Source organism: Thamnophis sirtalis, unplaced genomic scaffold, assembly GCF_051295495.1.
Source record: "Thamnophis sirtalis isolate CommonGarterSnake01/CBP01778 unplaced genomic scaffold, rThaSir2_p1.2 scaffold_1, whole genome shotgun sequence".
NCBI classification, from domain to species: domain Eukaryota; kingdom Metazoa; phylum Chordata; class Lepidosauria; order Squamata; family Natricidae; genus Thamnophis; species Thamnophis sirtalis.
The window spans coordinates 145,401,712-145,545,890 of NW_028261381.1; the positions used below are offsets into that span (position 1 = coordinate 145,401,712).

Below are 144,179 nucleotides of genomic sequence, written 5' to 3' on the forward strand. Positions count from 1 at the left end.
TAACTATAGATGTATACCCAAACTGTATTTAATCCTGTTTTTAATCTTCACAATAGCATTGCTTGGGGAAGCAAGCCCAAGGAGATGTCAGGCCTGCAGCCCTCTTTTCATTTGGGTCTTTGGCCTGCCATACTTTCTATTATTCTGCTATGCATTTTCTATTGTGGGAAAATGGAAGGGGGGATTGTAAGGAATCACATAGTATGTAGTCACAACAAAATTCTTTCTAGAGAGCCAAGGTCATCCTTTGTCTCTGCACCTCTGCACCTGACCAGAACTGGTGGAACTGCCAGCATGGCAGTGGGAGATTGGACCATGTAATGGAATTGTGGGTGGATGGCAAGATCTCAAACTTTCAACTGGGTAGGGAAAACCAGGAAGCTTTCAGATTCGTGTTTTCTCAGATGTGCCAATATGGGTCTCTTAATAAATTGGAACTTTGAGCAATTCTTTGCCTTGGACTCTGATTTACTTTTGGATACTATTTGGAACCCTGACAGGAGATACCTTTCCCTGTTATCCTTTCCTTGTTTACCCTGACTCTGAAATAAAGTATGGGGTAAAGTCACTCAGTGGAAGTAGAGTATGTGATGTTTTAAAGCTAGCTTTTTAATGTGCATATCACCATGGAAGAAACCACAGATTCCTTGAATTTCTCATCAAATAAAATGCATGATCAAGATGTCCTAATTTAATGCATCTATGTTTTGCAAATGATGAGAAAGTTGGACTGAAGACAAGCAGTATTTTTGTAGAGAGTTGAAAGTAGCCCTGCTTTTATATGATTTGTTCCCTTGTCACTTCATGCCAAAATAGTTGAATAGGCTTTTAATGAAATTGGAAAGCCTGACAAACTTATTAAACTAAGGGAAAACTGAGATAAGTGTATCCACTATGAGAAGCAATATTTCATTTATACCATCTTTGATTTTCTGAAAGGTATATTGAGCTCTGTTTCTCATTCTCAGACCATCCTGGGCAAATTGCTGCCCAATTCTTTTTTTGAAACCTCCAAGGAGGAACACCTATGACTGCAGGAGACAAGTTGTTCCATTATGTAATAGCTCCCACAGTCAGGAAATTGCTTCTTCTTTCAGGTTTGAAATCATTTTTTATAAAAAGATTTCAAATCATTGGTTCTGATTTTACTGGTGGTGCTATGAAGACATCCTCACCTCCCTTGACATCAGTGATAGGATTTGAATAATTTAACAACCGGTTCTCTGCTTTAATGATTTCTTCCAACAACCAGTTCACCAAACTGCTCAGAAACTTAACAGCCGGTTGAAGAGGTGGGAACTGGCTGAATCCCACCACTGCTTGACATCCCTTCAAATAATAGAAAACTGCTGTTATGTCATCCCTTACTTTTCTCTTCTTTAGAATACTCATTTTAAAAAGCATTTTTCATACATTGAACTCTGAGTCCAGTCCCTCCCAGTTCTTTTGCTCTTCTCTGTAACTTTTTTTTAGTTACCCAGCATCCTTTTTGTTTAATGGCAAACTGGAGCCAGTGTTCCAGGTTTGATTCGACTAGTACAGCATAAAGGCAGTATAGCAACTTCTTGTCACTGAATCTCTGTTGATGGAGTCCAAATCTATATTGTCTCCTTTGGTAGCTGCGATGGTGAGATGGGTGCCACATACATTTAATAAATAAAAATAATAATAATAAAAAATAAAATAAAATAAAATAAGAATAAATGTTGCTTTCTCATGCTTAATTTATGAACTATCAGGACATATCCTTCCTGGAGGTTCTACCATTGATCTGATACCTGACATGGCATAAGGACTCTTGCCTTGGGTAGCGGGTTGGATTGGAAGACTTCCAAGGTATCTTCCAACTCTATGATTCTTCTGCTTGGTTGGATGGTCAATAGTACAATTTTTCTAATTATGATTAGAGACACAAATAACAATAGAGAGGCTAACAGGATAAGTTATTTATTTTTTAACGTTTAAGCATTCCAGTATACATGGTTGCTTCATTATAAGATTTTGACATGTAGTTGTAGTTTCAATAAAAATATCTGCAAATTGTACGTTTGTTTCAGAGCTGGATAAACTTAAGTATATTAAACTTTGTTAGCAATAATTGAAAATGTGTTTAGATTACTGTTTAATGCATTCCAGGATATAGCTTTTGTTGCTCCTCTTAATATTTGGAGGATTATCTTACAAAAAACAGGCATTATCTTTAAAAAAAATCAGGTAAAATCTATATAATTGACACATTATTAAGAAGAAAGTATAACATTTAAATTAAAGGACATTACTTCCCCAAATATTTACATTACAAATATATAAAAGTGCACATTCTCTGGCAGAGTCTTTGTTTTTTTAAACATAGCTTGATACAGAAAAAGAATGGAAAACTGGTGTAAAAATGAGTTGTGAAGTGATATTGAACAGGCTGGATTTGTCCATCCCTAGTTATCATTGTTTTTTAAATGGAAAGCTAATTAGAAGGCAAATACATGAGCAGTTATCAAGTGCACCGCAAGCTCTATTGTTAGTGCCTGATAATCATTTTCACGCTGGGCATTATGGAGTGATGGGGCTTATTATGGCTTATTAATCAACTATGAAGGGTCTGCCAAGGACTCAGATGATGTTTAAGTGTGTGATAGCCTAATACATTCATATGTAATCACATCTAAGGAGGAGATTGTATAGAACGGTATTTCTCTCATATCTAACAGCTAAGTTACAGTTCACACTTGAATCCTAAAATATTTCTTTTTAAGTGTTTTTTTTAAAATTACTGTGCAGAGAAATTTCAGGCTGCCAAGATCTACTTTTTAAAAAATTGGAACTCTGAAGTTCTAATAAACCAATGAACAAGAGCAAGGTTATGTTAAATTCCTTGATCTGGGAATGGAATGTTCCTGAGAACTCAGTAACTTTTTGTTTCCCTCTAGATCAGGGGTGTCAAACTTTATTTCATTGAGGGCTGCATCAGCATTATGTTTGACCTTGGGAGGCAGGGTGGGGGTGGCCAGCTATACGTCACTCATGTCAGGGATGCCTGTGGCGGCCCGAGGGCTCTGCCAGCGAAAATGGGCTGTTTCCTGCGTGGCCCTGCGGGTCAGATCTAAGCACCCCATGGGCTGGATCCGGCCCCTGGGCCTTGAGTTTGACACCCCTGCTCTAGATCATATTGAATCCCAAAATGAAAGTGATTTAAGGTGTTCTGGGGTGGTCTAGTCCTGAAACAGGCTGGAGCACTATATCTGCAAGATCTTAAATTGCTTTTAGTTTGAAGGATTCAATTCTGAAAACCATCCAACCTTGTAAGTCCTTGTTTCAGGGGTGCATTTGGCAAACTCCAGGGGGAAATAGAATTAGAATGGGAAGTCCTCTGAAACATTCTATTCCTCCAGCAATAAATTTTGTGAATCTCTGAACTGAAGACTTGTGCAAAAATCATACCCTTGAGAATTTTAGAGTTATGAGCTCAGAATTGAACAGAGCATATCCACCCAAAATGCATCCCCTTTGGGGCCATTTTTTCCCCTCAAGAGAATGTTAGATACATATTTGAGGTTTGTAAGCTTTGAATGAATGAAAAATAAACTAAACTCACTTCTGGGCATATACAATTAGAATGTTTACCCATAGTAAGAATGACTTCCACTGGAGACCATAAAGTCTACTGCATGTTGAAATAGAAATATTGTAACCTAATAGATGGCCCGATCATTTATCTATGCTTTTGGAGAAAAATTGTGGCTTAGTGCCAGAATGAAGACTTTGCAATAGATATCCCATTTAGATCCAAGATTACATTAAAGAGATTTGAGAGAGGTTTGCCTCAGGCCTGGAAGAAGCTGCTGTGATTCTGGGTGAGGCAGTTCTGGGCTAGTGGAGTAAATACTGTAGTTAATATTAACCTGGTTAATATAATATAGTTTTTACCCCAATATTTGATTTTTTAAAACTTTCTTTGTATTCTTTGGTCCTGACTCATTGTGTTTCTGCTCTTGTTTTTGTTTTCCAGGACCCACAATTATCAGCTTTAATTTTTGACAAGCTTCAAGTGCCTGAATGTTTACAGAAACCTAGGAGTGAAGGAGAAAGCAGGTGTGATGTTTGTGCTGCCCACCTGAATCAGCTGAAGCAAGAAGCAATCCAGGTCATCCACAATCTTGACCAAGCCAGCTGTCAAGAGGCAACAGAAACCTCTACAAATGCTGCGGCAATGGCTGCTGTGATACCAAGATTGACCTCCCAAAACATGGTCAGTGTCTCTTCTCAAAGGGACTTGTCTCTCATGGCTGGACAGGGGGGTAGACAGCCTGGCAAAACTACACACTTTTTCTCTGGGACGGAGAGGAAGAAGGGACTAGGGTGGCCACAAGGTGCAGGTGGCTTCCCAAACTCCAGCGTTCAAGTGACAGTGGCTCCCAGTGGCCTTAGTGGGGCACTGAGCTCAGTAACGATCCAGGCTCAGCAGTACCTTGAAGGGATGTGGAGTATCTCCCGAGTAAACAGTTTTCTTCCTCAAGCTTGTCTAGTAAGTAACTGCCTACTGTTTCTGATATTCCACATAGTTACAGGTTTTGTTGCCTCTGTCTTGAAAGCTTTTACCTATCACTGGGTTTTTTAGAAGTCTGAAGGGATCCAGGAGTTGGGATGTTCACTGAATCCTATTTTTCTTTTTTCTGCATTCTGTCAATATGTTTTTTTTCATTATTCTTTATCCAATGAAATCAGTGGCCCAATTACATGGGTATGTAATGCTGAACAATCTCTTGGAATGTACTCATTTAATAGATTTTTATCCTTCAATACTTTAAAAGTGATTCAGGGTTGCAAACTTAATATTTTGATCCTCATATTTCCCCCAAACAACAATCCTATGAGATGGGTAAGACCAGGGGTGGGTTCCGACAGGCACTACTGCTGGTTTGCTCATGTGCACGCCATGCACAGATGCATGTGATGCACACTGTGTGCATGTCCACACTGCAATCAAAACTGTTTTGCGCATGCGCAGAACCAAAAAATAAGATGGTGGTGCTGACAGCACTGCCCGAGGAACCGGTTTGGGGGTTCATGGCAGTCCTTGGTCACTGCTGGTTCTAGCGACCCAGGCCGCCAAACCACTATCAGTTCAATCGAACTGGTCCGAACCAGTAGGAACCTACCACTGGGTTAGACAGATGATTGGTCCAAGGGCATCCAGCTGGATTTCGTGCCTAAGATGAAACTAGAACTCATAGTCTCCTGATTTCTTGGCCATTCCTGTAAGAAGAATTTGTTTTATCGTTCTGAATGAAAACTAATGATCCATCTCATCATTTCAAATACTATCCATGTCTGAAACCTAGGAGTTTCCGGTGCTTTTCACCTTCTACCCCTTTTCTAAAAGATTGAATACAGATAGTCCTCAACCTATAACCATAATTGGGACCAAAATTTCTGTTCCTAGCAAGGCAGTTTTTAAGTGAGTCACACCCAATCTTATGAACTTTTTTGCTGGGGTTGTTAAGCAAATCACTGCAGTTGTTAGGGGAATAATATTAAGTGAATCTGGCTTCATCCATTGACTTTGCTTTTTGGAAATGGATTGCAAATGGTGAACACATGACCATGGGACATTGTAACTGTCATAAATACATGCCAGTTGTCAAACTCTCAAATTTTGATCATGTGACCAAGGGGGGAACATGAGGATTCTGCTGCAATGGTCATAAATTGAGGTACGGTTGTAAGTTACTTTTTCAGTGCTGTTGTAGTGTTGAGACTACCTGTAATCCAAGAGCTAATATCAGAGCTGCCATTGCCATGCTTTACTTACCAAATGCAAATCTCTTGGAATGATGCTAGTGGGGTTTCCCCTTCTGGTCCTCATTTTAAAAGAGAGAGAAGTATTTTCATTCCTCTGTAAGTGGCAGCTGTGTTTCAGGGAAAGTGGAAGTAAGACTGATAAAAGTGCCTTTTCTACACAAGCATCTCTCCTTTTCTATATAAGCATTGTAGTGCTGCATGGATGCCCCAAAGGAGGAAGAGCTTGTGGTGCAACATTGTGATTCATGCAATATTGGATGGAATTCAACATTATGCAAGCACAAGTAGTATCACAAAGTCAAACTAGAGTCTTGGACTTTAAGAGAGCTAATTTCAATAAACTTAGAGAGAGGTTTGGAAGGATTCCATGGATGAGAATCCTCAAGGGGAAAACAACTCAAGAAGCTTGGGAAATTTTGAAAACTGAGATTATAAAAGCCCAGTCTAGCATAATACCAATGAAGAAGAAAAATAATAGCTCTCAAAAGAAACCAACATGGCTGCATAAAGAACTCTCTGATAAATTGAAAGACAAAAAGGGTAAGTATAAAAAGTGGAAAGAGAGGCACACAACTAAGGCAGAATATCAGAAAATAGCCCAAGCCTGTAAAAATGAAGTGAGGAAATATAAGGCTCACAATGAAGAAAGGCTTGTGACAAAAGTAAAAAAATAGCAAAAAAAAAGCTTCTTCCAACATATTAAAAACAAGAAAAAAGTCAAGGAAACAATTGGTCCATTGCTGGAAGAAAGTGGCAAGAAGGTGACCAGCAACAGGGAGAAAGCAAAACTATTTAACTCATTTTTTGCATCTGTCTTTACACAAAAGGAAAAACCAGTCCAATCTATCAAAAAGAGCACCACAAAAAAACAGATTAGGAACACAAGTTAAAATAGGGAAGAAAATGGTAAGTACCTGTCTACCCTAGACGAGTTCAAATTACCAGGACCAGATGGATTACACCCCAGGGTTCTGAAGGAACTGCCAGATGAGATCTCAGAACCACTGAACTATATCTTTCAGAGATCCTGGAGCACCGGGGAACTACCAGAGGCCTGGAAAAGAGCTTATGTGGTTCCCATTTCAAAAAATGAAAAAAAAAATTGAAAAAGAAAACCCTACAGACCTATCAGCCTGACCTCAATACCAGGGAAGATTCTGGAAAAGATAATCAAGCAATGAATCAGCGAACACCTAGAAATAAACAAAGTAATAACTAAAAGCCACCATGGGTTTGTCAAAAACAGATCATGCCAGACTAAACAAGGCATTTGATAAAGTAAACCATAGCCTACTACTAGATAAAGCAGAAAAATGTGGGTTAGAACGCATCACCACCAGATTGATTCATAACTGGCTGATCAACCACACTCAACGTGTAGTCCTCAATGGAACTGCATCTACATGGAGGGAAGTATGCAGTGGAGTACTCCAAGGCTCTGTTTTAGGCCCAGTACTCTTCAACATCTTCATCAATGATTTGGCTGAGGGGATAAATGGAGAACTCATCAAACTTGCAGATGACACCAAGCTGGCAGGAATAGTCAACACTCCAGAAGATAGGCTTGCTCCATAGTAGTAACTATGAGAGAAATCTTGGAATTCTAGTGGACAACCATTTAAATATGAGCCAGCCATGTGCAACAGCTGCCAAAAAAGCCAACACAGTTCTTGGCTGCATAAACAGAGGGATAGAATCAAGATCACGTGAAGTGTTAATGCTACTTTACAATGCCTTGGTAAGGCCACACTTGGAATACTGCATTCAGTTTTAGTCGCCTGAAGTAAAAAATATGTGGAGATTCTAGAAAGAGTGCAGAGAAGAGCAACAAAGATGATTAGGGGACTGGAGGCTAAAACATACGAAGAACGGTTTCAGAAACTTGGTGTGTCTAGTTTAATGAAAAGAATGACTATGGGAGATATGATATCAGTGTCCCAATATCTCAGGGGTTGCCACAAAGAAGAGGGAGTCAAACTATTCTCCAAAGCACCTGAGGGTAGAACAAGAAGTAGTGGGTGAAAACTAATCAAGGAGAGAAGCAACTTAGAACTGAAGATAAATATCCTGACAGTTAGAAAAATTAATCAGTAGAACAACTTGCCTCCAGAAGTTGTGAATACTCCAACGCTGGAAGTTTTAAAGAAGATGTTGGATAGCCATTTGTCTGTAGTGGTGTAGGGTTTCCTGCCTAGGCGGGTGGGTGGGTGGGTGGGTTGAACTAAAAGACCTCCAAGGTCCCTTCCAACTCTGTTATGCAATGCAATGCAATGCAATGCAGTGCTGTGCTATGCTATGCTATGCTATGCTCTTTTATTCTTAAAGGGAGAATACATTTATTTAGTGTTCAATTGATATAGTAATGTAATCTCATGTATGTGAGACTGGATGCCTCCCAGAGTTTAAATTAGAACAAACAAACCTCAAATAAAGGAATAGTAAAAAAAAATGACAACAGAAAGCTCTAAAACAATGTTCAAACAGTGAATACAATTAAAATCTGGGATGATGCCAATCAGAACTTTACAAGCAATATGGTCATTGTATATCGATATATATCAAAAAAGCAATTAAAACAATAAATAATTGATTTATATGGTTACCAAGTAAAATTATTGCATGTATGTTAATACAGTCAAGAAACTGAGCCCTAGTTATTTAGGATTTAGCAGAAATTCTGAAGATAGGCAACAAATTATAGGTTTTCTTTGTTATCTTACATTTAAATTAGTGGCCATGGTTGGTATTTGAGTGTATCATCTGTGATGGACAAGGCTTGCGAGCCTAAGCTGTCTTGTTCAATTTTATAGCAAAAGTCACAGAGCAAAATACCTCATTGTAACAGTTTCACTTTATGTGTTCCAGTGTTAAACTTGTCATAAAGATAGCCTTATTATTTTTTGTGATGCCTTGGTAAATAATTTCTGTGTAGAATAGCTGCATTTTCTTTGTCCGTTGAAGAATGTAATTAGGGATGCTACATTTTCATAATAGCTTTTTATTCACCTCAGAGTTAAGAAACTGGAATACAAATTGTGTGTGGTTTAGAGATAATCCCTGGATGAAGTATGACAGCTGTTCAGATCTAAATGGTTTCAGTAAACTCTCAAGAAATAAGTTGAGGAATGTAAAAAATATATTTGAGTTGGGTTTCAGTTAAGATTCTAATAAATATTGATTAAAATCTGGGAATTTATGGGAAAGAGGCCAACGTATGAACTGTGAACAAAAGTTATTTGCTGACAATGTGGCTTTCTTAAAGTTGCATATGAATCTCTTGAGCTCCCCAAATTTCTCTGGTTTTGAATGTTTTCTAGGTGAGTACCCACAATTTTTCTCCATCCGTTTTGGATTTTTTATTAGAGCCGAGGTGGCGCAGTGGTTAGAGTGCAGCACTGCAGGCTACTTCAGCTGACTGCAGTTCTGCAGTTCGGCTGTTCAAATCTCACCGGCTCAGGATTGACTCAGCCTTCCATCCTTCCGAGGTGGGTAAAATGAGGACCCAGATTGTTGGGGGCAATATGCTGACTCTGTAAACCGCTTAGAGAGGGCTGAAAGCCCTATGAAGCGGTATATAAGTCTAACTGCTATTGCTATTGCTATTATGAATAAGGATGTGCATTGATGGCCCACAAAGATCTCTTCAGTTCTTTGTTTCTTTTAACAGTATTTGGTATAAAAGGATGCATTTTTTTGAAGCACAGACACTCAATAACAGTTCAATGGATGGTTACTAATGCAGAGTTTTTGAGCAGGTCAATCATATGATCATTTGAGAAGAATGGAACAGAATTATATATACTTTATTTACGGTCACAGACCAAAACACGAGTACTACAAAAGAGACATAAGAGAATTGATCATAGCATCATAGCAATCAGTCACCGAAAGCTTAACTAAGGGAAGTTACAGCATTCTCCTCTAATGGTTACAGCTCTTAAGAAAAATTTGGAAACCTGAGAGGTGAAGTATGAGGAGCCATCTCCAAGGCAATATACAAACAAATTGCAGCCATTAGGTCTAGAAGGGACGATTTCAAGAAGAGACAGTAACTTAGATCTGTTATACATGGGGCAAAATAGAAGGACGTGCTCCACAGTTTCAACCTCGGCTCTGTCACAAGGGCATAGCCACTCGTTAATCGGGAGCCTCTTAAAACAACCATCCAAAAGTGCTGAGGGCAAGACATTAAAGCAAACTAGGGAAAAAGCTCTTCTATACTTGAGAATGGTTAAAGTATAAAAATAGGAAGCCATCCTCAATCCATAATTATTAAGTTGGTTGAGAGTCAGGGGGGAGCAAGTTTTGTTGGCTCTGGCTCGTAGATATTGTAAATCAATGTCCACAAGCTGTTGGACGACCCTAAATTGGGCATCCTTAAGGCAGTAGTTTCCCAAGGCATCTTCCGTAAAACCTAGCAGATGTAGTTTCTTCAGCAGCTCTTTCTCCCAGCAAAAAATATGGGAGTCTGCAAATGCCAGGGAGAGGTAGCTCCCAGGAACTGCCAGAAAAAGCATCCAAACCACCATTTAAAGGTGTTAACCCAGGCCATACATTCCACCGATCGAATGCCAAGTAATGGAACAGAATTAATCATGATGGGGTGGAGCCAGTTAATCATATTTTGTTTATTTATTTATGTTCTGGCCTAGTCTCAAAGGATTTGATAGTGTGTCATATCAACAAAAATACCTCCCTAGAATAAATAAATCAGAATAATGACTATAAAAATCACACAAATGAAAGATAAACTCTAAATCAGACCAAGGTTAGTGTCCTCAATCAATCAGCTAAAACCAAAAGCATGTTGAAATAAAAAGGTTTCAAGTTTTCTTTAAAATAAAGTTGTAGAACGTTGAGACCAAAATTGGATTCTGTTATAATAAAACAGAAACAATTTATCAATCTCCCAACTCCCAAGAAACCCCCAAACCACTAAATGGGCAACAATTCTTTATTTTAATAATGTTTATGTTGTCTGCAAGCTAATAAATTGTGGCGATAGTTAAGATACTGTAAAGTACTTGGAGAGATGAAAAATAAAACTTCATTACTATACAGGAATTATTATTGTTTAATTATAATGGTTAATATTGTCATTCAGTCGCCTGAATTGTGAGATGGGTGGCAAATAAATTTGATAAATGAAATAAAAGAAATATTCTAAGAAACAGATGTGGCAAACAAGCCATATCACTTTCAGTTTCAGTGAATGTTATAACACACACATTTTGTGATGCAAGACAACTATTTTTGCATTTGTTCTATTTCTGGTTGTGCCAAATCAGTGCAAGACTTTCATGTTTCACAAGGTAAACCACTTCTTTGATGTTGCCAAGGAAACTACATGTGTACAGTTATGAAAGTCCCCAGGAGTTGAGTTCAGCTCAAAAAAAGCAAGATTTTTTTTTTGTACATCTCAAGAACAATTTTGGTGTACTAATTGAAAGATATTTATTATACTCCTGTTAATAACATGGAATTGTTTCATGACAGAATCTGTATATAATAGCACAGTGAAGTTTTAATTCTCTTTTTTCCCTCTTTATGTGTGCTATTGATTTTATTTCACTTTTCAGGCAGTAATGGATTTATAATTAGAATATAGTCACAGTAATCAATGATGGGATTATTAGGCATACAAATAGAACTTTTGAAACTAAGATGAGGTAATTTTCTGCTGCAACTGAGGAGCAATTATTGAGGTTTTGTTAAGGATTTTAAAATAGCACTTGTATGCAATTAAAGATATTTTAAACGAGTAAATCCAGGCATGGTACCTACTTTAAAGCAATTTAAAAAATTAACTAGAAGGGTAACTTCATATATATTGACTGTTATGTTGAATTCCATGCCTACCTACCATAAGCAGACAAATCTAAAAGTTCCTGAATTGTATTCTGAAAAATCTCTTGACAAAACCACAAGCTTCCTTTAATTAAAAAAATAAAGTAAAATTTGGAGGAAGGGATTGGACTCAACAATTTGTGAAAAGAGTTAACTTAATCCAATTAGGTCCAGTGAACCCTAACTATAGATACCAAGGCTTGGCTGAATTTATATTACATGTTGTTGGTTTCTCATTTTTCATCGATGGAGTTCAACACAGCATGCATATGTCTCCCATCCTGCCTCATAACAACTCTGTGCATTAACTTAGGATGAACATAGACGTGAAGTACAGTTTTTCTGTTCCTCATCAGAAACCTAACCACTATACTGCATGACCGGATTCCAGGGGAAATTAAATGGGAGATGGAGCTAATAGAGTTGGTTCATGAACAGAAACAGAAATCAAATAGCAACATGTTTCGAAATGCACAAATTTGTAGCTTTTATTTTTACATTTTGCTTCAGAAGCAGATTAAGAATGGAAAAGATCCCCCCCCCCTCCAATAGCCTTCGGCAAGAGGGAAGGATTGAATTACCATGACATGCTTCTGGCAATATTAAAAATGTGCCAGACCTTGGACAGCTCCAAAGATCAGCAAACAAATTGTTTTATAGGTTTCTACAACTTATTGTAATTTTCAACTGAGATAAAGCTTTGACAACTTTTCTAAATCCCACTTCTCCATTGAGATAAGAATAAGGGAATCTTGATCTGCCACCCTGAATTTTCTACACCATGGTCTAGTTTCTAGGCAGATCTGTTTGCATGGGCCAAGAATGTATGGAAAAATGTTGAATTCAGTGTGCTTGGCCTATTTGTGTGTTTAAAATTTGGGGTAATTGCCTTTGTGAATTCATAATTGCATTTTGTGATGGGATTTAATATGCTTTCACAAGAATCTTGGGACTCTGCCATTATTCCATGTGAATTTATTCTGATAACAAATCATGAAGAATGTATTGAACCTTGCCTCTATCTCCTCCTCAGCCATCTTTACCAAATACTGTAATTGCTTCTAGGATACAGGATTGTTGGGTGAGGAGTCTGGGTGCAGGCAAATATAGTTGTTGAGGTTTTCTGGATAGCAGTCAAGATTTACACTGTAGTGATTACTTTAGTATGATCGAACCTTTGGCTTTCAGACTAAAGGGATGATTTATACTGCAAATCCTTTATTGCATAAAGGAAGAATGAACAACAGATTACATGATCAATAATTAGGTGAGAAAAAAATCATCTCTTTTATGTAAGCCTTTGTCCTGTTTCACCATGAATTCTTCTGTCCCATAGGGATGTGAACTGCTTTAAAATACAAGAGGCAGACAAGGAATTAAACCACAAATTCATCTAAAGGAATGCAAGTATTTTCATTAAGTCAAAGAAGAGCCAGAAAATCAGGATAAAGCAAAGTTTTCATAAAATGTCAAAATCCACAAAAGCAGTTTAGAATTCAGGATAAAACTGGTTACAAAAATGTACTAAGTGTGGGTGTTGTTTTCATCGCTAGATTCTTTCCAAGTGGTAAACTTTTTGATGTAGGTGTGCTGATCTTGTTGTATTCGTGTCTTTTCCCGTGTAAGATTGAGATTGTCTTGGCAACATTTCAGCAAGGTCCCACTCGCCCTCTTCAGGCTGGTGTTTTCGGCTTCATGCTTGTGCGAGTAAGGCGTGGTCGGAGCTGTCGTCTTTGTATAAATCTTGGTGGGGGTGTGTGGAGTGCTGGCTTTGATGCTGTAAGTGGAGTGATACACACACACATAAACACATATCACCAACAGTTCAAATAATAGGCACAAAATTCTTACCTAGATGTTTTATGGGATAGATTACCTGTACTGAATATGTAAAACTCTGAAGTACATATTTAGACATAGACAGCAGTGGTAGTTTTCTTGCTACTGTGCAGCAGCTGCAGGTATTAAAAATCTCTATAGAAATGAAGTTTAATCATAAAATTCCTCTTATGCTGTTTTTTAATGAGCCCCACTGGAATCATTGGCAAGGAGCAGTAAAAAGTTGATGCTGAGAAATATTTTTCTAGAAAAAAGCATTTTACTGTACTTTTAGTGGCAATTGTAGTGTATAATTTTACTGACATCTTGGCCAAATGTGTATGCAGCCTATATGCTACCAGGAAGGTTTTATGTTCTTTGAAATTCCACAGGGAAAGTAAAAATTTGTATAATATTTATTCTATTTAACAATCATGGATCATAGAATTTTAAGCTAAAGCATTTTAAAGTGAGACTATTATTATTTCATGAGCAAGCACATTTCTGTTTTTTGGAGACTTGCTACATTTCCATTCTAATAGCTGTGTCCACTGTGAGATGTTTTAAACTAAGTAATAAAACTACTTAACCTCTTTTAGATTTGTATGTCAGCACACCAGTCAAAACAGGATCAAAACCTATGAACAATTTCATATTGCATTTTTTAAAGAAAAGGCTTACTGGTGTAAATAACTGTTTTTAGATCTCTTCTCCGTATTTCTAGGTTTTGGAATGATGAAATGACTCATGATAGCTGAAACTTTGTGCATGATAGCCAACTACTATTAATATTTTCCTGCAATACCCAACTCTGAGAGAGTTTTTTGTATATTCTTAGTCATGTAGGGCAGCAGTGAGATTAGTGCTGGCCAGTGCCCTAGATTATCTAAGAGCCATTTTATTCCCTAGTTTTCCTCACCATGTGGGTTCCAGGTAGATTTGAAATATAGTTCCCAAATTTTACATTTCTCACCAGCAAAAAGTTCTAGTTTGACCCCAGCTGAAAAACAGTACATTGGAGAAAGGCTGAGTAGTTTGAGGTTATAAAATTCTAGCTAGTACCAGCTCATGGTACAGTGCTTTCCCCACCTGTGAAGCTTCCTCAGTGTTGTAAACTAGGGACAGAAAAGAAGGCCATTCCTCCTGACTGACATTCACAAGAGGAGTTTCAGCTCCACACCTTAATCTGAAATCCATATAAAAGAAGTCCAGATTAATAATCAATACATTCCTCCAGGGTCTTTATATTTGGTATTTCTACCACCTACTCCAATACCTTCCTCAAATAGGTATTCAATATGGCTAGATCACGAGTTGATTTCTTTAGGAGATGCAGCAGCACCTCCTCCAAGGCACTTCCTCCAAGGCACATTTCAAGACTCTTGAAATGTGCATATCTCATTAGTTCCCTCTAGGAGCCATATAAATGAATAGATCCAACCCATAGATACCAGAGTTTATATTGCCAAGGACTTGTCCATATGATTAGAAAAAAATCTGAGATAACCTTGAAAGATATTACCCAGTCATCTCAAATCTCATTTCATATCTTCCTTCGCTAATCACTCATATTTTTTCTTCCAGACTCATAGCATTTCCTGCAGTATTCCTCCATCTCTTTTCCCATATCTAAACACTAATGCAATAGATATTTGTCACTGACATAGGATTGTACCTCTCCTAACTCTTATCACCTACTGGTAAGCCTTATAAATTACAGGCCTAGACAAGCAATCTGTGCTCCACTTGAGAACTCAGTGTTCTCAAGGTACTTTGACTTACACTTTTGGTACTTCCTCTGTGTCTCATCCAGAGAGTAGAGTTCTTAAACCTGGCCATAACCGTTGGTAGTTAAAGTTAATGCTCCATAGTTGGAGCCTATGAGATAATAAAAAGCAAGTTGGTCTTAATTCCCCAATCTAGATTCAGAAGAAATGCATCACATACTATAATCACAGATATTTCATTTCATTCATTCATTTATTAATGAATTAAATTTATATAGCTGCTCATCTCAAGAGAAGGTGATAGAGGCTTGGAAGGTTTGGAAATATATTTTTTTCTCTTTGATCATTTGACTTTGCAGTTCAAGGTTCCTCAACTTGTTTACAGAGAGTAATAGTGAGAAGAGCATGGTTGTTTATACAGGTGCTCTTCGGGAGCTTTATTGGCAGCTGGATTGGAGTGAAAACAAAGCCTTGTCTTGAAAGATTATAAATGAACTTGTTTTAAATTTAATAAAAAGTTTTGAATGCCAGAGTGGCAGTGTTTTCAAGTTGGAAGAATGGCGCAACAGGAAAAAGAAACCTTAACATTGCAAAAGATTATGTAGTAGTAGAAGTAACAGAGAAAATTGAGAAGAGATTGGAGAACATAGATCGTAGAACAATAAAGTTTGATGGAAAATTGAGGATGTTCATCAAATGAAGAGGTCAGAGTTCTAAAAACTGAAGGAAAAAATAAACAAAGAGACATGAAAATTGTTGATACTGACAGTGAACTGAGCGTGGTTGGAAATGGAAAGAGTGGAATATGGAAAGAGAAGACCCCAGATTTCAAAGTATAGCAGAAGAAAAGAGAAAAGAATTGATGGAACTAAGGAGATATATTTTGTCAGAAGCATTAGTGATAACCAAAGATAAGCTGATCGAAGAAGCAGATGGAAAGTTTCAAGCTTATACAAGATATGCAATAAGCAATAAGTTGCGAAGAGAAGTCCATATAAAACTTACTAAGGAAATAACCAGAATACTAATGCCACAAATGGCAAGAGACATAAGACTGCACTATTACTGGAAAGACACAGGTTGATGTAATGAAAGCTTATAATAAAAAAATAAGTCAAATTTAGTTAAATTTAGAGCATTATGTATAAAATGAAGTGATAATAGATAAAGTTAAATAATTGTTTGATAATTATAATATGCATATATATGTATTGGTTTGATAAGAGGAAATTTGATATAAATTGCAAATGGTGACTACAAAACTATTAAATATAACCAATTTTTATTTAGAACATGTTATAAAGATGTAATGTAACTGGATGATATTGGGAAGAGCTAATGGAATGTCATTATGTGGTTTTGCTTTAAATCTGGAATATTTTATATAGAAGGATGTAAAAACAATTATAATCAAATGAAGGTTGAGGTATGATGAGAATATATATATATATATATATATATATATATATATATATATATATATATATATATATATATATATATATATATATATATATATATATATATATATATATATATATATATATATATATATATATATATATATATATATATATATATATATATATATATATTTAAAGTCACAACCCCTGGTATGCCCAAATATGGGAGGAAGGTCACACTTCCACTCTCTGTCTTCAGCTCGTCACAAGAGACCAACTGTTGCCTTTTTGTTATATTTGTTATATTTATGCTGGTAAATAAATAAAGGGAGACTAGTATAGATCTATTTCAAGCTATTTAGCTCTCATCAGCTAGCCACACCCTTACTGGGAATAGAGCACAGGTTCGATTCCCAGTAAGGGTGTGGCTAGCTGATGAGAGCTAAATAGCTTGAAATAGATCTATACTAGTCTCCCTTTATTTATTTACCAGCATAAATATAACATATATATTTATATATGTTATATATGTTATATATATAACATATATAACATATATATATATAAATATATATATATATATATTTTCTGAGGTTTTCGTGGGTGTTAATATGTAGGTCTTTGGTTATTTGGGTTTTCTCCCATGTAAAATTGGAGGTGTTTTGGCGACGTTTCGACGAAGTCTCATTTGTCATCTTCAGGCTTCGTGCTTCCAGGAGCAATGTGAGATCTCGGCTGTTTCTTCCTTTTAACTGCCAGTGGGGGTTTGAGCTGATTGGGTGGGAGCTTGGCTGTGTTCTGATTGGGTGGAGGTGTGTTCTGATTGGGTGGAGGTGTGTTCTGATTGGTTGGGGGTTTGTGTTTCATGTAAGAATAGGAGGAGTTTAAAGAGGCTAATGGTGCATTTGCAGTCTGGCTTCTTAAAATATATGATTTGATATTAATTATAGGTGGTGATTGTGGAAGGGATGCCCAGAAGTTTTTGTAACCAATCGGCACACTTTCTACAATTTGTAATTGAAGATGGTTTTGTGTTTTATTTGTGTGTTTTGTCTGTTGGTGTTTATTCAAAAATAAAAACAAATATTAAAAAAAGGCCTTGTACGGTGCACTGCACACTGGCTATCCAACTCAGAATGAAGAAGCAACCAGGAAAGTGTTTTCATGAACTCTGGGGAGAAGTTTCTTCCATAGTGTGGAGACCACCACAGAGAAGGACACTTCTTGGTCCTCATCACATTTAACTCATGAAAAGTGGGGACATTCAGCATCTCTTCGTGGAATGCATAAATGAACCACCAGTAGTTGAAACAGACTGTCCTGGTATGCCTGAAAGCCAAGCTATATGAGTGGAGTATTTTTTGTCTTAAAACTGGAAGCTTAGATTGTATCTTGAAGCCTGATGGCAATTATTCCAATGATGGAAGCAATAATACTGTAGTGCTAAATATGCTCATCCTTGTTAGCAGCTGTTCTAGGGTATTTTGGTATAATTGTAATGCCTAAATCATCTCCAAAGGCAACTCCATATAGAATGTACTGCACAGTGATAAGATCAGTAATGGTTATAAAGTAATTTATTCTTCCTCAAGCCTTCCTTAACAATCTCTAAAAATTTTGGGATTGGAATTACCATGCTTCCCAACCTACATAGGGTTTTGCTGACTGGAAATTTTTGTAATCTAATATATCTGAATCATCAAGACAGGAAGAGCTACTTTGATCCATAGATTCTATTCTCATTTTAGTGTTGATGTTTTTATTGCTGATCCTGAATATGTGTTGCTCTTTTCTCTGCAGCCAATATACTTAACCATCACATTCAAGAAAAAGTACAAATACTAAGTTTAAAACTATGGCATTATATTATCACAAAAGTCCTAGAAAATGTTTCAATGAGGAACATGGTTTTCTTAAAATTTTATCTTCTGTCAGCATAGCAAAACTTGTTTAACTGCTGATTTTAAGTGTGTTAATTGAGTAATTAAAGTTTTAGTAGAGTGATATGGATCATCTATAGAAATGGCTGTTTTCCTAATTAATTTATCTTGGCAAGCCAACTCCATTCTCCATTTGACAGTTTGTGTATGGGCTTGTGATATTTCTATTCCTTTGACATAAATCATGAAAGGAGAGATTCTGCTTTCAGTGCTTACTCTGGCATTGTTATGTTACTGGCATTTTATTTTTTTAAAAACAGCAACAACATAGGTTTCTCAGATGTGGGCAATTAGTTTTGTTAGAAAAAGATAAAAAGTCTCCCCTTGCTGAAAAGGAAAATAAAATAGGAAAGTTCTCTATATAGTGAATTAATTGTAGTTAGATATTGCCTGCTTTGATTTTTAGTAATTTCCAAGTTTTTAGATACATGACAATAAGGTTGTAATGAAGGCATTCTTCCTGAGAATTTTAGAATGTCAGTTCCTATTGATTGGAAACTATCTCCTCTTTCAAAGAACATTGCAAATATCCAACGCTAAGGATGCAGTGGGCGTGTCAAAATTTTCAACTTTCATTTTCCAAACGTTAGGGGTGCTCAAAAGTTGTGACACTTCTTGGGGATTTTAAAGATATTTTGCTTTAATATAATTTAGATGTGCTCGGTAAGTAACTACATAAGTATCATAACTTTTAAACATTTTGCTTGTTTTATAATATGGGAAGTGAAAGTCAAGGATGTAATAAAACACCCTCTGTTGAATTCAGTTGGATTCAGAACAATTGAGATAGTGTTAGAGACCCAAGAACTGACATAAAATAGTGAAGAGGCAGCCCATGGTCTGATGTTTGTGTGAACAAATTAGAGCAAAGTCTTGGAAGCAAAAGAAAGGATGCAATAGCCTTTATTTCTAGCTCTGGACTTTAAAAAAATTGAAGTTCACAAGCTTGCACTCTCTCTCTCAATTGGTCTGTTTAGACTTCCCGACTATGCAGAAGTAGAAGTAGTCCTTGAGTTGCAACCATTCATTTAGCAATTGTTTGAAGTTACAATGGCACTGAAAAAAAATGAGTAATGACTGGTTCTTGCTTTTGGGCCATTGCAGCAACCCCACAATTTGGGTACTTGGCAACCAGCATGTATTTATGAGAGTTTCAGCATCCTGGAGTCACGTGATTTCCAGTTTCTACTTTCCCAGCCCGCTTACGACAAACAAAGTCAATGGAGGAAGCTGGATTCGCTTTTACAACTGCAGAATTCATTTAACATCTGGAGAGATTGCTTAACAACTGTAGCAAAAAAGGTTATAAATTTGGGCACAACTCACTTGACAATTGCCTTGCTTAACAACAGAAATTCTGGTCCCAGTTGTGGTCATAAGATGAAGTCTACATAACAGCAGGATGAAAGTTTACACTTTCTAGTCTGATAAATTAAATTCTGTTTTCCTGGTGCTCCTCTTGGCTCAGAGGTACCGTTGAATTTGGGCTGGTATCTGCAGAAGCAGGTGCTGGGGTAGTGAGATTTCTATAATTCTATACTGGAGATTCTTTGTGGATGCAAAAGCTTTCAGAGCTACATTTGGCTTACCCTCTTCCTCTGAGAATAAACTAGCTATGAAATCCAAACGGATTATATATGAGAGCCATTACTGTCCTAGAGCATCACTGTTAAAAAAAGAAGCTTTCTTGGTTTGTGTAAACAGGTTTGATCAGAAATTTTATGGTACAACCCCATCCCTTCAGTGCAGTGTTTCTGAATTGTGAATTATTGGAATTCTTATTGAAATTATCATCTACTTTTGCCCGTATAAATGTTGCATAAACTAGTCCTTTCCTTAAGGAAATTGAGAGTATACAACACACATACAATCAGTGGCGAAATTCAAATTTTTCTACTACCGGTTCTGTGGGTGTGGCTTGGTGGACATGGTGTGGCTTGGTGGGCGTGGCAGGGGAAGGATACTGCAAAATCATTCTCACCCCACTCTGGGGCCAGCCAGAGGTGGTATTTCCCGGTTCTACAAAGTACTCAAAATTTATCCTACCAGTTCTCCAGAACCTGTCAGAACCTGTTGGATTTCACCCCTGGTACACATGCATTCATACAAAGAAGAGCAACTAAGATGATTAAAGGCCTGGAAACTAAAACATATGAAATACACTTGCAAGATTTGGGTTTGGCTAATTTAGAGAAAAGAAGGGCAAGGAAGAACATAATAGCAGTCTTCCAATATTTGAAGGGCTGCCACAAAGAGGAGGGGGGTAAATCTATTTTCCAAAGCACCAGAGGGCAGGACAAGAAACAAAGGATGGAAACTAATCAAGGAGAGAAGCAACCTGGAATTGAGGATAAACTTCCTAATAATGAGGACAATTAACCAGTGGAAGAGCTTGCCTTTAGATGTAGGTGCTTCATCACTGGAGGTTTTTAAGAAGAGAGCAGACAGTTATTTGTCTGAAATGGTATAGGATCTCCTGCTTGAGCAGGGGGCTGGATTAGAAGACCTTCAAGGTCCCCTCCAGCTCTGTTCTGATTGTGAGTTCAGTGGAGAATGACCTTATTTTACTGATTCAGACTATCATGGGGACAACTGCATTGAAGAACCCTACTAAGGCTGATCAGCTCCTTGTTTATAGACTTCCTTATACAGGTAATCCTGGGGTTATGACATTCATTCAGCAACCATTCAGACTTTGGCAGCACTGAATGAATGATAATTAGAACTGGTTCTCAGAGCTCTGGCTGTTGCAGCATCCTGATGGTCATGTGATCATAATTTCCAACATTCTCTGGTGACATCCCACAAGCAAAATCAATGGGGAAATTAAACGTGAGATATTTGTTTAATGACCTGTACCATCCTCAGGCTACGATGGCAACTGGGACTGCTGGAATTGCCACTAAGTGATGCAGTCATGGGACATTGCATTTTACAATGGCATCAGCAATGGAGATTATGGTCCCAATTGCTCTCATAATCCATGGACTACCTGTACTCAAGATGTTTGATTTCATTAGTGTTTTACTTGTGTGGCAATCTGTGCCTGCAGAATTGTTTGCACATAGGCTTTTCCACTACAGATGGACAGTCTAATGTATGGACATCTGGTGGCAGTATTATGGTAACACTGAATGATTGTCATAGTTCTGCCACTAGATATTCAAATTTGAAATGATGCCTTCCTAAATGCAAATAAAACATGAAGGTTTCTGCTTACTTCTCTGTAATAAATGCAGAGCAATGCTTGTGGCATACCATGAAAAGACTCTAACATGTTACCATAGGAGATGGCTGTAAAACATGATCTATGGCAGTAAAGAATTTAAAGTTTTGTGGCATCCTGGAGAGTGTTTAATTGCATTTGTGTTTCATTACAACCCTGTCTCTTTTTGGCTAAATTTATTTTAACTAATTAGTTTGAAATGTCAGAGTAGTATTTCAGATGACAGAAATGCACATTATCTCATGTAGTGGATAACCCTAGTGAAAAATATGTATTGTGGTGTCTGATCTAATTAAGCATTTTTAAAAGATTTCCTGGACATTTCTAAGAAAATGCTTGAATGGGATTGTATTTCTCTCATTGTTACACATACCTCAGTGGCTTTTTAGATGGACCAAAAGAAGGTATTATAATTATAAATCAGTCTAGCTGGGGATACTATCTGAAGGATAGTATAGATTATGGCTGTCAAACTCATGGTGCCACATTGTTGTCATGTGATATTTTGCGACATTTTCCCCATTCATGGACCTGTGATGTGTGTGGCCTGTACGTGATGCATCCAGCCACCAGTTTGACACCCCTAGTATAGATGATCCTTAAAAACCTATAATAGGTATACATATCAGAAGAGAATAAGGATTTCTATCCCACTTTTCCTCCAAGGACCTTAAAGTAAGATGCTTCAATCTCTTAACCCGAATCTCCATTTTAGCTTCTCAATCTAAACCACCCAGTTGTGACCATTCCTGGATTGGGAGGCGCTGCTAATTGTCATACACACCTTAGTTACCTCAGAGTTGGACTAGTGCAACATTTTGTATACGGGGCTGCCCTTGAAAAGTATTTGGAAGCTTCATTTTTTTACTTGGCTTTTTTGGCTGTTCCTGTGATTGTTACTTGCTACCAATGTGACTATTTGACAAGCTCTTCATAACACAGAAGATGCTTGAAGAGATGTGAGATTGAGAAATGCCAGACTAATCATATTGCATTCTTTGACAAAGTGACAAAATTAGTGGATCAGAGGAATGCCGTCGATATAGTTTACTTGGACTTCAGTAAGGCATTTGATAAGGTAGACCATAACCTACTACTAGATAAAGTAGAAGAATGTGGGTTGGACAGCATTACCACCAGATGGATTCGTAACTGGCTGACTAACTGCACTCAACGTATAGTCCTCAATGGACCTGCATCTACATGGAGGGAAGTATACAGTGGAGTACCCCAAGGCTCTGTTTTAGGCCCAGTACTCTTCAACATCTTCATCAATGATTTGGATGAGGAAATAAATGGGGAACTCATCAAATTTGCAGATGACACCAAGATGGCAGGAATAGCCAACACTCCAGAAGATAGGCTTAAGATACAGAAGGATCTTGACAAACTTGAACATTGGGCACTATCTAATAAAATGAAATTCAATGGTGAAAAGAGTAAGGTTCTACATTTAGGCAAGAAAAATGAAATGCAAAGGTACAGTATAGGTGGTACCTTGCTCAATAGTAGCAACTGTGAGAGGGATCTTGGAGTCCTAGTGGACAACCATTTAAATATGAGCCAGAAGTGTGCAACAGCTGCCAAAAAAGCCAACACAGTTCTAGACTACATAAACAGAGGGATAGAATCAAGATCACGTGAAGTGTTAATACCACTTGATAATGCCTTGGTAAGGCCACACTTGGAATACTGCATTCAGTTTTGGTCGCCACGATGTAGAAAAGATGTGGAGACTCTAGAAAGAGTGCAGAGAAGAGCAACAAAGATGATTAGGGGACTGGAGACTAAAACATATGAAGAACGGTTGCAGGAACTGGGTATGTCTAGTTTAATGAAAAGAAGGACTAGGGGAGAAATGACAGCAGTGTTGCAATATCTCAGGGGTTGCCACAAAGAAGAGGGAGTCAAACTATTCTCCAAGGCACCTGAGGGTATAACAAGAAGCAATGGGTGGAAACTAATCAAGGAAAGAAGCAACTTATAACAGGATAAATTTCCTGACAGTTAAAACAATTAATCAGTGGAACAGCTTGTCTCCAGACAACACTGGAAATCTTTAAGAAGATGTTGGATAGCCATTTTTCTGAAATGGTATAGGGTTTCCTGCCTAGGCATGGAGTTGGACTAGAAGACCTCCAAGGTCCCTTCCAACTCTGCTATTGTATTGTATTGTATTGTATTGTATTGTATTGTATTGTATTGTATTGTATTGTATTGTATTGTAAATAATTCTTGACGGTTATAACGCAGGCAGATAAACAATTCTACCAGGCACCAATAATTCTGTAAAACAAAACCATTCTGTTTGTAGTGTTCTATCTTTTCATGCTTGTCAGATGGTTTAACAGTACATTACCTGTAACAAAGATTTTCTGCACTATTCATGTCATGTTTCTCTGAATTTGAATCTTGCTTAGTGTTGCATATGACTTCTTTTTATGACTTATTATGGGCTGTACAGAATACAGTAAAGATGAGTAAAATAGCTTGTCAGATAAACATGAGGGGTTTGCAAACATATGACAGCACAATAGGCTTAGATCAGCCTTCTGCAATTAGGCACTCTCCCAGAAATGTTGGACTGCAGCTCCCATCAGACCTGGATCAGGATGGCTACAGATGATGAGAATTATAGCTCAACATATCTGGAGAGTATCAGGTTCAGAAAGGCTGGATTGAACAATCTGTTCAATTGATATAATCCAAAGCATGGCAGATTCCAAATTTTGCAGATGACAGTTTGTAAATTGTCTTGTAAATGTCCTTCTGTTCCATTTGTAATTTTTGATTCTCCAGTAATAACTCTTCCAGGATCTTTTGCTATCTTTTGTGAGTGGCCAGAGCTATACAAGCTTTTAAGTTTCTTCCCAAGTAATTCCCCTTCTCTTGTCTCTTATTAATAACTGGAAATACAATTATCTCACAGTCTTTGAGAAACAGGACACTTCCACACTGTCTGATTCCCATTTCTGACTCCCTCACTAACCAAGCTCAAAAGCAACTTGTTTTCTTTGCATTACACATTTCAAGTCACTCTTCTCTAGCTGACTAATAAGATGTAAAATATATACCTTATTACTTTTTAAAATAGCAGCTTGCTGTGATGAGGAAAGGATAGGTTGCTATCCATTTTGCAACCTGGTCCTTTTCTCAGTAGCTGTAAGCATGGTTGCATGTTGTCAGAGAGTCTGGAGTGATGGAGAGGGAGAGAAACATTCTAAATAATAACTGCATAAAGGCTCAAGAACAGATAGTTGAAGATTGCCTGTATTAGGAAGATGGTCCTGGAAGAATAAAATTCTCCTCACCTAAGTAGAAAATGAATTTCTAGTAACTCCAGTGTCATCCCTGTGATGTGATGTATAGGCATAGGTTGAAGGACCCTCTTCGTATTTGTTTGTAGATGGACTGTGGCCACTGCCACATCACTAGTGTCAGCCCCAACCATGAAAGGCCTAGATAGTTCTGGGTGTTGCAGAACCGGCTCTTTTGCGAATAATGCTTTTAGGTGCTGAAATGTGTTCTGACACTTAAGTGTCCATTGCAGAGAACATCCAGGTCATGGCTTCTTGGTCATGTGCTGTGTTTTCAAAAGGTCTGTAAGCAGTAGAGCTACCTGGGCAAAAGACGGAATGAACTGGCGATAAAAATTGGTGAATCCCAAGAAACTCTGCAACTGTTTTCGAGTCCTGGGTGCTTGCCAGTCCATCACCACCTTGACCTTGGTAGGATCGATCTCTACTCCTTTTGGGGATATACAAAATCCTAGTTAGTCCAATTGTATCTGATGAAATTCACATTTGGACAATTTGACATACAAACGGGATGTTAATAATTTTTTGAGAACCTGGCATACTAGGGGGCGTGCTCTTGCATAGTTTTTGTATAGATAAGGATATCATCTAGATAAACCAAAACCCCGTTATACAGATCTTCATGCAGCACCTTGTTGATGAGCTGCATGGACACTGCAGGCGCCATTTGTAGGCCAAAGGGCATCATTTAGTATTATTTTTTTTTAGTATTTTATTGGAATTTATAGGCCGCCCTTTTCCCTGAGGGGACTCAGGGCGGCTTACAATCAAAAAGGGGGGGGGGTGCAAATACAAAAACAAAAACAGTAGGTGAATAAAATAAGACAATAAAAACACAACTTGCATTCAGCATTCAACACTCGGGTGGGGCGAATTAGGAACTTATCCCCAGGGAAAGCCAGATCTTGAGGGCTGTGCGGAAGGTCTGTACGGTGGTGAGGGTGCGAATCTCAATGGGGAGGTCGTTCCACAGGGTCGGAGCTGCTACAGAAAAGGCTCTCCTCCGTGTAGTCGCCAGTCGGCATTGACTGGCGGATGGAATTCGGAGGAGGCCCAATCTGTGCGATCTAATTGGTCTGAGGGAGGTAATCGGCAGGAGGCGGTCTCTCAAGTACTCAGATCCACTACCATGGAGAGCTTTATAGGTGGTCATTAGTACCCTGAAGCGCACCCGGAGATCAACAGGTAGCCAGTGCAGTTCGCGGAGGATGGGTGTTATGTGGGCGAACCGCGGTGCGCCCACTATCACTCGCGCAGCTGCATTCTGAACTAACTGCAGTCGCCAGATGCACTTCAATGGCAGCCCCATGTAGAGCACATTGCAGTATTCCAGCCTAGAGATCACAAGGGCTCGAGTGACTGTTGCGAGGGCCTCCCAGTTCAGGTAGGGTCGTAACTGGCGGACCAGGTGAACCTGGGCAAATGCCCCCCTGGTCACAGCTGACAAATGATGGTCGAAAGTCAGCTGTGGGTCCAGGAGGACTCCTAAGTTACGAACCCTATCTGAGGGGTGTAAAATCATCCTGAATTGGTAGCTGCCTAGGGGACAATTAAAATGTGTTTTCCACTTGTCCCCTGCCCTGACTCTCACTCTGTAATATGCTTCCCAGAGATCCAGTTTTCCAATATGTCCTTCATCAACAGAAGGAGATACAGATGTTCTATACACATGGTGCTGATCCTCCAAAATTCGACACACAGGCCCTGTCCTTCTTTTCTCTAAATAAGACAACCCCAGTCTTGTAGAGATTCATGGAAAGAAGCACCTCTAACAGCATAGTGACCTGTCTATAGAAGAGAAAACAGTATTTTTGTCAATTCTCATCCTACTTCCTTTGGCTAGGTTGCAAGGCATAGAAGAATACTTGGAATGATTTGCAGAGGCAAAAAAATCAGGATAAGTGAAGATTTTTTTAAAGTAAAATCAGCAGTGCAGGATGAATTTTTCTGACCTTATGCAAATGAATTAATCAGTCAATCTATTAATCTGAGGGTAGCTGTGAAAGGTGACTCATGAAACTGTCAAATCACTTTCCTTTTGAGGTCCTGTTGTATCTGCTACAGCTAAGAGCAGGATGTAATGAAGATTTTCACCAATAGGAAAAGAGGTCCATAAATTTGATAGAACATTCAACATAACAGATGGAATGATTGCTTTCTTTATGTCTTGCATTTGCTCTCTCTCTCTCTCACCCACACAGTCATAAATAAATAATTTTAGGCTCACCATGGTTGAGCAAGATATAAATCAGCTCAACTGCTGGACATAGATGATGGTAGGAGAACACAGGTATGGAACTTATTTGAAGCAATGCAACAACATGATATGGAACTTTCAAAGCCTCACAGGCATCTTTTGATTTCCATCAAGACATCATAATTCTTTTTCTTTTCATTCAAATAATTTTGCCTCTTCATTTAGATATTTTTAAAAGATCTATCTTTGCTATGTTTCTCAAACAGTTGCAGTTGCTATTTGATGCTGCTGTCCCTCTTTCATTAAGTTCTATTTCCTACATTCTACCTTCACCCCCATGTTGTTGGCCTAACAAAGCTTATAAGTACACTGGTAGGAATTTACCTCATATATGTCCCAGGATCAGTAATGGTATCCTCTTTTCTTCACTACCGGTTCGGTAGCATGTGCAGAAGGTCCATGATGACATCTGGGTGGGTGGGTGGAGCCTTGCTCCGCCGCCACTACTGGTTCGCCTGAACCTGTGCGAACTAGCAGAATACCAACTCTGCCCAGGTTATATCCCCAAACAGCATGATTTAGGATAAACGTCATTTACTATTATTATCATTTATTAGTTTATTCATTTAAATAGTACTTTAGCATGCAAAAGGTCAGTCCTCAATCTACATCTTTCAGAAGTGTTGCAATTGGAGGTCACAGAATTCTGTGGTAACAGTAGTAAGTAAGATATAAGTAGGCAAATAATTAATTCTGTCTTTATCAGTGATTAATTCAGAAAGCCTTTTATTTTTCTTAAATCATGCTGTTAATTTAAATGTATTTATTTAATAGAATTAATGCTATTTTTTGTGTAACTGCTCTTGTGTGATACTTAAATATTCAATATCATCTTAAACAAGATGATACGGCTTCTCCGTCTGGTTCTAGTTTCTCATAGTGATGTTTAGTTTTAATTATGCCTCTGTAGCATTTGGACTTCTTTCTAATTTTCATATTATTTGAAAACCAGGCTAATAAATGCTTCGTCTTAATAAATATTTTAAATTATTCTGTTTTAAAATTAAATTAATTTAATTTTTCATAGGAGGCAACAACAGGAGAGTGTGGAAAAGAAGGTTCTAATTTTCAAGTTACCTCAGGACAAAACAACTGTGACCAGATGGGGACTGGCGGTTCCCAGAGTTTGGTTGCTCCTGCTGGCGTCTCCACAGGTACTTCAGCAGCAGCTTCTTTCTTCATAAGGTAATACTGCTGCATTGGATATTAAATAGCGGCAAACCAAATGTTCTTAAACTTCCTTCCTTTCAGGGACTGCTCAGGTAATTGACTGTAGTGAGGCTGTTTGGATAACATAATTATTATACATGGCAGCACAAGTCTGAAACCCCTAGTGAGGGGGAAAAGTAGCTATTGGAAATTGTGGGAAGAAACTGATGACAAGATTAAGTTCCTCTTGCTACTCACTGTGCATCTGCTGGAAATCCTGCCTTTTCGGCCCTGCTTTGCCAAAAAAAGAAAAAAAACTCACCCTGCCTATGTTATAAAAGTATAATTCTACTTGCTAACAACATTAGTTCCCCCACCCTCTTATTTGTAGAGTTTACAGTGAATTCCTTTTCTTCCAGTGACCTTGCAGAAATTTTGTGATTTTTCTTATCATGTTTCCCCGAAATTACGACATGTCCCGATAATAAGACCATGCCATATTTTTCCTGTGGGCAAAGCCCCCTGGACAACCCCCCCTCCAGCCAGGCAGAGCGCCACTCACCAACCTAGCAATATCCCAAAGGCACAAAGCCACAGGAGCCGGGGGGAGGGGGGCAAAGGCGCTCACATTGCTTGACGCCTTTGGGATACCGCTAGATTGGTGGGTGGCGCTGTTCCCAGCTGGAGTGGGGGGCTGCCAGGCAGCTGCTCCCATGAACAGCTGCCCAGCAATGCCCCTTTCCAGCCGGACAGAACGCCACTCACCGACCCAGTAATATCGCAAAAGAAGGAAATAATTTCTGAAAATCTTGACAAGAAAACTTAGCTATTAGTCTAGAATAACTTGAAGTCCCTCCCTCCCCCCTCAGTGAGTTATAGGGAATTCCTAAGGGAATCTTTCAGTATTTTTAAACAATTTCTTCACAGCTGTTTAGACTGCGATCCCCCCCTCCCCCGGTCCATGGAGCGGTACTGGTCCATGGCCTCTAAGGAACCAGTCTGCAAATTGTGGGGATTAAGCAAAACTTCATTTGCACATATGTGGGACCTGGGTTGTGTGTGAAACTTCCCCCCGCCCCAATCCATGGAAAAGTCCTCGAAACCAGTTTTCAATGCCAGAAATGTTGGGGATTGCTGACAACCTTCACACAGATGATACATAAGCAATTATTTTGCTTTTTGCATGCCATTAAATAAAATAATCAATTTGGGTCCCCATTTTTGGGTGTGTTGCATGATGCTCTCTGTATATGTTGTATGTCAGGTACTAGGAAGAGCAATTTCTCTAGCCAGCATATGCAAAGGTTAGGATGGGCTCCTTTGGCATGTTTCCTCTTCCTGCTGAACTGCAAAAGAAAAAGAATGCCTGAATAATATTCTGTACTGTACATTTGAAAGCCATTATTTTAATCTCACACTGATTCCAACTGTCTTTTTATAGATAGTATCTACTTAACTTGGAAAGAAGTTGCTTTGTTACTTTCCATAAATGTAGAATATGCATCCATTCATTTTTAAAATGGTTGTTAAATTCATCAGGCTGAATTATGTACTGGTCATATTTGATATTTTTATTCTTTTGCCTCAAAACGAATAGACATTATGTCTCTTTGTCTTGTTGCTTCCCCCTCCCCACTCTTTTTTTTTTTTTTTTTTTTTTTTGCACAGGAACACTTTTGAATAACTGGTACCAAGGTAATATTTTAAATAGAAAGTAAATTCCTGAATTCAAGGGTGTCAAACTGGATCCCATTGTGGGCCGCATCAGGAGTTTGTTTGCCCTTGGAGGGCTGGTGTGGGCTTAACCCTGGTCATCTTGGCTGACTGGGTGTGGCGGGGCCAGGCCTGGGGCGGCAGGGAGCGGTCCTTCGACATCTCTGGGATGGCCTCGTGGGCCAACTCTACAACCTATCGCAGGCTGCATGTTTGAAATGTCTATTCTATATCTTCTGGTTGGACATATCAGTTGAGAGTTGGGGGCGTGGTGGGAGGCACTGAGATTTACTACGTTTTCACCAGATCGGGGAAAGCTACTGATGGAATTTGGGTGAACAAAATGAAAAGTTTACAACATTGCAGCCTTATTCACACAACCTTGTCTTGATTGTGTTCTGCTTATAGATGGACATTCTTTTGTAGTGTTGAAAATAAGTCTGTTCAGTAATTTGTATTTCTATTCCTTCAGTTTCCTAATTGAATATTAGGAAAACATCAATAAGGGAGACCAATTATCTAGAGAGGTCATGGCTTCCCTTTCACAGGATATGTGGAAATGAAGGCTAGGCAACCATCTGTCAGGGATGTTTTAATTTGGATTCCTGCATTGAATTACATTGGATGGAAAAAAAAAACCAACTCCTTCCGAGTTCAATTCTATAACTCAAATGCCCAGAGCAGCACTTAGTTGTTTATCTTTAAAGAAAACCTTTTAGCACACTTATTTCTAGAATCAGATGTTCAGTCATATTTGTATGCTTCTGAGTTTTCAGATTAAAGAATCTAATTATTTTCTAATGAACATTAATGATACATATAAACTGAGGGTCACTCTCCTATTACAGGCACCTGATGGTTTGCTGATAACCATTTGGCCATTAGATTGACCATAAAATACAGTCAATAATTGAGGTGACAGAGAGCAGAGATCTTAGCAGTTTTAAACCTGACAAGACAGCTTGTCAGGACTCGGGGTACTGATTGAACAGTGACTGAGCATATGATTAGGCCATTGGAGCAGTAATGAAATGGCAACAAAAGCATTGCAACATTAGTACAACTGCTAAATGACTAATGTGCTTTACTTCCAAGGCTCAGGCACTTCAATTAGTTCTAATAAATTGTTCACTTGGCTATTCATTGCGAACTGTGGGTAGCACTGTGTAGGAAGCTTTGGATTGTTTTGTATGCCATTTCGGGATAACGATGGGATAGTGACAGTGGGAAGGATAGTTTCCCTTCCTTGTGTTCTTCCAGATGAGTAACTTCCAGTAGTAGTACTAATCAAAAGGCATTATGCAGTTGCTTCATTTTCCTTTCCTTAATAGGTTTTCAGGAATAGGAAGAAAAAGATAAGAATTACAAATATGGAACATAAAAGTTTTGTGCTTGAGGCATGGCAATTGCACAATAAATATGTCTCCTTGAACTATCTGTTGATATTTGGATCATAAATGATTACTCTTGGACAACCCAAATTTGTGCCTATATTCTTAGTTTTGCACATAATGACTGTTATTGAAAGTTGTTATATAGACTTACAGTGTGCATTAGATGCAGGGGTGGTATTTACTTACCTTCCCTACCGGTTTGCAAATGTGAGCGGGCACCAGCTCCGTGCATGCGCTCAGCTTTCCATGCATGCGCTTTTGGAGGAAAAAGGGCCTAAATAGGATGCCATAGAGCCAGGGTGGGTGGACGGGGCCACCCACGATTTCTGCTACTGGTTTGGGTGAACCATCCGAACCTTCTGCCTTTTTTCACCATTGGATGCATGAGATAATTTGCTGGTAATTGTAATTTCCGCACTCTTTATATATAAAGTAAATAAATATGAGTATATTACCCTAGCCAATTTAGTGTGGTAGTTAAAGCACTAGACTAAAAACCTGGAGGCTCTGAATTCTAATCCTGCTTCAGGTACAAAGGCAGCAGGTTGACTTTGGACCAGTCACTTTCTTTCATCCTTAGGAAGCAAGCAGTGATCAGCCACTTTTGAAAACACTGCCCAGAAAACTGCAGGGACTTGTCCAGGCAGTCACCAGGAGTTAATACTGACTCAAATCTCAATCAATCAATCCATCATTAAGTGGTTTTCTCAAAATTATTGCTCTTTCTTGGGAAAATATATATAGGCAACTTATGTCATATTAATGGGCACCATTTGTAAGGTGCATGAACTTTGTATACCAGCCAAGGTAGCCTAATATTAAATCTATTATTCGTCTTTCAAGACTTCAGATAGATGAATCTAAAGTACAGCATAGTCCTACGATATGATATTTTTGCAATCAGCAATAAAGATATTGATTTAGAGTTTTGTAAAAAAAAGAAATGTGCATGTTGTGCTATTTATATTTGTGTATACACACATAGGCATGTACATATTAACTTAAACATTCATGGCATACAAAGATTAATCAAAACCCTTGTAACTATTAGCATGCTTTCTCTACTGTCCTTCATAGCTGAGATCTCCTTTTAGGAGTGAACACTTTTCATTTTCACCCCTTCCCCATCTTCACATTCATACATTATTTAATACAGTGAACAATGTGAACTGCCTTTTGTCTTTCTGAACTGCTGGCTGTCCAGGCTTTTGTGATGTGACCTTGGTTAGTAACCATAGAAACGTGTTAAAAGCATCAGCCTAAAAAAAACAACAGTCAAAAAAGAAACAGTAGTTAGGAATGACAATTCCATGAAAGGAGGTCATGATATATTAACAACAATAAAAGCATATATTATGTCTAACCTGTTAAACTTGATTTTTCTGTGATGATCAGCACTTTCAGAATGTTCATCAAGGTAGAGGAAGACAGAAACATTTTTGTGCATTTTAATAATAGCCTTTATTGAAATATTTGATACCAAATCTTGGGTAAGTGTCACTTCAAGTCTTGCTTTAGCTCTTAAAACGAGCATTATTTCCTTGTTGAGTTGCTGATATATTCCTCCAATTTTCTGTATGTGATAGTTAGAAATGTTTACTCATCCTGATCATTCTAGGAATAATGGCACTTCAGCTCAGTGTAAAGCTGGCACGATGCAAAGTTATCTAGACAGATGGAGAATGCATAACTGAGTCTGTAGTTATGTAGGTCAGTACAAGCTAATGGATTCTGTGACTCATCAGATACCAACTTATTTCTTTAACAACTTGCATATAAAATTGCTGGAGGCTATAGAGAGAAGTCAAGGTTTTTAAGGGAAATTTATATGGGCACTTTTTAGATACCGCAGTCATAATGGAGAAGTCTCTTTGAATGAAGTGCGAGACCAAATAAAGATCAGATTTATCATGTATTGAAGCTGCCCCTGTAATTAGCATTTATTTTCAACGATGTGTCCAGGAAATAGGGCTTTAAATTTATCATGAGATGCACTATAGCAGTGATGCCTAACCTATTTTTCTTCGGGTGCCGAAAGTGTGCACACGTGCATGTGCCCACACCCATAATGCAATGTGTGTGTGACATCCCCCAATGCCATGACTCCATGCATATGCACCCCCCCCCCCGTGCTATCCCCTCTGCATGCATTTGTGAACAGGTCATCCTGAAGCCTCCTGAAATCAAAAGGGTGGGGGGAGACACATCATCCCTTGCCCCCTGTGCATGCATGCACAATGCCCCTCCCTCCATGCATGCGCACGTGTCTCCCGCATGTGCAGCAGCAGAGACCCAAGATAACAATGTATAACAAAAATATTCTTTTTTTTCATTAATTTAAAATTGCACAATGCATGACTGCTCATGCATAGATTTACTGGCCTTTACTGATCAGCATTTTTTGATTCTGGAAGAGAAAATTGTCCTTGGGTATTTGAGAAACAATTAGCCATTTGGGATATTGCTCTAGCATCCTGTGTGGATTACTGGGGGAATAATTCATGTTTGTTAGACTCTTTCCTGCTGTTGACCTTTGTCACCTTCAGATCAAAGGGTTCTACCAACCTGCTTTTGACAAACAAATTGTGATGCTTCTAATGTATGCTGGAATGGGTTACTAACTACAAGCTCCACGGAACATTACATGCCAGTTTTGAGGGAAATGATGACTATATGCCTCCTTGATTGGCTAGTTTTATTACTTGATGATTCTTCAGAAGAAGAGTGAATAACTTTCATGTTCCATGCTTGTACGCTCCAGAGTACAAGCTTGGATCAGTTGTGTGATATGAAAGCTCCTTAATAACTCAGAATTTATCAAGAATCTGATTTGCGCATAAGGTTTGTGCACCATTATCTTTCACAAGCCTGTTTCTTGAGGGTACCCTGGTTGTCATACAGTATTAGGTGAAATGTATTGCTTGAATGTTGTTTTATTGGTTTCTCTAGTCAGCTCTTTGGGTTGCACGCATAGCCAGTGGGAGGATTTCAGTAGCAGACTGCAATGTCAATTTAGGCATGGTAGCATTATTGCGTATTATATTGCTTTGTTTCCTTCACCACTCTTAAGTGGCCTTCTATTTCTCTCATGAATAGCAAGCAAAGTAACTTTTGCTTAGGCTCATGTTGTATTCTGTATTAACATTTGAAGGGAGGGGTGAATTATGGGTAGCTGCAAGATCATGCTTATTACAAATAACCAAAAATGAGTCTTAGGAAGCCATAGCTCCAATATAGCTTTGCAGGCTGTATGAACACAGAGGAGAGAAAGCTTGCTGTCATGAGGAGTTCACATTTTGAGGGGAGGCAAAGCAAATGCACCTGGCAAAGTCAGGGTACTAATGTATGAGGAAAGGGAGATTAGATAAGAACCTGCCATGTGTGGGAGGTGGGATACGTGTGTATGAGTTGAATATCTTTGCAGGTGGCAGATGGGAAGGATAGTAAAAGCTGACAATAATGGAGAAGTCAGGGAGGTTAATAGACAGAATATTGGAGGAGGATTGAGTGATCAGATTGGAGAGAGGGAGATGAGAAACAGGCAATTTTAGACAGGAGTAAATTGTGATCAACACAGGAAACAACAACAATGATGCTGAGTGGGAGACTCAATTCAAAACTGAAGATGTGGGTTAACAAAGGAGGGTATGAGAGACCAATGTGACCTGAAGGAAGAATAAGACATGAAATCAGTCCGAAGGCAGGAAGATTAGTGTCTATGCAGGTTGGGTACATAGACATTATGTCTAGAATTGAAAGAGCAAAAAAAATGTATGAAATATTAGGGTATGTAGTGACAGAGAGGTAAAATTGTGCACTTCATCAAGTACACATCGGAAAACCTGCATGAAGAAGAGAAATAAAGAAAATGAAAAATCTTGGTATATGGGATAGAGCCAACAACAAATGGCAGGAAGAAATGATGAAACACTATTATGGTGTGAGTTTTAAAATGTAATTTTTGTTTTTTTCTTGTATGACTGAAAGTCTGCGAAAATACTATTTATTGTAATAATAATTTGTTAGGTTCTGCCTAGCTTGTAGATCAAGTTTTTTTTTTAAAAAAACGTAAGTGATTTCAAGAGTGAGATGAGTGAGAATTGAATTATGTTTCCTTGTGCTATTACTTTAAACTAGTCTTATTCACCCCATTATTGTGTTGCTAATAACTATCGCTTTATTGAACTGCAGATAATGTTGGAAGAAACAGCTCAAAGGAATACAATCTAGGTGTCCAACTCTGTTTCTCCTTAGCAAATAATGTAACTTTGGGAATGCAAAATATATGGGGGAAGAGTAGGAGGATTTAGTATCTCCTATTATTCCACTGCATTCTTTTTAAATTCCAAAAAACTGCAGTTAATATGCCTTATAGGGGAACAAGCTGAGGAAATTCAGTGAAGTTTTAGAATTGTTTTTTTATTTAGACTACTTTTTATGTTATCCATTCCAAAGACTTTGGATGTTCAATAAGACACTAGCATATGGATATCCCCCATAATAAGCCATACACATGTACAAAACGTAATTAAATAATAATAAAAAATGATTGCCCAATAGACAACAGCTAGGTGTTGAATACTTTTTAAAGTAGAAACATTTTCAAAACCTTCCTAAATACACTAAACACACCACTAGTGACAACATATTCTGTACTGTGGGACCAACAACAGAAGAGACCTCCTTTCTGGTTCATGCTACTCTGTCTTTAATGAAAGAAAGCCCTTTAGATGATCCACCCTAGAAATTTTAACAGGATAACCAATGAATTATGTACTTTCCTGATTTCTAGAGATGATTTATATATAGGACTAGCTGATAACCAGGCATTGCCCAGGTATTCATTTATAGGGGGAAAATGTCCGAACCAAACGTAATGTCTAATGTTGGATTTTCCCCTTACCAGAGGGAACCCACTTGTGGAGTACTGTGAAGCTGTTACCATGGCAACTCCTCTGCGCTGTTCAGTAGAAGCCATTTTATGGCAGGACAGTAGAAGCCATTTTAAGGTACAACAGGCTGTATCTTAACAGAACACACACACCAAGGAGTTTTAGAGGTGTCTTACCCTCACAGTATTTGTTTCTAGAGAGTAAGTCATCTGTGTACCAAGTTTAGTTGAAATTACTTGAGGCATTCCAGAGTTATGCTGGAACACACATACACACACATGCACACACATTATATATATAGAAAGAAGAAGAAGAAGATAAAGTGATCTCTAGAGTAACCTGTGGCCATGCAATTGTTATATAGGGCTTCGTGGATAATGACCAGAACTTTGAATTGGCTTGGAAGCCTTCTGGCAAACAATAAAAGAGAATGAGTTTCCTCTGCTAATAGCAAGTTCATTGCATCTTATTTGGATTGTAACTTTCAAATAATCTTCAATGGCAATCTTGTATAGAGCACAATGCAATAAACCAAATGTGATAACTGTGAATTATTTTTGCCAAGTTTTTTATGTCATCTTGAACTCTTGCTAAACAAAAGCAGTTGAGAATTTCAGGTGAATCTCCTGTTGCATTAACAGAAAATATAGAAACTTTATAAAGCCATGTTGAGTATCTCATCCATTGTTGATGTGCATGCTAGACACACGCTCTACCAGCAGTATGTGGTAAGCAGATACACACAATTTCCACCAAAGCGACAATCTAGCAAGGCTAGTTCATAAGGCCCTGCAAAGCTATATTTCTGTTGATGAAATTAACAAAAGTAACTTGTGGAATTAGATATTTGAAGGACAATATTATTTTGCAGCCTTATGTGGCCTGATCCAGTCTTAGTTAATCACTTTTATGGTACTGTACTGTATTGCAAACAACCAATCACTTTTTCTTCTGCTTTTTATGGATTCACAAAGAAAATGTAATTGTACTACTACACTTTGGACCTTGCATCTAGTAGGCAGTCTTCCCCATCCAGGCACTACAGAGTATAGGATGGAGAGATCAGCTTTTGCAATTTAGAACTTCATAAATCTGTCATAGTACTAATCTTCTCTTAAGGGCAAAGCTGTTCTTTTTTTTTTTCTTAAACAAAAGGTGACAGTCCCAATTTGCATGAACCCTTAGGCACTGAAGCTTGTTGCAAGTGAAATACAGTACTACCGAGTTTCTATTAAATGCCAGTGGGGTAGAAACCAACTAAAAGGGAGAGAGTACAAACTTAAGTTTCTAAGTATGTAGCCCTTGAAATATATTGGGCGATACTGTACTGTACTCCCATCATCCTAATTAACAGGATTATTTCCTGTTGGGTAAGTAGGTACATTGCTTATAGCAACCTCACCAGACTTGCATAGAGGACCACTAGGAAATTCTAGAGCTGTAGGCAATATATCATCATCATCATCGTTCAGGATGGCAAATAATTTCTTATTGCTACCAAGAGCCACATTCAGCTGAAGGTAGTCTACTTTTAACTGGTTGCACCATAGTGGGTTAGTGAATATGTCTAATTTGCAGCATGCATTCATTATATTTATGGCATTTATTTTATTCAGGAAGTGGATGTAGGTATAACGTAGTCCTTCCACTAGTTATTTAGATTTATTTCATAAAATGGAAGTAAAAATTACACAGAGGAGCTGCCTGTTGTTGCCTTTCTGTTCTTTTTTTACTTCCTTAACAAATCAGCCCACTGTAACAACATTGCCAAAAAGGCATTAAGAGTTGTTAACCTAATCTTGAGTAGCTTCTTCTCTGGTAATATTGTACTGCTAACCAGAGCATACAAAACATTTGCTAGACCAATTCTCGAATACAGCTCATCTGTCTGGAACCCGCACTACATATCGGATATTAATACAATTGAGTGAGTCTAGAGATATTTCATGAGAAGAGTCTTCTCTGCTCGCAACAGAATACCTTATGCCACCAGACTTGAAATTTTGGGCTTAGACAACTTAAAACTACACCGCCTTTGGTCTGACCTAAGTGTAGTACACAAAAGCAACAGAGTGGTCAATGCCTGGAATGTACTACCGGACTCTGTGGTTTCTTCCCCAAACCCCCACAACTTTAACCTTAGACTGTCTACTTAGAGCTCACCCCATTCCTAAGAGGTCTGTAAGGGGTGTGCATAAGCACACCAATGTGCCTACCGTCCCTGTCCTGTATTCCCTTTTATTCGTATTCATTTCATGTATTCAAATCATGTTGATTTTTATATATGTTATTTAATACATGCTTGAGAAAATAAATAAATAAATAAATAAATAAATAATAAAATAACCACTATCCATTTGTTGTACATATTTCTTATCCCAATCCCCTTTCCTCTCCACATTTCTCCTAATCTCATTAAGCAATCTTCAGACTGCAAGATTTTGTTTGCTTTTCCTCCACTATTTTTTGGGGTGTCTAACCTCCAAATAGTTTGTTCCTTTAGCCTGATTGCTTTCTTTTCTCTTAATAACTTCTGACTTTTATTTCAGTTAGTTGTCTTTATCTGGATATCACTTATTTAACAGCCCCACCCTCCAATCCCTGCAGGTTGAGAGCAGCAGCTGTCATGCTCAGTAGCTTTGCTTTCCTGGGGTTTGTAGCATTCCATAGTTACAGTGATAATCATGACTTGCCAAGCATGCGGTAATTTGACAGTGTGCACCTGTTTTTGTCTCTTTTTTTATTGGTGACATTCCAACTCTTTGGTACCATTATATATTTAACTAGTGTAACACTTCTCCAGGGTTGACAGCCTTGACAGACTGAGGGATAAAGATCTGTCTGCTCCTCGACATGTATAATTTTGTCTTCTTATTGTTGGTATGGTAGAAAGAATTTTGGGGGTATTTATAATATGCACTTCCGAAGCCTGCAGGTCAAGTTGCCTTTTCTGTAATTCAGACTTGGCTTGTTTGCTGCTAAATTGTGTTTTATGGATAAATCTTAATTTTTATTCCAAGTGTAATGCAGCAGTAATATGCTTTATGTACATCCTACACACAGCCTCTTTTAGTATTATTCTTTATCATTTGCACCATGTAAATATACTTTAGATTTTATGGCCTGGATTTATATAGTTTTAAAGGAATGGCCATAATCTCTTCCTGCATACTAGTTCATTTTTAGCTTTTTAAGCATGCAAATAGGAACCCCAGTGGGGGGAACTCCTTCACGAATGATAGGCTGTCTGCTAAAACGAAGCAGGGCACTTGAAAGAAAACTGGGATGCTTGTAATTGTGGCGTCTGTCTGGTAAGAACAAAGAATGTTTATTCATAGAGAATATGCATGTGTAACATTTGTATCAATTCTAGGTTGACAATTGATTAAAAAAACCTGATAACAGTAGCAAAGAGTTAGACATCCTGCATTCTTTTGCTAGAATAAAGAGTAAGGAATAAAGATGGCTTGGAGCAAATAGAATGTGTATTAGATAACTCCTGGAGCATTCATCAGCCAAGGTTTAGAAATAGGGACCGCTAGAGATCAATAGGGACAACTATTAGATCATTACTAAAATGTTTTATTAGATGATTTGTTTTATATATCTGCATTATCCCACCTTCCACTTTAGTGAAAATGTATAAAGCTTTCTTAATTCTATTGTTCAAGGTTCCTTGGCATTTTCTAGCCAGGACCCCTTTTCTTGGAGTGCTCCAATAAAAGGAAACAAAACCTGCATCTTGTATCTGGAGTTCTTCATCGGCTTTGGCACCAGGTTCAGAACAGAATTGGGGACAGCACTACCATAAACCTTGCTACTTGGTAACTGTACGTATGGGCCCAGATATTGGGCAAATCAAAAAGTAGGATGGCTGGAACCTAGCAGAACATAGGGTAGTTCAGTAAGAGGTTCCACAAGAGCAAAGATTACATGGCCCTATATGTTGCTGAACTTAAATTTGCAGGCGTTATCAGAATTACTAGTGAGAGATCTTGGGAGTTCGTAATTCAGCAGTCTCTGAACGCCCCAGGTTCCCATTTCTCATTATAGATATGTTTTATACATCCTAGAGCTACCATTAATCTGCAAAAACTTTGACCATATTAATTTCACTGGGAGGTAAACTAAATACCCTCCTAGTAAATATTTGCTTCATGCCTATGCCTGACAATTGTTTCTTTGCAAAGGCTACTGTTCTCTTGCCATTTTGATCTCTTTTCTTCCACCTGGTTTCACTTTTGCTTTTGAAATGGTGAGAAAAATGAGTAATCAAAACTGAGTTCCTCCTCTCTATTTTCCTAGCCTCCAGGAAAAGAAACTTCTGTATTATTATAGAAGTTCTGAATGGATCACTTACGTAAGGTTTTGAAGGGAGGCTAAGGACTGTATGTAATTAATCTGAGAGGTGGCCCTATGGCTGCAGATAATTGGCAGTGATGAAAGAAGTAAGCAACCTTCATCTGCCTGTTGATTGGTTTTATAAATAATCTCAGCTGCTTCATTAGCATTGCAGAAGGCAAAACTAAGTTCTTTCTACTGCAAGACTTAGGATCCTCCAGGTTATGGTTCAAGTTTATCCTATAAGGTTTTTGCTGAGTCTCCCTCTGAGAACAAAAAGAGATTGGTTTCATTGGGACATGGCTTGAGGTGGTAGTTCCTCAGGGTTTTCCATGGTTTTCACTAGAAACCTGTTACTTCAAAGTGCTGAGAATGTCTTCAGGTAGCAGTTCTCTGAGTAGAGCAGCGATGTCTCCTCCCGCATTGTTATTGTGTGTCTCTACAATGGGGATGTGTGCTGCAAAGGAGTGGGGAGTGTGAATTGGCTATGTATTCTGGACCCTGAGAGCAGACGAATTCCATTTCCCATTTTAATGTATCATTTGCCTCTTAGAATAGCCCTATGTCCTCTGGAGTCTCCATGGAGTCTACTTCGCCATGAAAAACATTTAAACCACCAAAGAATATTTATGTGAATTTCATGGTACAGTAGTTTTGTTAAGATTAAAGGTAAAGGTTCCCCTCACACATATGTGCTAGTCGTTCCCAACACTAGGGGCCGGTGCTCATCTCCATTTCAAAACCGAAGAGCCAGCATTGTCCAAAGAAGTCTCTGTGGTCATGTGGCTGGCATAATTAAATGCCGAAGGTGCATTTACCTTCCCACCAAAGGAGATTGCTACCTTCCCACCAAAGGAGATTGCTATTTTTCTACTTGCATTTTTACATGATTTTGAACTGCTAGGGTGGCAGAAGCTGGGACAAGTAATGGGAGCTCACTCCATTATGCAGCGCTAGGGATTTGAACTGCTGACCTTTCTGATCAGTTGGCGTCTTACCAACCGAGCCACCGTGTCCCTGTGTTAAGATTATGATTTCATATTCAATGTTTTTTTTAAAAAACCCAACCCCTTTAAGCTATTATTTTAATAGTATCGGTGTTTCTTTTTCTTTTTTCTTTTTCACAAATAAATCCCACAGCAATCAGTGGCAATTGTGAAAGCCCAGTTGATTTTAGTGAGATATAATCCCTGGCAACCTACTCATCAAGTATTTGAAGAAGAAAACTCACCAAAAATGTCCAAAATGCACTCCGAAAGAGAACAGCTATATTATGTACAGCTATGATTTCTAATGCATGATTTTTTTTGTTAGTATCTAATAAAGACTGTAAACCTGAAAATAAGTTCTCTCTAATATGCTGTGCACATGGTCTACAGATAGTCCTCGACTAAAAATAGTTCATTTAGTGATTGTTTGAAGTTACAACAGCAGTGAAAAAAGGGAGTTATGACCATTTTTCAGTGACTTATGACCATTGTATAGTCCCCGTCATCATGTGATTTACATGCAGATGCTTGACAACCAAGTCACATTTATGACAGTTGCAGTGTCCCAGAAACTTATGATCCCCTTTTGTGACCTTCTGACAAGCAGAGTCAATGGGGAAGCCAGATTCACTTAATCTAATTTAAAATTGCAGTGACCCACTTAAGAAATCTGGTGAGAAAAATCGTAAAATGGGGTAAAACTCATTTAACCAATTTCTCACTTAGTAACATAAATTTTGGGCTCATTTGTGGTTATAAGATGAAGACCACCTGTATATGGTGATTGGGATATGCATTGGATGATTCAAACCATTTTTTAAAATATGTGGATAGCTTTCGTTTACTTTATTAATATATCGACTATATTTCAATTTATTTTTCTTCACTGTCTATTATGGGAATGTTAATATTTTTCTTTATAGATTTGCCTAGCATGGACTCTTATATTCATTTGAAGACCAAAAGTTCTTGGGACTGAGAATAATACTGTTCAGATTTTAAAAAGTTGTTGAAGAAATATTTAACTTGTCAGTGAGTCCTGCTCAGCATTTGAAAACGGGAGACATCATCAAAAGCAACATTTTAAGTAGTCTTAAATTTTTGGATAAGTTTTTCCAAACAAAGATATTTGCTTATTTATTATATTTTAAACACTGTTAGTATCAGATCTTTCCTTAAGACAGCTATTTCCAAAAGATACAGATTTTGGGTTTTTTTTAAGCACTTAAAATTATAATGCTTTGTCTATTAAAATTAGCATTACACGTATCTCATTATGCAAAAATCATTGTAATTGTTATTCAGCTTCCTTGATTAAATACAGTTGAAGCATCTTTTTCCTCCTTGGTTATGTGATCTCATGATTTTAAGGAATCATCTATTATTTTCAATAGTCACATTTAGTCACATTTCTCACTATTTTGCTTTATATGATGATTAATTTGGATGTTCAAGAAAGTGCACATCCAATTTGATTTTCCACCTTGCTATGGATTAATTCGTGCATCTGGGCCCTACTTTTGAAAACGTGATAGATCTTGGTTTGATTTAGCAATGCAGGACTTTTTTTTCCAAATTGATGACTAGCAGTTCCATTTGTTCCTGTTGATAAGACCAATAATGTGCATTTTAAAAATTATTTTAAAGAAACATTATAGAGCATATTTTAAAATGAATAAAGTATGGTGTTCACTCATAGTTCGTAAGGTCTAGATAACGGGTTAAGAATTAAATTTATTGCTATTAAATATCTCATTCAGATGATTTTTTTTATAGCAAATGGAAGAATTGGAAGATAATTCTTGAAAAAAATAAATACACAGGATAAAAATTCCTGATTTCAAGAGACATGGAAATGACTTTTTAGGATGGGGCTAATCTACATTTCTGGCTTAGAGCCAGATCCATTAAGTGTCAAATTTTTGCTACTATTTTGAAGTTCATTGGTTTGGCTTGGAGCCAATTGAATGAATTACTCAAAATAGTTTGCATATTTTATTTTTTTTCACCAAAAAGGGGGTGAGGCCCGTGTCTTTGAAATTCAGTGTGAGAAGTGGCCTTCAGACAACAGAAGGTATCAATCAAAATGTCATTTTGTTAGGCTGGTTAAATGAATTTTTTGAGTCATTTAACATAAGTGAATGACTTTCTAGGAAAAACAGTTGAACTTCCTATAAATTTTATTGTGGGTTTAATTATATTAAAGAAGGACTGCTAGTGCAACTGTTGCCATTTTCTTGTTTCGCCTATATGCATATAGCAATAGCAATAGCAATAGCAGTTAGACTTATATACCGCTTCATAGGGCTTTCAGCCCTCTCTAAGCAGTTTACAGAGTCAGCATATTGCCCCAACAACAATCCGGGTCCTCATTTTACCCACCTCGGAAGGATGGAAAGCTGAGTCAACCCTCAGCCGGTGAGATTTGAACAGCCGAACTGAAGAACTGCAGTCAGCTGAAGTAGCCTGCAGTGCTGCATTTAACCACTGCGCCACCTCAGCTCTTCGGAATATATATATATATTGTCTGTCTGTGTGTGTGTGTGTGTGTGTGTGTGTGTGTGTGTGTATGTATATGTATATATATGCAGGTTTTGGTGTATTTGGGTCTTTTCCCATGTAAGATTGAGAGTATCTTGGCGACGTTTCAACGAGGTCCCACTTGTCATCCACAGGCTGGTAAGGGCACGAGGATGACAAGTGGGACCTCATCGAAATGTCACCAAGATACTCTCAATCTTATATGGGAAAATACCCAAACACACCAAAACCTGCATACCTGTACCCATGAAAATCTACGAAAACAAACTCTATATAGAAACAAACTCTACATACATACATACATACATACATACATACATACATACATACATACATACATTCATTCATACATTCATTCATTCATTCATTCATTCATTCATTCATTCATTCATTCATTCATTCATTTAGAGTCACAACCCCCGGTATGCCCAAATATGGGAGGAAGTTTACTGCTTCCATTCTCTGTCTATCGGCTCGTCACAAGAGACCATCCAGACAGAAACCCAATATTTTTACTGTTGCCTTTGTTACATTTGTGTTGTATTTGTGCCGATAAATAAATAAAGGGAGACTAGTATAGATCTATTTCAAGCTATTTAGCTCTCATCAGCTAGCCATACCCTTACTGGGATTAGAACCTGTGCTGTATTGCATCTTAGGCAGATGTGTTAACCATTAAGCCACAAGGTCTTCTCCTTATCAGCTGAGCCAGGGAATAGGTATGTATTTAGAGTCACAACCCCTGGTATGCCCAAATATGGGAGGAAGTTTACTGCTTCCATTCTCTGTCTATCGGCTCGTCACAAGAGACCATCCAGACAGAAACCCAATATTTTTACTGTTGCCTTTGTTACATTTGTGTTGTATTTGTGCTGATAAATAAATAAAGTTTATTTATTTATGGTTTTCTGTCTGGATGGTCTCTTGAGCTAAATAGATCTATACTAGTCTCCCTTTATTTATCTATCAGCACAAATACAACATATATATGTTGTATTTGTGTATGTTGTATACACAAATATGTATGTATGTATATATACATACACCCCCCCCCCCAGAGAAATCTTTAAAAATATATCAAAAATGGTGAACAGATTTTAGTTCATCCAACAGCATCTCTCTAGCTTGTCAATCATTGAAGCACCAGCTGTAACTTATTAGTCAGTTTCCTGGATTAACTCTTGGCTGACATGTACTATTCTTAGTGTGACATTGTACAGTTTCCTTGCCAAATTCTGTAAGATCCATTTTTTTAATAATAGTTAAAAGAAACCTCTGGCAGTTAAGATGAAAATAATATAAATAATTAATGTTAAAATTTGTTGTGTTTACTAAACACACAAATTTATTAAACACTAAAAATTGTAACTTTAAAAGAATACAAAAGCATAAAAAAGAGAAAAATGCACATAAAAGAGCAGCTGAGGTAAAACAGACCTACCATTCACAAGTTAACACAGTGTTTCTCAACCTTGGCAACTTGAAGATGTCCGGACTTCAACTCCCAGAATTCCCCAGCCAGCATTCGCTGACCCGTATGTCCTTGACATGTTAGCAGTGGTGGGTTGCCAAATTTTTTTGCTACTGGTTTGGGTATGCTTGTGTGTGCACGCAACACTTCTGTGCATGCGCAGAAGTATCTGGGCGGGTGGGTGGAGTCTCCCGCCGCTGCTACTACTGGTGATCTGGGTCGATTGGGAGCAACTTACCTCTGCATGTTAGGGCATTTATACACAATCAGACATACACACACACTCATATTCTCAAATTTAAAGTGTTTTAAAATCAATTGTAGAACTATTCTAGTTTTTGCTTTGGCTGAATGTCTCAATGATTCATAAATAACTAAATCATGCTATCTATAATTGTGCTTTCCTTTTGATTTGCAAAACTGCAAGTATTTTTCAGGCTATTTTCCTGGAGGAAAATATGCATGTCTTAAATAATAACATCAGATTTCAGATTTTGACTTTAAAATTTAGATTTGCCTTCAGCATTAGAAGAAAGATTGACATTATAGAGCTTGTTTATATATTCTTTTACTTAAATTCCCTATTCCAGTAATCGTTAACATTGCCATAACAAATAAACGACTTCATCTTTATACCACAGAACTCTTTGCTACTCCTATTGCATCAGACTATAGTGAAAGATCTGTCAGATTCCACTAATTTGGAATGTCCTGTTTTAGACTCTAGAATTGAGAATTTAAGGCCTTTTTTAATTATCCAAGCATACTATAATGATTTATTTTCAATTTTGGCTCCCTGGATGAATACCATTAATGAATTGGTTTTCCTGGGTTTCTCTTTCTTGACTTTTCTTTATTCAGCTATGCAACAGCCAATTTAACAATCTGTAAATTGCACACACACAAAAAACCCAGCAAGTTAGAGGCCTATCCCTTGCCATTTGATATTTGAGTGCTCCTCAATGCGCTGTATATTAGTTTTTATTTTCTGCTCTGACACCTTACTATGAGGGAAGAACTCTCCGGAGCATCCTAAAATATTTCTATTAAAGACAAAAAGAGTTAAGCAAAATGCAGACAGTAGATCTCATAGTCACAGGAGAAAATAATATATAGTGACATTTCAAAAGCATTAATTAGGGAAGGAGTCAGAAGGTGGTAGTCTGGGTGGTTCAGCTCCTTTTCATTATGTCTTTTGCAGATGATTAGTCAAACTCAAGGAAAAAGATGGCGCCTGCATCTCCAGCTTTCTTAGATTATCATAGTTTTGCTTAATGTCTACTACCCTTCATGGATTCAGGTGAAGCCTTCCTAAGTGTATGTGAAGAGAGTATTGAAGGCATTGGAAAACCTAACTTAGAACAATTTACGGAGGAAGAAATTAGTATTGGGCCCTCTATGCTTTGCACTATATCTGTACTGTAATGCTTTATGTAGAAATAATGTCACTGTCACTTGTGTCAGGGTTTCAAGTAATGGATCCATCGCAAGCAAAAACTCTGAGGCAGGTGGATTCCTCAAGGAATAGCTTTATTGGAAATATCATATTGGCACATATCTGGTGAAAACCAACTCTGAGGGGCCCCTTGGTTTTCACTTAATTAAAAGTGAAACTTTCCCCCTCAACCACAAACAATCAAGGCAGTGTCTGCTGGTCTGGTGACATCACTCCTCCTTCCTCCAGCCAGGTGTGACCTTGGTTCCAAGATAAAATATTTTGTTTTGACTATCCCTCACTCCAGTGTGGCAGCACTGAAGCTTCAAGATGGCTTCGGCCAGATCAGCTTCAGGGTTGACAACTTGTAGTTGAGGTTGTCAGTCCAGCATTGTAGCAGGTCTCGGCAATTGTAGATACATTTTCCATATGTGTATTGAAAATAGTGGGGAAAATACCTAAGAGTCTTTTCCTATAAAGCATGTGCTTTACTACTGATGTATTTCCTTTTTCTTTTCACAGAAACTGTTGTGGTAATTTTGTTTTAACCCCATGTTGAAAGACTGTGACTTAGATTGTTGAAACATCTAGAACAATTTCATGGCCAATTCTGAAAGATTTTTTTTCACAGGAACTAGCCACCATAAGTATAAGAAGTTTTGACATCTATAGAATGATAGTAATAGGAAGAAAGATGTCTCCCTCTCCCATTTTTGGTTGGAAGTTTTATGAGGCAGGGTTGCTAGAACTGATGGTTGTAGTGAATGACTGAACCCTGATTCTCATGGTTTTTCCCTTGATATCTCATCAAGCTACCATGATCTGATATGCTATTCTGCATATTTTAATCACCATATATTTTAGTTACATAACAGCATCAAATCCATATAGACCATATGAATAAGCTGCATTCGCTGGTTCAGATGCATTTTAGGCTTTTAATAAATACTTTCTTCATTGGCTGCCATCTTTTAATAAAATTTATATGGCTCAACCTTCTGATAACTTTGTCTGTGAAGATTTGTCAAGAAATATTTGTGTGTATGACCAAAGAAAACCAGCCTTTTAAAAAATAGCCTGAAATAAATTTTCAGTAATTCCCCTTCGTTGGTATAGAACTGTAAATTAGCCCACACAACATGCAAGACATTACAATAATATTTTTTCTTTAAAAAACAACAACTATATTGTTATTTCCCTCAGAGACTGCATTTATTGGCCTATATTTGCCTAGTACACAGAGCATGTTTTGAAATTGGCAAGGTCTCTGGGAACTAAAATTGCTTCTCCTTTGCTGCTGGTCCAGGCATTGTGCCATGCTGGTTTTCATTACCATATAGTTTTAATAAATTCCTTTAAGGAAAATCTCTAAAATGATAGTTGCTTCTTCTGGTGTTAAAAGCAGACTATGCAATATAAATCATAGTTCACAAAACTCCATAAGGGGTGGATGGGAGTGGCAGGTAGCTTTGTTGTGCAAGCAAGTATGAATGTTATTCAGAATCTAGTGTGTATTTGACAGTCTTTGTATTTTGATCCTTGTATTGTAATTTCATGTAAGACCCTGATTTTTTTTTACTTTTCTGAATCTCCTCTGAACCTGCTGAATTATTGGTGGTGCTTCTGAAATTGCCCCTACAGAAGGAACTTTAGTGCCCTCTATAACAACCTTGCCAAGCTGTTGCCCTCCAGATGTGCTGGACTATAATTCCACTCAACCCAGCCAGCATGGCAGTTGGTGATGCTTGACTGAATGTTTTCATATATAAATAAATGTTTTGGGAAGCTCCGGAGACATTTATTATGCAGCTGAAGTAAAATTAAGGTTGCATATTGTGCTCACTGTTAATTGCTCTCCATAACAGCTGCTTTCAATTTTTTCTCTGAGAAGAGGCAACAATATTTGTGTGTATGTGCGCACATCTGAACTCCTAGCAAAACTTGATCAAAGGCAATATAGCAATTTATCATAATCTGTAGAAAATGAAGATAAGAGATTTGGTCTTTTCCTCAATAAAGTTAAATTCTGGAGTCAGGACAGACAAAATGAAATATTTCTTCATATCACATATACAGGTAGTCCTCGACTTACAGCAGTTCACTAATGACCGTTCAAAGTTACAACGGCACTGAAAAAAAGTGACTTATGCCATTTACATACGTTGCAGCATCCCCATGGTAAATGTGATCAAAATTTGGATACTTGACAACAGATTTATATTTATGACTGTTGCAGTGTCCCTGCTCATATGATCCCCTTTTGCAACTTTCTGATAATCAAAGCCAATGAGGGAGCCAGATTCATTTAACAACTGTGTTACTAACTTAACAATTGCAATGATTCACTTAACAAATGTGGCAAGAAAGATTGTGAAATGGGACAAAATTCACTTTACAAATGTTTCACTTAGCAACTGAAATGTTGGGCTCAATTGTGGTTGTAAGTCAAGGACCCCATGTAATAAATTTTAAGATTGATGTTGCAAGATTACCTCCTGACTATGGTAATTTTTGAAAGGGTTTGAACAAAGTAATGTTGATGTATCTATCTACCCATAGCTCTACCAATAGATCTATCCATACTAAGGGACAGCATGTCATTTTGACAATAGCAACAGAGGGGGGGAAAGGTATCCAGTAGAGGTTTTTTTAGTGGCAGCTTTTATTCCTTGTGTGGCATTTTCCATAGAATCTTTCTGGGAGAGAGAAGTCATGAATTACACTGAACTTTCTGTCCTAAGTATTAAGTAGTTCAAATGTATTAATCATAGGATTGTCATAGTAAAATGAACTGATATAAAAAATAAGAACATTCTTATGGCCTTATTCTGTATCACACAGAAACATGTATAAAGAAAAGGAGAAAAAATGTAGGAGCCCAACTTTTATTTTTGTGGGCTGTTATTATATGTGGGATAGCTGTTAATATATTCAGCTAAACTTCCCCCACAATTGGGAGCTCTGCCTTATCAAGAATCCTAGGCTGTGGAGAAGTTCAGTTAGCAATAGCAATAGCAATAGTAGTAACAATAGCGCTTAGATTTATATATCACTTCATAGTGCTTTCACAGCCCTCTCTAAGTGTTTTACAAAGTCAGCATATTGCCCCCAACAATTTGGGTCCTCATTTTACCCACCTTGGAAGGATGGAAGGCTGAGTCAACCTTGAGCCTGTTGGGATTTGAACTGCCAAATTGCAGGTAGCTGGCCGGTTATGACTCTTTTATATCCCTTTATATATAATGTCAAAAAATTATTGTGAAGTTAGGATTGCAATATTATTGAGACATGCAGTCTTATCCCTACCTCACCTGAACTATATTTATGAAGATGGTTTCTGTTTAACCATGTTCCAATGATTTAATATTAACTTTAGATATCTGTGCCTCACCCCTTTCACTGATTCCAATTTAAAATTTGTCAAGTTATGCTGAAAAAGATTCTTATGAATTCTAAATATTTTGCAACAAACAAGTACAATATGTGTCTGAATTGTCCTCCTAATAGCATTTCCATATTTTTCCATTCAAAATTAAGTCTAGTGATAACTGGATAAAAATGAATTTCTATTCTGTGATTAGAACCTTTCTTTCTCTGTGAAGGAAATAATCCATCAATGAGAATTTTAAAGGAATTTTTTTCAGTCCAATTGCCAAATCAGCTCAGAGGATTTTTCTTATAGCACATTAATCTGTCAATCCAGTTCCCCAGATGTTGATACATAAAAGGACATAAAACACATTTTAAATAAAGCAAAAAATATTCATTGATGTAGAGAATACATATGATAAAATGAATAGGCTTGAATTATGCAATGATTTATGTAAATTTATGTCCTTTTGGAGAATAAATTAAATGTTCAGTGAATGATTCTTGTTGAGCAGAAAGTAAGGATAGGAGTTTTGATGATATCTTGGTTTTAAAATGTATTTATTATATATAAGGAATGCTTGTGGTATCATTAGAGTTGTATTAGTTGAAGACATAAACATACATGTACTTTGGTCTTGCAATGAATATTAGATAGATTACATGTTGCAATGAGAAGTATGTATCTGAAAATTAATGAATCAGACCAGGGTAATTTAGGATAAAATAGAATGAATAGTTTCAAACACATGATTTTGCCCCTCTAGGTAGAAAGTTTAGCGAAAATGTAAAAATTGAGAAATTTAAAACTATACAAACACTAGTAGAAAGGTAGTAAATTTTATGAAGTGTGTTGTGAAAGAAGAATGCCTTCTGAAAGAAGTAAAACATTTGTAAGAATGCTTCTGAGCATTTTGTTCTATGGAAGTAGAGATTAGATACTGCAAATCAGGAAAACTCAAACAAGAATAAGTTGAAATCAGTAGGAATGGATTGGTTCGGAATTGTGATAAAACAAGAAGATGTAAAGTTAAGAATAAATAGAAGATGATTGAATGTGGATTGATTACAAAAGTGAATGATCAATGTGAAATAAGCATATTGAGGTGATTTGGTTGTATGGAAAAAAAATTCTTCTGCGACGACTGCGGGAGGTGGGGGTGGGAGGCACTGTTTTGCAGTGGTTCTCCTCCTACCTCTCGGACAGGTCACAGTCGGTGTTGATTGGGGGGCAGAGATCGACCCCTAGGCCCCTAACATATGGGGTGCCGCAGGGTTCGGTCTTATCCCCCCTACTATTTAACATCTACATGAAACCGCTGGGCGAGATCATTCGGAGGCACGGGATAAGATACCACCAATACGCGGACGATACTCAGCTGTATCTGTCCGCCCCGTGCCAACTCAATGAAGCGGTGTACGTGATGAGCCGGGGTCTCGAAGCCGTTAGGGACTGGATGAGAGCTAACAAACTGGTACTCAACCCGGACAAGACCGAGTGGCTGTTGTGTTTCCCTCCCAATAATTTGGCTAGTGTTCCATCACTCAGGCTGGGGGGCCAAACTTTATACCCCTCAGACAGGGTTCGCAACTTGGGAGTCCTCCTGGACCCACAGCTGACCTTTGACCACCACCTGTCGGCTGTGACCAGGGGGGCATTTGCCCAGGTTCACCTGGTGCGCCAGTTGCGACCCTACCTGAACTGGGAGGCCCTCACAACGGTCACTCGGGCCCTTGTGACCTCTAGGCTGGAATACTGCAACGTGCTCTACATGGGGCTGCCCTTGAAGAGCATCCGGCGACTTCAGCTAGTCCAGAATGCGGCCGCGCGAGTGATCATGGGCGCACCGCGGTTCGCCCACATAACACCTATCCTCCGCGAGCTGCGCTGGCTACCTGTTGATCTCCGGGTGCGCTTCAAGGTGCTACTTACCACCCATAAAGCCCTCCATGGTAGTGGATCTGAGTACTTGAGAGACCGCCTCCTGCCAATTACCTCCCTACGACCTATTAGACACACAGATTAGGCCTCCTCCGAGTTCCATCCGCCAGTCAGTGTCGACTGGCAACTACGCGGAGGAGAGCCTTTTCAGTAGTAGCTCCGACCCTTTGGAACGACCTCCCCGTGGAGATTCGCACCCTCACCACCGTCCAGACCTTCTGCACAGCCCTCAAGACCTGGCTATCCCGTCAGGCCTGGGGATAAAGATTCTAATCCGTCCCCACCCGAATGATGAATGAATGTTGTGTTCTATTTTTACTTATGTATTGTCTCATGTCTTGTCTTGTATTCTGCTCTCCACAAATTGTAAGCCGCCCTGAGTCCCCTCAGGGAAAAGGGCGGCCTATAAATAATAAACAAACAAACAAACAAACAAACAAACAAAATGAATGAAAGCCATATTGCAAAACATTGAACAGTGAATGAGCTGAAAGGAAAGGGAAGAGAGAAATTATTTTTTTTCTTACAGTTCCTAGTGCTACTTGCTTTTTATTGATATGACCTGCATAATGTTGTTTATGTTGGAATGTAATCTATGTTCATTCAAAAAATGTAACCGTAGCAACCTTGTCAACATGTGCACACTATTTACTAAACATACAGGTAGTCCTCGATTTAGGACCACAGTTGGGTCCAGAATTTCCATTGCTAAGCAAGGTAATTGTTGAGTCAGTCATGCCCAAATTTACAATCTCTTTTTGCCATGGTTGTTAAGCAGGAGACTGCAGTTGTTAAGTAATTCATGTGATTGTTAAGCAAATCTGGCTGCCCCAATTGGCTTTGCTTGTCAGAAGCCAGCTGGGAAGCTTGCAGATGTCAATCACATGACCCCAGGATGCTGCAAGCCATTGTAAATACACATTGGTTGCCAATCATCTGAATTTTGTTCATGTGTCCCTGGGGATGTTGCAATAGTCATAAGTTATGAGACTAGTTATAAGCCACATTTTTCATTGCTGTTATAATTTTGAACAGTTGCTAAGCAATTGGTTGTAAGTTAAGGACCTCTTGTTTTTTATTTTCACATGTAGAGCAATATAATACAATACTGAAGGAAACTCAAGTTCCAGTTCAAAGGTTTTTTTAAAAAAAACATTTTTTGTTTCAGTTTCTTTTGGAATAATGTTCCTGATTTAAGTAAACATGCTGATTATTATTATCATACTTTACAATTTTGATGATTCCATATTTGGGTCCACATTTAAAGCTGTATGAAATAGTTTTTGGTCACCAAGGATGATGTATTAATGCCAAAATATTGAACTTGGGACAAAAGCTTCTTGTTTAAGTATGGCCCATAAGTATACTTGCGAAGGGGTTCAAAATAGTCTCTATGATATTATTTCAAAATTCAAATGAAATCCAGCTTAATATAAATTTCAATTTTTAAGAAAGTCAATTCAAACCAAATGCCAACTAATTTTGGCTCTCCATTTGACAATTATTTTATTTTGAATTTAATCTGGTATTAGATTGTAGCCTTGGATTTTGTTGCAAATCTAACACCTTTATTGTATACCTGACCTACATATTTCATTTGTGGATTCCCTTGTGAGCACTAAATGTATCTGGCTATTAACACTCAGCCTGGGTGTCTGAATAAACATTGGATGCATAATTCAATCTTGACATATTTTTCTCTTTTATATATTTTTCTCAAGGGGACTCTAGCTGCAGAATGTACTGAAGCAATCATTAATCTATCAGGATTTCATGTATCCCATCATGGAGCATTGAAAAGATTCTCTAGAGCTATTTTTTTCCTATTTGTTATTTCCGTGTTACAACATATCATGATAGCTAAAATATGCATAATATTCCCTATTCATCAAAAATATGAAGATGCCTTTTAATAAAGCAGTGAATATTTCAAGGCTGTTTGGTTATAGAGAACCATCTTAAACCTAAGTATCAGAAATACATCAATAGTATCTCAGAATTGGAAGACACTCTTGTACTAGCTGTCAATCATTTTATATAAACATCATGCAAATTAAATTGTGCTATCAAACCAGAGCAATTTGCTGTGGCATTTAGTTTATGCTGCATTTCAGTTTTATTTTGTTGCTGTTATAAACCCATATTTTGTGCTCAAGAGAGATCCTTGCTATATTCTAAAATAGAATACATCTTGCCAATCCTCTAGTGGGCAGATGTTAAATTATGTTTGCAGAATGAACGGAGAGTCAGACTTGATTCTGCTAGTAATGCATATTATATCATTTATTTATTTAGTTAAATAGATTTTCATCTTTTTGCTAAATGTATCCAAGGTGGTTTTACAATTTAAAATAATGGTATATAACGTCATGGTTATAAGTTAAAAGATCAAGGGAAAGGAAAATGAGTGTATTGTTCTGTTCAAACATAATTGCATGCTGAGGAATGATCATTGTTGCTTATACATCAAAACAAGCATCATCTGAATACTAGAAAAAATATTTGTAGTCCTATGGGTGGTGGTGGGGAATAATCAAGGGTTGCAGAACATAATTCTTGATGAAGATTAAGCCTAAAGAAAGGCAGTTTTTCCCAGGGACCACATTTTGTGTTTTCTCTCCCTCAACACCTCTTTAGCCTTTGAGGGGTTGAAGAAGATATGATTATTGATGTATGGGGTGTGAGGTGGTTATCCTTCAGATTTTTTTATTCTCACATTTTACCATTCAGTTTTCATCTTTACAAAGTATTCCAGGATAATAAATCAACAATGCTTTAATATAACCGACTTTCAGAATGCTAACTTTGAAAGAAGGCAAGGCTATGGCATACTTAAATTTAAATGTATGTTTTGTATGGATTAATGTGTTTTTTGTGAGTTGGAATGGAATGAACACATGGTAAATGGACTTGATCTGAAACTGGATGGATTTCTCTGTTGCTTGTAATCTTAACTGTTTCTGTACATGGAAATCATTTTTTTTCCAAGAGTAATGCTGTTACTGTTTGGAACATTACAAAAAGTGCCCTTCAATTCATTTTTTTAATGAGATAATGAAATTAGGGAAAAAAATTATAACCCTACCCCAAACATTGCTGCTAAAATTCCAACTGGTTCCTGTGAAAGCCTTGGACTTGATTGTAGACCTCAATGGTCTTCCTCTTTTATCCCTTCCCTCTGCCCTCCCAAACTTTGCATTCTTCTTTTGATTTTTACACGTAGTTAGAGGGGGCTTTCTTGCGAGCTTCAGTCCAACTAATTTGGTTTTGCCAAAAGTTTTTGCTTTGTCTCTTGTTAGGGTACAAATCAATGTAACTTTTGTATAAATGTTAGCAGCAGCAAAAGCCCATCTGGCCCTGCAAATGATAATTTGAAATTCTTTCAGCATTTTATGACTTGAGGTTCTGGCAGACTTTAATTTGATTCTTCTAGGCTTCTGCCAAAGTTATTTTTTAAAGTTAGAATAGAACTGAAACTCTTTTAGAGAGAAAAATTACACAAATATCTTGCCATTTCATTTTAAATCTATTTCTATTATTGCTGACATTTAAATTTAATTATAGAGTAAAATTGCTTGATTTGTTAAGCAGGTGGTGATGGTGCTGAATATCTGTTTTATAACAATATCAATTCTCTTTCTATATATTAATGCTAACTTTTTTCTTGGTCTTGTTTTGTTCAGAGCTGCCCAGAAACTTAACCTGTCCTCAAAGAAAAAGAAGCATCATGCACCTTTGCTGCACTCCCATGGTGTCTCTATCTATGCCACAAATTTTAGTGGCATCCTACAGATGTATCCTCCTCCAGCACCACCATGCCTTTTAAGAGCTGTATCAAAAGTCAAAGACAACCCAGGAATTGGAAAGGTATTTAAATCTCTGTTTCCTAGTTGCTTCCTTAATAATAATGAAGAATTGGATAGCCAAATGTATTCTGACTGGAATGAATCTAATCCAATCTAATGTAATCTAGAAAAACTGTTTGTTCCTGTTGACAAGAATGTAATCCATGGTTACAGAGTCCTGGTACTTCAGAAGCAGATCATGATAGTGGATAGACATACATTTTAATTTGAATTGGCACCTTTGTGCTAAGCTGCATCTGAAAGCTGCTACAAAGAAAGCTATCCGAAAGAAGAGCTTTTGGAAAGGTGCTGGTACATTGATAATAGTAGGTCTGCTAGGACTACACTGATACTATGGGAAACCTTTCTCAAATGGGTGTTGCTTTTTTCTTATTCATGTCTAAAATTATGTGGAAGTTATTTGGCTATCATCATCTGTGCAAAATTCTTCTGCACAGCCCTGAAACTTAACCTCTCCCCACATTTACCCTTATGTGGTGTCACTGGATACAATATGTACAGTGATATATTGAAGTTTGGCTGCAGTTACCAAGGTAGGCCTTAATAACGGCTTTAACTTATGTTCATTCATATTCATTCCTCTTCTTCCTCTACACATCTCTAGATCCTTTTCAGCTCCCTTAGCTCTATAAACAATGAGAAACATTGGGAACAACGGATCAAGAGAGATCCCAGGCATGATGTTACTGAAGGCCTTGGACACCTCCCAAATGGCCAGGGGCTTAGCAGGACCATGCAGCAGAGCTTCAGATATAACTTTCAGTTCCCTTTGGAATCCCACCAAATCCATCAATTTCTGGGGCAGACCAATTCAATAGGTTCTAGCTCCCTTCAGAGAGACAACCTCAAATTCACCAGGTGTGATCTAACCATGACAAAGGCGTAGAGGTAGCTCCTGCCTCAGACCACATTGCCATTGCTCTGACAAGAAAATCATGTCTGGTTTGGGCTACTGTTGCATGAATGACTGCCCATGCAGTGGTGGGATTCAAATAATTTAACAACCGGTCTGTGCCCTAATGATTTCTTCCAACAACCAGTTCAGCAAATTGCTCAGAAAGTTAACAACCGGTTCTCCCGAAGTGGGGCAAACTGGCTTAATCCCACCACTGAGCCAATGGTTGCCATGGTGGTCCTGAATTCCTGAGCTGCCTCCAAGGCCCATCCAGGGAAAACAAATTGATGATAAATTAAGGAGTTTTCATTGTGTCTTCTGTTTGCTAATTGGTGTTCATGGATGTGCCCTGCTAGTGTTATGCCTGTCTGCCCTACATAGTGACTGTTAAAGTCCTTACACTGTATGATGTAAATGACTCCTGTTTTTCCTTCTTGAGCTACACTGTGTCTTTGGTTTACTGAAGGTGGTTTGCAGGGCTTTAGTTGGTTGTTTCTGAGATGCTGTTGATGTATGGCAGTGTTATCTTTTTCATAATTTACATTGGTTGTATTGTAGTGTATTGTGTGATCAGGCAATTTTTGATAAAGTTGTTTGGGTATTCATTTTGATGGAAGATGTTGTATAGGTGATCTGTTTCCTTTTTTTGGGGGTTCTTACATTGATCCTCTTGTGGGAGGTTGGTAATAGAGCTTGTTATGGAGCATTTGGTTTGCATGGGTAGTCATAGACTTCTTTCTAACTTGCCACCATTTCCTCTGCTGATGAAAATATTCTGAATGCTGTTGTTTTGTTATTCCCTTGTGAATTTTACCCTTTTGAAGAAGTGGATAGTTTTGTGTCTTCTCTAGTTGTTCTTTTTCTTTTAATCAGAAGGTGTTTTCTACATACTGGATCCATACTTTCAGTTCCATGTTTTGGGATGACAAATGTTTAATGTGCTTTAATGCAGTGTCCAGAAATGATAACAGTTCCTTGGATATACTTAGAATCAAACAAAATATGGATATTACCTTGTTGTGTAACAAAATGTCTGTAGGAAAACAACCAAACTATGGAGCGCCAAGGATTCCATAGTTCAATCCTTAGCAACATATATTCTTTTCTATTAGTTCTAGATATATCTGCACAACATAGAGTTTGATGTGGGAATAGCATCATAAGATTATTAAGGTTTTGTAGTTGAAATTCTGGAACATTTAATGCAGTTTGTTAAACTTTGGAAATGGGAGGGAGGGAAGAAGATGTATCTATCTATTATCTACTGGATGTCTATCTGCCCTCCTCTCCCTCTCCCCTCCCATCCATCCATCCATCCATCTATCATTTCTATCTTACAGTTCAAGACACTCTGAATGGCTAAGGTAATGCAGGAAGGAAAGGAGGAACAAGGGGAGGGGGGAAGGAAGAAAGGGAGGGAAGAAAGGTAAAAAAGAACAGAAAAAGGAAGGGAGGAAAGGGAGAGAGGGAGGGAGGGAAGGAAGGAGATGGAGGATTGAAGGAAGGAAGGAGGGATGGAAAAGGAAATAGGATAATGACAGAGTGACAGGGAGGCAGGGAGGAAAGGGAAAAAGGAGGGAGGGAGGAAAGAAAAAGGAAAGAAGGAAGGAAGATTGATTCTGATGCTCCCTCTCAACTTCCCACAAGGAAACTTAACGGGAATGACAGGATGTTGGAAGTTGATTCTACTTCTTCTCCTCCCCCCATTTGCTTTGATAAGGAGATATTTCTGAAGCAATAACCCAACATGGCATAAGTTATCTAGTTTAATATAATTATAACCCACCTATTATCTAGAGGATCTTACAATGAATTACAGTCCACAAAACAATGTAAAATAATACATTTATTAAAAATACAATATAAGACATACTGTAACAAATAATATTAATGAGGAGGCTCTTAAGGGATGAAGGGCCTGGTCAACTTGTGGTTACTAAATTCCAAATGTGAGAGTAAAAAGTCAGATCTTCATCAGATGATAGCAATCAGGGGACTCTGTTGGATTGTACACTTTGTGGGCAAAAATTGTTTGGAATAGAGATAGCCAAAGTTTGCTATATCTACTTAGAGGTTGGGCACAGGACTTTGGAAGATCCAGTAGCAAAATGTTGATTTGTTGTAGATGCTTTTCCACAATTCCCATTGAGTTTTCCTCTGTGCATTTCTTAACTCTTACACTAAAGAAGCTAGCTGGGACTACTAAGTATGTATATATGACTCCTACCGCAACCACAACTATACCCCTTCTTTGCTGTCATAACAATTCTGACAATGGATTATTTTTGACTACTTAAGCACTTGTATGGAAAAGATGATCTGGGGAGATGCATTGACTTGGATGTGGCGTGGAAACATATGTTTTCATGTAGCAAATTAACACCCCCATTAGATTTGTCATTCTTTGCAGTTTTTCTCTTGCGAAATAAGCAGCTTTGAAAAAAACCTAATAAAAAAAGCACAAGAACTAAAGAAACATATTATAACTTGCATGGATTTTCCCCAGTGTAGATATTTCTAAATTACCTTGTCAGATAAAAGTTTGCTCTGTGATTGAGCAAGAGGAAAGGTTAGTGCTTTAAACTTCAAAAAATGTGAGTGTTGTGGGAGACCTCAAAAATAAGTTGCATTAACATTCAAATTCAGTTATGATAGAATTTATTCTCAAAATTACAGAACTAGAAAGGGTGTCATTAACAACAGCTAGATTTGTCACCAGCTTTTATACTCTCCAGTTCCCTCTCAGTAGTTTGAGGTCATTTTAGGCCTCTTTAGAGAGCTGACAAATATTAAAAATATGCAAGGCAAGAATTATTTCTGCTCAATGTAGTTGGAATATTTTCAATAAATTTTACATGACACCACAGGGATTGATGTGTATGTGTTTCAAAAAATCAGGATGGCAGTAACAACCAAACAATTTAAGCCCTGTTCCTTTTTAAAACATGACACACTTGATGCATGCAAAAAAGCAGCTTTAAATATATGGTTGCACCTAGAATAGAATAGAATAGAATAGAATAGAATAGAATAACAGAGTTGGAAGAGACCATGGAGGAATTCCTTCTTGACTTTTTGTTTACTCTCATAGTGGATGTCCCTGCATGACACAATGTGCTATGAAGATGTCATTATGAAGCATCCCTACGATTTCCCTGGTAGATTTTATTAAAATGTATGGAGAATGGGAACCTATAGTCTGTCTAAAACAGTGTTTCTCAATCTCAGCAACTTAAAGATGGATGGACTTCAACTCCCAGAATTTCCCAGCCAAATGGATTCATAATTGGCTGGCCAACCACATTCTATGTGTAGTCTTTAGTGGAACTGCATTTACATAGAGGAAACTATGCAGTGGGGTATCACACGTTTCCATTTTAGGTCTGGTATTCTCAATATCTTCATAAAAGATTTTGATGAATGGATAGAAGGGAAACTTGTCAAACTTGCAGATACCAAGCTGGCAGAAACACTCCAGAAGATGGGTTCAAGATCCAGAAGGGTCTTGTAATATTTGAACATCGGGCAGTAGCAGTAACTGATTGATTGATTGATTGATTGATTGATTATATTTGTATGCCCCCCGAAGGGGACTCAGGGCGGCTCACAATTCAAATCAGGGAAGGGGGTACAGACAAAAAATAAACAAAACATAACTGTGAGAAGGATCTAGAATTCTTAGTGACAACCACTTAAATATGAGCCAGCTGCCAAAAAAGTCAACACAGTCCTAGGCTGGTCTAACCAAGGGATAGACCCAAGATCATGTGAAGTGTTAGTACTGCTTTATAATGCATTGGTAAAACCAAACTTGGAATATTGCATCCAGATGTTGAGATTCTAGAAAGAGTGCAGAGAAGAGCAACAAAGATCATTAGGGGACTGGAGGTTAAAACATACCAAGAATGGTTGCTGGAATTGGATATGTTTAATTTTATGAAAATAAGGATTAGGGGTGACATTCCAATACTTGAGGAGCTGCCATAAAAAAGAGGGAGCAGCTATTTTCCATAGCATCTGAAGGTAGGACAAGAAGCAATGAATGGAAACTAATCAAGGAGAGAAGCAACTTAGAACTAAGGAGAAATTTCCTGGCTGTTAGAACAATCCATCAGTGGAATGGCTTCCTTCAGAAGTTGTGAGTGTGCCAAGGAAGATATTCGAAAGCCTTTGCAACCAAAATAAGTTAGATTATGTTCAGTTTCTGACATTAATATGCTATTTAAGATAATGTATCAAATTCTGGTATTTAAAAAGAAGACATTCTTTTTACAATAAGTGGTGCTCTGCATTCTAATTTGACTTTCTTTCCCCTTTTTCTGGAATTGTAGAAAACTTTTTTTCAATGCAAAATGTTTTTCTTTGAACTCTATTCAGGACATGCTTTATAATTTAGTGTCATTTGCCAAACTAACAGGAGGTGCTAGTTTTAGAAGGTTGTAAAGCACTGTAAAGCGATATATAAGTCTAAGTGCTATTGCTATTTCTATTCCGAAAGTTCTTTCAATTTTTAAAACAACCGAATAATAGAATAACAGTGTTGGAAGGGACCTCGGAGGTCTTCTAATCCAATCCCCTGCTCAAGCAAGGAACCCTATAACCATTTCAGACAAATGGCTTTCCCAGTGGTGGGATTCAGCCAGTTCGCACCACTTCAGGACAACTGGTTGTTACCTTTCTGAGCAGTTTGGTGAACTAGTTGTTGGAAGAAATCATTAGGACAGAGAATCAGTTGTTAAATTATTTGAATCCCACCACTGGGCTTTCCTACCTCTTCTTAAAAAGCTCCAGTGTTGAGCACCCACAACTTCTGGAGGCAGGTCATTCCATTGATTAATTGTTCTAATAGTCAAGAAATGTTACCTTATTACTAGGTTGTTCTTCTCCTTGACTAGTTTCCATCCATTGTTTCTTGTCCTTCTTCAGGTGCTTTAGAGAAATTTATTTATCATTTTGTGTTAAGCAATGTAAATCTCTCTCTCTCTCTCTCTCTCTCTCTCTCTCTCTCTCTCTCTCTCTCTCTCTCTCTCTCTCTCTCTCTCTCTCTCTCACTCTCTCACTCTCTCACTCTCTCACTCTCTCACTCTCTCACTCTCACTCTCTCTCTCACTCTCTCACTCTCTCACTCTCTCACTCTCTCTCTCTCTCTGCATGGGGGACAGGAAAGGAAATCCATGACTTTACATATTGATTGAGAAATCATATATTTACTTGTCTTTCATTTTTTAAATAACATTTAGGGTTTTTTTAGTCTCTTCTTCTTGTCAGCCATAACTGAACACAGTTTACTAACCCTACACAAACTTTTTCTTCAACTTGTATGTCCTCATCAATTCTTCTTATGACAGTTGTTGGATGGATAACAAATAGCTATTTAATTTTGTCATCTTTATTGCTACTTGTTTCCTAATAACTTCAATGCAATTTCCAGTATAAATCATTTCAGATCATGCCTGGATCTGACCCTCCACTTTAAAGCCTGAAGGCATTTTATAAAATTAGAATAATAGTAATCTTCATTATAGGATTGAAAGTTGGATGGAATGAAGTTTATCATGATAATAAAAAGTAATAATAAAATAATAAACCAAACTGCTTTTTGTTTAGTGCATTGTATGGATGATTAATGCACACAAAACACAGTCTCTCTAGTGAATGCCTTTAATGGATGAATCAAAAGGTGGAAAGTTGCACAGGGATACACACTGTATTTCATTCTATAACTGCTTTTAAAAAAAGTGTTTCATGCCAGCCTTTGCGGAAAAGAGAATCAATTGTAACTGGGGCTGTGGAATCGTCCAGCCCCACCTTCAGTTGTGAATGTTGTGTTTTTTAATGTTGTCTTGTTTTTGTATGTCTCTCCCTCCCGCTTTTCTTATTGTAAGCCTGCCCTGAGTCTCCTTGAGAGTGGACGGAATACAAATTAAATAAATCAAATCAAATAAAATAAAATAAAATACAGGCTATAGTCTGAAAAGAGTAACATGATAGTACTTCTTCTAGGTTGTCCCAAGAGAGTTTGATGCAGTAGTTGTTCTCTTAGTATGAAAAAAATTGCATATAAAAGTGCCATACGTAGAAGCAGTGCAGTAGAGGAAGGATATCTAGGAACCAAATCTGCAAGTTATATACTTGTCAGTCAGTGGTAGGAATGTGGGTGATTTCAGATAGGAACATCTTTAAGGGCAGAAGGAGAAGCAGAATGGGGTTTTCTGAGCTCTTACAATTTTCATATAAGGGAAAATAAGAGAAGGAAAAACAACTGGATCAATTCAGGATTGAATTTTGGAGTCCCCTCTGAAATTGATTGTTTGCTTGCAGATGTTTCCATACCTAACTAGGTAACACCACAAGGGAGGTGGGGGGTTTGTTCCCTGTTTGTACAGTAACTTGCCTTGCCAGTTTTCTTGGAAGTATGGTTTTCTCCTTCAAAAGAGACAATAAAAAACTAAGAAGGAAACAAAAAGACCAGGACACATCCTCTCCAGCCAACAACCAGCCAAGTAAGAAGACAATCAGAAAACAATAACCAAACATATTTCAAAGCTGTGTCTATTGGACAAATGGTTTCAAAAATAAAGATTTTTGTGTCATAGTCCAGGATTTTATTTTCAGTACCAACACTGGAACCTGTATACAAATCACTATATATAATAGAAATTTGGTTTCTGTCCATATGTTCTTGATATCAGAAACATAATCTAAGAGGGAAACGTGGTTTTGTTCTTGCTACTATTCAATCATTAAGAGTTGGAAACTTTTGCAAATCTACTACAAATCACCCAAGGATGTAATAGTAGTGCTGCCGTTTGCCTCTCATTGCTTTAGAGAAATCATACAATATCGAATTTCAGCCTAGGAGATTATGGCACACATTTATTCGTTTGCTTATTGATAGGTCAGCATGGTTAAAGAGTTTAACAACTCATATTATCAACTTATATTATAATACGTATGATAAAAGATAAATAAAATCAGCCCTAAATCCAGTGCAAGTTAAAACTCAAAATTATTTCCAAAATACTAGAATAATATTTGACTCTAACAAGATCTCTGCTAAGAGCAATTCAATTCATTCAAATAAATGTTTAGCCAAGGTGGCGCAGTGGTTAAATGCAGCACTGCAGGCTACTGCTAGATCAGCAGGTCAGCGGTTCAAATCTCACCGGCTCAGGGTTGACTCAGCCTTCCATCCTTCCGAGGTGGGTAAAATGAGGACCCAGATTGTTGGGGGCAATATGCTGACTCTCTGTAAACCGCTTAGAGAGGCCTGAAAGGCCTATGAAGCGGTATATAAGTCTACTGCTATTGCTATATTGCTATAAAGCTAAATAAACAAGACTTTAGAACTATTCTTAAAGTGATGAGAAGTTTTAATAAACTTTAAAAGAGGCTAAAAAAAGCTCTAATTCCTGGTCTTGAAGTGCAGATAATTGATACAGGTAATATAAGTTACCATTCCAGTAATTCATTCCCAAACCATTTAAGGCTTGAAAAGTAATATTTTAATTTTATTGAAATACAGAATTTCAACTCGTTTGTTATTTCCAATTCATGTTGGAAATAACAACATAGTCTCCAGTCTGGAACCCTGGAATAGATAAGGGTGAACAAATGAAGTCTTATCAAGAACATATTCTGGTAGGAAAATGGATAACACATAATGGAGGGATACAGTTAATCTTAGAGGCGTTTGCTATTCCCTAAGAGCATTGCTTAGAAGCCTTCACTGGATGCCAGGTTATAGCAGTCAGTTTTTCAAAGTTAGGTCAAGGTCAGAGGTGGTTTGTACTTCACTGGGGGCCATCAAGATTCCCATGAATGTAGATTATATTAGAAAATCCATCAGCCCCAAATCTTGAAAGGATATAATGTTAAATAATGTCCATATTCTCAACAGTTTTCCTAGGCTGAAGTCCATTTCCTTGCTACCCCTGTCTGGAAAGCCTGACATAACCTCAAAGGAATAGAATATAGAATCATAGGACTGGAAGGAACCTCAGAGGTCTTCTAGCTCAACCTTCTACTCAAGACAGGAATTTTCTACCATCCCAGCTAAGTGGTTGTCCAGTCTATTTTTGAAAACCTCCAGTGATGGAGCACCTACAACCCCAGACTATTGATCTATTGATTAATTTCTCTTACTGTCAGAAAAGGAAAAAACCTTCCTTCTAGGTTATGTCTCTCTTTGACAAATTTACAACCCTTGCTTCTTGTCCTGTCCTCTGGTACCCTAGAGAATAAGTCAATCCTCTCTTCTTTGTGACAGCCCCTCAACCACTGGGAGACAGTTAACATGGCCCCCCTGATCCTTTTCTACAATAGGATATACCTAAGTCCCACAACTGTTTGTCATACGATTTAACCTCCAGACCCTTTATCATCTTTGTGAATGTCCCCAATAAGTTCTAAGGTGAATACAAATTCCAGGAGGGTGGCACTATTTAGCACAAGAAGCACTGATGTGCCAGTTGCATGGCTGAATTATGGTGTTTCACTGTGTGACTTCCCCCTTGTATTTTTCCCCCCGTGCCAAGCCTTTGCTTTTCCATTGCACATATCTCTCTGGCCTTGTTGGTTAGCATCTTGAGCACCCAGAAAATACTGCTACAGGCTGCATCACTTAGAGTGCAGAAATCAAGGAAGAAAGTTTTATAATTCAGTGATAATAGACGCGCCCTACATGGAGGAGATTCTTAAAGGGGAAGTGGAAAAATGTTGTTGGAAAACTTGGATATTCATTTGCAATCAGTGTAGAGACGACATAATTCTAATTTAGTGTAAATATAGTAACTTCCTGCGTTCCATCTGGCCTTTGTGTTCGGTATAATACTTTCCATATATGTGTTTCTATCCGTCTTAATTACTCCAAAAATGAAAATGAATTTTAAATTCATCTGCTTTGTTTTCATTTTAGCATCAGCTTAACATGCTCTTAAAATGATAGGAATAGTAGCATTTCAAAGTGCGTGTGTGTTTTTTTCCTGTAATCTTCTACCTCCCGGCTATTTTTATTTATTTTTAAAGGGTACTTTTGCACTGTGGTAAGATTTCCTTCACTAAACATGCTGAACACTCCACCCATCATCACTTCCCTCTTGGACTCAGACTGAAATGTATAAATCCGAGAAGTTCAGCAGTTTAATGTGAACCTACCATGTTTAAAACCCACAAGAATTACCGAAGCAGTTAATTAGCAAGATAGTTTTGTGATTTGCATAATACAGACAGCCTCATGAATAAAGACAAGCATCCATTCTTATGAGGATGCTTAGAGGGGTTGCCATGCATGCATTTGTTTTAGGATAATTTACAGGAATTATAATTTGTTTGTAGAAGAACCCTTACAGCTTGATTTCTAAACACGCTGATTATGATCATGCAGTTAACATAACCAACAACTTGAAATATATGTCTGTCGTATTGTTCTCTACCCTTTACAAAACAGAAGGAAACTATATTAAAGCCATTTAAAAGACATAGAATCCACCAGATTAGGAGGACGTAAACCCTATACTCCCCCATCCCTTAACTGTCATGGGAGGTTTTACCAAGTGAGGGCATCTATTTTGGGAAGACCTCCGATATTTACAAACATGTGTATGCTTGTTTCCTTGAGAACTCAAGCTCAGTTTATCAGAGCTTGAGCTTTCATGGAAATGAAATTTACATCCAATTATAATCTGGATAGTCCTAATTGCTCAGCATGTATTTGGGAGGTCTCTGTCATCATGATCAGTGCATTTTTGGAAGACCTTCCTTAGGGCTTTTTTGTCTGCTAAGGGCTACAAATATTCTCCTTTATTGAAAATTGCTGGTTTGGTACCATGGGGACTATAGAACCCATATCTAAAGACCAATTCAACACAGCAACCCTTGTTTGTATTATACTTTGTCTATGGAGAACCAAGTTAGATAACACTCATCTTCTGGGCTGACCTATGTCTTCCTGATGTAACTGTTAATATATTTATTCAGTCTGGCGTTAAAGTCTCCAGTCAGTAAAATATCTGCATTTTACAGCAGTTGATCCTCCTATAGGCAGTCATCTCCAACTTTACGCATCCCAAGAAATGAACCTGGCACAAGCTAGACATTCGGAGTTTGCAGATACATCAAGAGGACGGAGTGTTTTCGCTGCTTCCAATCACTCTTTGTTTCCTTTCAGCCAGGCACCATGGGACGGAAAGTCTCCCCTTCTACTATCGGTCGCTGGCTGAGGGCTCACATTAAGTTGGCCTACCAGCAGCAGGGCAGGGCAGTACCACCTAGAATCACGGCTCATTCTACGAGGAGTGCCGCCACCATGGCCGCACAGCCTCCTGTGGAGGAACTTTGTAGGGCAGCCACATGGTCGTACCCAACCTTATTCATTAAGCACTATCGCACAACTGAAATAAAAGTTGATATTACTTACTTGCTCTTTCATGCAAATCTAATTTCACTGGTGGAGGTGTTTGTGAGGAAAAACCTAAAAAAGGGGGAGGAGGGAAATATCCTAGTACCATATTTCCTATAGGAAAATAGTCTCCATTTTTTCCAAATATTATTTAAAGGGGGTATCCACAAGCTTGTTCTGACTCTCTGATTTCAAGGGATGTCATTAATATATCCAGGGGCCCTGGGAACCCATCAGTCAGCAGTGTTCAGTCTTATGCTTCTGGCAGATTTTCGGAAGGTGTACAAGACTGTAGGGGATTTTATAGGGCATCACAAATCTTGCTTTCATGAATGAAATCTGTTTTATCAATTCATTTTCTGAAGCTCAGGGCTCCCCTTAATCTTTCTCAAAGCCCTAGTGGCACAGTGGTTAAAAGTGTAATATTGCAGACAAACCTTGCCCACAGCCTGGAGTTTGATCCTGACTGGCTCAAGATTGACTCAGCTTTCTATCCTTCCAAAGTCAGTAAATTAAGGACCCAGATTGTTGGTGGCCACATGCAAAGACATTGTAAACTGCCCAGAGTGCTGTAAAATGCTAAGGGGCAGTATATACAGTATGTCTAAATGCTATTGCTATTCCCCAATCAGAGAGATGATGGGAGTATGGTGAATTTGTTCATAGTCAGAGCCACCTCTGTTGTTACTGCATAGTCATTTAGTTTCAGTGTGATATTCGTCATTGGGGGTAGGGGTTGCCTATATTGCAATGGATTGGTTTGCTAGAACAACCTTCCATAAGATTTTATAGTGTATTTGAAACACAGCTTCTCACCTTCTAAAACAATAATTTTTAAGAAGCAAGCTCTCAACAGCAGCTCCTTCTTTATGATCCTTTGACTTAAATGCTGTTTAACCATTATGGAACAAGAGATGGATGAGAAAATAGATATTTATACATGTATATTTTTTTTCTTGAAATCTCCTAAGCTTGGTCAGATGTTATAGTGGCAGAGGTAAGTTCAAAGAAGATATTGTTAATTTCTAGTCATTTCTAGTGCATTCATACTTTGAAATTTGTGTAGATTTCAGTGTGCACAAAGAGATTGTATATCTGTGGGAGAAATATTGGCTTGCAATGAATTATGTAAATTAGTGTCTTATACATCTTCCTTTTTCTTCCTTGAAAATGCTAGTTTTGTGCCACTGGTTTGGCATCTATAACTTTTATTTTCTTTGCCCCACATAAGTACATGGCAATAGCCTTATGTACTCCAGCCTGAGTTTTTTTTTGTCTTGCTGTTGGTGATTGGGTAGGTTGTAACCTTCAGGGAAGCATCTTCATCCGTAAAGCAATGAATAGTGAGTGATTGAAGGATTTTCATCAGTGTCCAGTTATTGGCCTGTGGGGTTTAAAGAAACTGTTTTTTCCTTTGAGATCGCCCTTTGATCTCCAGCCTCCTCCTCCTCCTCCTTCATCAGTGTCCAGTTATTGGCCTGTGGGGTTTAAAGAAACTGTTTTTTCCTTTGAGATCGCCCTTTGATCTCCAGCCTCCTCCTCCTCCTTTCAGGGTTACCTACTTTAAAAATTCCATCTGATGATGGCCTCACATCATGTATTTGATCCACAAATACATAGAACATGCTATTTTGGGGAAATTTTCTTACTTCTTTTCTGGTCCTTGTTTGAGGTACAACTGAGAACTGATAGGATTTGGAGAGAAGAATATGTCTTAATCTTGGGGTTATAATATGTACATGACTAACTGATAACATAAATACAGGAGAAATTGTTCCTCTGATATCTGAAGTAGGGCTACAATATTTTACAATATTTAATATTATTAATCTGTTTGCTGTAGAGCCATTAACTGTATTGAACATCAGACTCAGTCACTTTCTGTTTCCATCTTGGTCTCTTCCTTTCTCACATATAGGTGTACACAGACAGGCATACAGAAAATTTGGAATTATACTTGATATTATATATTTATGCAAAAGTATACGTTCCCCAACCTGTAAAGTTTGAATGGAAGAGATTTACTATCATTTCTATTTGCATTCATGTTTAAGAGGAGCAGGGTGGAAAGTATTTTCACATCAATTTCTTGTACTGATAGTTTCTTAAAAAGAGGGGGTGGGGAGTCTTGCAAATTGTCCTTCCAAACTCCAGTTTTTAGATATGAACAGTTAGAATTATGATAAAGCAATGTTCTTTTCTCACTGTATAATCAGAGGAGCTGGCGTATCCTACTTATTTCTGTGGGCAATTCCTCATCAAGCCCTGATTCAAATTTTGCAGTCAGGATATAGTTCTTGTTTTCTTTCCATTTCTGTCTTTTGCTCTTTTGGATACCATATTTTTCAAGCCTGGCAATGTGTCTCAAAAACATTTAATTAGGTTGGAAAAGTCTTTTCTTGTTTCCTAGATAAACCAAGGGACATAAATGCTATGAGTCTGACATTCTTCATGTAGCATAACTGAAGACCATGCCTGATTGAGACAATTTGTTAGATTCTAGTTGCTGAGAAAGTCAGTTTTGGTTCACCGTTTTTAAAAACTTAGTTGTATTGAAAGATCTGTTTGTTCTGCTGTTGACATCTAACATTCTCCTAAGGTCAGTCAAGGTAAAATCATGATGACAGAAGTGAGCATTGTTGTAGCATTGTTAAATGCCAGCTATCAAATATAAACATAGAATATGCATAGCTACAATTCCTTATACTTGAGTGCATTTTTTGAATTGATATCCTCTTTGTATATTTATTTACAGAAAATGTTACTTACTTGGCCCCTTGGCAACATTTTCAAGGTCGAAGGAACTTCTCTAACATACACTGGTAGTAGCTTCATGAAGCTTTTAATGGAAAGTAGTCTTGAATGTGTCACCTACAATACTTGCTTTCGCTGTGAAGCAATTGCTTATTTTATTTTAAGGTTCAGTTATTTTCTAGGACTGTCGTGTCATATTCATATCACATTTAGATGGTGGGGGAGTTGGAACAGGGAAAGAAACCTAAATGCTAAAAAAAAAAAAGATAGTGACTTCCCAAAGCGAACATGTTTGATGAATGTTGTATAGTGAAGTGTTTTTAGCCAAAAAGATTTCAGAAGATAATTAACCTTGATGTTTTCCATAAAAATGATATTCTGATCTGCACATTGGGAAATATTTCATAGGACAGGTAAATATATAATATATTTAGAGATAGCAAAGCACTCTGAAGTGGTGCTCTTCTTCAGAAGAAATATTCAACATGTTTTCAGTTAATCCAGCATGTTTTTGACTAGAAAATATAATATGCAGAATTTGTGCATATATATTCTTTTTATCTGAAGTACAAATAAAGTAAAATAGTAAATTGGAACAGGAAGACGGGTTCTCTCTCTGGCTGAGAGAACGTGACCAGCCTAAGTCTCTCATTCAGCTCTATAATTGAACAGAGGTTGAATCTGAGTTTTTTCTCACTCAAATCCTATATATTAAACATTACACAATGCTGGCATTGCAGTGCAATTAATATTTATTGATATACTGCCTTGAACATGGAGATCACATTTAGCTCTTGTGATTCATTACCGCTGGTAGAACTATCTTTCATGAATTTGTCTTTTCCCCTCTTTACATCCATTGAAGACAGCAGCTGTCATTATATATTTGTAATAGCAAATTCCTCCATAAGTTTTAGACTGAGTAAAACATTAATGCACAAGGCTACCTACTTTTGGCCTTTTTATTTCTCCTTTGTACATTATTGTATAATGTTCTGAGGCATGATGTGTGGAAGCTCAATCTGTTGTAAGCACCTACAAAAGTGATAGAACATGTAAAGGTTTTGTGGGAAAATTGTGTATCAAATTATATGACCAATAATATATATTTTTCGGCAGGCTAATTAATTCAAGCTTAAGACACAGGCTGTAACTCAGGAGAAGAAGACATGCTGTGCATATAAAAGGTCAAAATTAGAAAGAATTCAGAAAGATTCTTGTATGAAATCTGTCAGCTAATATATACAGTTAGCTACAGATAGCTAGATGGACACTTGGTCTCATTCAGAGCTGTATAGGCACTGTAAAGCAAGGACCTGAGGTATAGAATTATTATTTACTTGTAAGTGGACTAAAATCTATATTTTTAATTATTTTTAGGTGAAAGTGATGGTGAAAATTTGCCCATCACAAGAAGCACACAACACATCAGAATCTATGTCATTTCTGAAGGTAGATTCACGAAAAAAGCAGATCACACTTTATGATCCATCTACAAGTGGCTGTAATGCAAGTCACCGAAGAGGAGCTGTGGCTGTCCCAAAGATGTTTGCTTTCGATGCAGTGTTCCCCCAGGATGCTTCCCAGGTACCAAAGCTGAGCATATAAAGCTGATAATTTGAATTGCTGCCATGGCATTTAATTCTGGTGATAGAGTTCTTTTACAGTATTTTTTCCCTTTGAATTAGTTGGTTTAATTACTGGGAAGGCATGCTAATTAATAGTCAGTTTGCAAGGCCTCACGCTGTTTTAATTTAGCCCAGATGTGAAATTAAGAAGCAATATCTGTAGAGGTAATTCTGTTCAGTGATTATATTCCTACTATCTTTCTTGTGTGGTTTAAAGCAACATATACATACAACTTGTGACTTCCATAGTATCCCATTTTAGTCTTAGTTATAGCATAGTATTTATAAGTTTGGGCTTATCTATATCATTATGAGAGAACATCAAATATTTTGTTATTGTAGAAGGATGGAATAAAATGAATAGTGTAGGTTTTTTTGAAGTATGTTGACTTCAGTTTCCATAACCCCTAGCCTAGGACTGTCAAACTTGTGGCCCGTGGGCCAAATGTTTCATGCACTGGCTATGCCCAGGCCCAGTTTAGCAAAGTGGGAAAAAGTCCTGATACATCATGTGATGCTGCCATGATGATGTGAGTTTGACAGCTCTTCCCTAGCCCATAGGAACTGTGAAAATCAAGAATGCTGCAATGATTTTCATATTGTTTTTGAGAAAACATAGAGACATGTCTCTTTGAGAAAGTATGTTATGGCCAACTATCCTCCCTAAAAAAAGGTTGCCTATCATTTCCAACTTTTGAGATGAGGTACAACTGTGGAACAATGGCCCATATTTAAAACAGACTCTCCCTGCAGTCTTATGCATGTGCTTTGGAAGAATTATACTGCATATCCATACCAAAAAAGGCCTTAGAAGATGTCCTGGGACCCTTCATTAGAAGGTTTTTCTAATGGATTTTGTAGGATTTTCACAATAAACAAGTTAGTGTCCCATTGGAGATAATTGGAAGATTGAAATAACCTGTTCTTGAAAGTAGAACTGGCAGTTTTTTTGCTTTCTCTATCAACATAGTCCAATTCATGGAAATTAAAACAAAGAAGTAACAGAATTAGGAACTGTTCTCCTTCAACCACTGTGGAACACCTATCTCCCATTCCTCCTTTGTACTTTTTCTTTGCTGTGACTGAGAAATAATTCACTGTTCTCCATAATTCTTGCCATTCCTTCTTCCTATACTAAAATGTACTAAAATGGTTACAACGAAACCAGCTATGCATTTTTCCACATATATAAGTGCCAAATATATCATGAATTTGCTGTCTGATATTCATCTACATGTAAATGGACATTGGATCCCCCGCTTCTTTCCTCTCCTCCTCCCCCCAATTCTGATGGCATGGTCAATGGAAGGGACCTGGAGCATACCTTCTGTGTTAGTTCTGGTGGGTTAAGCAGAAGCAATGGGAGAAGTCTGCATTAACATTGCATAACCTTAATTAAGCTTTTTGGTGGCATGGCATCTTGCATAATCCTAGACTGCTTGATTAGAATATAGTACAGTATATTGTGGAAACTCAGAAAATAAGTTAGTTCAGTAATATAATTAAGTCTGGTATGTAAATGTATCTTGTCAGCTTATCTGGTTAGATGAAATATTCCACTAGCATTTTATATTGCTATGGTAGAGACATGGGGTCAGGTGTCAATAGGTTTTATGGCTCCCTTTACTTTCTGTTGTAGCATGAATTTCCCTTGCATTTTTCAAGTAGCCTTGATTTTGGTTAAGAATTAGAGCTGGCTATCATTTGAGTGTAGTATAAAATTAACAAATCTATGTTTTCTGCTTGATTAAAATTTGAAATGTGGCCTTACCCCTGATTTGCACATTGTTTTTATGAGTTGAGATAGTTAACATTTATTACAATATATATCTGAAATGAGGAACTAAAGTTAGTTTATGTGGGAATTCGGTTAACCTTAAATTTATAGTATATTAGTGATTTAACCGTTGGCTGTAATTATGGTTGTCAGTGAAGCATAGGTTTAGCTCAGGAGCTGGTGTTTGTCTGAAGAGAACCAGGCCAAATACATATGGTATAGCAGACGGTTGCTGTCCTGAATGGCTCCCTGGCCAGTAAAGAAAACATAAAGCTGGCAGGAGATGACACATGAATCTGAAACTCAAAAGGAGTAACAGAACATGTGTGTGTAATTTAGATTTCCTGTATGGTTTCATTACATTTGATGAAAAGAAATCTGTTTTCTCCCCATTGAACAGCATTTCTCTTTCTTTCTCCAGCACACAGACGAGACTTAAAAGCATGTCCTTTGTATCTGTGTGTTTTCCAGAGATGCGTTTGTTATCATTAAGATTAAAACAGAAAAGTTCCAAATTTTTTCATTTGGGGTGAAATGAAATGCATTTGTGGGTGGGTGCTTCCTTCTCCTAAGCATCCTTAGCAGTGCATGGTCTTTGCTATAGTGGTGAATGTCTGTAGCTCAGGTATAGGATGAAGGTAAAAGGTTCATTCTGTCACTTGACACACCCACACCTAAGCCCCATGTAAACAGAATACTCACACTGACATCCCCTAATATTACCTAGCCTCATAATGAAACATTTGGAAACCAACCCACAAGCTCTGAGAATGAACCTTTACCCTCAGTACATAGTCTGCTAGTATTAAAAAAATATGGATGATGAGACATTATATTAATTCTGTGTCTGTTGGTTAGCATTTCCTTTGCAATTGAGTTCATGGAATTGACATGCCATGGCACCCTTTTTAGTGGAATAGGAAATCATTTTGGGCTTATGTAATAGGATTTAATTAGAAAAAAATAGAATATAGACACTAGAATAGTGTGACTAATGCTGTGAAATGTGCAACTACATTGTTTTAAGAACCATTTTCATGTAAAAATAACAATACAATGCATCCTAGTCCATGCTTATTAACTGACTTCCAACTTCCTTACTAGGCTGAAGTATGCTCTGGAACAGTAGCAGAAGTAATCCAGTCTGTCGTGAATGGTGCAGATGGTTGCATCTTTTGCTTTGGCCATGTCAAGCTTGGTGAGCTCCCAAATTCATTACAGTTAATTACTATGTCAACCTGGTAATTACATGCTGTCAGCTCTTGGAACAATAAACTTGGACTACATGAATAGATTACAATTTCTTTTTAATTAGTTATGCAAACTTCTTCTGCTTTATTTCTACACTGGGACTTTAAGTTCTGTGCATTCTTTCTTGTCTTCCTTTTTTAAAAAAAATGGATAAAAGGTAAAAAGTAGCTATGGGCATCTATCAGGTTCTTTGGAGGCAGTTTTATTTTCAGGGAAAAGTGTGACATAATTCAAACAGAGCAAAGAGCTTGCAGAAATTAATTGGTTACAAAGTGACAAAGAATGGAAAAATTAATTAAGTACCAGTGAATTAATAATGAAATATGTAAAAGCTACTGTATTTGTTCTCTCCCCTTGTCAATTAAGGTGTGTACCATTGGTTATAATCTGAAGGCTTGTGTGAAGAGGGTATTTTGTTTCTATAAACCAGATGTTATCTACTTAAAGTCCATTTTTACTTCTCAGTTAGAAAATCACCATCGATTGCTGGAATTGTCATATATAAAAAATTCAACTTCAGAATTGAATAAATATTTCCAAACATCTTAAGATGAAATCCTAGAAAAAGTGAACCAAGATAGGGGAATATTACTCTGGCAATGTGGGGAGGAATATCTATCTTGAGGCTCCAATACAAATTCAAAGCACTTGAGTGGCAGAAATCAAATGCCATTTAAGTGTTGTGCTGCATTAAGAGAAGTATGATTCTAGGATCAATAATCCATTGGTCTTATTTATGTTTCATTGGTCAAACACCTGAATATTGTGCAGTTCTGGATAACATATTGTAGGAAAGACCTTGACAAACTGGTGTCCAGAGGAGAACAACCAATAGGAAGAGGTGAAGAAAAATTAACCAGTAATTATTGGAGAATTTGAATACATTTAGCCTGCAGAAGAGAAGACTAATTGGAGGGGCTTTACTAATGGATTCCTTGGACAGGGGCTTGGATTAGAAGATCTCCAGTTGTTTTCCAGTCCTTGCATTCTGTGATTCTATGAGATCTACTCCTAATTATTCTCACTGATTAGATCCCAAATGAGGGCTAGAGAGCCTTGGATTCACCACAAGATCCCAGAAATAGATGCGTCATCAGCCTAAGATGACAAGTATTACCAGTAACTAGGACTGTGATGGCGAACCTATGGCACACGTGCCACAGGTGGCATGCAGAGCCCTCTCTGCGGGCACGTGAACTGTCACCTCAGCTCTGCTACGCATGTGCACAGGCCTCTTACCGGCCATCTGGTTTTCGGCTCTCTGCCACGCATGCAGCATATGCAGGGGGAGAGCGGATGTATGAGGGACGGCGGGGCATGTGGGGGTTCATGCATGCATGTGCAGGGGCAGGAGTGTGGGGGTGCGTGTATCCACAGGGGCACTGCATGCGCATTGCATTAAGGGGGCAGGTGCACTTTCAGTACTCCTTGCCAAAAAGGTTAGCCATCACTTAAAAAATGCAATGCCCCTTCCCCACAAGATTTGTGAGTGAAGAATTAATTTGCTTTTCCTTGAAATATCAGGAATTGTGAGTGATTCTTCAGTGGAATATTTAGGAGGAGGGTGGCTGCAGTAAGGACAGTAGCCATTTGACTGCCTGAACAGATGAGGCAGCCTTTCCCCCCCCCCTCCATTTCTTTTTGTAGTCTGAAGAAAGACAAGAGCCATTCTCTGCATTGGGAGGATTCACAGTAGATGTGGGTGTGGCTAGTGGCTTCATTCCTTTCACATTCATGTCCCATTGTTTCTTCCTTTCTCCTCCTTTTACCAGAAAGTCAGCTCTTCCAGAAGTTCATCTAATCATTAATTACTCATAAATCAATCCAGGTGAATCCTTTCAAAACATAAAGAGCAAAACAGATTCTTGCCAAAATGAGAGAACAGGAGAATCCTCCTTCTACTGAATAAGAAAACTCTGATAATCCCACACTTCCTGACGCTGCAACTAACGTCACAGTGCTTAGCGGTCCAATTACATTTCCATTTGCTTTCCATTTTAGGCAAATCCTACACAATGTTTGGAGAAGATAACTCCACCCAAAGCCTTGGCATCGTACCTTGTGCTATCTCATGGCTCTTCAAGTTAATCAATGAGCGCAAAGAGAAGACTGGGACTCGTTTCTCAATTCGAGTATCTGCTGTGGAGATCAGCGGCAAAGATGAAAACCTTAAGGATTTGTTAGCTGAAGTAGCCACTGGCAGTCTTCAAGATGGACAATCCCCAGGGGTCTACCTACGAGAGGATCCAATATGTGGAACACAGGTATAAAATCTCAGGAAAAAATCTCAGGACAAGTGGGAAGCCTGGCTTATTCTTTTTTCTTGACATTTGGGTTTTTTCATCTTGAAATGCTTTCATCTGTCAACAATTACTATATATATATAGTATATTATATATATATCGTAAATATATTGTTGTAAATTTAAATAGATACCTTCACCCTAGCTTGGCTAATAAGGAGTCGAGCTCTGTGGCTTAGTGGTTAACACATCTGCCTAAGATGCAATACAGCACAGGTTCAATTCCCAGTAAGGGTATGGCTAGCTGATGAGAGCTAAATAGCTTGAAATAGATCTATACTAGTCTCCCTTTATTTATTTATCAGCACAAATACAACAAATCTAACAAAAAGGCAACAGTAAAAATATTGGGTTTCTGTCTGGATGGTCTCTTGTGACGAGCCAAAGGAGAGAATGGAAGTAGTGATCTACTACTCCCATATTTGGGCATACCATATATGAGTCTCCACGCAGCCCATTTTGAATGCCAGGGAAGTGGAGGCTCTGGGAGGGTAAAAAAAATGGGCATATCGGAAGTACCAGAAGTCCAGAAACGGGCCCGTTTCTGGCCTCCAGACCCTCAGTGAGGCCATTTTCACCCTCCCGGAGGCTCGAGGAAACCCTCCGGAACCTATATATATTATTATATATATATATAATCTCCAATCCCACAGTGTACATATTAGTTTATTTTAGCACCCTTGTGGCTTCTTCCTCTGGTTCAGGAGGCAGGGATCATTCACTCCTTCTTAATTAGTTGTTTTCTTGTTTATATTCCAGCTTCAAAATCAAAGTGAATTGAGGGCCCCAACAGCAGAGAAAGCAGCTTTTTTCCTCGATGCAGCGCTGGCTGCCAGGAGTACTAGCAAACCAGAGTGTGATGAAGAAGATCGGAGGAATTCACACATGTTTTTCACATTTCATATATATCAGTATCGTATGGAGAAGAGTGGCAAAGGAGGAAGTATGTAGATTTGGCTCAAAATCTCTTTCTTCTTGCATTGATTTTTGAAAAGAAGTGCAATTGATTTTTAACAACATTGAAGCTGATTGTATTAGCCAAGAAAGCTTTAAAATGGATTGCTTTTTGGAATATCTAATTTGAAAACCTAGCATGCAGTACTTTACCTTTTGCTCCAAGCAATCAGGTCAAGGTTCCCTCTCCCAATCCTGTTTTAAAAAAATTCTTGTGGTAGTTTGGTATAATAAATGGTCTTATAAAATAAATAGCATAAGTTTACTTAAGGAGCTTCATGTTTGAGTAGGCAGTTGAATTCAGGATCTTTTGGTTCTATTGTTATCCTTTTAATCATCGTTGTCAGGGGACAACTAGATAGAAAGCTATGTGAATTATAATACACATACCTTTGTGTGTGTTAAAAAGTCCAGTTGCTAACGCATTGGGATTTTAAATGTAAATAGAAATGTGTGCTTCTTACACAAGTGGAGAGATATTTCTGCATGAGATGATTGCTAGATGTTGATAGCTGTAGGTAGACAGATACAGGTAGCCCAACATTTCTGTTTTAAGCAAGGCAGTTGTTAAGTTTTGGCCCATTTTATGACTTTTCTTGCCGCAGTTGTTAAGTGAATCACATGTTGGTTAAGTGAACCCAGCTTTCACCTTTGACTTTGCTTTTTGTGAAGCTGGCTAGGAAATTTACAAATGATGGTTACATGATCCCAGGACAGTGCAGTTGTCATAAATGCATACCAGTTGCCCAAGTACCTGAATTTTGATCACATGATCATAGGGATGCTGCAACAGTCATGTGAAAAATGGCTAAAAGTCACTTTTTTCAATGTCATTGTAACTTGGAATGGTCATTAAACAGATGATTTTAAGTCAAAGATTACCTGTAGTTATTTCTTCCTGACCAGTGGAATTTTTAGGAAATATTACCCAATTTTCTCAATGTCCATTGCAAGGTTTCTTATTTCTTTGTCATCCAAAGTTGACTATTGCTTCTTGCCTGTATGTGGAAATGTTAAAAGAATTAAGTTCAGTAATGAGATCTGCACAGTTAAAAATAACATTTGAATTCAAGAAATGCTTTCCTAATGTTGTGTTGATTTCATTGGTTTGGTTTTAAAACTCCTACCCTAAACCATAAAGTATATATGTTCACTTGTTTAAATATAGACACACACACGAATATTTTTGTTCACATTTATTTGATCCTAAAATATGGTCAGAATTAAGCAACTATTAGTTCACAAATTAATAAGAGTTTCAAAGGATTCTTAGTGAATTGTTAGACATTATTATTGGTTTGCTTGATTTTGTCCATCATGCAGTCATTTAATAGGCAATAGTGCTTATCTTCTGTTTCCATCAGAATTTTATTTCTTTCCATTTTATTTTTGATCAGTGTCAGGTGGACGCAGCCGTTTACATCTCATCGACCTGGGAAGCTGTGAAAAAGTGCTAAGCAAAAGTCGGGATGGAGGAAATTCCTTCTGCCTCTCTCTGTCTGCATTGGGCAGTGTCATTCTGGCCTTAATTAATGGTGCCAAACATGTGCCATACAAGTAAGTAACAGAGTCATGTCTTTTAGAGTCTTAGCATTTATTTTGTAGATATGGCAAATGATGCCTTACAATTTTTGCTTCATTTTTCCCCTATGAGCATCCAAAAATGATGTAACTATTACCTTCAGTTTTTTGATTAGAAAAAAATGATTATTTTTTTAAAAAACCAGAAGGCTAATGAACAGAATCCTCTATTTTCTTTAGTGCAATGATAATAGTCTAAACCAGTGTTTCTCAACTGAGTTCAAGTCCACAGGACTTAAAGTCGCCAAGGTTGAGAAACACTGGTCTAAACTGAACCTCAAGCTCAATTTTTTGTTTTGTAGAATTAAAATTAGCTTGCCTGTTCCTTTTTAAAAAAAATCACAAAATTTCATTTGTACCTGAGATTTATTTTTATTAGTAAACCTGTTGTGATGACTTAGAAATAGACTGCTTGGAAAAATGATGGTAAGAAATGAAAATATTTCAAACCACTGGTTATACCTCTGCATGCTTTATAGGGATAACAAATTGACAATGCTGCTAAGAGAATCACTTGGGAACATCAACTGCAGAACAACCATGCTAGCCCACATATCGGATTCTCCAGGAAGTTATGCGGACAGTCTCATGACACTTCAACTTGCCTCTCGTATCCATAGGATGAGGAAGAAGAAATCCAAGGTTGGTTTGCACAGGATAATAAATATTTTATAATTTGGAAAAAGTTTTGTTAACTTTTATTCATTGCAGTGAGGACTGTAGCATTCCTTTACTGTTAATTTTTTTACTAGCTTTGACCTAGACATGTATCAGAGCAGGGGTGGGATTGAAAATTTTTAGCAACTGGTTCTCTGTCCGGTTGCTGGGTGGTTATGGGGACGTGCACCAAAGCAAGGGGGGCATTTTTGCCCTCCCTAGGATCCGGAGGCTTTCCTCGAGCCTCCGGGAGGGTGAAAATGGCCTCACCGAGGGTCTGGAGGCCAGAAACGGGCCCGTTTCTGGACTTCTGGTACTTCCGATAGGCCCATTTTTTTACCCTCCCAGAGCCTCCACTTCCCTGGCATTCAAAATGGGCTGCGTGGAGACTCCTGGGATGTGTGGGGAGGGATGGGCTGGTTCAGCCAGTCCTTGCAACTACTGGATCAGCAAACCAGATTGAAATTAACATCCGGCTTGCCCAAACCGGTTCTAACTGGCTGAATCCCACCCTTGTATCAGAGATAATATTATCATAAACGTTCATTAATCATTATCTTTATTATTTGCTATGATGCAGCTCAAATTGTTATTTTAAAGTATAATAAATTGGAGAAGCTAGTTTGGACTATTTCATTAGATGCAGCCCTAAGGTCAGTTCTTGAAAGGTAGGAACAGAGAAGCAAATCAGATAATTAGGAGATAATGGTGATTTAATTTGAGCAAGTCACTATTATTGGAGTTCCCATTTCCGGCTGGTACAAACTGATGAATGATGTACAATCATACTAAAAGAACCAGTTTTATCAAGTTCAGTAAAATTCTTCACACCAAATATTCAGATATCGATAATAGCAGGAAGTAAGTAATATCTGCATTGACTTCTGGACAGTGATATGCATTTCAACTAACAGCTGATGATTGCCCCGTCCTGACCTAATTACATGATATTTTTCAGACCTTATTTAGTATTTGGAATACAGGCCAATTCAAGTTTTAAGTTTGACTCATATTTTGATTCATTGCTAAGGATCATTTGGAATAATGACTAAATATTCAACATTCAGTAACTAAACTATTTCCCTTTATTATCTGTCTCTCTGAGTTTTTTTCTACGAGAGTGAATGCATTGTTCTGAAATTGGCTTAGGGTATTAAGCCATGTATATATGATTTCTGAAATCCAATATTAATGGCTTGGTTTGCACAATACAGTTTCTCCTTGCTTACAAGAGTTTGCTCAATGGCCATTCTGAGATATGGTAGCATTGAAAAAAGAGACTTGTAACCTGGCCTCAAAGTTGTGGCTGTCACAGTGTCCCTGTAGTCATGTGATCATGATTTTATCACTTGACAACCAACAGTATTTACAATCACAGCATCCTGTGGTCATATGACCATCATTTGTGACATTCATATCTGGCTTCCAACAAAGTCAATGGGAAAGCCAGCAATAAGTTGTAAGTCACAAACACATGACGTTGCAGTTAATCAGCATTGTGTTGATTCACTTAACAGCAGTCAGAAATGATATCATAAGTTGAGCACAATCATATGATATTTCACTTTCTGACTGCATTGCTTCGCACTCCACTTGTGATTGGGAAATGGGGATTGCCTGTAGTCTGAATCTAATTGTAGTCTCTCATTGCTGGAATGAATTGCACATCGGCTTCAGATATTTCTGATCATATGACAATACAGTCATATTGTGAAATGTGGACTGAAGCCAAGATATTGTACTCATTAAAGCAATCATACTATATGAAAACCTATCATCCAATGCAAAATATTGCATACTTGGCCATTCAATCAGTTTTCCTTCATGGTGATTGTGCCATTTAATTGCCACATCATTCTTTGGGGAGGAGTTTCCCCTCCCCTCTCGACTGGTATGGCTGTGTGATTTTTGTGTATTTTAATTATGTGTACTGTTGTTTATGTTCCCTTTCCCCTTTGAGTTGTTCGCCGCCCTGAGTCCCTCCTGGAGAAGGGCGGCATACAAATAAACCAAATAAATAAATAAATAATTTTTTATTTATTTTTTTTGCCTTTTGAAAATTGGAAGTTACCACTAAAATGTATCATAAGTGCCTTTTGTTGGAATGATTCCAATAGATATCAAAAACTATTCTGTAGGACATGAAAAAGTGACTCATAATTTGTCCTCTTGTGAATACATTTAATATTAAAAATCCTTCTCTCCTATTTATGTTTTTACAATCAGCAGTATGCATCCAGCTCATCTGGAGGAGAAAGTTCTTGCGAAGAAGGCCACGTACGACGACCTCCTCATCTCAGACCATTTCATCCAAGGACTATAGCTCTCGATCCTGACATTCCTGTATTGAATCTTTCTAGTGAACATGATTATTCCTCAAGCAGTGAGCAGTCCTGTGACACTGTTATCTATGTAGGTTCCAATGGTACTGCTTTGTCAGACAGAGAGCTGACAGATAATGAAGGCCCTCCAGAATTTGTCCCCATAATCCCTTCTTTGAACAAAAAAAGAAGCAAGGACAATTGTGGTCTTCCAAAAAGCTCTGACAAAGATCACTTTAAGTGTAACACCTTTGCAGAATTGCAGGAAAGATTGGAGTGTATTGATGGAAGTGAGGAACCTGTCAAGTTTCCTGTTGGAGAGATTGCTGCTTTAGCTTCCAATAGCACAGTACCCATGCCTACAGAAAATGGGCAATCTAAATCCAAACCATCTTCTCCTATTGGAGGCTTTAAAAAACCATTTTCACAAGAAACAGGAACTCCAAAAAAGGGACAAAGCATTTATTTCCAGCACAACATCACTTGCCCTGAAAAGAAGGCATCTCCTTTAAACACAGAACATGCCAAATTGCAATCAAAACCTGAAAGCAAGAGAGTAGATTTCAGTGGGAATAACGAAGTAGTGGCTGATTCCTGTCAAGTATCAACAAGTCATTGTGCTAAGACTCATGAATCAAGTCAAGCTGATGCTGAAATGGTTGTGAAAGAAAAAACTTCTTATATGAAGAGACCGTTGCCTAGCCCTGCTCCTCCACCACCTCAGCAGCAGGGATGTCTAGTGACAAGCAAACAAGCTTATCTAAAGGTGGATCACAACAATTCCATCAGGACCCCACCTGTGGGAATGAGTAAACAAGGGGCTAGTGAAACTGAACATAACACCATAGCTAATGACCCAGAACAGCAGGCAGATGGTATTGAAGTACATAGATTTCGATCATCTTTCCGAGGCCCGTGCTTTGACAGGGATATACTGACAACAACAGTGACTTTGCAGAAGCCTGTGGAACTCAATGGTGAAGATGAGCTTGTCTTTACAGTGGTTGAGGAGTTATCTATCAGTGGTATTATGGACAATGGAAGACCCTCTAGCATCATCAGCTTTAACAGTGACTGCTCTCTTCAGGCTCTTGCCTCTGGTTCTAGGCCAGTTAGTATCATCAGCAGTATAAATGATGAGTTTGATGCTTATACCTCTCAGGCAAGTACAACAGGTGTCAACATTGATATTGTTGTACCATTTTCTGAAGAACCCTTCACTAGTAGCAGCAGACGTTCCTCGATCAGCTCATGGCTAAGTGAAGTCAGTATCTGTACAATTGGAAGTGAAGGAGCCCATCCCAGTGATGGTTTTCTTATGCAACCCTTGTATGGCTATCACAAGTCTGAGGAACCTTTAACTTTGGGTTCTCCTAATATCTCTGCTCCCTTGAAAACTACCTTGAATGATAGCGGCTTTTGCTTTTCAGAATTGGAGAGCGAGAGCATGAATTCAAGCAAAACAGCCTCAGGAGTCAATAGAAGCCTTCAAAACTATGACTTAACCAAAGTGTGTCAGATTGGAAGTACTCTTTGCATCACTGATCAGGCCACAAAAGTTAAGCTTTCTAATTCTCAAAACACTCCAGTGATTGAAACTATACACTCCAGTCTTCCCCGAAGAACAAAAGCTACCTCATCTCTGACTCATAATAATACTCTATGTGATAAAGAACTGCAAAAGCCACATGTGATGTTTGACGATCCCTGGTTGGTTCGCACAGACAATCGTCTGGAAACTAATACCACAGATATGTTACCTTCAAATTCTCAGGCATTTTGTACACAGAAGCAGCCACCAAGATCTACCCAACAATTTGGTAGCACAACTAAAGCTTTAAAATCCCAGACATTACTTGCCTGTTCACAAAGGGTGGTAGACGGTTGTGAAATGAGCTGCAAGTCTTCTAGTGGAGTTGCTAAAAAATCTGAAGCTTTCCCTAAAATTCCACAGCTTAAAAGAGGAGCCACCACACTAGGAGTAGTTCCTGTGTCACACAGCAGTGGTGCTTTTACAGAAGGTATGCACAGAGGGAATTCTGAGGCTGCTTTTGCCATTGGGAGCCTGAAAAAGAAGAATGCACAGCAAAAGATGAGTATGTTACCCAGGTCAAATGGCATAATACCTCCAGCACCTCCCGTTCGTAAATCCAGCCTTGAGCAAAAAAACGGAGGGGCCAAAGCTGTAGGATTAGAAGCTAGTAGGGCTGCTGCAGTCAAACATGATGATGAGATTGATTCACGACTGAGAACTGGGTTATGTACTGCTGAAAATGCCAGTAGCAAATATAGCGTCCGAGGAGACCATTCCTTGCCAAAAGCAACTTCAAGTTTAAAGGCCAAGGCATCAAAAAGTGAAGGTGTCCATCGTTATGGGAGCCACACATCCCTTGAGAGATGTGATAGCTTGCTATCTGTGGGAGGAAAAACTAATCTGAATAAGGAAAATGGTGGTGGCAGCCTTAGCAATGGCAGGAATGGCCGGCTAGTCCCCAGACTGGGAGTTCCTCCTGATACTTCTGGCCTGACCTCTCCTCCATCATGCTCCATGTCTGTATCTTGCAAAAATAGTCAGATGAAAAGTGCTACCAGTCAGAAAACTGCGATTGGTGGGAATAAGAGCCGTAGCCTTTCAGCGAGTGGATCCAAGTCTCTGAGCTCCTCTGTGAAGTCTTTGGCTCAGTCTGCTGGGAAGAACTCTAGCATTCCTTTGAGTGGGAAAACAGCTCCAAAGTCCACGCAAGGCACGAATAATAAACCTGGCCGAGGAACAATTATGGGAACTAAGCAGGCCATTAGGGCGGCCAATAGTCGTGTGAATGAGCTAGCCTCAGGAAGCTCAGGCAAGATGAGCCATTTCCGGGGTTCGACAGACTCCGATAGTGGCAATGACAGTGGAATAAATCTAAGTGACGAGAAGTCACAGGTCCAGATGCTGCCATCTCCATACAGTAAGATAACTGCACCAAGGAGACCTCAGCGCTACAGCAGTGGGCACGGGAGTGATAACAGTAGTGTCTTAAGTGGGGAACTACCACCTGCAATGGGTAGGACAGCTCTTTTTTACCACAGTGGTGGCAGCAGTGGCTATGAAAGCATGATCCGTGACAGCGAAGCCACCGGCAGTGCTTCTTCAGCGCATGATTCCATGAGCGAAAGTGGGATGTCATCACCAAGTCGCATGAGAAGTTTGAAATCCCCAAAGAAAAGATCAGCAGGTAAAAATACAATAACTACAAAAACCTGGTCTTAGAATTTCTGTTGATTTGTGTCTGCAGCAGGTCTATCACAACCTTAAACCATGAATACCACAATCTTAAATTAGTGAATAAGGTAGTTGAGAAAATGCCATCATAGTAGTCCTTGAAACTGAAGGCATGTTCAGACCTGACAGATTTTTAATTTGTAAGTAGCACCTGAGCTTTAGCCTAAGAGGCAAATGATCAATCTGCATGGCTTAATGAAAGAGGCAGATCCTCAATACTACATTTTTGATTAATAAATTCTGTCACTGAACTCCCTAAATACATGTTAACTAGTAATGGCTATTTGGAACCAGTTGTTTTATTATGGGACAGGTGTGACTGCTGCTCCATGGGGATGCTAGCAGATTTTACTCTGTTTCATACAAATTACATGGGAGAGGTTGAAGTTTTCAAGGGCAGCTTATGTTTCCCTGAAGAAGAGGTAAAAAAGAATCCAATTTCTCAACCTTCCCATGTAATTCTTTATTCTAGTACTTTTGGGGAAGTTTCCATGAAAAAGACCAGGCAGTTACTTTAAAATAGATACTGTCTAATGTTATAATAGCTCCCATCTTATCCATAAATATTATATTATCTGATGTTAGATTCATCTGAATAGCTGCAAATGAACAGGGTATGAAGCAAGATGGACAGTTGTGTATATGTGTATGTATGTATCTGTTTATACACACACAGACACAATGCTCATGAAGAGTATGAATAAGGGCATGTTGATGTATGATAATAAAAAGGATTGTGAATGGATGTGTTGAATATGGCATGGATGGCTTTGTCTAGTCTATATTTAGCTCAGTTAAGCCAACTGCCATCATGGGCTACCAGATTACCATAACCCACAGAAGACAACACAACCCACAGAATACAAAAAGAGTCTCAACCAGGTTTTGAAAAGATATGTTTATTTGAAGGTGTTATTGTATAATTCTAGCAGATACTCATACAAAACTCTGATTGACAGGTTCCCAAATGAAAATTATGAGCACATAAAGGAATTTGGAAAAAGTGTGCTAAAATGTCTGATTAATGGAACTAATAATCTATAAAGCTAAGAATCAACTGAAATTAGAAATAGATTGGAGATTCACCAATCAGCATAATAATTCCAGAAAAAGTGCCTTTTCACTGAAGAGCTTATTATCATGTCCTTCAACTTTTAAAAAATTGATTTCTCTTAAGTTTGAGAAAAGAAAGTGGTAGGGAGGAAGAAAGAGAAGAATCAACTGACAATTCTAGCTACTGGGAATAATATAGTTTAGTTTCCTAAACTTTAGGAAAAAGAGGAGACCAGAGTAGCTGCCTGCCTATACAATAGCTCAGCTTAGCAATAGCAATAGCAATAGCAGTTAGACTTATATACCGCTTCATAGGGCTTTCAGCCCTCTCTAAGCGGTTTACAGAGTCAGCATATCGCCCCCACAGTCTGGGTCCTCATTTTACCCACCTCGGAAGGATGGAAGGCTGAGTCAACCTTGAGCCGGTGAGATTAGAACCGCCGAACTGCAGCTAACAGTCAGCTGAAGTGCCCTGCAGTACTGCACCCTAACTACTGCGCCACCTCGGCTTCCCTTCTTAGGCAAGATCTAAGAAAGAGCAGAGTTCCCAGAGGTTTTGTTCTCTTCAGCAGCTAGACTTTTCTTGAGTATCTAGACCAGGGGTGTCAAATTCAATTTCATTGAGGGCCACATCAGGGTTGTGTTGGACTTCAGGGGTGGGCGTGGCCAGAATGGGCATGACTAGCATGTCACTTGTGTTAGGGGGGTGTCTGTGGTGGCCTGAGCATTCTGCCAGCAAAAACAGGTTCCCAAGCTCTGTTTTTGGCTGCAACGGCCTCCTGCAACCCTCTGCCAGCGAAAACAGAACTTAGGAGGGCTGCATGCAGCCCTTGCAAGTTCTGTTTTCACTGGCTGAAGCACTGCGGGCCAGTCCTTCACTATTTCCAGGGCAGCCCTATGGGCCCGATCTAAACACCCCATGGGCTGGATCCAGCCTCCGGGCCTTGCATTTGACACCCCTGATCTAGAGCTTTAAAAATTTTCCCAACTTACTGAAGTCTCAGGCTTATTAACTCTGCATAGAATTCTCCATCAAGATGGCATGGAATGTTCATTTGCCAATGTGACATCTCTTTACCCTAAAGGATTCTGTATTAATCCTGGGAGAAATAAACAAAACTTAGACTATCAAATGAAAAGTCCTGTGAATATTGTTAAACTGCTGTCACAAATGTCAGAGGAAAAACACCACTTTTTAAAATATAAGTCTGAAATCTACCATCCCTGGTAGGAGAACCTTAAAATTCATTGCCGTGACTTATCCATTAGGGATACAGTCCCAATTTAAAAGCCATAGATGATATTTGGGTACCATTTCCTCACAGGTCTAGGATCTATATATACAAATATATAGAGCTGTGGTAACCAGTTTATTTTACTGTGTGACCTATTGTTTTAAAGACCCAATTTCAGCCTTTTCAGCTGTTCTCTTTTCACAGCACATCAGCTTCCTAAGTCTCTCCTGCAAATCAATATTAACAGCTGTGTAAAGTTGCCCACATATTGAAAGAGTATTATGGCTGATGGATTTGTATTTGGTTTTGCCCCAGGAAATGCTTTATAAGGCATTTCTTTTTAAAATGACACACAGTTCTTTTCTCAATTTGAATAGTCCTCTGCTGATAAATGACAGTTTACCTTTTGGAGTGTTTAGTTGCTTTGCTCCTAATTTAGTCAAATGTTCTAGATTTGGGGAGAAAGAAAATGAATGGTATATTCCTATTGAAAAGTATGTCTGAATTCAGTTGGGCTTAATTCCAAGTAAATCAGTACAATTGTATATGCTAATGAACATTTTTTTTGAAGCTAGCATAGCCTTAGGGTATGGATAAATGATCATAAAGCAAAAAATCATGACTGCACTGATTTATGACAGCAGTTCCAGTTGCAATTGTTCCGTGATTTCTGCACAGTTAAGCGCATTGTCATGTGACTGTATCTTGTGACTTCCTGCTGACTTCTCCATTGCTTTGCTTAACATAAGCCAGCAGTGCAGGTTGCAAATGGTGATCATGTGACCATAGGACATTGTGACAGTCATAATTTGATGCTGGGTGCCAAATGCCTTAATTGTGATCATGTGACCATGGGGATATGGAATGGTTGCAGCTTCGAAGATGGTTGTAGATCTCCTTTTTCAGAGAAGTCAAAGCTTTGAATGATCACTGAATGTGTGATCACTAAAGAGGGCTCTCTCTACCAAATGAAATAAAAATATAGCATTGTAAAGACTCAAAATTGTGTTCATGCAATGAACTTAACAATTACAGACTTCACCCATTTTCTCAATTTGCCCAAGAAGCCTAAGGGCCTGTTGCTCAGATGAGTTTAAGCTGGTTGTTTCCATGGAAGTGTCCTCAGGGCTTAAATTCTATTACATTATTATGGACCTATGCCATCCGGGTTGGATAAGATATATCAGAGTTGCTATGTGGTTGACTCAAAGTTGTGATTAATAACTCACTAAGGATGGTGTGTGTCACTCACCTTGAGGGGGGTAATGGTATACTTCCCTTTTAAGAGGGGACTTTGGATCTAACTGTACAGTCTCCAACTTTCCTTTTTTAGGGAGGTTGTTAAAGGGTTGTAGCTACTCAGCTTCAGATAGCCCTGGATGAAATGTATTTGTCCCCTTTTTAGTCAAGGTTTCGCTTTGAGACATGCTTATGGATGAGGTCTTGGGATTGGGGAGGGGACAGATGCATCTATCCTACCCCTACTAGACCTGTTAAACACACTAAATTTTTGGTTTTCTTCTGGACCAGCTATGGAAGTGGGATATTTATAGTGGTTCTTTCCCTTTCCCTGTGGCTACTTTTAGTTGGTGTTGGTGGGAGGGAGAGATTGAATTCTAGGACGCTGCAATAGTCTTGAATCTCAGGTCTTGAGATTCAGGTTTTGAATCCCTTGCCCTATTTTTCTACATTTACACAAGGCCTCTGGCAGAGGTCATCTAGTGGCATGAGGTGTGGTATCATCAGCATACACATTTACACATCCCTACCTCTGGCCAACCAAGCAGCGCTGTCTTGAGACTGGCTTAGAGGCTGCAGGGATTCAGATGGGGCAGAGCCAACTCTGACTCAACCCTAGCAAGATGGAGTGGCTCTGAATTTTCAGTCTCCTGGTTCTGGTGATGTATCATCTTTACTCTGGCCAGGGAGGCACTCTCCCAAATAGAGCTTGCATGGAACTTTGGGTTCTCCTAAGCTCACATTTCCTGCTGAAGGAGCAAACCTTCATGCAGCTTTGTCTTGTGTGCCTATTGTGCCCATTCATGGACCAGGAGGCCTTGCTCAGTCACTCATGCTCTGGTACTTCCCAGTTGGGTTACTGCAATGCCCTCTATATTGATGTGCTTTTGGGGACCATCCAGATATTTTTAGAGGCTCAGAATACAGCAGCACAGCATTCTATGATTTGCCCATATTACATCACAGGTGTGTGATCTGTAATGAAAGAAATTTCAGTTTCCTGAAACTGAAATTGAAGCAATTCAAGGTGCTTGTTATCAGATTAAAATCTCTGGATGGCATGGACCCAGTTTATCTGTGGCACTGCCATTTCTGGAGCATATCTGTCACTTTTACTAGTCTAATAGGATGTGTGTATGCTCTAGGTCTCTTGACGTACTGTAAATGGCACCTAGAAAGCACACCTTTTCTGTGGCACATCTGACCCTGTGGAACTCTTCCTCTTGAGATTTGGCAGGCCCCCATTTTATTAGCTTTTTCAAAGCCCTTGAAGAACTGGCTCTTCCCAAAAGTGCTGGAATAGGGAGAGGCTGGAGTCTAGTACAATTGAATGTCAGTGTTTGGATTTGTTGTTTTGTGAGCCACATGGATTATAGGGGATCCTTGATTTATGACCATTTGTTCAGTTCAAAGGTTAAATGAAGAGCACTTAGGATGAGGCCTCAGAGTTCTGGTATTGCCGTTTCCCTAGAGTCATGTGATCATGATCGCCCACCTTCCCTGCCAGCTTCTCACAAGCAAACTCAATGGGGAGACCAGTTGGAAGCTGGAAATCATGGTTGGATGAGATTTTTGCTTAACAACCTGAACAGTCCTTTAACAATAGCAATCAAGGCTGCAATTGTAAATGAGTTTGGTCACATGCTTTTTTGCTTTATGGCTGATTTTTTTTGCTTCACAACCACATCTTTTACCTTATTGTGGTGTCATGTTTCCTGAATCCTATTGGGCTACGTTTGATTGCCAATCATTTTGCGATGGAAACCCATAGAACTTTGTATGTTAAAGCATCACAAAATTAAGGAGAGAAAAAGAAAGGAGTTTTGATCAACTGATATTTGTAGGCATAAAAATCTAGTGTGAACTGTTTAGTTTCAGCTACAATTATGCTTCTTGATTATATAGCCGTGGGACAGAATTTCACTAGACACATAATGTAATTATTATAGCAAAATGTCTGTGGCTGTATATATATATGTATTTTAAGTATTGTCTGGGTTAGAATGTTCATGGATTTTTTTAGGAGGCAAAGATACAAGGACACTTTTTTTTTTTAAATCTCAGGCTTCCAGCGCCGTCGACTGATTCCAGCCCCTCTTCCTGATTCTACATCGCTGGGCAGAAAGCAGAATGTGGCTGGCCAGTGGGTTGATCTTCCCCCTTTACCAGGGACTTTGAAAGAGCCATTTGAAATAAAAGTTTATGAGATTGATGATGTGGAACGATTACAGCGACATCGACAAGAGGAAAGTGAGGTCAGGATATATTTTACAACAAAGTGGACAATATAAATTTCACAATCCGTGAGCCAAGATTGTAGCTTAAAATCTAATACACAAGCAGAAGAACAGTTTGTAATTAAATCAATATCATAAGCCATTTTTAAATAGTTCATATTTTGGGGTGTCTTTCCCATTGAAAATAATTTGGTCTACCATTAATTGTGTTTAATGTAGTTGATGGAGTGAGTGGAGAATATCAATTAATACATTATGAGTAGGCTTTATAATAATTGCCTGCCTGATGAAACTTTATGGGTCTCCTTTCACTAAAGGGTCATTAACTCTTTATGTAAATGGCACAACATAGCATTTAGAATTCTGTTAAGTTCAAGATGTTGTGAGTTTAATTTATTTGTAATTGGCAAAACAATCCAGTTAATTCTGATAGGTAACAGGAATTACAATCATTAGTTTGCTACCTGTTTAAAATAACTGCTTCTTTTATTTCATTTACAACAGCCTTTCCAGGATGTTGAAAAGGTAAGTGATGTATTTCCATCTTATTTATCTCTTCAGAGCTAGTTATTTTGTGGCAAACATAAAATTTTCAATTAGTTGTGTTGTGTGCACACAATTGGGGATGGTTTCAATGCAGAACCCTCAGGCCAATGGAGGAGATCCTAAGTCAGTTGAGGAATTTGTAAAATAACTTCTCACCGAAATGCTACACGTATGCATTTTTATGTTAATTGATAACTCCACAATCAGTCTCAGATCTTTTATTATATATTGTTTCTAGGGTTATAGTATCCATTATTGTAAATTGTGTTTTTCTGCTTTTTAAAATTTTGATTATATTTGAATTTTATTGGCACCATTATTTCAGCTTTATATATAGTTTGTTTTTGTTATCCTGAAAGCTTAAACATCAGACAACTAAAATGGGAGTAGAGGCTTTGTTTTCTCTCCTCTACTTTTACTCTGCAATCCCTCCACCCATCCACTTTCAAACCATGTTTAAAATGAAGCAAGACAACTGTAGCATGGGTTATGGAGCAAACCAGATGGGGCATGATTAAGCATCCCACCTGCACATAGAATTGGGATTTTGAAAGTTTATTTTTTTCTAAAGGAGTTATATTTTCTCATTCCACAGTGGGGAAAAATAATTTCTGTACATATGGTTGTAATTTAAGAGTATTGTAAAGGAGCACATTAACTTAGAATGGCAATAAGTGCCCTAAGTGCTTGTAGAAGATTGCTTTATTAGATTAGCACCCATGAAAGTTCACTTTCAGCAAAGATAGGATGGGAGAGAACTTAGCTAATGTTTAATATTTCTTGCTGAAGCTTCATGTGAGTAGTTGAAGTTGAATGGTGTGGACTGTAGACTTTTGGGAAATAGGGAGAAGCAAGCAGATGGCCAGCAAAGAGTTACAGATGAGTAATTTTTGTCCCCCTAAAGGGCTTGATATATTTTAATACAAAGCTGAAAATCCTAGAGAGACGTCACCAACGGATTAGAGAAATGAAAGCAAAGCATGAGTTGTTGAAAGAGGAATTGGAAGAAACAAAGTGCAGGCTGATGTTGGATCCAAGCAAGTGGAAAGGAGAATGTAAGTATTTATTTAGTGCTAATAGCGAAAGTGCTTGATTGACAGAAAATTATGAAGAATGGTACTACAACCTGAATATTTTAATGCAGTGTTTTGATCCAGAATTGTTAAGGAGCTATAGGGATAGATATTAACTGCCTCGGTCTCTTTTCATAATTCATCCTTGTACTCCCTATGTCCTAGCTTCATGTTAATTCAATTTTAAAACATGGAACTCTTTTAAAATATGGTGGCAGAGCAAAGTTAACATAAAACTAAAGTAAAACATTTAAATGAATTAAATGTATTTATTTTAGATTTAAATTCAACAAAATTTAAAAGATAACATTAAAAAAACATTAAAAGTGTTTTTTTTTTAAAAAAAGAGGTTAGCAAAAATATCAGCATTTGATTCAGGAAAAACATTTTTTTTATTGACAAGTCCATGTTTAGTGTACCATCAGCCTCTCTGATTATTTCCCCTTTCCATTAATTCATTAGTAAAATGTAATTGTTACCTCTGCAGCCAGGCCCACTATGGATAAAAATCCCATCTCAAATTTATGCTGAAATTCAATCAGTTTTTTGGAAAGGGATATATATCTATCTCCTTGGACCATGGAAAGGGCATAAAATTATTCCAAACAGTAGCTAAGATCTTGACTGAACTGTGCAACAGATTTAGGAACCCCAAGTTCCTTTGGAATCCCACTAGGTCAATTAGATCCTCTTGGAATCTCCTTTCTTAGAAATCCTTAATGCATAATGCTTGTTTAAGATTATTACATTATTATTTCTAGAAACTTGTTTGGATATTAAACACCTTCTGTTTGTTTTTTATGCTACTAGTTGAGGTTGATCCTGATCTCGATAAGGAATCTCAAGATTATCTGGAGGCATTAGAACAAGTGACGAGTGAACTAGAGCAATGTGTAAATCTGTGCAAGTCGCGTGTTATGATAGTCACCTGCTTTGATATTGGAGTGATTAATGACATCCAGGATGGAGCACAAGAAGTGGAAGTTTGAAAACATTTGTGAAGGGATTTAAGGCAGTGGAACCAAACTTTCAAAGGAAGGAAGAAAAATAGGTGTATTGGAAAGTGATGGTGGACGTGTGAGAATTTATTGCGACAAGGAATGTTGTGGAAACCAGAAACTGTCAAGGAATTGGAATGTTCTAAACCTTTATGGTGCCTCAACAATCTATGAATTGTACAAAGCTTACCATAATTTCTAAAAGAGAAAAGCAGAAAAAAAATATGCCGAGAACTGTTTGAAAAGCGAAGTGCCTTTACCATTCATTTGTGACTTGTTTTCTTAATTTTCTATTTGTTGTTAGAACTGAAACCAGCAAATCAAAACAAATCATAAAATGTATTCCTATGAAATATTTTCTACTGTATAGTGTAATTTATGACTATATGTAAAAACAAAACAAAAATTGTAGCAAAAGCAATAATTATGTTTTCATACCTGAATTTGCCTCCTTGCTTCACGGAAAAGCTGGTTTATGTAGCAGAACAACAAAAAATTATATTGTAATTGCTTTTTCATGGTTTAGGATTTGATATATTTTTATGAACATTATCTATTGGAAAGGTATATAATGACATTTTGCAACACTTGCTTTGTATTCAGTTTTGATACTCTTTTTCAGAACATGACGAACATGCTTTTTCCATGTTTTTCTATACAAATATTAGGGCTGAAATGTTTGATAGACTGATCTGTTACATTTGTCAATGAAAACACCATACGTTTGATTAAAAAGGTGCCTCCTGATTAACTGAGCAGCAGATTTTAAAACCTTTGTTTAAACTTATTTTTAATACAAGGAAAAGCTGAGGACAGCATGTGGCATACTGTAGCATTCCCTGTTCTCTCTGCTACTTACATAGATATGTCTGTTCCAGGTGGTGCTTATTGCAAAATACCTGTACATGTGTTTTTTTTAAAAAACAAAAGTTACATTACTTTTTCCTCTTCAGACCTTTTGTTTTTATTTATGTGCATTTAAATGTATTTACAATTTAATTGATTAGTAAAAAGCCAAACTCAAATAATTGATTGGCCGAAATTTCTTTTATCAGACAGCAGTTCTAATAAATAGGTTAACCAGTTAGGTAATTTCATGGGCAACATTCCTAAATTACAAAGTCCCAGAATGGCCTGTGATTATTTGTTGGTAGGTCTGCCATAAGAGATAGGCAGTGAAAGCCTTGGTAACAAAGGTCAACCTGTACGTTATTGCACAGACATGATTGCATAAAAGATCCAGTGGCTTCTACTTCTAGTCAAATCCAATTTGGGAGAGAAATCTTTTTCACTTTACTCCATTATTGTAGAGCTGCTAGAAAGAGTGTTTGAGGTAGCAATTTACCAGGTAGGATATGGGTCAAGCACCATACCATGGTTTTGCTTTTGAAAATGGCCTCCAATCTCTTTGACTAGATGAAAAGAGCTATGAGAGCTTTTATACACATGTACAGTATGTGTATTATGTAGTTTTGCCCTAACTCTGATAATTAACTGCATTCATAACTAACCCCCTTTCCTAGAATTCCTTAACCAGGGGTTGGCATCATGGAATCTCTTACCCCAATATATCCATCTTGGTTTTTTTACCATTGAAAAAGCTCCTCCCACCATAATTACTGTCCCACTGAACATGCCTGGGGTGCCTGGTCATTGTTCAATCTTGGACCAATGGCATGTTGAATTGGGGAGGGATGGTGGGGTATTGAGTTGCCAGCCCCTGCCTTAATCTAGCTTGATGAAGTCTGTTAACTACACTGTGGCTTTTCTCTCTTCTGAGTGCAGGAAAAAAAGAGTTGGTTCCAGACTTCGTCACAGGAGCAGACCCACTGAAATAAATTCATTTCCTTTTAGTGGGTCTACTTATTCTACGACCAGACTGGATCTAGTCCTCTGTTTACAGCCAAAATCGCACAGAAGTGGGGTCAAATGTTTTCTTGGGGGAGGGGGGTAATTATTAAGTTAGGTCCATATTTTTGTATAGTTTTAACAATAAATATAGCATTTGCATTTTATGAACTTTGAAAGACAAAATATATCTTTTTACAGTTTTTCTAAGGAAGGCAAACTCTCAGGATTGTTTCTAGACATGCTGCATGAATTTTGTGCTCTTTCTCCCTTTCTTTCTATTCTTTTTAAATAAAGCCACTTTCCAGTGGAGACTGTTGATAAACTGTTGCCAAACAAAATAACTTTTGGAAAAGTTTGATAGTGTATGTAATGACTACATTTCATAAGGAACCATATTTTCTATCATCTTACTATGTATGGGGTTGTGTTTCCCCTCCAGATCCTTTGTATAAATGTATACAACAATGGCTTGCTTCAGCTTTTCCATGTGAATAAAAAGATTTGTCTATTGCTACCTGTTTTCTTAATTTTAATGAGTACTCTTGTCTTCTCTAGCAGTAGGGAATGGGATACTTTTACTTGCCATCCTTAAACGAACCAGGGCAAAACACCAGGGTAGAAAGTGGAAGTTCTAGTGCCCCCTTAGCTATGAAAGCCAGCTGGGTGACCTTGGATCAGTCATTCTCTTTCAGCCCAATTCATTTCCCAAGGCTGCTGCTGTTGTGGGAAAAATAAGAGGAGGAAGGTATGTTGGATATGTTCGCTGCCTGGACTTGTTTGTAAAAATAATGAAGGCAGAATACAAATAAGTCAAAATAAAAAGTTCACTGTATATGAATTAAAATACATACATAGTATCTAGGATCTCTGTGATTTATATTAAATAATATTCAATCTGGGTTGGTCACCAGGACCAGAGGTTTATTCTTTGAGCTTTTGTGCTCATCCTCAAGGGACTTCTTTCTAGGAGAGGGAGGGAGAGGGAGGGAGGGATGAGTAGGGGTTTTTGAATCCATACAGCCCAACGATAGGAAGAGGAACCATTGATGGTGTCGGTTGTGGAGGAGGAGGTATAGTATAACTTTGTGGGAACCATTGTTGGCATAACTCTTCTGTAAAGGAATAGAAATTCCTTTATATTCAAGGAATATAATACAGGTAGTCTTTGATCTACAACCATTTGTTTAGTGATTGTTTAAACTTATAACAGCATAAAAAAGTGATTTATGACCTTTGCAGCATCCCCATGGTCACATGATTAAAATTTAGACTCTTGACAAATGGCATGTATTTATGACAGCTGCTATGCCCCAGGATCACCTTTTGCAACCTGACAAGCAAAGTCAATGGGGAAGCCAGATTCACTTAACAACAATGTTACTAACTTAACAGCTGAGATGATTTACTTAACAACTGTGGTAAGAAAGATCATAACATGGAGCAAAAATCAATTCCCTTGCCTAGCAACAGAAATTTGGGGGAGTCATTTGGGTCATAAGTCAAAGGTTGCCTGTAGCGTGAATTGGTCAGTATCCATTCCATCCTATAAAACAAAAGGGTAACGGTAAAGGTTCCCCTTGCACCTATGTGCTAGTCGTTCCTGACTCTAGGGGGTGGTGCAACAGCTCTCTGTTTCAAAGCTGAAGAGCCATCACTGTCCAAAGACGTCTCTATGGTCATGTGGCTGGTATGTCTAAATGCCAAAGGCACATGGAACACTGTTACCTTCCCACCAAGGTGGTCCCTATTTTTCTACTTGCATTTTAATATGCTTTCAAATTGCTATGTTGGCAGAAGCTGGGACAAGGATTTGAATCGCTGAACTGCTGACCTTTCTGATCAACAAACTCAGCGTCTTAGCCACTGAGTCACCATGTCCCTAAAACAAAAGGATAGAGCCATTTTAATAATAGAATGCATTCATGTGCTTTAAAATGCCAAGGTTGAGGCATTTTGAATTCAAGGAAAGATGCATTGATCAACTAAAGTTTAGAATAACAACAACAGCTGCAGCATGAAATGTGTATAAATTTTCAGTACTTTTCTGTAGAGTTAGCACAAAGCTCAATCTATAATTATAAATCCTAATTATTTGTCCTTTCGTATTCATACACTTATTTGAAGAAATAACAATTACTCAGAAGGTAAACAGCCTCAATTACAAAATCATTAAGCACCGAGCTATCAGTTAAAAGGGATCAATTCTTGTTGCAAAAAAGACCACAATTGAGACAAGTAGATCAATTGGCTGATCTCTCTTAAGCAGATGGGGGGAAATGCAATGCAATCCCAGAATTTCATGGGATGGAAGCAGGATTCTGTCACTGGATAGTAGAAATAAAATCTTGTTCAAGAGCTTGCAAAGGGCAACCTAGAAATGGTATGTTCAATTTATATTGTAGCAATATCTTTAGCTGCAGATGAAGGTCTATGATGAGTGGATTGGAAAGCATTTATTAATTAATCACATTTATATAGCCTCTCATCTCACTGAAGACAACTTTGGGTGGCGCACAACAGTATAATTTTTCCATCTATTTCTTTGCTTTTTAAAAGATTTTTTCAGGCACAAATCACCCGCACCCAGACTGGGGCTATGCAGTTGTCTTTAAAACCTTAACATCTACCAAATAAATTGATGCCAATGATTGAAAAATGTGGTTACAAAGTATATTTGTGAATGATTTTTAAAAATGATTTTAAAAACAGTTGGGGAAAGCGTAGGCTCACCACATTCACTTCTTCCTGCACACAGGGGTTCAGAGCAGTCAAAGAAATTAAACATAGAAGCTGGGCAGGAAATTGGAATTCTACATACAATCTCTTTGGCCTTTAAGTCACAATGAAGTTTCAGACAGGAAATCGAGGAAGGGAAATAATTTCCATCAGACTGCATGAGCTGACTGCAGATGGATCACCACCTTGGTAGCTTTTGCTCAACTAGGTGTCCTCTGTATGGGTGGGTTTCATCTCATCTAACGAACATTGCTTACAATGCTGGGAGATGGATTCCACAATTCTGGATTAAAATCAGATTGGGGAAGCCCCTATTGGTGCTTTCTAAAGATCCCCATCTTACTTTTTATTTCTTCTTGTGCCATATCCGTCATTGGACGTTGGTGATCATGTTGGCAATCCTATTTTTATCAACAGCCACATGAAAAAGTGCTGCTGAGTTTTGTCCAAACCAGTTCCTTAGATTTTGAAGTCATTATGTTTTCTTCTGCTTGGACCTTGTTTGCCTTCAATTTTTTCCCCTGGAGGATTAAGTGAAGTATGCCGTATTTTTCTGGGTGTTGCATCACATGTCCAAAATATTCTAATTTTACTTTTTTATGGTTTTGATTTTTTATCATATCTCTTATGCAAATAGAGCAAAGTTTGTAAAATCTATTCCATTACAAATACTGATATTAACAAATGTGGAAGCCAGTGAGTGGCAGTGAGGTTACCTGCTTCTAGTACTATTTCCTGGGAACTACTGAATAGAAAATCTCTACAGCCACCTCTCAATTATTTTCATAATCAGTGATGTGAGGAGGTTAATGGATTTTTTTTTAAAAAAATATTTGTTTCCATTTTGACTGTCATCCTGGAATTTTGAAAATAGCTTCCTCTAATGTATGTATTTCCAAATAATTTTTTTAACTGCCCCTATTTCCTTATTGTCATAGTATGGTCTCTCTCTCTCTTTTTTCAAATCAAAGGCAATCTTTTAAGTGCATCTTATATACATTTTAACCTTTACATCATATGTACATATGATACATTCTTTCCTGGCCTCATCTTTCATGTATAGCTTTTTTGTGAAAAAGTCCAACATCAGAAGATTCTGTTCAATGGCAGAATCTATTATGGCAGATAATGCATTTCTTCTTCTCTAGAAATCAGTTACAGATTTCTTCTCCATCATTAATACCAGCTACTTTCTTTGTTCCTCAAACTTTCAAGAATGATAGAAACTTTCCACTTGTGAACCATTTCCTTAGTCTCTGATGAGTGTAGGTGCATTTACCCACAAAGTTGCCGTCATCATCGTTGTCGTCGTCATCATCATCATCATCATCATCATCATCATCATCATCATCATCTAATTTACATGGCGCTGTCTTCTTTATCATAATCCAGCCTGCATTTACTTTTAATTGACCCATTTGGACAAGACTGTTGTATTACAAACATACCCCAAAGGATAAGATTTAGAGTAAATGAGCATGGCTCTTTTAATATGAATCTACTGTTTGCTGAATTGCCACAATGGGCTGTAAATTATCCATTGACTTTGTTCTTCAAGATAACCTTCATTACATGGCTTCCTTTCTTGTTATATTTGTGACTCTCCCACCCCCATCAATTTACATATGCTTATTCTTAAAATATGAATGAAGATTTACTTATGGAGATGAAATTGGAATCATGAACTCAAGGAGTGAAATCAGAATGTAGTGTTGTTGTTTTTACTCACTTTTCTATCAGATTTGAATGATAGAAAGCCTTCAATTGCACACTTGGAAAAAGTCTATTGTTTATATATAAACTTAATTTGCTCCATTCTGAAGATATATAACAAGCATCAAGGAACAGAGAAGAAGAGAATTTTCCTTCTGAATAAAAAATATGCCTGAAAATTCCTATCTTTTTTGTTCTGTTTGAACGGAATGATGCTGAATTATGATGTAATTTGCTTGCATGGGGCTTAGCTTACCGTGAGAACTCACATTATGAGTTTAAAATTCCAGTTTATTCTAACAGATTAACAAAGTTGGAAGGAACCTTATAGGTCATCTTATAGTCTAACACCCCTCTGCCCCACCCAAGCAGGAAACCCTGCAGCATTTCTGACAAATGGCTGCCCAGTGTCCAAGCTCCCATAACTTCTGAAGGCAAGCTGTTCCATTGTTCTCATTGTCAGAAAATTTGTCCTTATTTCTAGGTTGAATCTGGCTGATTCAATGAAACCCCTTTGCAAGTCAGTTTCCATTCATTATTCCATCCATTATTCCTGGCCTTCAGGTGCCTTGGAAAATAGCTTGACTTTCTCCTCTCTGTGGAAGCCCCTCAAATATTGCAACCCTATCATGTCTCCCCTGGTCTTCTCTTCACTAGACTAGTCATACCGAGCACTTGCAACCATTCATCGTATGTTTTACCCTCCAGTTCCCTAATCATCTTGGTTGGTCTTCTCTACACTTTTTCTAGAGTCTCAACATCTTTTTTATTGTGTGGTGACCAATACTGGATATAGTACTCTAGATGTGGTCTTACTAAGGCTTTGTAGAGTAGTATTAGTATCTCACTTCATCTTGATTTTAATGCAACTTATTGCATTGGCTTTTTTGGCTGCCACTGCAGACTGTTACCTCATATTTAATTGGTTGTCCACTAACACTCCAAAATCCCTTTCACAGTTACTGCTATTAAGGCTGGTTTCAACCAGTCTATATGTGTACTTTTGGGTTTTCTTGCCTAACTGTATATTTTTGTGCCCATCAATTTCTGATTGGATTCCTCAAAGGAGGAATAAATGTAATATATAGGAATATAACAGGAGTTAAGTATTTAGAAATCTATGAAGGAGATTTCCAGCTGGATGACCTTAAGAGTCCACCTAGTCCAGCATAGGGTCCAGGATCCAATCAGGTACATTAGGAAACCTTAACACTATGCTCAAAAGTTCCATAATCCTTTTTCATTGTTACTCCCTCAACCTAACATCCGCAGCTTGTCCATGTTGTATTCCTTGACTATCTGATCCTCTGGAAGTGATGAAATAATAATTCAAAGTAATGCATTTAATATGACAATGACTATGAGCTCATGCAGGTTGGGCAGATTCCACATGGAACAAATAGTCCCTAAAGTACCCCTGAGCTATATAGGGCTTTATGGGTCAACACCAGCACCAACTTAAACTAGTTATTGTCATTATATTTGGTGGGTGCAAACTCCAGGTCTGAATCTCCCCTCATTTAATTTCAATGTTAAATTCCAATATAGTTGATGGAGAAAAATAACTGCTTTGCTCCAAGCTGCAGTGTTTCCTCATAGAAATTGTAGGAGAAAAGCAAGATGATCTAGAAGGTGGGGTTAAATATGCCATCAGTTTGGAGTCATTGTGTTACCGCAAGTGACCTAAGTCCAGCCTCCCATGAATTCTGTTGACTCTTATCAAGCAGCAATTTAGCTTTGACTATTAGCTGACTCTATTCTTGTATTAGAGGTAGCAATAATAAACACTTCTGTGCTTTGAACTCTGTGAATGCTCCTGATTATTTGCACCTGGCAGAAATGTTGCTGTAACCACCTAATTATTTTAGGTGTCTCCCCCCCCACCATTTCTACAGCAGCCTTTTTTTTAAAGTGGTGGTGACTAGAATAGAGCATACTTTGCAGCCTCATCATAGATTTATGTAGGAACATTACTATATTGACTGTTTCATTTTCAATTCCATGCATAGTGTTTGTTAAGATTGCCTCTCCTGTGTTCCTCCATATATTCAAAATCCATGAGGGCATTTTCTGTAAGAATAAATTGAAGATTTTTCTTTCAGACCAGCTTTTGATTTTATAGCTCTTAGGAGTTGGTTATTGTTATTGCCTCTGCTTTTTCTCCTATTATATTCTCTCTTCCTTTCAAAGAAATAATTTGTGTTGCATTTTTGTCTTTTTATTGCCGGGCTGTTTTTGTTTTGATTGCAAGCTTTTGTTAGCTGCAATCTTTGCTTTAAAAATCTTTGCTTGGAGGGGAAGATGCAGGTTACTGTATGTTGTATTATAGAGGCAGAAAAGAAAGGCCCTAGATCTAATCTCTGGCTTGTCTATATCACATGTCAAGCCTTTGGGAAGGGAAAATGTAATTGCTGACCCTGAGATTGTGTACTCCGATGATCGCTCTCCATAGCATTAAGCGAAAAAGAAGTCTTTCTCATTGCAGGTTGGGAAATTCATTCAAGGGAATACGTACAGGGTTCAACTTTGGGAATGCATAAGAGACTTGGTGCTTGGATAAAAAGTAACAGTAAAGCACGAGGGAAGGGAAGCTTGTACTATCATAGTACAAATTTATCCAGGAATGCAGAGTTTCAAAATAACGAAGCACTGGGCAAGGTGGACAGAAAATCAAGAAATTAGGGAGGAACAAATGAAATAAATATCTATTTGTTTAATGAAAGTCAGAGAAATAAATTGTTTTAGGCAAGAATCTATAAATGAATGTGCAAAGGTCCATGACAGCCTGCGTATTCATAAGATGTCACCCTCTATCAGTGATGGCAAACCTTTTCAGCACTGAGTACCCAAACCGGAACATGCGTGTTCATTCACACATGCTGGAGCACCGGAAATCCGAAGACCAGCTGGCCAGCACATGAATGCCTGTTTTGGGGCCATTTTGGGGGCTGTTTTCAGGTCATTTTGGGGCATTTTCAGGCCTCAAATGGCCTGAAAATGGCCTGAAAATGGCCAAAAACCCCAGTCTGAAAACAGCCCAAAACCAGCCTATTTTCTGGGCTTTTTTCGGGCCATCTTCTGGTGCTTTGGTTCCCATGAAGACCAGTTGACGATGGTACATGTGCCCACAGAGAGGCCTCTGTGTGCCACCTCTGGCACCCATGCCATAGGTTCGCCATCACAGCCCTATATCCTCTTTATACTACATTGTATTATTTTTATGGGTTATTGTGCTTTGGGAGAAGAAAGTTCACAGCATTATGGTATCCAACTGGATTTATGAGTGAACTAAATCGACCAGGTAGCTACTAAGCCCAAGAAATACAAAAACACCAAATCATTTTCCTTTTCCTGCCATTCTTGCCTTACGCGAACTATTTTTTATTGTATTTATTTATTGCATTCATTTTCAATATTTCCTATCAGAGTTCAACAAAGTGTTCATGGGGGTTTCTTCTAATTTTATTCCCCTGACAACAAACCTGTGAAGTCAGCTGGACTAAGAGATTTATAACCAGCCCCAATTCACTCAAAGAACTGGCTAAGCACGGATTTGAACGAATCTACTTAATCCATGCCTCCTATTTATGATTATATGCTAACATATTACATTTCTGAAATACTTCCAATACTGTCACTTGAAGCAAAGAGGAAAATCTTGCTTAGCTTTAATAAAGACATCCTGGCTGAGATCCAATATCATGTAAATGAACTTCTCTTTGTGCAATGGGACTTCTCTTTCCTAATCCTTAAGAGGGGAGTTGGGGGCCATGCAAGGGGAAAATAACTTGGAACACAGAGGCTGGATTTTATCCTCATCTGTCTCGTAGAAAAGACTCCCTCATGAACTTGATCTATAGCATGAATATAACTTATTTAGCATACAACTTTTTCAGAGCTCTTTGATAGCCTTCAGAACTGGGCAAATGCTTCGAAAGATATGCATTCAACTGCCAGGACATGGACATGAAACTTCTTTTTTCAAATCATTATGACATCTTTATCCAGACACACATGGTTGCTTTGGGTGGTGCTTCCTGCTTTCTATAGTTACTTTGCTTGGCTAAGGAAGTCTAATAGTCTAAGGCAGGGGTGTCAAACTCGATTTCTTCAAGGACCATATCAGCATTGTAGTTCTGCTCTGCAGGCCAGCTGGTGGGAAGACATGGGATGGACCTCTCCAGCAGCACCACCCTGTCAGCCAAAATGGGGCCCAGGGGAGGCCTCATGCACTTCCCGTCAGAGGTGGGTTGCTCCTGGTTCAGCTCGGATCAGCCAAACCGGTAGTGGCGGTGGCGGGAGGCTCCACCCACCCACTCGCGCAAGCATGAGTGAACCAGTAGCACTGGGATTTGAAACCCACTTCTGCCCCCTGGGCCCCATTTTGGCAGGCAGAGTATTGCAAGAGGCCATCCAGGCTGAAAATGGGCCACGGAGGGGCATATGCAGCCCCCCACATGCCTCGTTTTGGCTGCCAGAGGCACCATGGGCTGGTCCTTTGCTATTTCCAGGCTGGCCCCATGGGCCAGATTTAAGCACACCGTGGATTGGATTTGGCCTACAGGCCTTGAGTTTGACACACCTGGTTTTAAGGCAATGATCTGAGGAGATAGGGGGAACATCAAAAATCTAGACAACCATCATGCAAACGGTATCTCAGCCCACAGAAGGAAAAGAGGCATGGTGAACATCCCCAACTTCTTAGTTTTAGGGAAAGCAAAAATAAAACTGGGGGAGAAGTGCTTTCTGACTTCTGTTACGATACTTATAGTAAGGTGATATTAGCACTTATAGTTTGTGTGTCAGGCCTGCATCAGTTCCTTTAAGAATCTTTGGCGTGCAACACTCTCATTAAGGGGGGGGGATAGCAAGGGGTAGAATGTGTTGTTTTCAAAATAAAAAATTCCTTTCTAGAAGCTCAAGGTTATTCTTTGTCTCTGCACCTTTGCACCTGACCGGAAGAAGCTGGATGGAGTCCTAGTGAGGAAGAAGAGGATTGGACCATGTGCTGGATTTGTGGGTGTGGGGACAAGATCATGAACTTTAAACTGGGTGAAATCCCAGGAAGTTTTAGAATTGGGATTTCATAGCATGATGCCAACATGTCTGTTTTATTAAATTGGAACTTTAAAGATCGTTTTGCCTTGGACTCTGATTTAATCCTGCATGATATTTGGAATGCTGACATTGTGCTTCCTGAACTACTACAAAGGGATGACATTGGTCGCAAGTTGGAAAGCACTTCTCTCCTCCTTTAAATTTACTTTTCCCAAAACTAGGGAAGGTCTCTTCTGAAATGCTGGGCTGCTATTGGTGGATAGGATACCTTTTGCATGATGACTGTCTAAACTGCTGCTCTTCCTCCTGTCCACCAAAGTCATTCCCACATACCATTACAGGAAGAATGCAAAACAAAGTGCATACATATGAAGGGTGCAACAGTTGGGAGCAGCTTCCAAAGCAGCTGCAGGACGAACATGAAAAGAGAAGTATCTCTTTTAATGGTCTCAGAATAGGTGCTTCACACCTCCTCCCATGTATTCTGAAGCATCTTTTTCAAAGGATCTGCACAGCCCTAATAGTCATTTTGTTACTTTTTTCATTCTTAATGTTTACATTTTACTCATTAGCACTTCAACAATAAGTTACTCATTAACATGTCATAATAAAAAGCTTAAATATTTTTTAAAAATACTTTGAGGCAATGTGCTGTTTTCTGCTCAGATTTATGGAACTTTCTAAAGAAATATATCTCTAAATAAGTATTTTCCCTGCAGAACATTAACTATCGCGTCCATTTTTCTGGTACTGATATATTGATCAGTAGTTTAAAATTGCAGAATTGCAGTTCTTGGGCTGCAATTTTCTGCATTCCTTTGGGATTTACTTCTGAGTAAACACACAAAGGACTAGCTTAGTTGTTTAATGGCTAAGGGAAAAAATATCAGATGATGTAATATCAAATAAATGGAACTTTTACTTGGTAGCTAGGTTTGTGTGGAATAAAGCACTCTGATCCAGAATTCATTGATATATGGAGCTATTTTATATTTTCTTACTAAATTTGCACCAGAGATAGGGCACTGTGGATTGAATAGCCTGAATTAATTACCAATGACTCTTACTAAGAAAGTGCTAAATAACTTCATACCAGAAAGGAAAGTGATGGTGGAAACCAAAGCATTAAACAGTTTAAACATGATATACATATGGTCAAAAAAACAACAACACCAAAGGGGAAAAATAGAATTTCTGTAGATTTTTGGTGGGTAAAAACATGGCTTGATCAAAAGAAAGGAATCCCCCAAAATACTTATCCATATACAGGCAGCACAGGCAGTTCCTAGCAAAGGCATGTAATACAGAAGCATGTGGTCTTGAACCAGTTAGTTTCTATTACACACTGCACGATAGGCATAATCTTTCCACTGTCCATTGTTGCTAAAGCAATTGCAGGTGTGTTTGATTTTTTTCAAGCTGCTTTGCTGTTCTGCAAGGACTTTACCCATCCTAATGTACTTATTGGTCTTTTCTCTTTGACAATCAACAGAAAGAAAACTTGAGAGAAAGGACAATCAGGAGCTCTGCAGAACACAACCCTTGACAGTGATGGTGATAGATTCTCTTTAGTCATAATCCTTGATTCTATAATACCATATGGGATCACTTAGAAGTGGGTCATTTGCAGTCTAAGGATATTTAGGAAAGTAAAATCAAAACTGTAAATCAGGAAAATGAGTATAAGTAAAAATCCAGACTGAAATTTGGAGCTAAAGATATTGATTTGAACAGCAACTGAGATATGACAACTGATGATGATGATGTCCTCCATTGTATTCAAAGAGGACCTTGACATCTAACAGGTTGTGGGCTGTCCACGATGTGTCCACAGTGGCTGGTAAGGCCTATATGGGCACAAAATGTTCTGCCACTTGTTGGGCAGACATGTGTGGGCATCATTGTTGCAGCATTTGCAGCTGTGGCTTTGCGGAGTGCTCGCTTCTCTTGTGCTATGGTTGTTCTTCTGTCCTCAGATGTCTGGCAGCCTTGGTGGATCAGTGTGCGCCATGTTGAACGATCTTATGCCAGGGTTTCCCAGGAGGTGGTGTTGATATCCAGGAACTTGAAGGAGGATTTCAATTTTTCTTTGTATCACTTCCAATAGCACCATGGCAGAGCTCAGGAAGACTTTATTGCATTGGTTCAGCTAGAACAAGAATCCATGCTGTTCTTTCCTTCCAAGAGTCCATGGAAGCTTGGTAAACCACATACCAAAAATCACAGGTTCCTCAGGCAGGACTGGAAAAAAAATTCTAGTTAAAACCATAGAAAGCTATAGTTGTTGGATTAGTACTATTGCTGTACTTTGATATCTGTCTTAGTATAAGGCACTGTCCTTTGTATTTATGAACTTCTAGCTTACTTGAGAAGCTGTCTAGTTTTTTTAAGTGCTACCAAATTTCAGTAGTTCTGAAGCTTTCTGTGCAACAAGCAGAAAATCCTTGGCAAGTGGGTTGATTCCCCACAAACTGCTACGTTCCATAGTTGGAATACAGCAACATATCCTACATCCCTCAGATGAGCTCATCCAATATCCTGGTCCCAAGCAAACAGCCAGGTCTTCTTCAGTGCTTCCTGAAGGTTCAGGCTTATGGCAGTTGAATTTCAGAGGTGAGATCACATAGCAGCGATATGGTGTTCTATGTAAATTTATAAATGTATTGTAATGACAGATCATAATCTGTCACCACAAATAAAATAAAATAACAATAAAACAGTAATTAGATAGCATAATACACTATTAAAGGTTACAACAAAGTAAAGTCAAAGCTACAGTACATCTAAGAATTTAAGTTTAGTTTTCTAAGTTAAAATGACAGCAATGCAAACATAGCAACTTGGTTGCTGATAGTCTTCATTTTTGCAAGATCGGAGTTCTCAAATTCATCTACCACTAATGACTTGGTGCTGATCTCCTTGTAAATGGTACAGTGGAGGACATAATGGATGATATCCTCCACTTGACCAACACCATAAGGATAGATGGGTTGTTAAACAGGGGGATTAGAAAATCTCCCTTTGAGATATATGGAGGACATCCCTCTGCAAGTGAAGGGATATGGATACAGATTAACGGAGTTGGAAGGGACCTTGTAGGTCATCTAGTCCAATCCCCCTCCCCCCCAGCAGACCCTACACCATTTTTGACAGATGACAGTCCAGTCTCTTCTTGAAAGCTTCCAGTGATGAAGCTCTCACAACTGGGAGTTAAAGACATGCTCAGTGGAGCACTGATTAATCAAATACTGAGAGAGGCTTCTATATTTCTTATGCTGTAATGAAGATACAAAGAAAAAAATTTAGATGAATGTACTGCAGTTACATCTTTATTAGCATCCTTTTCAAAAACATTTTCTCTATTCTAGATTTAAATTCTCTCAAAGTTGATAGGGAATACATTTGAAGAATAGGTGAGAGACGTTTGATCCATTAATTCCCAAGTATGTAATGGAAAAAGAGTTTGGCAACATGGGACTCTTGAAAACCTTTTAGTTTCTTGCAGTACCCCAGCAATGCAAGACATATTACAACAGTAATAGAAAGTAGCCCTACCTCCATCCTTAAATAAACAGAAGGGATGCTCTGGGGGAGGCCCCAAATCTTCCATTTGAAGTTGCTCTGGATTACTTCCAATTGGGCAATGATCTTCTCAACCCACCTCCAATCTGACCTACACACAGCATCTGTGCTCTCAACTTGCTTTGTAATATTTTAAGTTCAGGAGCTACCAATTGCCTTCCTTTAGAATAAAAAAAAAAAGCAGAATACCATACTGGGCAGTTGCCAAGAAAGTAGATAAGTGGACTTTCCGTAAAAGGGACTCGTGAAAGCTGATGCCCAGATATTTAACATGGCTATATTTGCTGGATAGTTAATTGTCCATTTGTATTTGGTACTGCTTTCCCCCCAAACAACTACCCTTGCTTTATTATAATTTATTTTCAGTTTTCCCCTTTCATAGCAAGTGGCTAGTCTGCCCAATAATCTTCTACAGCCAATCTCAGTATAGGAAATAAGAGCCATGTCATTGCACACATTAACAATGCATTTTTTTTTGTCCATTGAGTGAAAAGCTGTTACTTAGAAATATACCAATGAGCACATAAAACAACTCTATGTCACTTTTATTGACTTTACCTCTGCCTTTGATTCTATTGACAGGTCTCATTTATGGGAGAAACTAGTTAGGACAGATATAAGCGTCTTCTTAAACTAATTATACTGACATTACAAATGGAGTAAGAATGAGCTCAAATTAACACCGTATCTTATTGGAGAGGGAAGTTAAACAGGGCTGTTTATTTGCTGCCTTCTTATTTAATTTCTATATTAATGATATTGTAGTGGCCATGAAGTCATTATCTGGTGTGGCTATGTGACACTAATGCTACAAAGATTGCATTGTTGTGAGTTTTGTTTCTGTTTTTTGTTTTGTTCAGTTCAAGGTGCTAGTGATCACCTTTTAAAGTCTTGCTGGTTCGCTATTCTGTGTGGAATAAAGAGGGAAAAAATGCAATTGATCTGTGGTTTGTGTTTATTTTTTTCTTTTAGCAATTTCATTATACTGAAATGCTGCTTTCAAATGAAGCATCAACATTTGGCTGTCATTCTTACATGCCTGACTTTTTTCCCTTGTCCTCTTGAAGATAAATTTTCACTGTGCACTGTGCCCCATGATAGATTTCATTCTACCTTTTAATATTCACGAATGAACTTTTTGTTTTAAGCCTTCCACATGTTAAATTACAAAGTCAAAGCTTGCTAAAGTTACGTTCAGAAAAACATTCAAACAGATGCATTGGGTTAGGGTTATTACAAAATGATGGAACACTAGGCTAATTCCCTTCATTTCATGCAACTAGCAATTGCGAGGGGGGGCACTTAAATTGGATCATAGAAACCAATTTTCTTGGTTTCTTAATTCAAGAATAAGCTTGGCTGCTTTGTCAATAGTCCTTCTGTGGTAAAACCAGACAGAAATGCTCTGAATCAGCAAACTCAGATGGAGTTAATTTTGTGCTCTTAGAAAAAATACAAGATGCTTATCTGAAAATCCTTGAAATTATTTATTATTAATTAATTATTTATTATTACTTGCTTACTTACTTATTTAGGCAAGCTGGCCACTTGGCTGACAAGCAGCCCCCCAACCAGAGTCTATCCAGATAAATAAAATGATGTGGCTTTATAATATCTGCCTCTGCTCCACCCCTATTTTGGTTTCTTTCTAGAACAACATATGTAGGGGTCATGGAGGATTGGTGATTCATTTTTGTAGATCTGCTGTTTGAAGGTTTTTTTTCCTGTTTAGAAAGTACTGAAAAGATTCTTTCTCTTAAAAAATGGACAGGATTTGCTTTTATTTATTTATTTTGATGCTGCCCCACTCCAAGTGACTCTGGGAAGCTCACAGAAAATAAAAAGCAACATAAAAAGAAAAAAAATGCAATAGTCTGGAATGAATGATTAAAGAATAACTGCTTTCCCAACTTCATTCTCTTAATTCTCTAATGTTATTAATTCACATCTCAGGATTGGCGAAGTCTTATTCTCTGCTACTTAATGAAAACCTTGGCATGGCTCCTTAGGGGTCAATCCTATATATATCTCCAGTCTCAAATCTTTCAATTGGGATTGAAGGTTATTGAGAAGGAGATGGGTCACCACCTTCAAAGAGGTTTGAATAAATGGATTATCTGGACCTTCCAGTCAGGATTTGAGCCTGGGCTTGAAATGGATATAGCATTGATCATTATTACTAATGGCGTACAGTGAGAGAGGGGCAAATTGTCTTATTAATCCTGCCAGATCTCTAAACAGCTTTCAGTGCCACTGACCATTGTGTCCTCCTGGATCAGCTGTAATAATTGGGAATTCTGAATGCTATTTTTTAAAAATTCATCTAGCTCAGGGATGTCAAACTGGCCAGATAAGCATTGCAGTTGTCCTCCGTGGGCCTGCTTGGTGGTGGTGGTGGTGGTGGTGGTGGTAGGAGACAGAACGGATGTCAGATGGGATGGATGCTTCCTGCAGCACTCTGCCGGCCAAAGTGGAGTCCAGGGGCCCTATGTGTGGCCCTCTGTCCACATTTTCAGGCTGGCAGACTTCTGCATCACTCTGCTGGCCAAAATGGGGCTTGGAGGGGGCAGTGCATGGTCCCCTGTGCCTCATTTTCACTAGCAGAGGCATCACGGTCCAGTCCTTTGGTATTTCCAGGTCAGCCCCATGGTTCAGATCACGGTCCAGGTCTGACGCTTGGGCCTTGAGTTTGACACCCCTGATTTACCTTCCTCCTGAATGGGCAGTTCTAGGCTGTGTGTACAATGGAGGTGACGTCAAGTCCATGAAAATTCCAGCATGAGATATCTCATGGCTAAAAACACATAAACAAACACACACAAACACATAGTCTTCTGTAGAAAAAGTTGGTGTGCCATCTTGATTTTTTCTTGATTCTCAGAAATATCCCAACTGCACCACAACCTCCCAGCCTATTTTACATCTACTTGAAGCCTCTGAGTGAGGTAATACCTTGATATGGGGTACCATATCAACAGTATATTGATGATTCTCAGATGTACAGGGCAACCTGGGGCAGACTAAGAAATGTTATGTAGTCCCTGGAGTTGGTGAAGATTTGGATGGGGGAGAAGAGGCTTCAGATCAACCCTAGCAAGTCTGAGTGGCTGTGCATTTCAAGGCCTCCCAGCTCCAGGGAGTTTCCACCTTTAAGTCTATATGGGGGTGCATTTCTCCAGAGATAATTACTGTGCAACTTGTATGTCATCCTGGAGCCTTGAATCCTCAAAGGGCAGGTGGCAACTCTGGTCAAGGGAGCTTTTTCCTGGAAAAACTCATTCCTGGAATGGGAGGCCTTGTTCATGGTAACTCACACTTTAATTCCCATTTGGACTCATGGGCAGGGATGCTAAAACAGCTAGAACTCAGAGGACCCAATGTAAGTCCCCATTGTTCATTTCATTCAGAGAGTGGTAAGGGCAGCCAAGAAGATTATAGGAAGCTCGCTTCCTGTCGTTCAGGATACTGCTTATAAGAGCTATGTGCTTAGAGCTCAAAGCATTGTTAGAGACCCCACACACCCACTTCACGGTCTGTTTCTGTTGCTCCCCTCTGGGGGAAGGTTTCAAAGTATTTCCAACAGGACTTCCAGATTCTGTAACAGCTTTGCCATCCATCTGGTAAACTTGCAAGATTTGTTTCTCTTGCCATGTACATGTATATATCCAAATTAAACTGTGTTGTTTCTCTGTGCCATACAATATATGTGAGTATTGGCATAATTTTGTTGTATGTATGTATGTATGTATGTATGTATGTATGTATGTATGTATGTACTTACTTAGTCATGTTTATGTAGTGTATATTAGAAGTGGAGACCAGGGGTGATAATCACTTACCTTCCCTACTGGTTGGCAAATGTGAGTGCGTACGCGCCCCATTTGCACATGCACTCAGCCTTCCACGAATGAGCTTTGGCAAAAAAAATGCCTAAATGTGATGCCAAAGAGCCGGGGCGGGTGGGCTGGGTCATCCACGATTTCTGCTACTGGTTCGGGTGAATTGGTCCAAACTGGCAGAATACCACCTCTGGTGGAGACTCTTTGAGAGCTGTATGCAACTAAATTTCATTTTAATGTATGCTGATTTGTGTACATTCAGAGTGGCAATAAAGTTATTCCAAGGCTAAATCTTCTCTAAGTCCTATCATCATAACTTTGAATGGTCATTGAACAATAGATCGTAACTTGATTCTTATATTAACTTCAAGGAACCCTCCCTAAAAAAAAAATACTTCTATGGTTCTCCGCTTCTGGCATTGGACTTTGAATTGTCTGCAATTGTGAGAAATTGGTGAAGTCTCCAAACCCACATTAGATTCAAATGATCTTCTAGATGAGAAGTGTAGTGATTTCTGGTTGAGCCTTGGTTCATCTTTCACTGAGTAAAATGCATGCTAAACCAGTCTCAGCCACAACTAGACAACTGGCAGTTATATATATTTCACTAGCCAAAGGCACTAGTGTTGTATCCTCGGGGTAGCTAAGTGTTAGATGGTTGGGAATGGGTTGGGAATTACAAGTCTGTGCAATCAAATCTAAAACCTAAAACCCAGGGAGAATTTAAATAGCATCTAAGAACAAAAAAGGCAAAGCCTTATCCCACTAATTGTGAAGGCCATCTGTTAGAACCAAACTGCTAGGTATTGTCTTAAGTGTGTGTAATCCCATCTTTGTATGTGAACTCTGTTTTTAATCTGTACAAAACTCACAAAAAGGCATCTGTTTCTGAATTTAAATAGCTAAGTCTAATCAAACTAATTTGACTCTTTCTGCAATAGGCTTAATTGATAACCTAATTTTGTAGTAGAAAGGGCATGCATTGTTTATTTACATATCCATTGTTTTTAGCAGAAAACAAAGTCCCTTAATTGTCTTGCAAGGGATGCTTTTTCCCAATATTTTTTAAGTATTTTATTAAAGATTTTAACAATAGTAAAAGATATACAAACTATAATTTAAAAGACAAGTAAAGTAGAAAGAAAAAAAGGAAGGGGGGAAGAAAAGAGAAAAATAATAATAATTGAAGAAGTGATTTCTGATAATCTTTATAGCAAATACACGTAAACTTAATACCTCTCTATATATGTCAGTGGTGGGATTCAGGCAGTTCGCACCACTCTGGTAGAACCGGTTGTTAACTTTCTGAGCAGTTTGGTGAACTGGTAGTTAGAAGAAAGAATGGGTGGAGAACCGGTTCTTAAATTATTTGAATCCCACCACTGGTATATGGGAATATGTTTCATCATATTTAAGTAAGAATACTGAGTCCTTGGTTTCTCTCTCGATGAACAAAATAAGTTTCAGCTTGCATTTAGTGATCCAAATTCTACCGCTAGCAAATGTATTTTGAGAAGACATTAATTACAGGTTTTGTATGTCCAGCCTACACATAATTTGATTGTTGAATTAAGCATACTCTCATCTTGAAAATGCCAACTATTTTCCCTATATATATGATTAAGATTTCAATTGAAAAACAAAATAGTTTTTAAAATTACTGCATGTTCCCAGATAATATATTATAAACGAGTTTCCAGTTTGGAGTTAGAAAAAAAAAGATTAATCAATTCATTTACTTATCAGATTGTACTTCACTTTTCAAATCCATTATGAAGAATACTTATAATGAAATATTGAAACCAGAAAATAATTCACTAGCCATTGTTAAATGAGGGAGAGATTATATGTTGTGGACAATTATCTTCTTTTCCCAAGGCCTTATGACTTGCTATGTTCAAAATGAAAGGGAATTGTGATTATTTTGTTGATTATTAAGCCAGGAGATTTTTTAAATAAACCTTTATATCAAAATGACTGTAGAAATATATTTCAATTTTTGTTCATATCTTTGAGTAAGGAAACTTTAGGCCAGGAAATCCAAGGTTATTTCCCCCCTAGTATTGTTGATTTGTGTATTATTATTATTATTATTATTATTATTACACAATTGTATCACAGCGGCCAGTTGTTTCACCGGATTTGGCATTGGTTACTAGTCGGGCCCCATTTGTGGATGGATCATTTGTGCTACTGAATTGTGCCGCAATTTATAATCAGTCTGCGCGATTTTTCTACAGCAGCTGAGTATGTGATCAACAGTTTCGTCAGCTTCTTTGCAAAGTCTGCATTTGGCATCATCAGAGGATTTTTCGATTTTGGCCTTAATTGCATTTGTGCGGATAGCTTGTTGTTGCGCAGCCAGGATTAGTGACTCTGTTTCTTTCTTTAATGTACCTGTTGTTAACCATAACCAAGTTTGTTCACTGTCCACTTTATCTTTTATTTTTTCCAGAAATTGACCATGCAGTGCTTTGTTCTGCCAACTCTCCATTCTTGATTTTATCACATCTTTTCTGTATTCTTGTTTTGTCTGTTGGGCCTTCAGTAGATTTTTGTTCTTTACTTCGATTAATAGATGTTCTTGACTTTCTTTTAAATAATCAGCCAGTGCATGTTTTTCTTCTTCAACTGTTTGCTTCACTTGTAATAATCCTCTGCCACCTGATTTTCGGGGCAGATATAGTCTATCAGTATCACCACGTGGATGTAAACTGTAGTGCATTGTCATTAGTTTCCTGGTTTTTCGGTCCAAAAGGTCCAAATCAGTTTGTGTCCAGTTAACTATGCCAGCTGTGTATCTTATAACTGGTATTGCCCAGGTATTTATGGCCTTGATTGTATTTCCACCATTCAATTTAGATTTCAAAATTTTCCTAACTCTGTTGGTGTACTCTCGTCTGACAATAGTTTTTACTTCTCCATGCTTGATGTTATCCAACTGCAGAATGCCTAAGTATTTGTAGGCTTCATTTTCTTTGCATTTAATTAGTTGGCCATTGGGCATTTCAATTCCCTCAGATGCAGTGATTTTGCCCCTTTTTATGGATACAGTGGCGCATTTTTCCATGCCAAACTGCATTGAAATATTGGTGCTGAATACTCGGACTGTATTTGTCAATGATTGGATTTCTATTTCTGACTTTCCATAGAGTTTCAAATCATCCATATATAGTAAATGCGAATTTTTTTCAGCTTTTTTGGCTGTTTGGTAGCCTAATTTCATTTTTTTTAAGATTACTGATAGTGGGATCATTGCGATGATGAAGAGAAGAGGTGAAAGTGAATCACCCTGGAAAATTCCTCGCTTGATATTAACCATTCCGTAGCTCTCATTCCCTACTGCCAACTCAGTTCTCCATTGTTTCATTGCCTTTTCAGTAAAGGATGTAATATTTTTGCTAATGCCAGTTGTTTCTAAGCATTTTATGATCCAACTATGTGGCAGTGAGTCAAATGCCTTTTTGTAATCAATCCAGACCATATTCAAGTTCGTTTTTCTGTTCTTACAATTTTCTAATATCATTTTATCAATTAGAAGCTGATCTTTTGTGCCCCTGCTCCTTCTTTTGTTGCCTTTTTGCTCTACTGGCAAGATGTTGTTTGTTTCCAAATAATCCATCATGTTATCTGCAATAATGCCTGTGAGTAATTTGAAGGTTGTTGGCAAGCATGTTATTGGTCTATAGTTTTCAGGTGTTGTTCCTTTAGTTGCATCTTTCTGAATCAAGTATGTTTTTCCAGTTGTCAACCATTCATCAATTTGGCCCTTTTGTAAAATTTCATTCAGTTGCCTGGCCAATATTGCATGTAAACTGGTCAGATATTTGAGCCAGAAACCATGTAATTGGTCCTTTCCAGGTGATGTCCAATTCTTTACCTTTTTAACTCGATTTTTGACCATCTCAGTTGTTATTTCTAATACTTGCATTTGTTTGTTGCCAATGCTTTTCTCAAAGTCATGTATCCACTTTGCTTCCTTGTTGTAGTCCTTTGCATTTTCCCACAATTCTTTCCAGAATTCAACTGTGCCCTGTTCTTTTGGTTTTTCACTTTTGGTGTCACCATTTACATTAAGACTTTGATAAAAACGCCGTTGGTCTGATCGAAATTGCTGATTTTGTTTATATTGGATGATTCGTGCCTCATATCTTTCAATTTTTCTAGCTGTTGCTGTTATCTGCTGTTTTACAATCTCTACAGCTTCATTGATGTTTCTTGTATCCAATCTATATCTTCTGATTAGCCGATCTATGATTTTGTTGTTTTTAAGCCGTTGCTCATGCATGTTCTTTAAGTTACTAGCATCTGCCCTTAATTTTTTGATTTTTTGTTCTAAACGGATTTTCCACTTTGGCTTTGATGCTTTTTCTGTTGTGTGACTAGGTACTTTAATTTTGATGCCTAGTTCATTAGTGACTATTACAGCTGCGCTGTACATTAACTGGTTTGTTTCCAAGATGGATCCCGGTTCAATTGTTGAAAACACTGCATTAACCATTTTCATGATAGGGGCCAAAATTTTCTTCGGCACAGTTTTTAGTGATGGTAAACGTTGCCTTTCCTCATTAAGCAGAAAATGCTCCATGATCTTATCCTTCAATTCTTTTTGAGTTAGTTCATCAGTTGGTTCAGTGATAACTGGTTCTAGTGGTGGTGATGTTATTTCCTTCCCAAGAGCTTCTTCTGGGAGTTCTACTATAATGTCTTTAGTTGTGTCTTGAATATCAGTTATTTCCGCTTGTGATATTGTTTTTTTTGGTTTTGCAATTTGCCTGAATTTCCTCATGTTCAACTTCACTAAACACTTTATTCCGTATAATAAATCGCCTTTGATCTGCTAGTCGTTGTTCACTAACATTTGAATCTGGATATTGTTGTTTCCATAATTCATACATTCGCTTTAAATAGCCTCTTTTTTCTGGCTCTGAGTTGTAGTAACAGGCCATTATGGCACGGTTTTCATCTGCACTATATTTTTGTCGTTTTGTTGGCTGGTCCACTTGTAGCCCACTTGTCGACGGATGTCCAGGGACCCCAACATCCGCCGCGGCCCTTGTTAACCCGCGCGACGACCGATGCGGTATGGAATTCTTATTTGTTTTTTTCACCATATTGTATGGGTTGGCGGGGTTTTTTTTACGGGACCAGATGCCAACCTGATCCCAACCTTCCTCCTTTCTCATCCGGGCTTGGGACCGGCAATGGCGGAGTGGGTGGACCAAACCCCCAACCAATCAGAACACACCTCCACCCAATCAGAACACAGCCAAGCTCCCACCCAATCAGCTCAAACCCCAACTGGCAGTTAAAAGGAAGAAACAGCCGAGATCTCACATTGCTCCTGGAAGCACGACGCCTGAAGATGACGAATGAGACTTCGTCAAAACGTCGCCAAGACATCTCCAATTTTATGCGGGAGAAAACCCGAATAACCAAAGACAGACAGACAGACACACACACACACACACACAAATATAAATTTTAATTGCTATTTAACTGTATTAACTATCTGTCTTGTTTTCTTTTGTATTTTTTTGTAAACTGCAGAGACTTTGGTATATAAAATAGCAACATACAACATAAATTGCTACTACTAGTTCAAAATGGGAAGGCCAAAGTCTTGTCAGGTTTAGTTTAGGTCTAATTTTTTGGCCATTAAAAAAGGTCAATATGTTTTATTTAAAGTATCAGTCTCTACCTTGATTATTCACATGGACCATGTTGCCCATAGGTATCACTGTATTGGTATCTATGATGGTTTTGAAAGCTTTTAACAATAACGGTCTATGGGGATTCTCAATCATCCAAGTCATGGTTGTCCCAAAGGTGCTTTCATATACTGAAGCATCTTGGATGAAAAGCTAAATGTTTTCAAGAAAAAAAATATGAAGAAAGTCCAGCTGCCTTTTGAAAAACACCTTTGGGACTTTTAACAACATAATAGTCTGAATAAATGAAAATATATTATATTATCTATGGAGATCCATAGATTGGATTTCATGAAATACTTTTTTTCCTTCAAAAATCTTCTCCTCCTTTAAAGCATAGGGAGCTTACACATGCTACTTTTAAGAAAGTTGCTTCTGTTTTAACAAGAACACACTATAGGCTGTTTTACTGATCATATCTGTGTTTGCTACTATCTAATGGTATTGTTTGAGCATGAAAGTACAACCCAACAGGCATTATTTATTTCATTGTTATGAGAAGCTAGTATGAAAATTCCAGCCACCTGGATGTGGGCTACCAATCTCTCCTGATAAGAATGAGTAACAAGGACGTGTCTTCTGCTCTTCCTGCAAAATGAATCATTTGACTGGGAAACTGAAAGACAGAGCAGAATGAAATGTTTTCCAGTATCTGGTTTCTTTTTTACTGCATTTCTACACTGGATAACTGTTGGTTTCTCCCTTCCCCTCAGATATCTTTATGGACACATCCCTTTGGGATTCCTCCCATGTATGCTTTTGTTTTACTTGACATTTTTTCTTGTCTTTACAATCATTAAAAATACTGATAAAGAATACAGGGAGTTAGGAACTTTTCCAAAATCCTCAACCTCTTAGGCCACACAACTGGCTGACCTACTACTTCTGCTTTGCAGACAATGTTCATCTTGAGCCAGCACAGTTTAAACTTCTGCCTTTCTGTATTTAAAGTATGTATCCTAGCAATGGCCTCCTTGCAGTTACTGAGCACTGACAAGAGATAATACTTACAGCTTTTAAACCTGCCAAAGGGATAGTATTTCAGAAAGTCTCTCAAGGCTTTTCAACCTTAGTAACTTTTAGATATATGGACTTCAATTCCCAGAATTCCCCAGCCAGAATGGAGGTTGAAGTTCACAAATCTTAAAGTTACCTAGGTTAAAAAAAACAAAACCATTGCTTTAACTAACTGGCTTAATATTAAAGATGGATGCCGCACCATCAGTCCTTCTGCAGCTGCCTTTTTCATGGCTGTCAATGAATGGAGACAGAGCAATACCAGAGCACATGGAGTACTCCTGCCCTCGGAGAGGATTTAGTTTGAAATTAACACATGCCTTCTAGTGGTGTTTGCTAACATCAGTTATCTGACTCTTGAGGGATGGATTTTCAACTTGGTGTTTTGCCAAGTGTTAGGGCAGTGATCAGATGCCCAGTCAATTGGTTCTTTTGTATCGAGAGACAATAAGCACATCAGTTCATCAAAGGATTTTAAGCTTTATTATTAGTTCAAGCAAACAGATTTACATGCATAACATAGCAAGCTCACTATGATTCTATGCTTCTATACCAACCAAGATGATATCCAAATCTCTTACGAGCTGCCAGGAGCTCCTTAGTAACAACAGTTGGGGTATCTGAAGGGCAGCTAGTTTCCACAGTACCCAGTGTTAGGTTCTGTGCAGAAGCTCCCCCAAAATAACAGCAGTACCAAGGTTTTTATCAAAACCTGGCACCATGACTTCATGGCCTTATTAGGATTGTGAGACTGCAGGAACTGACCTTGTCTGGGTGCGACATGACTCAGGAAAGGAATTGAAAGTTTGAGACTGTCACAGTAAGAAAAGCTTTACAGGTATATGACAAGCCTTCCTCCTCTAATCAATAAATAAGAGTTAAAAAAAAACCCAAAAGAGCTCAGAATGAGTTCTGGACTTCTAGACTTTTCTTAATGTGAAGGAGAAATCAAAATATTAAATTTCAAAAAATTAAAATTTTTGAAATAACAATAGTTTTCCACATTGCCACTAAACTCGGCAGGGCCACAATATTCTACAAATTGCCAGAATGACCTGTTTCTCTTTTCCGCCCCAAACATTATTTCATCACTGTTATTGGAACATTAGAGTCTCCTATTTTTCATGGTTTTTAAAACTAGCCCATTGCTGCCATAGAAGCTTAATAAATAATTTGGAAATTAAATGTAGAAGACCAAGAGGAAAAGATAATCACCCCAGTGGTGTTTCTTAATTGGGAAAAAAGTAATATCATTTAGTAATAGATCAAAACAAGTGGCATCAGCAACAAAATGATGCAAAATGCATGGAGGGAGTTTGGTTAATAAAGGGGAAAATATGAAGCAAGAAAATTATGCAGTCAGTAGCAAGGCACTGGATAGCTTTGAAGAAATATCCTGCTGAGTTGGCAGGACCATCATTGTCTCTAGCTGGTCAAAACTGTTCTTATCTTGGCTGAAGCATTTTTATACAGGATGTTTGGGGAAGAAATCTTCTCACAGAACAAATGCATGTATATGTTTTCACTTTGCATGGCTATTCTTCATTAATTAATATGAAAAGTATTTCAATGATTGTATATACAATGTACAGTATATCTATATTTCCAATATACAGCTTTAACATATTGATAGAAAACACCCATTTAGTTTCAGGACTAAGAGGGATTTTGAACTTGTATACTAACTATCATTTGTCAACAATTCATAAAATAATGTATGGTTAATTAACAACTAATTCACAAAATCAAGAATGTATTAAATGCAGATATTAAAAAGTCTTCAATAAACTTTTCAAGAGAAAAATTGTTAAAGTTCTTCAATCTTAAACAAAAATATCTAATTTAAACAGGATTTGCTTTAAATTTTGCACAGAACCAAGACAGTCTTGAGATATAGCAGGCCAACTATTTGTTTCATTGCCCACCAACCAAGCTGGGCAGTTTACAAGTTAAAAACATCAAAAGGTACACAACCATTAAAAAGGTTATTTATTTTGGACAATAAACTGAAAAAAGGGAATTAGGGAACTGGCAGATTTAACAATGTATAAGAACTGGAGTTCTCTGTCTCTTCTCTGTGTCCATATGTGCACATGGAATCTCTTTAATGAAACTCAGGGGAAGCTGCCACAGCCTTGCCTCTTCCGTTAAGGCATGATTCTCAGACCTGCCACCCACAGACAGTTTCTTTTAAAGTCGCCAGGATTTCCAAGCCTCTTGGGAATAGAGTAAAACTTTATTTTGCTCAGCTCAGCAGTCTGCCAAGAGTGTGCCCCCGCTCTCTCCAAATGGTAAAGAACATTCTGAATAAATTAAGACATGTGTAGGAAAATCGGGGTCCTAATTAAAGCTGGCATTTTGGTGCTGCCTGCTGGTTAGCTGCTCCTGAGCTCCTTGCTGTAAAGAAACATAATTTGTGACATGGGAAGTCTCTGGCAGGCAGTTGACGCCTATAATAAAGGCCTTCCACCGTACTTCAATAGTGGCTTAATAATCTTGAGGGCAGAGCTTTGAACTTTTGATCTGTAATAACCTTTGTGGAGAAAAAGCAAAGAAGAAAAGTTGCACTTAAGTTTATTGCTCCAAACAGCCATTCAAGCAATTTAGGCTTCCTGTGTGGATTGCGGGGCATTTTCCAGCCAAGTTGTAAAATGGGTTGTTAGTCTGTGCTGTTTATTCATTTTGGACCATTACTTATAGTTGCACAAAGAACCAGATGCGAATGATTCTGGTAGGTTATGTTCCGGCCATTTTTATTTCTTTGCGTTTGCCTTATTGAACAATGCTTCCTAAATGCTCATAGGAATAGGGACTCTTTGTCCATTTCTGTCACACTCTGGGACAGAAGTTCTGGGACTCTCCAATCCAGTTGACCAAAGCTCAAGAAGAGACCAGCTTTCTTCTCTAAATGTTTCTCTGGATTCAGAAAGAGATGTTCCCCCTACTTTCATAGAGAAAGTTTAGCTCCAGTGTATTTAAGTCACACATAAAAATAAAGCTTCTGAAGATTCTTGAAATTTCAATTCAAGAATGAAAACTTGAAAATAACTAAATTATGCTACTTGGTTATTAACTTTTGTCAGTTTTTGGCACCATGGGACCACCAAAGAAGGTGTAGAGATGGGAGCCAGGTGATGCATACGGGTTTTATTCACGACCCTTCACATAATTCTCCTGGCTGGCTGGCTTTCATTGCCACCTGGTCTTGCACATATGGTTATCTAAGATAATGGCAATGAGAACAAGATAAAATTATGATACACCTGGCAGAGCTGTCTGAAGCATTTGAATTACTTTTTTCTGACCAAGGTTCACTGTGCTAAACTCTTTAGTGAGCCATTCAATCACATCTGTTTCCATGTGTCATTTGTACCTTCATCCTCTCTTGCCTGAGACATAGGACTCCCTAGGCTGTGTATTTAACTAGAGCTCTTTGTAAGAAATGTGCCCCTGCACTGCATTCCACATGCTGAACATTTTAAGATGTGACTTATAGTTCTAGGAAGTAGGAGGATGGCTATATAGATCTGTTATCTATATACTGAATATGGCTTTTTTCACAGTCAGTGTAAATCCCACTCCAGGTGTGGGGGTTGAAAAACAAAGAATGTGGGGAACATAATGCCTTCCTCTGATGTTACAGCATCTAAAGGAGACAATAAGACACTAAATGTTATTGCACCCTGTTTGCTAAAGTCTGAAATGTGGCCAGGTGTTTCCTTAAATGCTATTGCTTTGAAAGTTCAAATTGACTCTATTCAGGAGTATTTTTATTTTGTTATAACAGTAGCAGTAGAATATGCAGAGTTTATTTCATAGACTGAAGGAATATGAGGCTTGGGTAACTCAGAAGTAAAACAGGCTTAATAGAAGCTGATGGATAATATGGTTGGTCAGAGTTCTGCTACATTTTCCCAGAAAAAATTAGCAGGATATTGTTATGGTACATAACTCATCTCATCACCATAAGATGCATTGGCTGTTGAAATATCTACAAAGGTAAAAAGAAAACATACTTCAACTGGAACTGATGAACTACCTAGATAGGCCCATGTGGCAGCAATAGTATAGGAGTGATTGGACATTATCTTCTTCCATGCTACTTTTTCAGCTTCCTGTTCTAGGTTATGGCCTGGACATTCCTAGTCATCTCATCTAACCATTAGCCAGATCTGACCATGGTTAGTTTTCATCCAAAATCAACTACCGTATTTTTTTGGAGTATAAGACACACCTTTTTTCCCTCAAAAAAGAGGGTGAAAATCTGGATGTGTCTTATACACTGAATACAGCATTTTTGGTCTCCCCAAATCCCATCTCCTTTGTGAAAATGGCCATGCACAGCCTTTAGGAGGCTTCCAGAGTGTTCCTAGGGGCTGGGGAGGGCAAAAATGAGCAAACAACAGGCTGTTTTTTGCTCATTTTTGCCCCTCCCCAGCCCCCAAGAGCTCTCTATAAGCCTCCTAAAGGCTATGCATGCCCTTTCTTTTTGACAAAAAATGGTCCTGTTTTCATGAAAAACAGGCGATTTTTGAGAGGTCTGCAGAGTGCAAAAACTTATTTTTTTTAATTCGCCTCTTCAAAATCTTGGTGCGTCTTCTACTTCCGTGCATCTTATACTCCGAAAAATATGGTAGGTGCTGGCTGCATTAATAAAAACATTGTTTGCAAGTTTCAACTAGTTGTACTTTATTCTCTATTAAAGGAAATGTCCCCAAGATTTCTGTGATTGGCAAGGGTGGTGCTGGTGATGGAGGGAGGGGATGTTTTCATGCGTGGGTCTGCTGCTTGCACAAATGGAGCTTCGCAGACTTTCCTGCTGCTTGTGTGGCCCAGTTCCCAATGGGCTGCTGACTTGTTCTGGTCCATGGGCCGGGGCTATGGACCCCTGCTCTATCAGACCTTTAATTCCCCCCTAACATAGTATATTTGTTAAGTGTGGATATGAAGGCTTTAGAGGAATTTAATCTCTATAATCAAGAAAATGATAGAAGGCGATGAGGTCTGTCAACAGGATGAAAAACATATTCTGTGATTAATATGTGAAGGAACTGGACATGTCTAATCTGAAACAGAGAACTGGAGAGGCAGGGGAGATGATAATGGTCTACAAAAAAGTAAGAACAAAGATTTTTATTGGCTCTGACAGCAGGATGGTAAGGACTTCTGTGCTATTGATTTATAACATTATTTAGTCAATATAATGTGCCATATAAAACCTATCCACATTACTGTATATTACTGCTGCAATGGTTGGATGATGCTATAAATTCTTAGCATAAAAATTATCTACCTCTAAGAAACACATTATAGGAGATAGATTTCACTTAAATATTAGATGAACAATCTTGATAGAAACAGTTTGACAATGATTTTATTTTATAAGTTGATGGATCTTCCTGGCTAGAGGTCTTCAAGCAAAGGCTTGAGGATAGTTTTTCTGCATCTAGTAACCTGAAACACCTCCAAAGTTTCCTCCAACTTTATCTCCTTAAACTTCAGCAAATGTTTCATAGGTTTAGATTTGCCTCTGTATTGCTGTCTCTGCAATAAACAAAAACGTAGCTCAAATTATTCAATTTTTGCAGGATTCAATCTGAGTCAGTCACTGGGACCAGAGCTTTGGTATTTCAAGCTTTCAGACTTGTTAGGTAAGCTCCCCATTGGGAGAGCGAGTACGTTCAGAGAAGCGTTGTGAGAGTGTTGTTGGAGAACACACAAACCAGCACACAGAGACACTGCAGTTTAAGTAGGCTTTTACTTTCATGGAAATAGAGGTATCAGAGTCCATCAAACAGTCCAAGTCATACACAGTTAAGACAATCAGTCATCAACATCTTCAGTTAAGGGATAATCCAAATAACATAGTCCATAATCATACAAACAGTCCGGTACACAAAGTTTGCTAGCAGTTGCAAAACTTACAATAGCTCACGCTGATCACAATACGGCACTTCTAACAGCCAGCTTCCAAATCAGATCAGATCAGCATCTAACAGTGATTCTGGCTCCATCTTATGGTTGATAGGAAACAGCAACCAATCACATTTACAGCATGATTTAAAGAAACAGGTATAGCATTGTTACATGATTTATATATTGCCAACCCAACCGTTAGATTATGTTCCTAACAAGACTCATACTGAAGCCCATCCTCAGACAACTTCTCCCTCCCTCCCTCCCTCCCTCCCCCCTCTGTCTCTCCCTCCCTCCCTCTCTCTTATTTTTGTCTTGGGAAGAGTTGCTATAAAGAAGGTTGGAAAAGTTTGTGAGAGACTGCATTGCAATCATGAGTTTCTGGTCCAGTTCCTGTTGCCTTGGGTCAAAAAGTCTGTAAAACAGAGGGCTTAGAATGTCTTTGATGGCTTGGAGAGACAATTGGACTGGATCAGACTGAACTGAACGAACCACACAGCTTTGTTTAAGCATACATTTCCTCTAGTGTCCAATTCCCTTGCTTTTGAACTATTTCTTTACTTATTTAAACTTACATCCCACTGTAATCCAATTAAGGACTCTCACCACTTCATAGATATAGGCAATAGGCATATGCAATTAAAGTACCCACTTGTAAAAATCTATAAATAAAGCATAGTTGAAAAACAACAGTACGAAAGAAGAAACAGCACTAACTCGGAAATGCTTGATGAAAGTGTTGTTTTTAAACTGCAGTTAAGGAGGGAGCCAATCTAATTTCAACCAGGAAGCTTCTCTAAAAGGCCAGTGCTGCCACTGAAAAGCCTCTCCTGAAGTAGGGAACCATGAGTTACTTCTCTGGGGAAAATCATGTAGGTCAGGATTATTCTAGCTGGAATACCAGCACTGAAGTTAATTTGTAATTATTTCTCAAATTCTGCAGGCCAGAATACAATGAGGTAATCACTGAGTCTTGAAAGTATAAATGGTAGTGCTTAAGGAAGATTTTCTGTGCAATGAAGTCATCCTGATGACTAACTGATCCCTTGATTATTCTAAAAAAAACAACCATAAATGTGCAATCATTACTCATGTTGAGGCCCTTGGCATGTGTTGTTTTGTATTTAGGACAATGGCATGGGATAGGGAAGAAATATTGATTTAAAACTAGAATTGGAAGGCTGGGAGAAAATGAGAGGCAGATGCAATTTTGATAAAATTATCAAAATTGTTGTTGTTGTCCTTGGTTCTTGATCTTCAAACACTTGTGGATGGATTTACACTGATATTTTATTTATTAAATTTTAATAATTAATAAATAAATAATAAATCCCTTGGGATTTAGAGACATTTAAGTCATGAAGAGTGACCTAAGAATAATATAATAAAATAACACAGAAGGAGAGGATTTTGTTGTTGTTGTTGTCCTTGGTTCTTGATCTTCAAACACTTGTGGATGGATCTACACTGATATTTTATTTATTAAAGACATTTAAATTCCTCTTTTCTTTTTTGAGAATTCTGAAGTTCTAAAGTGATTGCTGCCTATGGACAGAGTGGATTAGTTTGAAGTATCAGGTAACAAAAGTTTTCTACTAATGAATCGTGTTTAGTCTTAACCAGGAGAGTTCGGGACTGAGCAAAAAACTTAAAATTTGATTTTGGTTGGGAAATTGTGTTTAAGCATAACATACAAGCACAGCAGAGGTGGGTTGCTCCTGGTTTGGGTGAACCGATAGTAGTGGTGGCGGGAGGCTCTGCTCACCTGGACAGGTGCTTCTGCGCATGCGTGTGCAAACGCAAGCATGCATGAAAATGCAAGCAAGCATGAGAGTGTGCCCGAATTGGTAGTAAAAAAATTGGCAACCCACCACTGGAACAAAGTATGAACTAGTATTAATAATAATATTCATGCTGATGCTTAAATGAAATGAGATAAGAATCACACTTACTTTTACAAATTCCTTCAGAGTTTCCTGGCCAGAATTTTTGTGTCTCACAGAGTAGGATATTATTTATTTGTTGGTGCCAAGGCTTAATGTGTAACATGGGAACATTTTCTCCCCCTGAGCATGTTATATCTTCACTTTATCATTTGTTTCACCAAAGCTCATTATGCTTTCTAATAATCTGTAATATTTCTGTATGAATGATGCTATACCAGGAGAATGTTGTTCTAGAATAGGGCTATGATCTCTCAGCATATTGTGCAATATAGCAACCCTAATCTAAGGAATTGTTGGGAGAAAAATGTGGCAGCCTCAGTGGAAGGAAGGCAACAAGTACCATCTTTCAGAAAATGTACCAGGCACTTTAATAGGTTATCCCAAAGGTGCCTTTTCAAAAGGCAACTGGACTTTATCCCCCCCCCCTCAAATACATTTAACTTCGCATTCAAGAAGCTTCTTCAGTGCTGCTTCTTCAGTTCTTCAATTCTTCAATGAAAAAGCTTCTTGGATAAGAAGTGAAATGTGTTCAAGGAAAAAGCAAGAAAGTCCAATTGCCTTTTCAAAAAGCATATTTGGGATAACCATGACCTAGATGACTGAGAATCCATAGACACTGTCATCAGTTGCTGACCAGTTAAATACATACATGCATACCTGTGACAGTATCCCCTTTGGGAGATAACCAATGTTATGCAGTATTCCATACTGCATACTCAGCCACTCAATGTTGCTTTCTACCATGAGATAAATGGCATACAAATTTGATTAAAAAATACTCCATTCATCTTGGCAAAGATTTCTGTTTCCACCAAGTCTGAACACTACTTCATATTGCATGTCTTTACCCTTCCCTCCCCCTTCTCTCTCCCTGCCTATCTGTCTCTGTCTCTGTCTCTGTCTCTCATTTTGTTTTCTTATGAAGCATTACTTTTTGATCTTTTCCTACTTCTGATTCATTCATTCTGGCTTCATTTATTGTTTTGCAATTCAATATTTGTTCATTCTTTCAATATAAAAAAAACATTTCAACGTACTACTTTCTATTGCTCACCCACTTTAGTATTCAATTCACAGTCATTCAACATCTATTTTTGTTCTAGCACCACACTTCTTAAGTGCCCCATTCTTCCTGGATTCTTAACCCAACCAATGCTCCTTTCCTAATACAAAGTAAGCAGCCGTGCTCTTATATACAGCTATTTTGGCATATTTTGACCAACATTCCTCACAACAGACAACATATTCCCCTCCACCTTCTATATTTTCATATCTGAAGTGAACATTTTATTAAAGTACACGGATCCATTTACTTGTTATAATTATTAGCCAAATGTCTCTCTCTTTTGCTACCTCATTCACTTTCTCTTTCTGCGAAATAAAAGAAAAGATGAATGATGCTATACCCTTAAATAGGGCTGATCCAAAATTTTGATTCATCTACTGAAGTATTTGGTAACATCAATTATTTTCTGATCTTTAGAAGTTCTCAGATTCAGGAACTGAGAATGCCTGAGAAAATACTTGCCTTGTTGAAAGTTCTTGTTTATATACTGTATATTGCTTTCCATAACTTTTTCAAAGTGCCATAGTGTTGATTCTCTCTGCTCTCCTGATTTATGGAATTGTCATCACTAGAATTGATGGTATCATTGTCCAAGACAAAAGGTCAAGCCATCCTTGGGAAAACCTATTGGCCCTCATATCCCTCATAGCTGTGATTACAGATGGAGTTAAGGAGAAAGAAGGAATAAGTAAAAGAGAGTGGCTGCACTAATGGAACTTGAATATGTTTGCCATGAATGTTGAAAATCACCCTAGAAGCTCAGCTACTGATTATATTTGAGCAGTTGCCACCCTGAACTCCTGACAAGCAAATAAACAAAATGTGATAGTCAATTGCAGTTAGTAGTTTATAAATCTGTTAAAAATGAGATTGCATACACAAGCTCTCAATCTCCTCTGTGTTGGCTTGTTCTTGCAATTGCTGCTTATATACGGTGGGCAGCATTATCTGTGATAAATGCCACCCTTTCTTCAAGGAATTTGCACCAGAGATGACAAAAGTGCTAGATTCTCAGAAGAGCCTTTTAAAGAGACATTAGAAGGGGAGGATCAGTATATTTTTAAAGATGAGCTGTCAAAAGAAAGGTTATTGTAGGCCTGCTGGGTGCATTATTTATATGGCTTGGACCTTGTGAATAAAAGGGAGTATAAATCTCAAAGTAACTTTTCTATCCCCTTACCATTTATATGCCTATTTTTCATTGAAATATTTTTTCATCTCTTTCTTATACTATAATCTTAAATGCTGAGATCAGAAACACCATTCTGGAACCTGGTTACCCAGAATGATCACATGCTTGAAAACTTAAAGCTTTTATTTATTTATATTCTCCCTTTTATTATCTGTATAAACAGGGATGTTTTTCTTGGTCTAGCTGCACAACTGCTCACTTATTAAGCTTAATTCAAGAATGATAGCCCACAATGAGTTTAACAATCCCCAGGCCTTTTGGAGGAGAAAATCGACAAAGATATTGAGCTGCATCCAAGTCACTCAGTTGCATAGCTCTGTCTTTTCTTTTCCCAAAAAGGCAGAAGTAAAACAAGTCTCTTATTTTTTATTTTAAAGAAGAGCAATGGGGGCAATTGTTCCATAGGTTTTACATGATGGAGAATCCAAAGTATGGATTGGTATGTAAAATATCATATCTCCAAGAGTTATTTTACAACTCCACATATTTATTTATTGGGCCATTGATTTTAGTGAACAAAAAAGTTCACTCAATGTAAATACTACAATGAGCATTATGTCCTCTGTGTCTCCGAGGTTCTTAAAAATATACAAATAGCCATTAGAGCCTTCTTCCAGAGCTATTATTGCTATGGATCCTCTTTAACAGTTAAAATTTAGCTGTCATACTTATTATCCGCAATACCTCACAGAAATGCAATAAAATATACATCTTATAGGAAAAGTAATGAAATGCCTGCCAGTACTACTATCCTCTGCACTCATCTTTTGATAAGGCAACCCACCATTCCCTAAGGCTTGTAACAATGCTTGAGAAAGGAATAGAGGGGACCTTGACAATGGACCTATGGCTTTGATCAAAGCATAGGGAGAGATACAGTGAATTGAAGAGCTGCTTTTAATAAACCCAAATGGCATCTGTGCTATGGTTTGGCATCCAAATATCTAAATTGCCACTTTTTTGATAAGATTCTTTATTCTCGTTTTCAGAGTGCCCTTGCTTTCAGTTGTGAGATGAATAATAGCCTAGAACTGCGTCCAATTTATTTATTGATGGCAAATTTTCAGTGTTGCTTCAAATAGCTAGTAAATTATAGATATTAATCTGGGAGCATCAAAAAGCAGCATTAAAAAGTGTCACTCTGAAAAAAATTCAGATGTTAAAGAGTCATGGAATCCTTTTACATCAGCAGAATGTGGAGAAAAAGATGACCTAAACCAGAATTTCTCAATGTTGTCAATTTGTGGATTCCAACTTCCAGAAATTTCCATATGTCGACTTTAACTCCCATAATTCCCCAGCCAGCAGAGGAAACTGTCCTGAATGTAGTCACTAAGAGATTATTTGATCTGCTCTGAGAGCTGGATATGAACTCCAGGAATGACTGACTAGGACAGTGTTGGCGAACCTTTTTGGCACTGAGTGCCAAGATGAAAGCGCGCACCAGAAACCGGAAGAGCAGCTTCCTGGCAAATATGCATGGGAGCACCAGAAACCAGAAGAGCACCTGCCTGGCATGCATGCGGGGAAGCGCCAGAAACCAGAAGACCAGCTTCCCAGCATTCACGTGCGTGCCAGGAAGCTGAGTTTCCAGTTTCCAGCATGCGCATGCACACCGACCACTTGGTTCTGGTTTCTGGCACTCCCACATGCACACAAAAACCAGTGCACTGGAACCCAGAACAGCAACATGGATTGGTGTGCCCAGAGAGATGGTTCTGCATGCCACTTCTGGCACATGTGCCATAGGTTTGCCATCACAAGACTAGGATCTTTATGATTGTTATAATAGTATAATCCCCTTTAATTTTCAAACTGGAATTTAGAAAAACAGAGATCTTCCCCCCTATAATTTAGCATGAAAACCAAACAAATCGAAAGACAAATAACTACAAGTCTACAAACCATTTCTGATCAGGACAGGATATAATGTGCAGGGCACTTGGAACTGTATGAAGGGATTTTTAAGAAACACATTGTAAAAACCTGCGGGTTTTTTTTGAAGTTCTAGCGTCTTTTCTTCTAAGAAGAATGAGATGAAATTTCAAGTGAAAAAAATATTCTCACAATAAAGATTATTAATAGTCATTATCTTAAAACAGGTTGAGAGGATGATTTTTGGGCATAATGGGAAGGATAAAGAATATGCTGGAATTGATTATTGAGGTTGAAGATGCAGAAAAGTATAAGAGATTAACTCATTGAACTTTATATAAAAACTGTAATTAAGGCATTCAACTAGCTAAGACAGTTCATAAAACTTTGCTAAACTTGGATGCTGGGAACGAAATACTGAGAAGCAATGAAGTGGAATGAGTGGTAGCATTTTCTTTCAACATCTCTTTCCCTCTTGCAAGACTTTATAATTGGGGAGAGCACTGGTGATTGCAGGGATTACTTTGATATGAGGGCAGATATGTCCAATTTTTCCTTTCCCCAATCTCCTCAGTGGTGTTTTAATGAACAGTGGCAATTTCTCTTTTCGTGGCAGTTGCTGCCTCAGCACCATCTTTTAAGCTTTTGAACCTTGCCAGGGGTCCAAAGAAACAGATAAAGACCTGAGCTTCAGAGAGATTAGAAATAGGAACAGAAAGGCTTAGAATTATCTGGTCTGCCCTGGGTAAATGAAACTTTGTAGAATTTTTGGATCTATTTCAGATATTATGAGTTTGTCCAAGTTCCTACTACCAACAAGATCTCAGCAACAATATGGCTAGGATAAATCTGGTGGACAGGAAGAGGTCACCCTTTAAGTAATAATCTCTTCCTAGTGAACATTTGGATGTACAATCATCACCATCATATCATCATTTGATTAAAAATCTTTATCATCATCATGAAACGATTAAAAAATAAGCAAAGAAACTTAAGCCTTGGACTGCATCAGGAAAGAAAAAAAAAATACATGAGTTTTGATGTCTGACAATTCTCCAGGAAAGCTGGGCTATTTAATGAAATACTATAAACTGGGAAAATTGCAAAAATGGATGACAAATAGTAGAACATTTATATTAATAAGAGACAGGAACAAGACTGTAAACAACTACAGTCCAATTATTTGCTTGCCAACAATATTCAATTTGTTAACTTGTACATTAACAACTACAATGCTGAACTGTTTAATCAAAAATTCATTGTATCCACCTGAAGAAAAGAGTAGCTGTTCAACTTCATGAGGCACAAAGGATCAATTGCTGATTGATAAAATGACCCTAGAATCTCAAATGAAGAAAAGCAACTTATAAATGGCTTGTACTGATTATAACAATAAGCCTGATTCTCTTACACACAATTGGATACAGAAATGTTTGAAAATATGTGGCATTAGACAAACATTCAAAATTTTGTAAAAGAAGCTATGAAAAAATAGCAAACAACCATGTATTTATTTAAATGATTTATAAATAGCATATAGGCCTTCATAGGTAATTCCAAGAATCTTCAATTGCACCCAGAAGCTTACCAAAAGTGGTGCTGTAGTGTTATATGAGCTTATTGAGAGAAGCCAAAAATTCCATCTATTGCATTTTGGGTCAACTACAAGTTCTGAATTCTCTTCAAGGGCAGCCCAAATAGACTTTGTTAAGAAATCCAAGCAGGAAGTGACTAAGTCATGGGTCACCAAGGGCAATGCCTCCTGGCTCAGCAATGAGCATAATTGATGCAAAAGACAAACTTGTGCAAAGGCCTCCCAAGCCAGAACTGCAACCTGTTCTTTGAACAGGAGCCATAAATGCACATTGGCCCCCAAACTGAATATTAGCTCTGACTGGAGAAATTCACCCAAGGGCAGAGTTAAAGATGGACGCTCTCTGAATGTGGATGGCCTTAAAACGTACAGCCACTCAGTCTTGCCAGGATTGAACTGAAGCCTGTATTTCCCAATTCAAGTCCCCACAGTTTTCTGGGCATCAGAAAAGGAACTTGCTGACATTGCTTGATTGGTCAAGGGTAGAGATGTGCAGCTGGGTGACATCAACATAAGATGATAATATATTCCATGATTACAGGAGATCTAGAAGTTTCATGCAGATGTTAAATGGAAGTGGAGAGAGAATAGAATCCTAAGGCACTCCACAAAGAAAGACCCTCTGACTCAACCTCTAAACTCCCTAGCAACAGTGAATGGAACAAACCCTGAAATAGGAGAACTATTATAATACAGTGCCTACTCAAATTCCCCTAAACTGGCTCAGAAGGATCCATGACTGGTGTTGTTGAAAGCCATTGAGAGATCAAAGTGGACCACAATGGATGCACTAACCTCAGCATCTTTTTGCTTTGTTGATAAAGTTTGCCTCATAAATTTAAAACATGGCAGTGTGTTCAGTTTTCTGTGAACTTGGGAGGTAGCATGCCTTCATTTGGCTTGGTGATGAGGTCAGCAAGAGGTTTCTTTTTTTCTCTATCTCTTTGATGAACTTAATCTCTGGGTTTATGGCATTAAGTGTTGAAGCATGCTTTTAATTCGATTTTCTTTTAGGATGACAAATGTCACATTGTCATTTGTCTGAAGTGGTATAGGGTTTCCTGCCTGAGCAGGAAGTTGAACTAGAAGACCTCCAAGTCCTTTCCAACTCTGTTATTCTATTCTATTCTATTCTATTCTATTCTATTCTACTCTACTCTACTCTACTCTACTCTACTCTACTCTACTCTACTCTACTCTACTCTACTCTACTCTACTCTAACCCATCCCATCCCATCCCATTCTTTACTTGGGGTTTGGTTTTGGGAATGGCAATGCTTTTTAAGTGTTACATGACTGCTTCTATGGTAAATACCTTAATTGGGGATCCCATGAGTGTTTCTGTGACCTGATATTATACATAATTATTAAACTGGAAGTGGGTAGGAAGGCTAAGGTTTAAAGAGGCAAAGTGCATGGAACATCTCCATAGGAGAGGTCAGAAGAAACATGGGGACCGGCCAGAGACAGAAAAAATGCGAGAAGGATGAGGCACACACCCCCCGGCTTATTTCAGTGACTTATCCATATTGAGCTAAGCTGAGGGGCCACAAAAGGAGATTTTAGTTAAAACTAAATGGAAATTTCCGAGAATCTTTTTTCCCCTGAATGCCACTGACCTTTCCTCCAATGAAAGAGCCACATTCAAATGTTTCAGCCATTTTTGTGTTAGGCGAGAGACTGTCTCCTGTACTTTCTGCCTGTCCTGTATGATTAGAGAGAGTTGGCAGGTTTCAGATCCTGTTGATTAAATCGTATCATCTGATGGAAACCAGGAAGTGGGCTTCCTTTGTTGCAGTGCTTCTCCTCTGTAAGGGAATTCTCCCAGGTCTCATTTAAATGGGCCATAGAGAACGGCTCTTCCCCGTGGCCTTGGGCTATCATATGTTGTAAGCCTCTTATGGGAATGCATTGTGTTCAGATTGTGTGTCTTATTGTTCTCTCTGGACAGTTCTTGTTCCTTTCTTTTTATTTTACTGCTGCAAACTCTTTTTAATATTATACCCAGCCTGAAGTCATTATGGTGTCTGGGCCTTAGAAATTTGACAAACAAGCATACTTGTTGCAGTTAATAAGACATGTTTCCCATAATGGCCCAGATAACATTATATCCAAGCATTTGGTACATGAAAAATGGTGGTTGTGTTATCAAGATGTCTGCTGTCATTGCTGCCACTAAAGAAAGGACCAAAACCAAAATAGAACTCCTTACAAAAGCTTGGCACCAAGCTTGGTGAACTCTACACTTTAAATAACCATGGGAGATTTTGCCTTCCTTCTGAAGAAATTTGGTGAAAGAATCTTCACAGTTTCTCGGCCTGCAAAGTGGGATGAGAATTTGAAAGGCTATTTTAGAACAGCTGACAATTTAATGTTTTTTGCGCTGCTTATCCTTCTCAGAAGGGGTTTCCAAATAGAAGGCACCTAGGCTGCCAGTCAAACATCATGCAATACCTAGATGTGGCAGCAATCTTTCTTTTTTCCTTAATGGGTTTTTGTTTCTGTTGTTAGAAAAAAGAAGAAGCCCCAGAGAACTCAGAAATGGCTGACATTGGAATCCCCCATAGCATTTTGTAAATGAAGTATAACAATGCAATAGAAAAACCTTTGCCTTAGGTGTATGGGGCTGATACCCCCCCCCCCCCCCCGATATTAAGGTCTTCCTTCTCCATCTCAAAAACTTTTATTACTGTTAAGAGGAATGACATTCTTAGATGGAATATTTATAGACTAAACAAAATGGTTAGCTTGACAAATTCTTCCAGTCACATCAGAGAAATAGCAAATCTGCTAAGCTTCTCTTTAAAATATCTGTTTTCAAATCACAAGTTGCAATAAAACCGAAAAGCGGACTGCCTTTGTGAGCCTATCTGAAGGGTGGTTTTTACGAGCATACTTTTGTTAACTAACTGCTGTGATCTTGCCTACTGAGTCCTGAAATTAAAGTGTAAAAGAGAAAAGGGTGGGTGAGTGGAGAGGACATGCCCAAAAGCAACCAGCAGCTGAATTGACAATGATTAGGTAGATGACTGTTATTATTGGAACTAACAAGTTGCTATTTGTTTGGCATGCTTGGTGTGCAAAGCATACAATGGAAATGAAAAGCAGAACAAATAATGTGATGGTGGGGAGACATTAAGCCACTTGAAATACTATGGGGAGAATGTAAGCTTGCTGAGATTTGCATGCAAAGAAAAATTGTATAGGATGTGATTGCTAACAAATTCTGTACTCATGTCCACTGGATGATTTCAGTGTTGCAGCTCAAATGTTTGGCACATATCCAAATCTATACAAGTTCTCTGGAAGGTCTGGGCAAGCTTCCAACTCTTGCTCCACCTCATCCCAGGAGAGTTAAGTGTTTTATTATGTATGTATGTATGTATGTATGTATGTATGTATGTATGTATGTATGTATGTATATGCTGCTCATATAAGATAATTCTGAGCATTTTGCAGATGATGAAAAAATAAACATGAAAATAATTAATATTAAGAGGAATGATTTAAGAACTAAGACCAAGTGGATCGACAGAGGTGTGAGCAGAGGTGGGATTCTACCAGTTCAGACCAGTTGGTGCGAACTGGTAGCTCTGAAGATCAGCTGGGAGAGAACTGGATTGCTGCACCTCAGTTGTTTGTTTTCCTTCCCAAGCAGCAATCAGAAAGCTACGTTTTTTCTAAACTGTGCATGCACGCTCAGAGAACCAGTTGTTAAACTGGTAGGATCCCACCACTGGATGTGAGGTCTTCTTCTTAACCCCATCCATCCCCTCCAGCAAAGAGCATCCCAATTGATGCCCCAAGTGAACCAGCCAAATTGGGTTTCAAGGCCCTTCTGAAAGATCAGGAGGGAGGGAGGAAGGAAGCAGATATTACCTCTGATGGTAGAATATTCCACAGGGTGGGAGCCACAGCTGAAAAGGCTCTTCTCCTCAGCCTTGCTACCTTTAACAGATGGAGTTTGCAGCACGTCCCTTCCACTGGAGCAAAGGGAGAGAGGCTAATCCCATTGCACAGATACCCTGGACACACGCCATAAATGTTGACCAATTATACCATAATATGGAATTGAGAGAGAAATAACTGGTCTTCTGCCTGCAGAACATAATCCCTTGGGGGTAATGGAGAGAATCTAGACAACTGAGGGATAATTTCTTCCACATCAAACTACTTCCACACCAAGATAAGAATACTGTACACAGGAAAGTTGTTTTTGACTCAGACCACTAGTTCTTCTAGCCTAGCATTGTTGATATTGGGAGGTGTTGGGATTCAGGGTTTAATGATTGTAGTCTAAGCACCATATTTTCTTATGTTTCATTAGAGTTGCTAGTAAAATGCCAGGAAATCATGGTCACTAAATTCTGAAGCCCAACACTGTCCAAGAGATAATGGCAGTGAAAGTCTACAACAGTGCATTGCTGATATTGTTGAACCCTTCATTATTTTCTTCAAGACCTCATTTGAAGATACACAGGGAATTATGAAGAACAGAGTTTTTCAGCTGCACTTTTGCCCCTAAAATGCCCATAGGCAGTTAAAAGAGGTAAAGTCTCTTTCAAATTGATCTTCTTTCTTGGTGGCTTTGTAGTGACATTCATTTAGTATGTTTGGAAACTGTGCAGGAATGGTTTGCCATTTCCCAATATGTTTTCCTCAATTTATTAATATAGGCAATAAGATTTGTTCCATCCGAATGTTAACGGTGGTCCACTTCTGCTTAATTTGTTGAGCTCATTCCAGGCCTGCCAGTTGTACCTAAATAAGCTTTTGAGTATCAGGCAACTATTGTTTAATTTCCTCAGGTTTTAACTTTCAAACTATCTTTCATCCCTGCAGTTCTGCCCTTTGTCAGTTTAGTGACATTTTTATTAGTTGTTGTAAACACTCTTTGTGACTGTGTGTGTTTGCATTAGTCACTGCTGTTTTCTTACTAAGATTTCAGAAGGGGTTTGCTATTGCTTCCTTCCTAAGGCTGCAAGAGAAGGACTGGCCCAAAGTCATCCAGCTGTCTTCAAGTCTAAAACAGAACTAGAACTCATGGACTCCAATTTTCTATCCTGATGCCTTAACCACTATACCAAACTGGCTCTTGTAATTTACTCTAGAATGATGAATTCCAAGATTCACTTTCAATAAACTGTGAAAATCTCAACCTATATCTCTATTTTCCCATGGCACTTTCTATGATAATTTAGTTATTATAACATGTAAATCATGATTTATAGCATGATAATTTTAGACATGACACCTCTGTGACAACAGTATGTTGCAACAATCTCCTCTGTGGCCTTGTGAGGTTGAAAAAAAATGAGGGCCATGTCTTGGAAGTTTGCCCAACAGTGATTTATGGTTTAACATAATGATGGCCTTTTTTTTTTTTTTTAGCTTTTGGGAACTTCACTTAACAATTCTGACAGAGTGGAAGAGGAAAAGGTATTGTGGATGAATCATATAGGCAAGGCTAGAGTTTAAATTTGTTTTCTGTGCTTTAGGAGAAGGTTTGGATTATATTTCTTTTTAAAGCAATGTTAATCCTGCGTTAAGAGTTCACAATGTAATTTTTCTTGCTTCCTTTCTTTTCAAAATGGAAAGAAAATGAACAACTGAGCCATGGATGGTTGGAGAAATCTCTTTAGAGCCATATGATTCCAAACATAAGACTGAAAGTTACCCACTCCTGGTTTAACATGTGCAAATTCAGCCAGATGTGGTTAAATAAATCAGATTTAGCCAAACCGTGACTTAACATGACTACAGAGCCCAGCTAGTCTGTATTTCTATTCATAGAACTTTAATATAGTTGTATATGTTGTAAGTCATTGACAGCAAAAAAGCAAACAAACAATCTGATAGTTATTTGGACATAGTGTGGAGCAGCTGGCATAAAACTACACACTCGGAATGAGTTAAGTAGTGTACAGTAAATAAAATGGCGATTGTTTCTTTCATAGCAAAAATGGTGCTTGTAAATTATTCTAATATCTTTGCTTACTATTTTGCCATTTGGCATGAACCTGGTCTATGCAGTCTAAATTATTGCCTCAAAACTGCAGCCTAAGGAAGATAATTTTGCAAACTCTGCTTTCTAGAGCAGTCATCTAGAGAAAAGGTTACATTTAAAGTTCCTGGCATGCATTAGGGATTAAGTTCATTTATCAAGGTTAGTTGTAAGATCTGCTATAAATGAGTCACAGCCAGAAGAACTAGAGAATTACAGATAAGAAATAGGCTTCAGGAGGCAGATATAGAGCTAAACTTGGTTATACTTCATAACTAAGATGCCTTCTAGCATTTAAATAGAGTACTGAGGCCCAATCACAGATGGCTGTTGAAGTAGAATTATGCTAGAAAATGAAGCAAAAAGATAAAGCCTTTTAGATAAGGCAATATGTTTATTCTTTAGTCTAGGAATGATATAACCTGTGGCCTTTCAAATATTGCTGAGCAATAGCTCTTAGCATCCTATAAAGGACATTTTGACTGGATTTTCTAAAGTTTATATGGAATTGGTCTGTTGCATAAATCTTTTCACACTAGTTGGACATAAACAAGACATATCAGCCATTCTTTCCCAGATTTATCTGGAGCTCATGTCTCAATTTGCCAGACATAAGAAACATGAACATGTTTCTCTGTATGCCTGTCATAATTATGACAAATCTCAATGATTATGTTTGCTAAAAAAATAGATATTGATTTGTCTAGTTGGACTAGTTCATTCATATTGGGACAGCTCTACTGCTTTTCTGCCATTTTTATTTCATATGCACTCACTTGCCTATTCCTTTTATAATGGCAGCAACTCTATCCTTTATCTTCTGTCCATTGGGCCAGTTTATAGGGGTCTTAACAGAATGGAGAAGATAAGCACCCTTTGCCATCTGGTCACATGATTTTCCAAATAGACAAACTGTGCTTGTGAAGGCTGGAAAAGAGCTGGAAAGGACAGATAATGGTTTTCACACAGAGAGAATCTGTCATAGAGATGGACAGTTGAAAAAAGCTAAAAGAAAGTTAGCAGAATTGGAATTGAACTTAGACAGGAAATATGGGAATGACTAGCAATCAAAAATGGAATTAAGCATGTGGAGGAGGGAGGTTGCTAAAACTGACTATCCAGAGTGATTCTAGATAACTGAAGAATACAAAGAGGAAAACAATGCATCATGGGATCTCTCTTCCCAGTGCAGAGGCCTATAGAAATAAGACAGTGGTGGGTTGCATGAGTGACTTAAAGAAACATTTAAAGTGCCATTTTATGATATATTAAATATTATTTTGCCCTCTTTGCTAATAGTGCCTTTCTACACCCTCTGTACTTTTCTATGTTGATAGAATCATTTTCTACTATCATCATTCTTGATAAAGCATCATGTTCACTGATTATGCTAAGTTAATAACCAATATCATTGAACGAAGATTATATATATATAATGTTCAATAAACAGTTCTGACAGTGTTAAAACACTCTCTTTCTAGGTTTTTCTTTCTAATGCAGTTTTTGTATAGAAAAATGTTGTCTTTCAAATACCTGCTATTGATCTCAATGCTATCATTATAACAAAAAATCTGATCGCCAAATCTGATAATCCAGGGGGATTTTATCTTTCCACAGTGGTGGCCTTTGGCCCTAGGCAAACAAGTCATTGGAGGGCCTCCCTGGAAGATTAATATTTATAACACAAAACTATATGGGTGTTCAGGGGGAAAAAGGTGCTCCATTACATAGGCCATGTCAAAGCAGATACAAATATATTAATGCAGGTAGCTGCCTAGCTAAAATGAGGCTACACAATCTTCACTGTAAGTTAATGCCAAAACATATAGACACAGACATTTAACATTAATTCAGTAGTTGTTGTATTACTGTTGTCTCAAAAAACATCCAGAATCCTTCCAGTAGCATTATCAAATTGAGGTGAAGAAAAAGAGATCTTGTGCATGTGTTTAGCCTGCTCAAATATGTGTCAAATATGAGAGGTTGACTCTTCAGAAGGAGTTTCCAGTATTTCTAGTTATTCTTAGCTTTTTGAAGTTAAGGACGAGACACTTGAGGGAGAGATTATGCACTCCTTTTAACATGAGTAACAATCTACTTTGAGTAGGAATTCTTAAAAAAAGTCAGTCTGAATCAAATGACCTAGAGACCTTTTCTTAGCCTGGGCATGAGAATAATTTCTTTTTAGTCAGAAAACCCATAGACTGGCAGATAGAAGTGGGACTGTTGGAGATGAATGTATTGAAGGTTTCAAGATCAGCTTTGATAAAAGCCATCAAATTAATGGACCCACTTCTACTTAGCTAAATGGACAATTACTCAGGAACTAGAAAAAATATCTGAAATTAATAAAACCAATTAAATAATCATGCACTCATTTTATTTGTATACTATTATCAATACATGATCAATTTGAGCATGGATGATTCAATCAACCTGAAAGTATGGGCTTATGGAACGCCTTGAATGCATGAGATAAGACTTTAAAGCTGGGCTAAAATGTGGTTGGCAACAACATGGGATATTTTAACAAAATATATATTTTGGGGACAGAGTGGTTGGGAATGTTTTTGTACAGAGCCGTGGTGGCGCAGTGGTTAGAGTACAGTACTGCAGGCTGATTCTGCTGATTGCCGTCTGCCTGCAGTTTGGCAGATAGACTCTCACCAGGTTCAAGGTTGATTCAGTCTTCCATCCTTCCAAGGTGGGTAAAATGAGGACCCAGATAGTTGGGGGCAATTGGCTGACTCTGTAAACCGCTTAGAGAGGGCTGCAAAAGCACTGTGAAGTGGTATATAAGTCTAAGTGCTATTGCTATATTAATGAATACTATCAAAACGACATTTCTACCCATTTCTGTTTGTTATTTTAAATATTCAGGCTAAGTCTTCTAGATGGCTGTCTTTACCAGAAACAAATGCCCAGAGGTGGTGAAGACTATCTGGAGAATACACTAAAACCCTCCACACAACACATGCATTAATCTCTGAGTTAATGTTTGTCCCTATCTATTTTAATCCATTAGATCAAAACATTTTCATGACACAATAATGTTCAAAAGAGAAAAAAAGAATCAGGAGCCATTTAAAAAAAAGAGAGAAATCTTGCTAATTTGGAAAAAGAAAGAAATGGAGAAGGCTGGTTGAACGTGCCAAAATAGCTAAGCATTTAATGTCCAGGAGCTTTGCTTTCCCAAGAGTTCTCCAAGCATTCATTTAAATAATTTCCATTTTGCGTTGCATTAAAGTTGACAGAGGGGAAACAAATGAGCAGCCATCTGCTAATCAGTTTAGTTTTTCATAATAAAAACAAAGCTGCAGCTCAAAGGGCAGTAGATGTGACTTGAGGAGCATATGTAATTTGACTGAGGGTCTTTCCCACTCCCTTGTAAAAATGTTATCCATTCGTTCTTGAATTGGCAGAATACATTTCCAACATGAAATCTGCTGCCTCCGTTGCTAATCTTTATACTGCCTCTCTGGCCTCGGTTCTCTGTTACTGCCAGTCACTTGACAGCCCTCCAAGATAATGGGTGACAAAACCTAACAGGTTTTACCCACCTTGAGGCTTTCCTGGGGTTAAAAGGAGATAAATGCTACTTCAATACCCATTTCAGGCTAATTAGGGCTAAAGGCTGCCTCATTCATGAGCTGGGAATGAGACAACAGAAATATGGAGAAAAGGCAGCAAATGAATGTTGGCAGGACACTGTGCAATTGTTAGGTGTAAGTGGGGACACAGCTTAGGAAATGGAGGCAGACTTCTGAACACAACAGGGGTGAACTAAAATCATTCTTAGGGTTCAGCATGATGAGAGGATACTTAGATTTTAATGTCCATTGGGAATAAAATAGCAACGTTGCCTCAAGGGAAGTACTGCAATGTACTGCAATGCATAATGTTTTGAAATAATGCTGGAGAAAGCCAAGCATGCTGACAGTCAGAACTCTCCAAAATCAAAGAAGTCCTGTGGGTGACTTTGGACTAGTTATCATCTCTCGGCCCAACCTGTTTCACAGTCATGAGGTATTGGATTACATTATCATGAACTCCTGAAAGAAAGACAATATAAAAATTAAACACAATGGTGTGGCTAAGGCACAAAGGACCACCTCTTTCAAATACGTAATAGGAGAGAGTTGATGGGCAAAGTGAAAACAGCAGCAACATGGAAGAAATGACCATGGAATGCTGCAATTACTGATTTTAAAGGAAAATGAAAATGTAAAAATCTTGGACATGACTTCTTGAGGTGGGGCCAGAGGTGGTATTCCGCAGGTTCTGACCAGTTCTACAGCACCGGTAGTGGAAATTTTGAGTAGTTTGGAGAACCGATAAATACCACCTCTGACTGGCCCCATTCCCATCTATTCTCTGCCTCCCAAGTCCCATCTGATCTGGAGGGAATGGGGATTTTGCAGTAACCTTCCCCTGCCATGCCCATCAAGCCACACCCACCAAGCCACACCATGCCCACCAAG

At 38.1% G+C, this 144,179-nt stretch overlaps 1 protein-coding gene across 1 annotated transcript; it reads left to right on the forward strand.

Annotated features, from left to right (window-relative positions):
• Window positions 1-1,585: 1,585 nt before the first annotated feature.
• KIF26A (kinesin family member 26A) lies at window positions 1,586-95,883 on the forward strand. Its single transcript, XM_087704752.1, has 15 exons — window positions 1,586-1,627; window positions 4,004-4,603; window positions 28,359-28,516; window positions 56,251-56,434; window positions 71,862-72,068; window positions 74,991-75,084; window positions 77,139-77,401; window positions 78,199-78,382; window positions 79,791-79,950; window positions 80,454-80,616; window positions 82,861-86,170; window positions 91,809-91,999; window positions 92,486-92,506; window positions 93,432-93,582; window positions 94,411-95,883. Exons 1-15 carry the CDS (start codon window positions 1,586-1,588, stop codon window positions 94,587-94,589), a joined length of 5,907 nt encoding a protein of 1,968 aa, XP_087560878.1. The 3' UTR covers window positions 94,590-95,883.
• The last annotated feature ends 48,296 nt before the right edge of the window (window positions 95,884-144,179 follow it).

Excerpts from the sequence above, each read along its gene's own strand:
- KIF26A (XM_087704752.1), top strand. The coding sequence starts at position 1,586 with ATGGAGTCCAAATCTATATTGTCTCCTTTGGTAGCTGCGATG. Across the intron at positions 56,435-71,861 it reads ACAACCCAGGAATTGGAAAG|GTGAAAGTGATGGTGAAAAT; the intron begins GTATTTAAATCT and ends AATTATTTTTAG. Across the intron at positions 86,171-91,808 it reads CCCAAAGAAAAGATCAGCAG|GCTTCCAGCGCCGTCGACTG; the intron begins GTAAAAATACAA and ends TTTAAATCTCAG.